Here is a 143593-nt window from a genome sequence, read left to right as displayed (position 1 = left end):
TTCATTATTATGGTACTCCTTAGCAAGAGGGAAAATAAGACTCTGCAAGGTCAGTAGTCTCCCAGGTGACAAATTGGGTATAATATGGTTTGAGGTGTAGTGACTAACTGATATATTGACAATTCAATGGATAGTTCATCAGAGGCCCTGGAGTAATGTTATCCTCAGAAAAATGTCTTTGTCAAAAATGACATATTGGGCCAAACATCCATGCTCTCTGACCTTCCCCTCAAGCCCAGGGAGGTGCCTCAGTCCCGGGCACAGTCAGATCCGTTCTCCCCTCCTCTGGAGCTCAGCCTTAGGGTATAGACTGGGAGACAACGGGCCGTCAGGGTGTTGGTAAGCGGGTGACCAGGTGGACTTTGAAACGGACTACATCCAGGAAGGCAGACCGAGGGAATGTCGCACTTCAGAGAGAGTGTACTTGTTCCAAACCTGTATGTATTTCTTTCTAACCCTAACACAAAAGATGACATTTTGAAGAATGTCGGTAACTAAACTGTTGATGGGCCCCATTGACTTCCATAGAATTAAAAAAATTACTATCAACTGTTTGGTTACCAACAATCCTCAAAATATATAATTTTGTGTTCAGCAGAAGAAAGAAATTCAAACAGATATTTGCAACAACTTGAGGGTAGTAAATTATTAATTTTCATTGTTCATTGAACAGCAGTTAAATCGCTAGAAGTTGATGTTCTGTTGGTTGCTATTCAACTTTAAGACTCTTCACTCCCATTGGGAGATGCCTGATATCTGTATAAATAAAGTCAACCCTAATGTTGCATTAATGCATTTGCCAGACACTTATCCAAAGCGATTTAAATTGAATTCAAGATGCATTACTTTTATTTTATCAGTTGATGCATTCCCTGGGAATTCGAATCCATGACGTTGGTGTTGCTGGCACCATGCTTTATTTGAGCTACAGGTATGCAACTTTGCTACATCAACCTCATTATCACACGTCTCTACAAATTGCCAACTTTTATTGGAACATATCTACTTGCAATGTAATTTCAGTCACTACAAATTGCTGTCAATGTGACATCATTATGCATCACTGTCCTTTTAAAAAAGGCATCGAAATTGCTTCTATTCACCTTATTTCTTTCTATTAATCTCCCTTTCAATTTGTAATGGGTATGCGATAAAATATCCATCACACCTCCAATTTACTCCAATAATATTTTCAATTCACACTCCGATACCAATGGCAATTGCACTAGATATCCGACTATTATTCTCAGTGAAAAGCTCTGATCTATGGAGAGGTGACTGAGTCACCACTGCGTCTGCCGGCTGGGTTTGCTGCAGGGAGGCAGATACCGAGGTAACAGGATGGGTAATTAGGTTGGAAGTCTGAGTCTCGCAGAAAGACCCCCTTGCCCTTCCCCTGCTAGACTTTCTTCAATCCTACTAAAATTAGAGCTGAGCCGAAGGCAAGACACAACAACCGCAGAGGGTCAAACATGAGACCAGAGAGTGGAAGAGGAAGAAAACTGCAGGTTGGAAGGAGAGAATGAGCAGGCGATGTGAATTACTAAGACCTGTATAGTAGAGCGAGAGAAAGGAAGGCAGAGACAGCCTGCGGTGGTCAGAGTTGTGACTAAAGCGCAAGGGACGTGTGGGAAGCCTACGGCTCGGTAAAGCGCACTTTCCCACCCCCACACCTCCTTTCAAGGCAACTATTTAACATAAAAATTGATTTATATCGAGCCCTAAATTGCTTCCGAGGGATTCGCTCCCGTGGAAGCGCAGACAGGGGTCTAGAGTCAAGTGCGTGAGCTAATGAGGCCCAGGGTTTCCATGTGAACAAGCAAGAAGAGGAGCTGCATGCGTGGACATGTCAGCGCAGACCGCAGCGGTGACCTGTGACAGACCGTTGTGTTTAAACTACATTCCTAACAAAGAGCGATCTTTAAAGGGTGATTCTGGGGTTAGCTTGAGGAGGCGGATTTGCTTGGAAACGCTAACGATAAAAAGCATAAACTACATCAACTGCAACAACTTTCCACATGAAAATGCTCCTGAGGCTTTGCTGCCATTCTCACTGCCAGTCTCACTTCGAGCGAACATATTGGCAGCAGACCAGTGAAGAGGAAGGATGAGAGCAGGCGGATTTGTACCGTCGGCGTGGGTTGTAGGTCAACATGAGAACAGTTTCCTTTTTAGTCATTTAAATTTGCCAGACTAGGCACTGAAAACACAAGGATGGAAGCAATTACTCATCTATAAATACATAGAAGATTCGATGCTATGGTTCTTCTGCAAAACACTGTGTTTATCACAAAGGAAGACATGATACTTCCTCTAGATAGAACTTAATGCTTGTTGAGCACAGCCAAAGGGCAGACTGGCGCCCACTTCCCTTCAAGCTGCGTAGCACCCTGTATGTATCATTGATTCTCATCTGTTGCATCAGATACCTGAGCGCACTTTCATTAAACACACATTCCATTAAAACACCACAATCACTCAACAGACCCTGCTTACATCAAGGTTCGGTCCAAGCTTAGTTTTCTAAGTACCCGGCCCATGAAAGCACATCCTCGTTGTGCATTAAAAGTATTCAAGACTAAATGGGAGTCTTTAAATATTCATGAGGGCCACACAATGCAGATGTCTTATTTATCCTCACTGGTATCAGAACATGCTCAGCACAGCAACCAGGACGACAAGTAGTCATTACGCAGATTGTCTGATTGTTGCTTGCACTTTCAATGGAAGTCTATGAGGATTCCATACAACAGCTGCTCCACGGACATCCTTTACAAATGCATTTCTGCTGATTTTACAAACTTGAGGTACAAGCCAAAACTATTTTCTGTGGTAAACAACATCGAACTGATGCCATATAACTAAACCATATTAAAACCATTTTGACCATAGTGTTCCTTTAACCAGAGAAATCTGGAGACCCAGGCTGTATCCTAAAAATCACCCCATATACCCTTATATAGTATGGGTTCCCAGTCTTTTTCAGTGATCATTTTCAATTTCACAAGCAGGAATTAAAGACAAGGATCATGCACTAAAGTATTTCTCTCCCCACAAGTCTTTAAAGACGTACAGTTCATGGCCATGACAACTCTAAACTCAGTTTTTCTTTAAGAGGTCTTACATTATGACAATTGAAAATGAAAACTTTCATTCAAATTTTTAATGGGTTATGTAGCCTGCTCACAGAGTTCTGCACTTGAACACCTCTGATTGGTCATTGCATTCAAGTGTTCAACACTGGCTACAATGCTTAATGCTGCAAAAATATTGTATACTGTACGTAACAAATTGAAACTTCTCACCCAAATATGAACGGGAGAGTCTGTAAGAAGCCACCATCAGTACCAGATTGACCCAGTACCAGTGGTTCCCACACTTTTTGAAAGCATAGCACCCCTTTGTAGCATTTTCTTTCCCACGACAGCCCAACCCAATTAAACTAAACGTACATGCGTACATACACGTTTAATATTATTATGAACATAGCATATAAATTATCAAATTGACTTGTTTTATCAAACTTGAGAAAAATAAGAATATAAATAAATATATATATATTTAAATTTTGTGTTATTTAACCACTTTTTACACTCACTGAAGTTAGCTGAGCTGTGTGTGGGACAAAATATCGGTCACGGCAGCAGGGGATTTAATCTTTAAATATATAATTGTTGTGTCGCTTATTTATGTTCGTTTGGACATGCTCATATGTTGGTGTTATACGTTTTTTAAATATATGCTATAAAAAAATATTATTTGGTAGGATAGTTATTTTAAGCTGTTTAAGTTGGAAAAGAAGCTGAGATTCTGCAATAGCACCCACTTTGGGAACATTTCTATTGCTCTATACTACCAGTAGGCTACTGTAGAAAGGTTGGTATACATTTTTTTTTTTTTAAACATCAGTATCGACTTGGTACCAAAGTACTACTACTTTTGCCAACAATAAGAACTAGTTAATAAAGCCTGTGTGCCTGCTGTAAACTAACTGCTGCAAGGACCTACAAATGACTAAACATCATTATCCAAAATACTTCTCTCCATGTCAAAACTCAGCATCCGTGAACATAGCACTTTCTGCTATGAACAATAATTGTTTCAGGATGTGATAAACTCCTTTCTCGGCTAAAGAAAAACACAACATGATTAAATAAATTTTACATGCGTTTTTCCAGGACTGGAAAATAAATAGTATTCAATTTTACAGTACGCGTTTTAGGGGACAGCCATCTGTAGTTGTGTCTGAAACCATATCCACATTATTGAGCGCACTCAATCAATCCCATAGACAGTGGGTCTCCAACAGCAAGTTTAAAGGTTTTAGGGTAAAAATAGCCACTGATACCCAAATTGAAACATTTAAAAGCTAAATCGCTTGACTAATTAGAATCATTTGACAGTGCATTGCTTCACTTTTTGAGCTACTACACATCGTACAATACATTTAATATAGTATTATTTAATATAATACAGACTTTTCCAATTACCAACAAAGGCAACTAGATTTTAAATTACCGTTGAACATGGTCGCATTTGCATCCATCACTGTCCGAATCCCTGAGGAGAACAAGCTATCAAGAAACATGAAGACATAAGCTTAGAAAGAGACAAAGGAGCCAGGTCTAGAATTTTTGTATTTTTTATTTTTGACATTACAAAATAGGTAAAAACAAATGCCAAGTTATTAGGTATTCTCTTTGTAGTCACACGTAATAATTTGACGGCTGTGTGCGCACGTGGATACACCAACTTCCTAACAAGTTTGAATAACTTTCAAAAGTGAAAAATTCTGTCCACTTCCCTAAGTCACCGAAAGGTTTCTACAGCCCCAAAGGCATTAGATTTCTTCTACAGAAACAAGGCCAACAGCTATGCTGAAAGATGAGCACTTCAATAAGCTTAAATCCAGTTTAGCTGCATTGAAATACAGGCTCGTCAATCTCCTTAAGAAAACAAAAGAATACAGACTCCTGGCACTCATCAATTTCATCACTAATCCCAAGCAACTCCCATGGTTCCCAACATTGTTTTAGGCGTGTCTGCTGGAAAACATGCAATGGAATGTTACTTCAGCGACAGCCAAGGTGGAGGTGTCCAACTCTTTGTCCTGGAGGGCTACGGATTACTCAAGCCAGATTCCACATGGATGGATTTAATTCATTTTCATCACAGCACATTGAGAGGGACCTTTAGGAGGCTCAGTTATTACCAGCATTTCAAACTGAAGGAGGTGGCCAGCAGCCATGGTTCTCCAGGACATGAGCCAGAAACCATCACGGCTCCTCCCCATGCACTCAAAACCCTGGCTCCCTGGAGAGTGTGTACTGGTTAGGTGTGAAACTAGCAAAATAGCCATGCAGGAAGACAGACAGACATTGGTGTGAGAATTTTATTTGCATTCGAAAAGCCATGCTTCCTGTTTTCAGTATGCACAATGTGTCGGTTTCAAACCACCACACATGCCTTGCACATTACCCCAGAGGCATTTCCCCAGCAGCTGTAGACCACGTATGTCCAACGCAAACAGATATGACTGTGTAAACAAAGACCCATTTAGTGCACACAGTTGGGCTGAACATTTCCACCTCCTTGAGACTTCGAGTATTCTTTACCCCCTAGCATCTGTCCGGAAAATAAATATTTCCATTATCTGCTTTTGCGATTTCTCATTACAGTGAAGCCCGCATACACATCGGTCAACCTCCTACCCACGTGGACCCATTGTTCGACTCCACTTGAGCAGTGGCTGATGCTTATTAAAATCTGTGCAGAGGACAGATTTGTCTCTAATGCAATAAGGCATTAGTCCTGTTAGCCAGTCGGCAACCAGTGGCGGCTCCACGGGGGGGACAGACACACTGTCAACGGCGGTAATTGGTCAGAATGACGGGCTCGAATCTTTCATGTGCTGAGAGGGGGGTGGGGGGATGAGCAAAAGATGAAAACTAAAGCAATACACACTGACGCGACGGTGACATGCACAAAAGCCATGCAGTGCCAAATTCAGACTCTGCACAGTGAGGATTAGAAAAAGATGAATTTATGGAAAGCTCTCTCAATTAGGGCAAAAAAGACCTTTATCCAGAACTTAAGGTAAAAATGTTAGTATGATTTAGATCAACAGTTGCACTGTTGCGAGCCCCAGGAGATTTTTGCATTTGGTTCATGAGATGGAAAATTCAATTGTGATTCAAGCAAACTGCAAGACCGTTCCACCGGCTTAAACCCATTCAAACATATCTACGGTACTCAAAGAGCAAGAAAAAATTACCATGGCAATTAAAGGACAAAGTCTTTGCTAAGAGATAGGGGCCGGACAGCTCTAAATTAGCATGTACATTCCTCTGAGCGAGGAACTGGGGAAGACATGCTTGTCTTGCAGAATAAAGCACTGGAGTATTGTCTGAGGTAGATGTTTAGAGAGCCCGGACAGAATTCTTCGAGCTTGTTAAAATGATTTCTTGGCCAACGTGAGAAGAAGAGGTCAATTTAAAGATGAACATTTAAAGTTAAGTGTGCTTAGAAAGCACTTGGTGAACAGTAAAAAGAAACTTTTCAGTACAGAGAAATGACTTTGCATAACCACTGGAGAGCACTGAGCAGATATACACAGCACCAGACCTCAAGACATTTCAACCCTTTTAAGAGGTTGCTGGTTTAAACTTTAGCTGACAGGACCATCGATTTCTGCCATTCCACCCCATTCAGAAGCTGTCCAGTCAGACCGTCCATGGTTCCATAAAGACGGCTGGTGTTCAAAGGTAAGATTGCTCTTACACTGCAAACAAACACTTGTCTTTTCCTGTAGGAGAATTACAAGTCAATCAGCAAAGTGACCAAAAGGGGGAGGAGCACACACACACACACACACACACACAACTCTGAGCTAAACATCCGATTCATCTTGTATGATATCACATCAATCACAATAGGCCACTGAAGCTACCAGTAATTACTGAGCATATAGTGGAAACCGGAAGCAAGCCCATTAGGGCAGTGCGACTTCGTACCATTTAGAGCTTCTTGCAGAACATGCAGATTTGGAAAACCTCGACTCATCAGAACGGGAATGGACTTAAACTACAGAGAACAATAGGATAAAGAAAGGATAACTGACCTGTGGAGAGGTCTGACATTCTTGTTTAAACTTTCCATTTCCAGGAATTTCCAGGCATCACAACCTGAGGGAGAGAGAACACTATGAGCGAACAACCAAACATTGCAATGATAAACTATATTGTATAGAATAAACTCATGCAATCTGCCAAGATTGAGTCATGCAACTCAAGCTTTCCCAGGTAACATTTTCAGGTAGGACATAGAGTTCTTCAATACGTTAAACAAATCGCAAAAGAAAAAAACAGGAGCAGCATTACAAACATAGATGGATCAAGATTTGACACTGAGCACTTTTAGCATGAGTTGCATTACAATTCTGCTCTAGAATGTTAGTACACAAATATTATTATAAGCAAAATCTATTACTGCGTGTTTGTATATTTTTTTCCACTTTACTTTTATATTTTTAAACGACTGAATATTTTAAATCATTGCACGCCGTCACCAAATACTTTTAAGTAAATAAATGTAACATTACTCACAAATTTAGGGTTAGGGTTACCTTTACAATGCTGCATTATGTTTAACAGTCCTCTCCTGCCCTCTTTACTAAAAGCAGCCAACGTGTCGTCTTTGCATCAGACTTGACAAATATGGCCCCTGCAAGCTTAACTTTTAAATTCAAATTATTTCAGGCTATAATACATTTCCCATTCTGAGAGAGACCAAAAATAGAATGTCATTCAAGAAAAGTTTAATACATACCCAAGCATCGAATGCTTTAGTTCTCTCTATAGACATTAGGAAGCTATCCAGGTTATTTTAAAGAGCACAGGTCTTACCTCTAGGGTCCTTTTTAAGTATAAAAAGAGAGAGAAACATTAAAGGTGTGCTTTTAATTGTCAGATCAAACACTTTAAACAGACTCCTTTAGTGTAGTTTACGTCTTCAGACTACATGCATTGTTTTAAATTTAAAATCTGTTTTTGAAGAGGAAGAATGATTGGAACCGAAGATTATGAGTTATTTAAAAGGCCATTTCAGATTTTATGAAGACAAAGAAAAATAAACCAGGTTAAAGTTTCATAAAAAACAATCTAGGCTTTATTGACAACTGCTGCAAAACATGTTTTGGACAGATTTAGTTACCTATTTAGGCAAGCTTACACATGTCATTCTGCATTTTATGGAGAGGATACAAATACTAAATGGCAGTAAAGTACAGTTTGGATGTGAGTTTTTTTTCTTTTTCCTTTTTTAAATTATATACAATAGTCGGTTTTAGCTGCAGTATCCCTTTACATAAGAAAGAGATGACCCTTGTGGAGATTGTTGTCCAAATCCTTTTTTTAAAGCAGTTTTTGCATGCAGTTTATATAGCATGGTGGCATCCATGATAATCTGACTTTTTGATTATTATTTTTTACATAAGTAGCCAAACATGGGTTATTCTACAGAACAGTTTTGAAGTGTAACATCTTATTTTAACAAATTAAGGATTTGAGGACATTCCATCTCAACAGCGTCTAATTGGGCTATATTTCAAAACTCTAAAATACAAGGAAAAATATTGAGGCCTAAATCTACATTTACAGCTTTTAAGACTATTTAAATCAAATGAGGAATAAACAATGGCTGTTGGAAATACCATTAAAGACATTTTGACTTTCAGTAATTTATATCTCTTATTACAAAACAGACATTAAGTTTAGGGTCTATTTGATATGCTAGTATTAAACAGAATTTTGAAATGTAGCCTACATGGGAATCTGCAACTGCACCTCAGCAGAGTTTTTAAGGTAACACAAATTAAAGTGGTGTCCTGAGACACAAAAAGTGGCTGTACAGTTGTTAGGGTTTACCTTTCAACTAAATACTTTTTCCAATCATTTGACAAACTTTTACCATCGACAAATGCAAAAAAAGCAAGGGTAGGTATGAGCAGAGGAAAAGATATTTGCAAAAACAAATAAAAAACCAGCAATGTTTAAACTGTAATCCCTTCTAAAAGTTATATAGATTCTTGAGGCATTCAAATGCCGTTCCGTCAAGTTTCTTTAAAGTCCGGAGTAAAAAACAAAACGAAAAAAAAAGTACGGAAAAAAAAACGAGAAAAAAAACAGACAATTACTTTTGTCGGGTAGCTTAAAGTGTGAGCTGCCATGGGAGACAGTTGTTATGGCGACGCGTTGGGTGACTTTCCGCTAGTCAGACTTAGTATCGTCCATAGGGGGGTTCCCTGAATCCAGGCTTAGCCGGTCTCTGAGTGGGAGCTTTTCCACCACCAACAGTGCGCTGTGTCCCGTTCCAGTCATCTTGAGCTACGGGAGCCAACACAACAGTGCAAAAAGGTAAGATAAAGCAAGCAAACAATAGCTTACCAATATGTTTAAATAACTGACCTTTCACTAAGCCTCACCTTAAAAACATTACTGATCAAAATACCAAGGCAAGTCTGTGTTTGAATGGTTTTTAACTCAAATTTACAGGAATTATCCAAAAATAAGGTACCTGTTCTGTTACACTAGCATTACCAGTTGTAATAGCAATAACAATCTCACCCTTTAATTTACTATAAGTGTTTAAAATCATAATCAAGAGCAAATGAGGGGTTAATTTATTTGACCCTACACAGTGTCATAAAAAAAATAAAAAAAGGCAAAAATCGTACCGTAGTTTTCATACCCCTCCTGTGTCTCTCCATGTCCATAATCATAGTACTCTGCTTCTCTGGAAAAACAACAAACACTGTTCAAACTAACTATTAAACAAGAGAAACTGGCCTGAATTTCCAAAAATAACATACTAAGCCAAGCACATTGCGCTTTTTCCAAAAAGCCTCCATAAACCCCAATAATTATAAAAAAAGTTGATCTTTGAGGAAACTTTGACATTTTTCGAAGTCCCAAACCAGCAGTAATATTATGTGTTCAATTAACTTACGCTTGTGGCTGGCTGTAGTAGCTGTCATAGGATTCATAGCTTGGCTCTGTGTAGCTCTCGTCATAAGACTGAGGAACAGAAAATACAATCAATCCACAGCAACAAACTTCGCTTTGGAGATGTTGAGTGCACTAGTATCTTCAAACTCAGAAGATATATTTTCTAATAAAGAAACATACATAGTCTTCGTATGAGTCTTGTGCCGGAGGGTGCGAGGCTGGTGGAGGGGGCATCCGCTGAGACGGGGCGGGTGGACGGGCACGGTTGGAAGCTGCTCCTCGGGGCGGCTGGGCTGATGGTCCACCTCTACCTGCAGGAGCTCCCCTTGCGGCTCCACCTCGAGGGGGACCACCACGGCCACCTCCACGTGGGGGCATACCACGACCCCTGCAAGAGTAAAAAGTATAAATCTTCTACAAAATGGAAATTCTTGTTACATTAAAAATCAAGTTTAGCAGCTCAAACTAACGGTCACAATGAATATTAAAAAGGTGTATGTTACCTGGGTGCCCCAGGAGGAGGAAGACCTCCACGGCCTCTGATGGGTGGCCCTCCTCGGCCTCTGCCCCCATGTTCCTGACCCCCATTTAGATACTTCATCTCCATGAACTGCTCCTGGCAAATGTCATCCATCATGTCCTGTGAGACAGGCACACAGCTCACTAACATGACAACACTACAGACACTTCACAAGAACATCCATCTCAGAATATAAGAAATGCAAATAGTGGTTTCTACAAAATCCAATGCTTAACGAGCTGGACAACACAACTATATTTATCTCTTAACACTGAAGAGCCAGCATTAGTCCTTGAGAAACACAATCTTGCATAGCTTGCATGAGGCCATTAGAACAGGGCACAGAAGTTTGTTCTCAAAGGGGAAACATTGTTTAGCAAAACCTTTCAGTCACTCAGTCCAGCTACAGGAGTGAGCACAAAAACAACCGATTTATTCGATTAAATATTAATCTGCCGCCACGGGCAAAGCAAGTAGAGTTACAGTCCAACAACGCAGACGTTGTGGACTTAAACAATGGCCCATTTGGAATTCATAAATCACAGCACTATACACAAAGAAAGCTTAGACAAAACACATTATCTGCACTTCACTGCAAAACATGATCTCTGCGCTGCCTTTCTTGAATCCAGAGCATATTTCAGTACTTACAGGGAACAAGAACTTTTTGATCTCCTCCATGGCATGAGCCATGCGCATGTACGCCTCAGGAACAGGAGCAAACACCTCAAGGAACACATGAAGCTCCATGGACAAGTGTGCGTACTTCGGCTCTCCACTTTTTCTCAAGCTATCCTCCTGAAGAACACAAAAATAAGTTCAGCCGATCCAATTTACCCTTAAGTTGTCACTTAACCTTCACTCACACACAGCAATACAACCAAAATGTGATGAATCAAATAGCCTAAAACCATCCCTTTATTTTTTTCAAGTTTAAAGCTACCTTAGAAAAAAAGTTGTTCTTGCAGCAATCATTCATACCTTTAAAAATAACCTCAATAGGATTTTACCTTGGTTTTGTCCCTCATGGATCCTTTCCCCAGCACAGAGATCTTAGCGCCCGTCTCCTCCTGCAGTCTCTTGATGGTGTTCCCCTGTGGTCCAAGGATCTTTCCAACAAAGTTAAACTGCACAAAGCAACAAAATTAAATATTAAACCCACAGTGTTTGAAGCAATCTACAGCTCTTAACTTAGCCTGACTGTACTTGTTTTTAAGGACTAAAAACTCAATAGTTTTGATCTTCCTGAACAGGACAAGATTAAATGGAATGCAAACAGATCAAAGGCTGGAGTTGTGCTCTCCTCGACACCAAAGCAAGGGGTAACATTAGGCGGTCTGTGAACACGCATGAGGACACAACTAAAATGGGAGGGGGAAAAAAATAATTCAGGAGACTGCGGAAAACATCTGTTTTCTGCACAAATCAACAAGTTCCACTCAACAAAAAGAAAGGGAAAAAAGCCCAATATTGAAATTCATGCTAACAGCAGGAAGATGTGCAGCTGACAGGTGCGAGACAACGGTCATAAATCTAGAGATCTAACAGACTCTAAAAAGAGTCTGTAAGTATTAAGCAGCATAATCAGTAACGCAAAATCACATACCAATCTGATTCACGTACCAAAAAAAGTTAAATTCAGCTAGTCTCAACTGATCTGGCAAGCAAACTGTAAACACTGAAGGTAAAAGAAAAACACTGCCATGCTCTCTAAAACAGCAGAGGACTCAAATCAAATGGTCTAATCACCTCTGGCAGGACTATAAGCTATCACAGGACATGCACAAAGAAACATGCATTTCGAAAATATCTTAAGCCCCTTCATGACATATTACAGGCCTTTCACAGGTTTGGCAATCAAAGGTTTGCAAATTTGTCAAAATGCATCCCTCGGGATTGTAGACGTACCACTCTAATAGTGCTTTTCAAAACCAAATAAATTATACAAACAAGTTCTACTGTGTCTCAAATGTTTGTACAAATATAATACCTCCCAAGAATCCTCAGGTAACCTTTGCTTGCGATTACTGAGGAGTTACACATTCCTTCAACACCAGATCAGAAGCAGCACACGTGTAATCGAGTAGATCGGCACAGCAGACATGTTCCTAAATACCACAATGACACTCACCTTAGGGTACTGCTTGACTGGTATGAGAACCCTTTCCTTCAGTTTGATGTTTTTAGTCGTAAAGAGGTCCAGGTAGCTTTCTGTATCTTTCTCGGTCTCCCCATTTTGAACCCTTTCAATTTCTAAAAAGCACACGAAACATTATTAGGCATGAGATTTGAACATTTAAATGTAAACAAACCTACTAGATATTTGAAGACACTTTACCAATCAACTAAAATACATTTTCAAACTGATTCCACTTAAAGACATTTTCACACATTTCTTGACTTCTTCCACATTAGACAACAAGGTCAGAAACTTATTGCGGAGTTAAAATCAGCAAAAAGCAGTTTTGCCCCTTTTAAGATTAAAACCCCCAATGAATGCATCATACTCAACAGGGATCATATATTCACTGATATCATACATATATGTTTCTCCTCATAACATGACATGCTGCTGGATAAGGATTACAAATTTATAGACCAGAAATATTCTCCAGGTCATTTTACTTCAATGGCAAGTGTATGTCTGAGACTTAAGTGTTTGCTTCAGGTTGAAAAGAAAAGTGCTTGCCTCAAAGACACTGGGAGAAAAACACTAATCAATAGAGTCAGCCTCACAAGGGGACTTTTCAATGCAAGTCTGATGCTAAACACTGAACATTTACACGCCTCTGCAAATGTAACTTATGGAACCGATCTGCTGATATAAACCACAAGATACAGTTAAACTCCCACTACACTGATGATATAAGACATGTGGTGAAACGAGGCCAGGAAAAGACATTTCCTACACTAAAAAAATCCATTTCATCTCCAGATGCAACACTTCCCACACTAATGGCACATATGGTCCGGAACATGGTTTTTATTACTACGACAAATCTCAAACTTAAGATTTTCAGCCGTCTTCAATTTAATTTGATCGGGCTTGGACGAGTTCATCTCTTTCCAGATCTTTCAGTCACGATAAGCGCATGTAGCCTGGGACTCGATGTATACAAAGAAACGCCACGTTGACCCATTCGATACAGAGCCCTCCTTTACAAACAAACAATGTGAGGTAACTTAACGGTAAAGTTTTTTTTTCCTTAGTTGTATTGGGTTATCGTAGCACGCCTCATTTAAATCACGTCTGTGTATTTTTTTTTACTTTGAATATGATCAGATAAACTAATTAGGTATCGTAAAGTTGTATAAAACAGGTCATTTGTACACTTTCGGTTAAATCAAATCCAGCACGCGGCTCACAGAGTAACGTTAACGTTACCCGAGCGGAAATGGGAATGCTGCCCGGGGGATGACGGGGTAAAACTATACAGCATTACGGCTTTCGACCGTGCACAGTGGAGGATGATACAAATAACTGATACCATCCAAGAAAAGTGGATGATATTCCCGGATTTCCCTCCGGGGGAAAAAAATCATTAGCTACACACCGAAAATGGCTTCGGCAGCACGTGCCTGGTTCGAGCTAAGTAAACGAACCCCCTCCTCGCGCACTGAAACGAGACTTTGTAACGGTCGCCCTCCGTCCCACGAACGACTACAGTCGCCACGCTTCCCTCCAAACAAAACTGCTATTTATCTAACTTGCATCCCGAAAAGTTACTGGGTTACACCGCACGTGCATGTCTCCCTCCTTCGTTTTCACAATCGGCTTTTACCTGCTGATATAAGTTTCGTGGCATGAGTGAACGACGCGTCCAGGGTGTCTCGTTCAGCCAGCAGCTGCGGGAGGTATTTGTTCTCGCTCTCCATGTTGAGTTTGTAAGTAAATGAAGATTTAAACACCAAACGTCCGACGGTGAAACTATTTTAGTATCCACGTCCTGCAAGAGGTAATAAGAAGAACACACGCGTGACTGCTGCTGAAGACCGTAGTGAGTCGCAATGGCTCCTGTTCTCCGCGGTGCGGCTGGAAACAGATGAACAAAAGCTTGAGACGAGCGCAAATGACTTGAACGAGCGGAAATTACGTCACGAAAACTAGACGTATGGAACCGCCCACTTTGATGTGAAAGTTTTTAGAATGTCTATTCAAAATTGATTTTGCTTTGGGTAGAGGCTGTCTGTCCTATTCATTAACACACACACACACACACACACACACACTAATAATATAACTAATAATCTAAAATATCTGAAATTACATGTGTTCATTATGAAGTATATTAAATTACACACACACACGCGCGCGCGCGCGCGCGCATATAATAGTGCTGGACTGGTCATAGAAAACTGATCTATGTTCCTACATTAAATGTAAGGCTGTTATGCATGAATTAATATCTGCTATGCTGTCTGTTTTTTGGAGACATCCACAAAGGTTTGCATAAGCTTCTGGGCTCATCTAAGTTGTAAATTGTGAAAGGATAGCGCACACTACATAATGTAATGTTTGCTGCCCCCCTCTGGTTAAAAATGGAAAATGAATTACATTCAGGGGTTGGTGGTGAAAAATGTGGACAGTATTGATATGGCCAAATTATAAACATGACCAATTTGCCTATCCATTGAACAATAAATTATAATATAGCAATGACTTATAATGTATTATAATATAGTAATGATTTGAGCATATTCATTTCATTTACAAGACAATCCTGGCATTATATTATATCAAATATTTGAATCCATACACTATTATTATTTTCAGGGCATCCTTCATTTAAACTCAACTGTGCTTGTTTTCCTTCATGGCTTGAGCGTTCTCTCTTTACTGTAAACACAGCTTCTCAGTGCCAGTGCTGGCGAGCGGCGAGGTCAGCCGTGGCTCGGCATTGCTAGGAGGCCAGTGAAACCTTTTTGTCCAGTGAAAGCTTTCAGAACTGTCACACCTGCTTAGGTCTTTAGCACCACTTCCACCACCCTCCGCTCCCCTTTTCCCCTCAGCCTCGCTCAAGGTTAACACACTCTGTTTGTGCATGTCAGACTATTCAAACTCGTAAAGAAGTGGCTGCTGACTGCTGTGGCCTTTGAGCTTGGCTGGGCTTGGCTATAATTTTTCAATTTTTTTGTGCCGCTTTATCGCTCTCATTCTCTCTTTTCCAGGGCCATTGTTTAAATTCACAGGGCCCATGCAAGCCAAATATTTATAGGTGAGCCCACTGAGTACTTACTTAGGCGGCCTACTTCCTTACTTTGTTTGTTTACACTGTTTATTTATTTCCCTTATGTTTCTGTCACATCCTTGTATTTAAAAAAACATTTGAAGATAATTGAGCGAGTTATTTTATCATATTTCAGTATCTTGTTCCCTTAACAAAAAAAAGTATCATCTTCTCAGCACCTGTTAGCAGGAAACTTGTGACAAAACATCCTGTGACCTGAGGCAAACACTTCCATTTTTTTTAAGCTAGTCTAGCAACACATTTAGCAAATCTCTTCTGCTCTGCTGATAACTGACAAATGACATATCAATTACGTTTAGGAAGCGCATTTCAAATGAAGTTTTGATTTGAGTTATTGAAATATATAGGAGAACACATCTTTCAATATAAATAGTGGTAATACGTTTCACATTACTACACAGGAAAAATAATTGAGTAACACAATATTAATTTCATAGTACTTGGATTAACAAATTAGTAAGTAATAGCACTCAGTTGAATGTGGTTGTTCCCCATTAGCATAATTAATTCTAAAGTAAAGATCATGGTAAACCACTATAATGACTCAAGTGCAAATCCTTCAGAAGGATTTGCGAATTATTTTGAACAGTATTCTAAAGTGAAAATTAAAAACATGATATCTCCTTGTAATGTAAGCTGTAAATTAAAAAATAAGATAATATAGTTTCTTAGTTGTTCTCAGGGAGGTTTGGAAAAAAATAGTAGTTATTGATTAGCTAATACGCATTCAACTGAGTGCTATTACAAATTTGTTAATCCGAGTGTCATGATAGTTAATAGCAATGTTGGGAAAAGTTACTTCGGTAACACTTTATTGTAAGGTGACGTAGTTACACGTTACATGTACTTATAGTAATAACAGTACAATATGCATAATTACAGGTAACTAAACACTAACCATAACTTATAGTAGGTAAATGTAGTTACCTTAAATTAAAGTGTACCCATTTTAAAAGTATGTGTGACAATGTTGCATTACTTCCTATAAAAAGTAACTAATTGTGTTACTTAGTTACTTTTTATGGAAAGTAATTCATTACTTTTTCTAATGCTATACTTTTTCCACCTGGACTAGGCTTGTTTTTTTTAATAACAAAAAAAACTATTTTTGGCACAGGGAATAGGACACAGGAGAAGAAAGTTTGGCACTCTTACTTCAGCAATAAAAAACAAAACAAGAATGAAACACAAATGTGATGTTTAAAAAGTCCTTTTTGCTTATTCGTATATAGTTGAATTGGTTCATCGAAGGTGAGTAGCAAATACATAAATTAATAAATTGAGATTACATACGTAAGTGAGGTTTGCGTAATATTCTAAATGTGACCCTGGACCACAAAACTAGTTAGTAGCTACAATATTTGTCTGAGATACAGAGGGTGCATAAATCAAAACATTGAGAAAATGTTGTCCAAAAAAGTTGTCCATTTATGTTCGCTGCATTCACTCACAAAAAAACAAACAAATGTTTTAGATATTTACGATATGAAATTTACAAAATATCTTCATGGAACATGATCTTTACTTAATATCCTGATTTTGGTATTAAAGAAAAATCGATCATTTTGACCGATACCCGTGTGACATGTGACTGGTTTTGTGATCCAGGGTCACAAATATGCATTTCACTGTTTTTATTCATTTTGAGGAATACTGAATCTGTTTTTGTGCGATGAGTAAATGCATGATCATATTTACAATAACCATCATGTTCACACAGCACACACACAACGCCTCTGCACCTTACTCCTGATTGTTTTCAACATGTCAGTCAATAAATCGGAAAACAAAGTATTTTTTGCATTACTTGCATTACGGTACTTATTTAAAAAACGGTATTTTCAGATATTTTGTTGTAAATTTAAAAGTAATGTGTTACTTTATAAGTTACTTGAAAAAAGTAATCGGATTACTTGTAATGCGTTACCCCCCAACACTGGTAGTTAGATTGTTACATTGCGTTGCATTTATTCCTGTGTAGTTATTCAGTAATGACGGAACAGTACAGTAACATATCTAGTAAATCAAGCAGTATGAGAAAAGCTCCCATGGTTTTATTAACTGCTGTGGTTTTGTTTTCCTGGAAGCGCTGATGTTGGAGCTGCACATCAGGCTCTGACTTCACATTGTGAAGCCGATGAATAGCCATATCAAGCCAAATTAGAGGGCAGATCTCGCTGAGAGGAATTGTTGCACTTATTTCTCCCAATGACCTGACATCCCAGACGAAGGTCATTCATCATATTAATATCTCTCTGTAATACAGAGAGATATTAATATGATATATGACATTAGATAGTCTGTATCCTGTTTTTTTTTCCCTCTTGGATTGAATTCCTTAATATATTAAAGACAGATGTGTGGATTAATCTGAGAAAGCTCCTCAAAGGTTTGTTAAAGTAAAAATGAAGTTTTAAAAATAACTTCAAACCATGCAATCAGTCTGACCCAAAGGGAAGCTGAATAATGATTTTTATTTTTTTTATTTTTTTTTAAATAAGTTAAAATTAGCACTCCGATGTGTTTGATGTGAAATAATACATCGCTGCTTCTAGAAGGGCCTGTATAACACACTTCTCAACATGTCCCAGCTTCACAGGAGCTCAGATAATTAATCAGCACAGGGTTTGATTCCCTTTAACCTGCTTGAGGGCCCCAGGGTAGATCTGTTTCTTGAGAAACCAAAAAAAAAAAAGCACAAGATACTAATGATGCTGGAATAATCACTTCAAGGGGAAAACATTTTCAATGCTTTTCCACGCAAGCACAAACACGTACTGAGAGTGAAATGTCATGTGTAATGTGCTTTTCCCGCTCTCTCTTTGATCAGTTTCGATATAGTGCGAGTCTGGAGTCTTTATACGCTGCATATTTGAGCAGACCTGCAATGATAAAGAGAGATCGGGAAAAATACAGATGTTCTCTGCAGGTTTGGAGCCTGAAATTGCAGTTTCCTTATAATGGTCCTTACTGCAAGAATGTCTTGCTAATGGTTTGTGATTTCTCAGTTTGGTTGCTGCGATACATGTTAAAGTACAATGCACACTGGGAGTATCGAGCTGGATTTGAGTCATGTTCAAGAAAATAAAGGGCTGGTTTTGAAAAGAGGGCTGCTAGAGATGATGATGATGATGAGTACTAAATTATAAAATATGGTGTCATGAAATTATAATGAGCAATTAGAGAGTAGTGATAAATGGCATTTGAGAGCTTCGTAATGATTTCAAATCACTATAGTTTGCAAGTTCACCCCTTGTTCATGAATTTCAAGGATTTCCGAGCAAAAATAATAAACATAGATGGACAGAGATTTTAGAAGAAATAAAATGAAACAACTGTGAAACATGAGAAAGAAGCGTTAATTTGCACACAAATAAATGTTATCATTAAACACTTTCAGAAAATATATCAAAGTTTGCAATTGGGGATTCCTCATTAAAACATAAGGTGGCTTCAAATGGTTCCACAGAGAGTAATGGTGAAAAAAGAAACAAAATTAATTTAAAAATGTAAGATATGTTTACAAATACATGCATGTATCTTAAATATACCGTGGACTTAAGTGTCATAGTAATTTTCAATGAAAGTTTTTTTCATTCAACATTAGCTTGTGTTGGCTATAGTTTGCATGCGTTTTGTGGCACTGTACCATTTAAGGCCATCTTTTTTTTTTTGTAACATATTATTTTTCCTTCACCATGTTCATTTAGGGGCTTTGTAGATTCACAGCTGCCATTTGCTTTAAAAGAGTTTTCTCTTGTTCAGTCATTTATTTTGATTGCTGTCTTTTTCTGCTGTCATTGTTTTCCTTGGATTTGCTTCTCGGTTCCATTTTTATGGTCCATTCCATGTTTTATAGGCAACTTTTGTCATGCTAATTCAGATTAGCACAGTTGGTTTTAAATTAATCTGGTTTACTTTAGTTCAGGACTCCATAATCCAAGTGTTGGTAATCTGTACTTAATCTGTGTTTCAGAAAGTCATTTTTTATGACACGATTAACTATTCTAGATTTACGCCTATACCTGTCTTAATTTAAACCCTGTCCTGGAAACCACCCCTTCATGATTAACTGTGAAGGTTTACATTACAGAGACTTTGTCACAATGTCCATCAGGATGTGTGCCATGATGTGTGAACACTCTTACTTCAAGTTGTTTGATTGACTTAATTGAAACGTTACCTTAAGTGACTTTGGCTGTCTAATTGGATCAGACAGACTTGGCCTTTGGTTTGGGTGAACGCTTATGGCTGAACTACTACCTTTCTTTTTTTTACTCTGCTGGTCCACCTGACACGTTCAAAACACACACAATGTCGACAAGCAGTTTGAGGGAGCCGCAGGCATGGTTTGAAGTAAATGGCATACTGCCAGCTTTACTTTTCTCATGAACTCAGCCATATACCTCAAGTCATGATTCAGCCGGCGTATTCCGTAAACTATGAAGCCGCGTAGCCTCAAATGAACTGCTGAGCAGCCAACCAAATTAGGGTTAATAGCTAGTAATTTCCTTTTCTTCCTACTTCGAATTTGTCCCGTCCTTTAGGTGGCCTTCATCTGGTGTTTGTCATTCATGTCACTCACTGTAGGCCTTCATTGGGAAGTGTGCCAGAGCATTAAAAGACTTTATAATTACTCGTGCATCAAGATTAGCCCATCCAAACAGATTTCTCTTCTCCCGCCTGACTTTAGGCGATCTATATGTATTGAAACCAAGTAGACATTTAAGTATCTGCAAGGTCAGTGACATTAGTTGCGCAATTCCCTTGGGGGAACCTCGAACGCTAAAGGTACTAATTATCGTTCACACGCTGCGCATTTTCAAAGAGCAGACGCTGATAAGATGCGAACAGGCAACGGACCGTGGTGTGTGTGTATTTGCATAATTCAAAAGCTAGGCTGAGAATGAGCCTAATGTAAATCATCAACAGCCTTCAGTGGAGATTAACCAGAACCGAATGGAAGGAGAGCACCATGAGTAAACTATGCCACACGTACCAGGCCAGACTGTGTCTGATCCTAATCGCTTGTCAACGAATCAACAAGAGCCCTCAGCACTTGACAGCAAGACCTTGAGTACGGTTATCACCCTCGAGTCTTGTCTCAATGTCAGGCTGACCGTGTTCGCGAGCACATATGCACACCCCCGCGTTCAGTGCCTGCCAAAGACACAAACACTCGGAGGATAGAGGGTGTAAATGACCTTTTAGAGCACCGGGTTGAAAGACAGCAAAGAGCAAAGCGGAATATCAATTCATGTAGTCACTTCGCATCCATTGTCCATATCATGCCCGTATGGCAATACGAATATATTTTTTAAATATATTGCAAAATATATAATTTACATAATATATTTTATTCTGAATACGCTACCATTCAAAAGTTTGGGTTCAGTTTTTTTTAAAGAGTTTAATACTTTCATTCAGCAAGGATGCATTTATTAATCAAAAATAACAGTAAAAACATTTATGATGTTACATATACATTTCAAATAAATACTGTTCTTTTGAACTTTCTATTTATCAAAGATTTTTCAAAAAAATATTAAGGAGTACCAACTGTTTTCAACACTGATAATAATAAGAAATGTTTCTTAAGCACCAAAATCAGCATATTAGAATAATTTCTGAAGGATCATGTGACGTCATGATGTTGAAAATTCATTGCCATTACAGGAAAAATATATATATTTAAAAATGTATGCTAAAAAAAACAGGTGTTTTATATTGTAATAGTAGTTCACAATATAATTTTTTACTGTATTTTCGATCAAATAAATGCAGTCTTGATGAAAATAAGAGACTATATCAAAATTTGTTTTTTTTTTATATATTACCAACCCCAAACTTTTGAACAGTAGCGTATATTTATACTTTTTCATTTACTGAAATTTGTATTTTAACATGAAAATTTCCCCACCTTGTGGATTTTGTAAAATATATTGAATCTGAAGGTGAAAAACAAATTAAACTGATCTTTTCAGTCAATAAATTACATCAGCTATTTTCGCATTTTCTAATAAAAATATGAGTGGGGTTTGCCTGTGGAGAACTTCCTGACACAATTTCCAGGGTCTTGTGGGAGGTATGGGGTATTGTTTGGTTGTTGCTATGGTGTTATGGGTGGTTGCTAGGTGGTTTCCTCACAAAAGCTCTCTAAAAATACGATCCATTTTATCCTGCGACAGCCAAAAATCCAAGTAAAGTACTTTGAAAGGAGCACACGTCTCCTCTTCTCAACAAGCTGTATGATTTGTGATTCTATTCAGGTTTGAAGCACAAACAGAGCAGGACGAGTTACGCATCAAAGTTTAATACTTTAGGTCAGAGGTTTGTTCGAATCCCTGACCCTAAGCTTTAGCAAGAACCCGTACTAATATTGTTTACTGATACATTTTTCAGCTATAACTGACTGTAATATTGATGTGAATCTATTCTAACTCTTCTTGCACTCTAATGGGCCCAAGTCAAAAGCTATGTTGGCATAGAGGAGGGAAAGGAGGTCGAGGGTGAGCTTTTAAGACTCCAGACTGTGTTTCTCATTGTAAATGGATGGTGTCTTGCCTTCTGAAAGCTTTTGAAGTCCTCTCTTGATATAACAGGTCCGTAAAAAATCTGTGTGGCCGTGACATAAGTGAAAGAATGTGCCGCCAGGGGACTTCTGAGAGCGTTAATGTACCATCACCAGATTTTTTAAAAAGCCTACAGGACCCCGGAGAGATGGAGAGGGGCACATCACATAGATTTCGAACTCATTCAGTAACAGGAGTTTTATTTCAAACGTGCTTGCAGCGAATCATGTCATCTAAAAGGATGAATAGAATACACAGAAAAGTACAGAGAGCATCCTTTACCTTCTCGTAAACATCAGGGGGCTCAGATCTGTCAACGGGGTCTTATTTCAGAAGACAGATTATGAATCATGATATCTGTCATCTTTAAAAATACTCTTAACTGCTGGAAATTGTCTGTTCTGTTCATTTGTTCACTTTAATTTAGGCAGACTAGATTACAGAGTGTTATCTTGGATGACACAGCACTATTGAAGTTTTATAGCATCTATCTATCTATCTATCTATCTATCTATCTATCTATCTATCTATCTATCTATCTATCTATCTATCTATCTATCTATCTATCTATCTATCTATCTATCTATCTATCCTGTAGGCCTATAAGCGCATAACATAAACAGGGTTTTTTTACATAATGTGTGTGCACTGTAAAAAAAATGTTGGTTTAACTTAAAAAAGCAAGTCCTTGTTGCCTTAAAATTTTTAGTTCGTTGTAATAAAAAAATTGTGTTAATACAATGAAGAATGGTTTAATAAACAAATAGTATGATATCTTCACATTAGTTATCGAAGTTGATTTGACAAAAGATAAAAAGTTGTGATAACAAATCATGAAAATATTTTTTTACTGTGTGTGTGTGTGTGTGTGTGTGTGTGTGTGTGTGTGTGCGTGTGTGTGTGTTATATTTATATACATTGTTTGTGTGTCTGTGTGTTCATGTGTGTTTAGTTTCGTTTTCGTGGACTTTTAGTTTGCATTCATCAGTTCCTGTTTTCCTATGTTCAGTTTTCCCGCTTCCCCTTGGTTGTCATGGTAACTAATATGATTTTTTTTCATCATGTTGATCACCTCATATGCCATGTTTACTGAAGCTGTCCTATGTTTGAATTACGTGTTGAATGAAAGACTTTTGAATCTTCATCTTTGTCCTTTTATATTTAGCAGCCAACGTGACAGCATATCACACACACATATATATGATAAGTATCACAGACATGCATGTAGGCTATATATTAAAAAAAAATTAAAAAAAATATAGCCTATATTATAACAAAAACTTTTATAGATGCGATTAATCGTGATAGCACATATTGTTTAGGCCTACTGTCTGTTTATGTGAAATTAAAGTTCAAAAGTTGGAAATCAAATGAAAGTTCACAAGAGCAGCATTTAATTTGAAATAGAAATATTTTAGAACATGCATTTTTGGTATGTGCATCCCATGGAAGACATAATTTCATATGTGGTATGACAGGCAAAATAACTCAGGCTTTAATCTCGCCTAGTTGCTGAACAAGCTCTCTCCCTCTGTTGCCTTGAAGGCAATAAAATAGTGGCCATTTCCAAGGATTATGCTATGATTTTCTGTTAGAGCCAGCAGTGTGGACAAGATTTTGACAGATTCAGGGCGGTAAGTGTGATTTCTTTTTACCGCACCCCTTTATAGTGGCTAAAATAGGACACGCTGAATAAGTCCGGGTGCCAAATCTAGAACTTATCTCCCTCTCAAGGGCAAACCAGAAACTAATGTTCTCCGCAATCGTCACACTTTAATATTGAGCTCAGAAAACAGGGACATATCACCTTTTTCCCCCTCCGTGATCAAATGTGAGACACAACATTAGCTATAGCCTATCAGCAGAACTGACTAAATAAAAAGGTGATAATGAGTTCACAACAGCAGCTGAGATATTGTGACATCTCTGTACATCTGTACGAATCTTAAAGAGAGGATACCTTATCCACTATTCTTAACCTCATACACAACATAATCACCATAGATCTGTGCCATTTAAAACCTAAAGTGAAAGGCAGTGCTTATCCTGATTGGATGACCTCTTATAAAAGTCACATTTAAAGGTTGTCATGACAATGTTTGTGCCATATAGACTGTAATACAATCAATTAAATATGAATGTGTAATTTGTATTTGTTTTATATGAGAAAATAAATGTGGTCCTCAGGACATTTTCAATAACAGATGGCTTTGCTGCCACCTTGTGGTCAATAGGTTAAAATACTGTTGTAGAATTGTGCAGTGTGTTTGTTGTTTTGTCATTATTTGGACAACATTTGGAACATGTGTATTTCTCCCAGCATCCTACTATAATAAAGGGCCACAAAAGACCTTTCACATTATCAATTTCATTCCCACGATTTCATTCTTTCATTTCAGCTAAAATGAGCACTTTAGAAGCCCTTCTCATCCCATACTCTTTGGCTGTGTAAGTGTCCCTGGGGCCTTTAAGATTTTAACACGGCCTGCTTCTGTTCTCTCACTGGCAGGTCAGCTTTACTCTGATCTTATTATCTGTGTCTGTGCCTCAGGAAAAGTTGTAGATCTTGACTGGAGCAGGCGTCTGCCCTCTAGTGACTGGTCTTATAGTACATTGATTGAAAAGGAATTTACACCCTCGTGTTTTATTTCCGATTGCATCGTTACTGTAAAGATTTAGTCCAAAAAAAAGTCACATTTTATTAGGCTAGTGAATTACTTCAATACAGTCACCATGATTATTTTTTTTTACATAAGAATATTGCGGGAGACCAGGGGCCTCATTTATAAAACTGTGCGTAGGAACCTTACTAAAAGTGTACGTACGCACAAAAGCCAAAAATGGCGTACGCAAAAAAAAATCAGATTTATAAAACCATGCGTACGCACACCTGCACGCAATTTTCACTTTATAAATCACAGCCTACCTGATAATTTGCGCACGCAAAAAAAAATAATTTACCGCCCTTTCTCCGCCCACATTCAACCATATATAGACAATGCAAATTACCTCATTAGCCATGCATATATTAAAGGAGCAAGGAAATTTGTGTTTTCAGCGATCAGATTTAATCATTTACACCTTATCAAAGGTTTAATCATTTACACCTTATCACATTAATCACATAATGAGTGATAGGCCTAATCCATTTAAGAATGGAAGTGAAAGAAATTAAATTTACGTACTTTCAGCATATAGTTCCTTTTATGTCTTTAAACTAAACATGCATGTATGTATCTTTAGGACCCATAATGGTGATTTAATGTTATTAAGTTGGCTTGAGAAAGCCAACTTACTGAAATCCTATGTAAACTTATTATTATTATTATTATTATTATTATTCTTTTTCTTATTCTTCTACAAACTCGAAACTCGGGTCAGACCTTCAGACTGTTCTGACTTGGTGTGCTATATCTTTTCAAACTGATTTGACTTTCAGTTTTCTTAAAAATTAATATTAAAAATCATAAAAATCCCATAGACTTACATTGCAGAGTGCTCAAATTGAGCCAAGACTACGGTGGGCCATTAGTGTACAAGCCAAAAACTCAAATCTAAACTCCCTGAAGCCCTAGACTCAATTAAACTACCATTCTAAATCTATCTATCTATCTATCTATCTATCTATCTATCTATCTATCTATCTATCTATCTATCTATCTATCTATCTATCTATCTATCTATCTATCTATCTATCTATATATCTATATATCTATCTTTCAAACTAACTAACTAACTAACTAACTTATCTTTCTTTCTTACTAATCTATCTATCTTTCAAACTAACTACTAACTAACTAACTAATCTATCCTTCTTTCTTTCTTACTAATCTATCTATCTTTCAAACTAACTAACTAACTAACTAACTAACTAATTAACTAACTAACTAACTAATTAACTAACTAACTAACTTATCTATCCTTCTTTCTTTCTTACTAATCTATCTATCTGTCTGTCTGTCTATCTATCTATCTATCTATCTATCTATCTATCTATCTATCTATCTATCTTTCAAACTAACTAACTAACTTATCTTTCTTTCTTACTAATCTATCTATCTGTCTGTCTATCTATCTATCTATCTATCTATCTATCTTTCAAACTAACTAACTAACTTATCTTTCTTTCTTACTAATCTATCTATCTTTCAAACTAACTAACTAACTAACTAACTAACTAACTAACTAACTAACTAACTAATCTATCCTTCTTTCTTTCTTACTAATCTATCTATCTATCAAACTTTAACCTACTTTAAACATCAAACTACTTTAAACTTCTTCAAACACTATTTTTTGTTGTAACCGGGACCTATGAGCAACTTGTAAATATTGTAAATATTGAAATATGTCAAACTTAATTTTGCCATTTTGCAAAGGGTTAATTCCCTTTATCTGCAGTCAGTTCCTCAACTCACCATCAGTGCCGCCAAACTGCTTTGTCTTCAAAATGTGCGTACGCATGGGTCAGAGTTTGCGTGGAGGTGCGCATATTTTCACGTCAAGTTTTTCTTTATAAATCCCACCTTTTGCGCAGGAACTGGCGTACGCATGTTTTCAGCCCCGTTTTGTGCGTACGCAAGCTTTATAAATGAGGCCCCAGATACGGTTGTTACACTTTTTTCTTCAGCACCTAAAACTACCTTATTTTTTTTAGCTACACGTCTGAAACTTTTAGGCAAAGTACCCATATTTGTCTACTACAAATGGCAACAATATCACAGACTTTGAGAGATTATCATAAATACAACGTGGTCCTTTGTTACAACCTACCCCACTACTAGGGTAGGTTGTAACCTATTTTTTTACAGTCTATGGTTGTAGCACATACTGGGGTAAGTTGTAACAGGTAGACAAAATGCACACAAACTAAGTGTACTCCAAGTAATATGCCACAACAACATTTTAATATTAAATAAATGGCTGCAACAATAAAATATGTGTGATAATAGGGAGTGTATGTGCATATTTTGTGTGTGCGTTTGTGTGTGTGTGTGTGTGTGTGTGTGTGTGTGTGTGTGTGTGTGTGTGTGTGTGTGTGTGTGTGTGTGTGTGTGTGTGTTACAGTTACAGTGGTGACAATTAAAATCACAAAAAAATGTTCTTAGTTGTATGTAAGGGGAAGGTTGTAACACTTTTAAAACACAACCTACCCCGCCACTGTCACCCATTGTTTAGCTAGCTGTATTATGGTGCTTTGAAATTAGCAGGAGGTGATACACCATTCTTTACAATAGAAACAACAGTTTGACCTGATATAACTCATACAACATTATAAGTACTAAACAAAATATTATATTGTTATGTTTTTTTTTACTTTCCTACATCAGAATTTGATTTTCTGCTGTAGCTTCAGGAGAGATAGCAACACAGACTTGAAAACCTACATGTGGGATCGTAAAGGAAGCCTGAGGAAACTGAAACTGTTACATGACTCCTATCTGATCCCTGATTGGTGGAATTGGTAGCGTTACAACTAGCCCTGTGTTACAACTGTACCCGGTCTCCACCTATTTATTATAATGATTTATCTGTGATCATCATTAATGTTTTATTATTCATGTGCCCTTTAATCAAAATAACTTCCCCTCCCTCTCGCAGCGACTTCTCGTCTCTTCTCTGATAACATGTTTACTGGCGTGAGGGCGGGATTAAACCAATCATGAGATCACAGCAACAGCAAACAACAACGATCCAGTCAATTCCTGATGGACAAAATCAAGTCCCGTCCTACATTTTTTCTTGTTCGAGAAGCCGTTTAACTCGTATTTACAGTAGGCCTACGCCTACACCATTAATAGGGAAGAAAAGACCATCGCAAACTTCCCCCTTAGTTGGTCAGAACAAAAGTGGATGCTAGGCCTACTTACTTGTTCAGATTAGCCTATTTTCCGGTGAAAATTCTTATGTTGGTCATACTTCCAAAAAGTAGAATCTGTGATTCCGAATGACAGTATCCACATCGGCGCGATGACTGGCAGCCGCACATTCTCCTCAAAACATTGGATTGATCTGCGCTGCACAGCCCACGTAAAGTTGATAATTCCGCGAATAACTGCAATTGCAGATTTCGAACAGAGATGGCGACAAAGAGGAAAAAACACAGACTGCAGCTTTAAAAAGGGTAACTAAACCCTAAAAATGTGTATACCTAAATATTTAACTCTAAATTGAGATTAAGATTTACTTTTAGATAAAACAACTATTTTTAGTTAATGATCTGAAGACTGGGGCTTTATTAATGCTGTTCATTGATTCAAGTAATTTTTTTGACATTTGGGTATAAAGTGTTTTAATTCTACAATATTTGGTGTAAAAACGTCTGAGTGCTGTCCTCTTCGGGTTGAACGGTGGCTACTGCAGTTGAATTTTCCTATTGGATGTTGTCCAATAAGAGGGACGTAAGAGGGACGTTACCTGTGACGTAAGAGGGAACCAGCTAACCACGCCCTTGCCTACAGAGAGACACGTCTCAGGTGCACGTCTTTAGTTACTCTTTAAGTATAGGCTAATGTAGTACATGCTACATTATTTAGGCTCTAAAATATATTACATCCTACAGAGGCCCAGAGAGCTCAACAACGCGCTGCAATTGAAGAAAACACATGCAAAATAGAAAGAACATCTTCATCAGTTTGACAAGTTGACAACACATGTGCTGCAAATGCTCACAATGCAACCAAATACAGAAACGCACTGTAAATACTTACAATACAACTAAATACAGAAACTCACTGCAAATACAACACAACCAAATACAGAAATGCACTGCAATTATTCACAACGCAACCAAATACAGAAACGAGCTGCAAATACTCACAACGCAACCAAATACAGAAACACGCAACTTACTATTTGTTCGAATTATTGGTTTACTAAAAATGTATATTCCTCTGAAATTGTACGTGCTTTCTCTCAGTTGAAAAAGCTCTTGGATATTTCTAGGCATTGGACTTTATGTACAGCTGCACTACTTCCTGAACTTTAGCCAGCTCCTTTGTTTCCTGTCTGCCATTATTGGACAAACTGATTAATCCAGGTGCATGTGTCTCATTATTGTTGTTGGTCAGGCACACCTGGATTAATCAGTTTGTATCAGTAGTGCAGCTGTGCATAAAGTCCATTGGTTATTATGTGCTCTAAAAACAATTTGAATAGTTTTGTAGTCAATCAAATCTTTAAACTTTAATATTTTGAGTTTAATGAACAATGGGTTTGTCGGTTCTCTGTATGTAGTTGTATGTATGATTCGAATAGCTCTTTTTTTGTAGGATGAAGATTGGGTATGTATTTGTTTTGTAAGTGTTCCCCCATACTTATTGGTTACTACATGGTTACTATACTACATGGTTATTTAGGCTCTAAAATATATTACATACATCCTACAGAGGCCCAGAGAGCTCAACAACGCGCTGCAATTGAAGAAAACACATGCAAAATAGAAAGAACATCTTCATCAGTTTGACAACACATGTGCTGCAAATGCTCACAATGCAACCAAATACAGAAACTCACTGCAAATACTCACAACGCAACCAAATACAGATTCACGCTGCAAATACTCACAATGCAACCAAACACAGAAATGCACTGCAACTATTCACAATGCAACCAAATACAGAAACGCGCTGCAAATACTCACAACGCAACCAAATACAGATTCACGCTGCAAATACTCACAATGCAACCAAACACAGAAATGCACTGCAACTATTCACAATGCAACCAAATACAGATACGTGCTGCAAATAATACTCATAGCGCAACCAAAGACAGAAACACGCAGCAAATTCTCACAACGCAACCAAATACAGATACGTGGTGCATACTCACAGCGCAACCAATTACAGATACGTGTTGCAAATACAACGCAACCAAATACAGAAATGCACTGCAAATACTCACAACGCAATAAAATACAGATACACACCACAAATACTCAAGACGCAACCAAATACAGAAACGCACTGCCAATACTTACAATGCAACCAAATACAGAAACGAGCTGCAAATACTCAAAACGCAATCAAATACAGATACACACTGCAAATACTCACAGCGCAACCAAATACAGAAACGAGCTGCAAATACTCACAACGCAATCAAATACAGATACAGTACACACTGCAAATACTCACAACGCAATCAAATACAGATACAGTACACACTGCAAATACTCACAACGCAACCAAATACAGAAATGCACTCCAAATACTCACAATGCAACCAAACATAGAAACGCACTGCAAGTACTCACAATGCAACCCAAAACAGATATGCGCTGCAAATACTCACAAAGCAACCATATACAGATATGGGCTGCAAATACTGCACAAAGCAACCAAATAACCAACAAATTGTTGTCAAACTGGTGAAATTTCTTAACTTGCTGGTGTTTTTTCTATTGGCATGTGTTTTATCACCTTACATATCAGATCAGGACTACTATAGTTGTCACATGATGATGGTATCTCAGTAATAAGTTTTGGAGTAAAAAATTAAATGAAGCAAACATATTTTTCTCTAGTAGATGTTGAATGTCTAGTTCAAAATCTCTTAAATTAAGATAATTTTTATTCTAAAAAGTATAAACATTATACATCTTTAAACACATATAAATATATGTACAGTATATAACATCTATAAACATTTTAAATATTTTTTAGATGTGTGGTAAACAGTAAAAACTGTAAAATCACAACAACAACAAAAATATTGAACGTTAAAAAAAAAAACTAAATAAAAACAAACAATCAACAAAAAAAGAACATCAGCAGAAGATCCAAATAACAGTCATGTTCAAAGGGGGTAGGAAGAAGTTAGTATAACTTTTCTTGTCCTACCCCCACTTCAATTATATTTTTAGCTTCTTAAATTGTTTGCATCACTTAGATATTCAAACTAAATTAAAAAATTTTTTTTTTTTAAATCACTGTTCCAGCTCATATCCATCTAGGATTCTTTTTTTAAATAAAAATTCAGTTGCAATAAGTTTTTACATAACCTTAAATCATTATTAATGTTGTTCCGGATAACACCCCGAACTATTTGTTCAAATTAATGGTTTACTAAACATTGATATTTCTCTGAAATTGTACGTGCTTTCTCTCAGTTGAAAAAGCTCTTGGATATTTCTAGGCAATTAGTTATGTGCTCTAAAAACAATTTGAATAGTTTTGTAGTCAATCAAATCTTTAAACTTTAATATATTGAGTTTAATGAACAATGGATTTGTCGGTTCTCTGTATGTAGTTGTATGTATGATTCGAATAGCTCTTTTTTGTAGGATGAAGATTGGGTATGTATTTGTATTGTAAGTGTTCCCCCATACTTCCACACAATAAGTCATGTATGGGAGTATGAAGGAGCAGTACAGCATACTTAGAGAAGTCTGATTCAATAGTTCTTTGGCTTTATTTAATATTGCTAATGACTTCGATGTTTTGGTTTTAATATACTTTATATGAGGTTTCCAGCTTAATTTACTATCAATAACTACCCCAAGAAATTTTATTTCGGATACTTGTTCTAGTTCTATACCATTTATCATTAGTTTCTTATTTGTATCGGTTAATCGGTTCCCAAGTATTATACATTTGGTTTTACTCAAATTCAGTAAATTCAGTTTATTTTCATCAAACCAAATCTTTATCCTACTCACTTCCTTTTCCATGGTATCCAGTAACTTCTCCAAATTTTCACCACAGCATAGTAGGTTTGTGTCATCAGCAAAAAGAATGGTTTCCACAATTTGTGACACTTCACATATATTATTTATATAAAGGTTAAATAATAATGGCCCCAACACTGAACCCTGTGGCACCCCACATATAACCTGCAGCAGTTGTGATTTATTGTTTTGTATTTCAACATACTGTTTTCTGTTCTCAAGATAACTGGATAACCATGTCAGTACAATTCCTTTAATACCACATCTTTGTAGTTTTTTAATCAATAATTTTTTATCCAGTGTCAAAAGCTTTTTTTGAGATCTACTGTAGAAATATCCCTACTGTATATTGCTTCCTGTCTATTGCGTTTGTAACTTTTTCTATAAATTCTATCATTGCAAAAGAAGTTGATCTGTCAGCTCTAAAACCATATTGTTGTTCACATAGAATGCTATGTTTGGCGATGAAATCATCTAGCCTTATAAATACATTTTTTCCAGTATTTTGGAGAACTGTGGAAGCAATGAGATGGGTCTGTAGTTGTGTAGTATATGTTTGTCTCCAGTTTTATATATTGGTATTACTTTAGCTATTTTCATTTTATCTGGAAAGACACCGGTTTGTAGGGACTGATTGCAAATATAGGTTAGAGGTCTTTCTATGGACTCAATAATGTTTTTGACTGTGCACATATCAATATAAGAAGAAGATAAGGTAAGAAAAAACTTTAATTGTCCCACAATGGGGAAATTACGGAAAAGAAAACAACAATAGAAGCAGAACAAAAATATAAGTTCTACCAGAAAGACTCGGGAGATAAATTGATATAACAGCGTATATTTATTAACAGCCCAGCAAGCATGAATTTATAAAGTTCTTTGGCGTAGGCCCCGTCCTTAGAGAGCAATGCGAGGGTAGCGGAATCTGCATATCCTGCCTGAAGACGAAGGCAGGGGCGCAGCCGACCCCCCTGGAGGTTAAGGAAGGGACCATCCTGGTGGTGGTGGGGAGGATGAAGGGGAAGGTACCATCTTTTATACTGTGAGTGTTAGCACATGATTGGTTAGAAGAGAAGTAATATGTGGCACGCTGATTGAGTCTTCCTAGCAGAACCTACGCTAAAGCTGTCATTTATATAAAAATAAATTATCATGGCAGTCGGTGGACTTCTTACTCTTCAATTTATTTACAACATCGATAAGTTCTTTTTCATCAGTCCCTCTTATAAATATTGTTTCTTCAACAAATAACTTCTTTCTACTCTATCGCTACTACGGTACCCGTTTTTGGAATATCCCTTGCCAGTCCCGGACCAACATTGACAAAGTATTTATTGAATTCCCCAGCAACTGAAGCACTGTTAGTGATTTCTGTATCATTTGATACCAGCAAGTAACTTGGATATTCATCTTTTCCACTTTTGTTTATGATTGCATTTCATAACGTCCCATGGTTTGTTTTACATTATTTTTGTTGTCTTCCAGTAAATTGCTGTAATAATCAACTTTACTGCATCTTGATTTGTGTTAATTTATTTTTATATAACTTATATTTTTGTTCTGCTTCTATTGTTCTTTTCTTTAAGAATTCTTTGTATAGTAATTTCTTCTTCTTGCATGCAATTATGATTCCTTTTGATATCCATGGTTTCTCAACGTATTTTTTTTTTCTTTTTCTATTTTCTTTACTTGAGGACAATGTTTGTCATACAATCCTGATATGATTGTCAGAAATGTTTCATAGGCCCTATTAACGTCACTTTTTTCCGGTCTTGTCTTAAAAGAGTTTACAGCATCTTGTGTTTTTTTTTCTTTTCATCATAATTGTAGTACTGTCTTTATTCTTCTACATACAGTTTTGTATAATTGCAAAGACTGGCAGGTGGTTGCTTATGTCAGTTATTATTAGGCCACTTGTAACCGATCTGTCCGATCAACCGATCTTGCACATATTTACAAACATATTTACGTTTGTAAATATGTTGTCAATTAGTGTGGCACTGTGTGTTGTTATTCTAGTTTATCGTGTAATTGTAAGGTATAAGCTGTTGCTATACATTTGATCAATTCTGTGGTTGAATTATGTTGTTGTGGGTTGAACAAATCAATATTGAGATCACCACAAACAAACAGAATGTTCTTGTTGTTATGTCTATTATAACTCCTCAATCTTTTCCCTAAATGTATCTATACAGGATCCTGGTTTTCTGTTTATACAGCTTATCCAAACATTTATTTATTTCTCTCTCTCAGTTTCTACTGTGACACACTCCATAATGTTGACCATTGCAAATGACATGACAACTTTACATTTATACATTTTATCAATGAATAGTGCAGATACATAAAGTGGAAGATGCACAATAGGATAATATATATATATATATATATATATATATATATATATATATATATATATATATATCACTGATTCTTGAGAGTCGGGACAAAACATGTCCCACATAGAAAAGTCTAATTTATAGCAAAAATTAAGAAATTCATCATGATTGACATACTTACAAAGTTAAATCTAAAGGAATTGTATATACCTATCTGATTTTTAGAATAAACTTTTTTATCTTTTTGGGGAAAATTTGTTTAAATGTATGGTCTGTGGTTAAGGTCCATGTTATTGCACTTGTCCTCAGCAAGAGGTCACAATATTAACCATCCCAAAAAACTTTAAAAAAGCTCTACAATTGTGAAAACATATATATCAAATACAAAATAAGGGGTATACATATAAAAAACAATGCATGAAGTGAACATCAAACAATATTTTCCATAGAAATCTGCCTATTAAAGTTGTGTCCTCAGTTTCTGTCAACTCCGTCAGATTTTTTCATAAAGCTCTTTAAATCAGGAAATAGCATGGTCAGCTATATCCCGAGGACCCCTTTTCATCTCCCTGCCTGTGGTGAATGCAGTACTACCACACATGCTCTATTACTTTTTAAATTTTTATATATTTTAGACAAACAATGTCAATATTCCTATGGTCACAGCTGCACCATGTCAATACCATCTTTCTGTTAAGATACTTTTTTAAAACCAGAGTGGATTGAATTTAAGCATTTTAGTGAGGTTATTGGGACAGCTAGCAACTGAGGAAAAACTACCTAGCTGCAGTGTACAATACATGTTTTGGCGGAAAATACATGCCCTTATGTCAACTCCGTCAGGTTCTATGTCTGACGGAGTTGACCTGCAAGATGACGGAGTTGACAAATCCACCCTTAATGTGCGAATATAATATTATTGGTTAATATAGTGAAGGGTTAAACTGTTATTTCAGGGTTTTATTTACACATAAATACACATACATAGCATGCATTACATTATTTAACCATATACGCATCTGACTTGTAGAGAATGGGCAGGCAGTGGTCTGCTTATTATTGTGTAACGTGTAACTTTGCCAGCACTTTAATATATATATATTTATATATGCAGAGACAGATAGACAAATGAGAAGCCAGTGTAGGGCTGGGCGATATGGCCAAAAAAAAATTAAAATTGTAATTTAAAATAGTTGGAAATGGTGTATGTGCAATATGTTTATTATAGTTTGCTTTACAGTAAGTTCAATACTCTAATAACAAGGAGTAGTTTTAGTAGTAGTGTTTAAAGAGCACAGCTTGTTCAATAATCAGCAATGCACACATTTTTTGTCAACACCGTCAGTTTTTCATCAACACCGTCAGATTTTCGACGTTTGGATGTATGTTTTTGTTCATTTTTTTGGGAAAAAAATATTCTTCCTTCAGTTGGTGTTGTTTCTGTAATAAAGGACCATCTGATCTACATCCTCTTAGGTTTTATTTATTTAAGGAATTTGTTTTTACAATATTGAAATTAAAATCAAAGTTTGAAAATGCAAATATTTCAGAATAGTGTGAAATCACAACTTAAGTTTATATATTGTATTTTGTTTACATATCAGAGTAACTAAACACTATTACAATATACTTCAGAACTTTAGATTCTTGTTGGATTGGAAGAATTAAAATTGTTTACTTTTTAGTGTGTCTGACGGAGTTGACACAAATCCAGTTCTGAAGGGAAACATGTTTATTTGTTAAAAATTTGTTTTTATTTAGAACCTGTTCCTTTACATGGTTAAATAGCTAAGACCTCGAATTGATATAGTGTGTATTTTAAAAAAAAGTTTAAAACTCTCAAGAATCAGTGATATATATATATATATATATATAAAGCAAAATTTCAACGGTTTGCAATGAACAAATCAAACAAATGTAATTGAAAATAGCTCTGCTCAACAGAACAAATGTGGTGTCCCCAAGTGGTGTCCCCAAATTCAACTGAATATGCTACTTTTAATGACTTCTGCAATCTCAAAATTTTTCAACCTCCTGAATAATCCCTCACAACAGCACAAATCTGCAAAACAGGTGTTTTAGCATGCCTGATGCAATTAAACAAGGGCTTCATTAGTTGCACCAAGTGTGCTTGAGCTAGAAAACATTAAATGTCTGAACTGGCTAGGTTTATTGAGTGTCACACACTTGGCTAAGTCAAAAGAATGGTCCATAAAGTTAAGAGAAGATATCATCGGCCTTCACAAACAAGGAACAGGATACAAAAGATAGCGAAGGCAATAATGTATAGACACCGTTGTTAAAGTTAAAGGAGCAGTGGTTACACTACCTGGACGGGGCAGGAAAAAAGGAAGCTATAACAGTTACAAACAGGTTTCTGAGAAGGCAGGTTCAGAAAAACCCTTGAGTGACTACAAAAGACCTGCAGCAAGACTTGATGGCCACAAGCACTGAGGCTAGTCCTCGGCTGCTTTGCATCCTCTCGCACTGGAAATCTGCAGCATGTGGGAGCCCAGATGGATGAATTTTTGTATATTAGGAAATCCTAGGAGAAAACATCATGCCATCATTGAGGAAGCTGAATCTTGGGCATCATTGGACTATCCAACAGGACAATGATCCATACCTCAAATTCCACCAAACCTTGGTTGCAGAAGAAGTCCTGGAAGATTCTACAGTGGCCATCAGAGTCCCCTGACTTAACCCCTTAGAAAATCTCTGGTGGGATTTGACGAAGGCAAGTCCAGCACGCAAACCCAAGAATATTGCTGAACTGGAGGCCATTGGTCATGAGGCATGGGCTAAGATTCCTCAGAAATGCTGCCAGAAGCTGGTGTCTTCATACATCTTCATACATCTTTTCAGCAGGTGCAAAAAGGTGTGTGTGTGTGTGTGTGTGTGTGTGTGTGTGTGTGTGTGTGTGTGTGTGTGTGTGTGTGTGTGTGTGTGTGTGTGTGTGTGTGTGTGTGTGTGTGTGTGTGTGTGTGTGTGTTGAAATATCATAGATTGTTTGTTGGCCACATTAATTATTAAACTGCAGTAGACTAGTTGTATAGGCCTACATCATAAAAATGCACAGCTTTTGACAACAGCTATGACAATAATATGTCTAGATGTTTTCCATCTCACACTTCTTATCCATTATTGTTGTCTTGGAGAATAAATGCTTCTCATCGCAACTGTTACTAAGGGGAGGCGGGATGTGTGCAAACCACAGAAAAAAAAACTGACCAATCAATTTTACCGCAGACGGCCAGTTCCGCCTGCTTAAATGGTTGCCATTTCGGAGTAAAGCCCTCATTGAATTATTGTGTAGGCCTATACAAATTCAGGGATTCCGGGGGGACCAGTGGTAGTTTTAATAACATTATTAATATTTTTATTTGTATTAATAAATTTGCAGCAAATCCAATAGGCTCAAAAGCAGCTTTGGGGTGCGTTTCCTAAAGCAAACTATGCTCGTAAGTTCTGTCGTTACAGTGGAACTTGTGACCATTGGCTAAGGATGCTTTTGGGAAACGCACCCCAGAGCAGCCCTCCATCGTCCTAAAAAAAAGGATGGATATTTGGGTGGGATCTGGCAACCTCTCACGCATCAGCGTTCATTGCGAATTGGTCTGAACCGCACGCGTATTTTCTCCTTGCTCAACTACAATTTATTCTCTTAAATTGTTCGATTTGCTTGTCATGTAACTGTAATTTCCAGAGACGGAAATTTATACAGGTGAAAGCTTTTGTCCGATACAAAAAACATTCAAGATGGGTTGCGCTGGATTCACCTGCTCCAAGAATTCCCTGTGCGCGCTCAACATCCTCTATGTTGTGAGTAACCAATGCATGAAGGGAAGCATATGGAACATCTTTATCAGCCTTTATCGTAACATTTGCACATGTGTTTTATAAATGCTCATACAATGTGTTTCTGTGCGGCTGTATTACAGTTCTTCTCGGTGTCTCGGGGCTCGTGTGAATTATTTAGAGAGATTCTTTGTGTGGAATGAGGCCGATGAGCGGTTCTGGTTTCACGCACAGCCTGTAGAATAACATCCCGGTTTCCTCGCAACTCGTCAGTTTTTGGCAAAGTCACATCCTGCTTTTGTTCTACTTATGCAGATATCCTTCGTTAGTCTCGAGCTGATATTGTGGTAGCCTACTGATTAAGTTCTTATCTTCGTTAGAGAAACTAAGAAATCATTTAATCAGCTGTGATCAGTTATTATATAGCCTAGAGGTCAGGGGTAATTTTTTTTCATTGTCGGTCAATGATAGCAATATGGACTAACCTCTAAAGAATCATGTGTGCTTTTGAGGAATGAATAGCCTTTTGTAACATTTTGTGTTATGTGACTGCTGTTTTATTCTCAAGTGACATCACAGCTGTTGGGTCCTCTTATATAGGTCTATGGTTGGGTCTTTCTCGCCATTTGCCTGCCATTTGTGCTCCCATGAATCATCACTGACATAATTAAAATGAAACTGAACCTTTTGGGGGTGAAAAGTTTGTTTAGTGTGTAATGCAATAGTACACAATGCAATAACTTTTAGGATTTGGGAAATTGTTTAGCTATATCTGCCATTATCTAAAAAAAAAATAAAAAAAAAAAAACATTTTAAAATTATTACAAACTTGGTGCGTTCACCCATGTCAATTACCGTAACTATTCTGACCAGATTCTGACCTGTAGAAGCATTCACGACACGTGATTAATTTTCTGGGAGCTACGACTTGTAGCTGACCGCTTGACCGCTGTGTGTAGCCTACCACGCGAGTGACGCGACCACTGCACATTTATTTTGGAGTTAATAGTGTGAGAGAATTTAAACGTGTATAATACTAATAATATTTAACCGAATATTGAGCTTATTTGGCACTGAAGTGGGAAAATGTTACATTGAATATGAAGAATCAAAACATAATATAAATAATAATAATGATGATGATTACTCAATTATAGTTGTGTTACAAAAGTGTCTTGTCTTTATCCCTGTTTCCCTCATTCATAATTTATTATATTCTCTTTTATATATGATTATAGTTTTTATTAGTATTTTGAATGAGCTTTTATTTGTATGTTTTCATTTTAATTTGCTAAGGCAACACTTGTAATTTACATATCACTTTTGTAAAAGTTTTTAATCTAGTATTTTATTTCAGATTGATTTCAGTAATGAAAGCGATGCAATGAAAGTTAGTTTTATTTTACATTTACAATTTTACAATTACACACTGTTCCTCCCTGACTTCAGATGGTGAGCTTGCTGATGATTGGCATCGCTGCCTGGGGGAAGTGTTTTGGGCTGGTGTCGAGCTTCCAGGTGGTGGGTGGCATCATTGGAGTGGGGGTCTTCCTCTTCTTTGTTGCTCTTGCTGGACTTATTGGTGCCATGAAGCACCACCAGGTTCTGCTGTTCTTTGTATCCTTTACTACGATCAAAAATAGACAGTGAACATAGTGCAGGTGTAGTGCAGTGTTTTAGACATTGGTGAGTCAAGCAGAATGAATAAATAATTTCAACTGTACTGTGCAATAATTATATTAGTGGCTGAAAGTTTGTGGCTGCATCTGAAATTGTATATATATTATTTTTTCACATACTGTTTTTCGCCTACTTACTATATAGTGTGCAATATCGGAAGCAGCCAATGTTTCCATAAATATTAATTTTCTTGGTGTATGTTGTAAGATCCTTCTGTAAACTGAACACCACTGGAACCACTCTGTAATAATCAGTCAAAAAATAATTAACTGAAACTAAAATAGTTATTTATATTAATTGTTTGAAATGTTTTTTTTTCTAATTGGATCAAACGGTTCATTAATGTTTATATACATATTTTCAATGGCCTCATGCAAACAAACTCTAATGTGTGTCAGGTCTTTGCCTTTCATTACATGATGTGCGCTGTGTTTTTCTTCATTGCTCTTGGAAATGAGACAGGATTATGATTTGCTCATGTAATGCATTTCACTCTGTGTCCATAGAGTGGCGCAGTTAACATGACAAATGAGAGTGCACATCAGTGTACTACTTGTAATGTAAAAAAAAGTCTCTTAAACTAAATGAAATGAAGCAATCCTGAGATGAATTTGGGTCATTACTAAAAATGTTTATAGGAAGCTTATATTACACTCTGATACCCAAGGAGGAATGATTGCATGATTATTCCAGTCTGTTAATGGTTATGGGAAACTATTTTTAGTATATTACATTTCTTTTTTACTCAATAAAACATAAAATAATCATGTTTTTTAAAGCATAGCTTTTACAGTGTAATAAAATTTTGTAGGTCATTGCCATTTATTATTGGATTCCAACCACTATATATGCCTTGATTCATATTATGTCTTGTTGAATCTTTTGTTTTTTATGTAAAGTTTAGATATTTAATATAGAACTTTTGTATTCTGTGTTTTAATCCTTAATTTGTTAAATAGTACATGATTATCCTGTTCCTGGTGTTTGTAGTTCAGTTTTCAGTGTCTAGTGCGTGTCTGGCTATCAATGAGGATCAGCAGGTAAGATTGATACTTCAATATACTGTATATACTAGCATAAATCCACTTTGGTGGTTTGTAGTCTTTGGAAATGTGCTACAAAACATTCCGCAAGGATGCATTAAATTGAATAAATTAAACTGAATAAATGCTTTTATAATGTTACAAAAGATATATCTATTTCAAATAAATGCTGTTCTTTTGAACTTTTGATACATCAAAGAACCCTGAAATATGAACTGTTTTCAACATGGATGATGATGATAATAATAATAATCAATGTTTCTTGAGCAGCAAATCAACAAATTAGAATGATTTCCGATTCCGAAGGATCATGTGACACTGGAGACTGGAGTAAAATTCAGCTTTGCCATCGCTGGAATAAATTACATTTTCAAACATATTTAAATAGAAAACAGTTATTTTAAATGGTAATAATATTTCACAATATTAGTGTTTTTACTGTGTTTTTGATCAAATGAATGCAGCACTGGTAAGCATAAGAGACTTCATTTGGTGCTCCAAATATTGGGTCTAATAATAACTAAAACTAAAATGTGTAAAATGAACCCCAACCCCAAACTTTGATGCATGTAAATAGGTGTATTTTTTATTGTTTATTTATTATTATTATTGTTTGTTCGATTTTGTTTTCTCATTTTTCACAGTTATAATGTATTTCATATCTGTGTGTAGAATCACCTTCTGGAGGTGGGCTGGAATAACTCTCTGACCACTCAGAGGGACGTGGAGAAGAGTCTGAACTGCTGCGGTTTCTCTCACATGGACGTCAATGGAAGCTGTGCCGCAGTAATTTCCTCCGATACACACTCTTCATTGTTGTTTTGTTATGTTCTTGAAGCATTGCTTGTGCTGAACGATATAAACGACACCTGTGTGTGTGATAATGACTGTTAATCATTTGCATGCTTATTATGATAGCATAAGTTTGGCAGTTACATAATTTGTTCTATTATAATAACTCTGTTTCACTTTATTTCGATGGACCCTTTTAACACATTCTGTTGACTATAAGTAACATTACACCTACATGTCTACTAACTCTTATTAGAGTGTTAGTTGAGTATTAGTAGACTGGTTGGGTTAGAATAAGTTGACATGGACTTGCAAAGTTATAGTCAGTAGAATATCTTTTGGGGGAGCATCACAATAAAGAGTTAGCCGATATTAAGCAGACAGTCTACTAATACTCTAATGAGAGTTAGTTGACATAGTTGGAAAGTTACTTATAGTCAACAGAATGTTCAAAAGGGACCATCAAAATAAAGTGTTCTCAATAGCTCACTGCTCTTGTCGATGTCTGTTCTGCTTCTCTGCAGCCCTGCTTCCATTACAGCACTTGCACCACATGTGCAGCAAAGATCCAGGAGCACGCCGGCGAGGTGCTGCGCTTCGTCGGAGGGATCGGTCTCTTCTTCAGCTTCACTGAGGTCAGCCTGCTAAACTAACTTCTGCTTTGATCTCTTCTTTGAAATTCTTCACTGAACTTGACAACCAGAATGTTTTCTGGTGTTCTTGAGCTTTCTTTGGTGTGTAATGTTGCTTGTTTAAGCATGAAAAGGGTCTGCAAAGCTGCAAAGCACAAAGTAAAGTTGTTCTCTATATCAGTAAACTCCCTGAAACGCCACGTAGTCTTGGGGGAAGAAACTCTTTTTTTTACAGGGAACGTACACATCACAATATTCCTCATTTAAAGGGGTGGTAAAATGCCCTTTTCACAAGAAGTAAAATAAATCTGATGTCCCCAGAGTGTGTTTGTGAAGTTTTAGCACAAAATACCCACATATATTTTTATATAGCATGTTAAAGTTGTCACTTTTTGAGGGTTTGCAAAAGCGCACCGTTTTGTGCCTGGCCCTTTAAATGCAAATGAGCTGCTGCAGAGGGCGGGGTTTCAAGAGCTTGTGTGTGTTAGCAGCTGCAATTACCTCACGCAGACACACTAAAATGACAGAAACTGTTCTGCCTTTAACGGAGTCAGACAAAGATGGAGAGACTCAAGAAGAAGTGACAACATGTAGAATGCAACAGGACATCTCTGAATGGTTAGTTGATGTTGCTGATGTGGAGTTAACTATCTTCAATTAGGATTTTCTGTCATGGTAATCTATAAATCGCTCGTATAGGAACTGTTGTGAGATGCACACAGAGTGACTTTCTATTGCATGTGAAAAGATGGATGCTAGTTTGAGCTGACTCACAAATGTACTCTTATACAACAACTTTTCCTCTTCTCAACATGGATTGTGTGTTCCCGGGGGCGGGGTTTATACATTTTAGGGTTGGTGATGTCACTAACCCCGGAGGAATGTCGTGTAGTCCCTACCAGCCTTTGTTGTAGTCCTTTTCTTTAAAAGCAAATATCTTCCTTTGCTTTGAACTGTGAGTGTTGTAACTTTGCAGATGTTGTTTATGCTCAAACAGCAACATTACACACTAACTAAAGTTAGAAAAGTGAAATCATGCTCAACCTCAAGACGTGCGCAACATTAAGGGTTGAGTTGCATTGGAAGTGTATTGAAACTAGCAGTTATGGTAAGGTCTGTGACATTTTCAAAACACGTTTGAAACGGTTGACCAATCACAACACAACCGACCAATCAGAGCACCCTAACTTTTCTGAATGAGGGGCTTCATATAGAGAGGGGAACTAAACCGAGCGTTACAGACAGACTGGAAGAGGAGCTGCTGCAACAATATAATTTTTATTTATTTAGTTTTTTATTCTAATTTTATAGTAGACCCCAAAACTAAATTATTTGAACTTTATAAAAATAGCCTACAGGATAAGAAATCTTTGAAGTCCACTCTTACGCTACGTTTCTAACAGTTAAAATGACAAATAAATGCATACTCCAAGAGCGTTCCACAAGATATGTTTGATTATAGCATGTGGATGCTCAAAATTGATCGGGAGAATGCGCGTTTTGAACAGCTTATTGTAATGTACACGTAAGGTTCGCCGTTCTAAACTAATGCTCTGCTGCACTGTAACATATACTTACAGTAGCTCGCACATCACGTGCAGACATTTAGTAGCGCAGAAATGTATTGTCAACACTTTTGTGATTAATCAATAAAAAAAGTTCTAGCATATATTTCTTAGTAACTAAACTTACAGCTTAGCTATTAGTAGAGAGATTCTGCCAGGTAGAATTAATTCACACGCAATCTCTCTCTCACTAATGCATTCATATAAATGTAATCTTTACTGTGCTACATTATCTGTATCCGATTTAGAACGAGCAGAAATCTGTGAGAAATATAACGACCCAAAGACAAAAGAACTGATAAAAATAACAGCTCTGTTATGTTGGAGGTAGGCCCTATAGTCTTGTGGGCAGCGCTGTGTCATCATATGCTAAAGCTGTGCACAAGGCAACCCACGTTCGAGTCTAAGCTCGAGGTTCAAGCTTATTTGTTCATTAATGACGTCATCAGCATCAGACTTTAATCCCATAAATGTTGAGCTAAACAATCTGAAGACGTTGTAAAAAAAAAAGACAGAAAACAGGTTATACATTATAACATTAGAATTCTTATTTGTTGGTGGTTATTGTTATTTTTATTGCTGGTCTTAAAGGTAGGGTAGGTCAGAATTGTCTAAAAAAAACTTTTATTCAAATTTGTTTAAACTGTCTTTATATACCAATGCATAATTAAAATGCAAGTACTCTGAAATAGAGAGTATAAAAAACCGAGTGACTCTAGTGTATTTAATCTTCAATAAACACAGCTCATTAATTCCATTCACTCCCACCTAAAAACGGGTGCGCGACTGCGCGCACGTGGGCAGAGCCAGTAATAGCGGCGGTAGTCATGGCGACGGAGAGTGACAGTCGCGCAAGCCAATCCTGTGATTCGTCCCGAATGGAAATAATGAGCTGTGTTTAATGAAGATTAAACGGTCTAGAGTCACTCGATTTTTATACTCTTTTTATCAGAGTACTTACATTTTAATTATGCATTGATATATATAGAAAGTTTAATCAAATTTGGTAAAAAGTTTTTATATAAATCCTACCTACCCTACCTTTAAGGTCTATGCACGGTTATTTGTGCGATAACTGGCCTTTTTAGATGTGCTGTATGACGAACGTTTACATGTTCTACATGTTTTGTTCTACTGTATGGAATGATTAGGTGAGATACATGTGATTGATTTAGAATCTATTTATAAATTCTTATCTATTATTTATGTAATTTTATTCTGGAAATGCAGCATACACTGAGCCCAAGACAAATTCCCTAAGGGGACAATAAAAGTACATTGTATTGTATTGTGTTGTATTGTATTGTGTTCTCTTGTATTGTGTTGTGTTGTGTTGTATTGTATTGTATGGTTAATTGGTTAACTGCAAGTGTAACATTGAAAAAAATTAACATTGCATTACATTGTAATTTTACTGTCAAATGTTTTTGGAATTAAAAAGATTGAATTAATTACAAAATGACAAAATAATTTACACTTAAAATCGATATAATTTTTTAAAAAGGAACATGTATTTTTTATGTAAATTATTGTTAAAATTATATATTATTGTATTATTATGGTGGTTATCAGTACATTTTAGTTTATATTTTAACATTTTATCACTTAAAGGAATAGTTCATTTAAAAATGAAAATTCTGTCATCATTTACTGACCCTCAATTTGTTTCAAACTTGTATTCATTTATTTCTTCTGCTGAACACAAAAGAAGATATTTTGAAGAATGTCAGTAACCAAACAGTTGATGTACCCACATTGACTTCCATAGAAGGAAAAAAAATACTATGTAACTTCAAAATATCTTCTTTTGTGTTCAGCAGAAGAAAGAAATTCATACAGGTTTTAAACAACTTGAGGGTGAGTAAATGATGACAGAATTTTCATGTGAACTATTCCTTTAATGAAATATACTAGTAAAAAAAAATATACAGTTACCAATATGCCATCCCATAACACCTGAACACTGTCACTTTATTTTTTTACAGAACATTTATAGCAACCACAGCTTCCAGTTTTTTTTTTTTTTTAAATGGTAAATGGTAAATGGACTGCATTTATATAGCGCTTTCATAGACCCATGGCCACCAAAGCGCTTTACAATTTGCCTCTCATTCACCCATTCACTCATACATTCATACACCGACGGCGTTTTACTGTACTTTTAACAGAACATTTACAGTGTGTTTGTTTTTCCTCCCATCATTCTGGTTATTTCAGATTCTGGGTGTTTGGCTGACATATAGGTACAGAAACCAAAAGGACCCGCGGGCGAATCCAAGCGCCTTCCTGTAGATTCAAATCGTATTATGTCGTCTGACCACTGGAATTCTCACTGGAGCTGTTAAAGAGAGAGTGTGTGTTTGCTTTTACTGAAGAGGAGACCAGCCTGCGTGTTCTTGCTGCTATATATTATTATATGATTTTTCAAGAGTACAGTGTGAATGTACTGTACATCATGAGGCTGCACTTATAAGAATTTCTCTCTACGAAAGAACAGAACACCAAATATTAGTATGCAGTACTTACACTAATGGGCTAAACAACAAAGACCATTTGATTTTATGTTAACAGTTTTATCAGAAAATGAGCTGCTGTGATCAAGACGTGCAGTGTGAGCATGACACTATTTATGTTGTTTAAATATAAATATTGACAATATCAGAATGTATCCATTTCAATCTCACAATGATTTCTGATAATAAATGCACACTTTTACAATTAGCATGGATGACAGTAAAAGTTGCTCGGAAACTGTTCGTATGCTAGATACATATTTGGACGTCATAATTAGTATGAACATTTTAAAGAACTCATTACATATGATTAGTGGATGAATGTTTTTTGAGCACTGTTTAATGATCTCGGATTTCATATTACATATTTATCTGCCTATTTTCATTATGTGTGTGTGTGTGTTAGTTTCACTGACTTGATTTTGTGTATTGTTTTTGCTTCTTGCATGGATTCCTCATTGAAATGTACATCTATATCCAATGGTTCTGTGAACTGCTCTCTCAAGCATTTGAAATCAGAAAAAAAATAAAGACTCTGTGGACACAATTATACTTTGGCCAATTTTGTCTTTTGTATAACTTAATTGTTGGGTTATGTCTAATGCTTTTATTGTCTAAAATCTCATTCCATTATTTCCGGAGAGCAACTTCCTCTAACCTAAACCAATCAGAAACTGACACGCTCGGGCCAAGAGCTCAGCTGGTAACTAAGCAACAATATGACACAGGAGAACACGCTTCAGTTACTCGGACTCCTCCCACCAGGATACAAACCGGAGACTCCGTTTAAAAAAAAACCCACATGGCCTCTGCTTTGAATAAACTGTGCAAACGTCGCTGGGTACACAAATTACTACGAGTCGAGCACCAACTTTTTGTACAACTTTATTTATTGAAAAAAGCAAACATGGAAATGAAAGCCTGACGATTTGATTAACCGTAACAGAATCTATTCAAAGAAAGTATTTCAAATTTGTACAGAGCTTTACAGTGCGGTTCATGCCGTCAGTGAACGAATGACAGAATAATAGTGACCCTCAGGGAAGTAATATCCTCCCGGCGGACAAAAAGACTAGGCTTTTGTGTTCACAACTCTGTCTTCAAAAACTTCATGGCTCTTTGCATGTTGCTTAACACTGTGGAAACAAAACCAAACAAGCGATAGGCTACTGTCAGTATGATGATGATGATGATGATGATGATGTTTAATAACTTATCTTGGCATTAAAATTGTTTTCAGACTTACAGAGTTTCATGTCAGCCGGCTCATAGGCGTACATGCGGTTGGAATAGCGGCCTGTGATGTCTGCCCGAACGGTCATGGAGGGATCTGAAAAACAGGAAAGATTTGAATCATTTATGCAGACATTGTACACTGTTATAAAAAAATTACATGACCAATGAATTATAACAATATATATATATATACATTCATTTAGCATAACTTTTTTAATAAGTTATAGCTACAAGATTCAACAAATTTTTAAGTCAGTTTAAAGTAATTTAAGTTGAAATTACTTAAATAGCCAAGTTGATTGTACTTAAAAATGTTAGTAAAAACGTGTTTTACAGTGTAGCATCATTTATCTGTCTGTCATAATTAAATCAACTCACCAACAAAGAGCATTCTGGGAACATACTGTCCATCAGGAGACAAGTGCTTATCTGTGGTCTCATACTGTAAAAGACATGAATCCCAGTTCAATTTACAGACATTCACAACACGCATAACAGACAGACCTTAAAACACTTTAATGATATATAACAATGAGCATTTGATTTATTATTTTTTTGTTTACTGTTAATAAAAATACAACCTTCCCTTGTTAGTTCATGTTAGCTCAGGCCCATTAAATAGCATATTAACAGATACAACTTTTGATTTGAATAATGTGTTAGTAAATAAGCATTAATTAAGATTAATTATGCTTTAGACGCATTTTTCATTGTTAGTTATAGTTAATTAATGTTAACAAATGTAAAGTGTTAGTGATTTTACTCACCACCAGATTCAAGACCACGAATTCCTCATCGACCAACTTCTGGATCTCTTTATCCTCAGCAAAGGCCTTCTTTAGAGCTGATTAAATAATACAAACATGAAGAACAAACTAAGAATTTTAAACTACCAGTCAATGAAAATGTCAAAATAAAAGCCAAGCTTACCCTGGCTGTGTGGACAGTCCTCGAGGTGAAAGATGACCAGGAGGGGCTTGTTCCTAATTAAACGGATAATACAAGTTGTACAAAATATTAAAAAAGATCATAAAAAAATCTTTATTTTACAGTGTCCTTGTTACACGTTACATTTACTCTCTATAGCAACAACAATTATTCATAATTACATGCAACTAACCCAAACCCATGTTTTAATTCATATTACTCAGTACTTACATGTATAATTAGCCTGTACAATTACACTTAAAATAAAGTGTAACCAAAAATCATACCAAAAATCATCAGCAGATCTTCTATACACACAAAATTGCTGATTATTGAACACCATATACTCTATAATGCTATTATACAAGATTTTCTCACTTGGATCGTGACCAAAACAGAGCTTCCTCGTACGTCTGTGCCCAGATCAACTGATCACCCCATCCTGAAAAGAGAACAATACACAATATGAATCATAAAAAAACAAAATCTACCCAGCCAATGTGGATGACTGCTATACAGGCCATTCAAATCAATATTGCACAAAGCGAAGTCTGAGGTTGTATTTCACACAATGAAGAACTAGAATATGTCTAAAAATGATCCTACTACTTTCTGCGTATACAGTTCATAGCTTCAGTTAACAGATCACGACAGCACACCCGCTCAGCCATTATTATGCATAATTGCTGAAAAGAATGTGTGGAGATGTTTTCACGAAGCTGACCTCTGGAGAGAGTCTGAGGAATCCTCTTCTCCTTCTTCGGAGTGGTCTTCTCGGGCTTCCCCAAGGCTGAGGACAAGGCCACCAGGACCAAGAGCACTGATAGTAATCCCTTAAGCATCTTCACGAGCTGAAAGAACAAAGCAATATTTCAATATATAGCAGTTAGGAAATGACAAAGCATGATTTTATCATCCGTCCCAGCAGTTGCGTGCTAGAAAGCGATCTTTAGCGAAAGCCTTCTGGAAAATACACAAGCACAATGTCCCTTTAATGACGGTTCCTCACCTGTTCTCAGGTTCCCTGCTGTGTGTGTTCTGGCTCAGACTCCTGGTCCTCCTGTGTCCACTCTCACTCACCTGTTCGACACTTATACACCTGCTCACCTGAGGCTCCGCCCACTCCTCTTCTGCTCTGGAATGCCATTCTGCACTGTGATGCTGTTCAGCCCCTTTTTGCATGCCAACTTTCCATTAACTTTTTTATTTGGCTCGCCGCCAAGGACAGGTCAGCAGATTGTCGTGATAAGCTTTCGTAGACTAGTATGATTGGGCTTCTTAGGATTGGCTGAGATCTGATCCGTGATGTCAGAGGGGTACATCAATGGGGTTTCGTAATTTGAGGCATGACGTGGTGTTAGAATGAGATACCAATGTTATGCTTTAATATCTTAATGGCCCATTTTGTCAAATACGTCGACAAATTTGATTGAGGTAATTATTATTGAACTAATTATAATAATTGAATTATTATTATGTAGAAGCATTTGGACATTATAACTAACTGGTGCATTATAATTAATCTGATATCTGTAATATAATGGGGTGTGTGTTGTGTACAGGATTTTAATAGTCTTTATACAGAGGCTAGTTTGTCGGTGAAATCCTACCCCTCAAACATTTGCTTAATGAAGCGCTCAAAAGGAAGTTTCTTGAATACAGTCCTGTAGGACTGACGTGTCCTTAAGACGGCTGATTATGAGGAAGACTTTTGGTGTAAAAAAACAATTCTGTGTAACCTTTTATTATTATTATTTTTAAATATTCCGTTCATTTTCATTCATTTTCAAAAATGTGCATTATTTATACATTTATTATTATTTATTTTTCTTTTCTTTTTTCTTTTCTTTTATTCTTTTTTATTTTATTTCTCTTATTTTATTATTTTCTTTTTTCTTTTCTTTTCTTTTCTTTTTTTTCTTTTCTTTCATTTTATTGTGCTAAAAAGGAAGTTTGTTTTTAAAATGCGTGTCTTTAAAGGGATAGTTCACCCAACAATCTAAATTTGCTGTTAATTTACTCTCCTCGGGCCATCCAAGATGTAGGTTTTCAAAAAATAAAAATAAAAAACTTCAATTGAACAGTAAAGACGATTTTTAGCTGAAACTATCATGAGCCATGGGTATTATTTTTGGTTTGCCAGTAATGTGTGTGTGTTTTTGTGTGTGTGTGTTTTTACTCTCAAAGTGACAGTATATTTACTTGCATTATACAAATCACCAAGGTAAACAGTTTCAGCTGAAAATCTTCTTTACTGTTCAACTGAAGAAAAAAAGTCACCCACACCTTGAATGGCCTGAGGGTGAGCAAATTAACAGCAAATTAACATTTTTCATAATTCTATGTGAGAAAGACATTTGGTGTAACTTTTTTTATGTGTAACCTTTTATTATTATTTTTAAAAAAATCATTCAGTTTATCTTCATTCAATTTAAATCCTATTTATGTATTATGTATATATATTTATATTAAATATTTCTCATTTTATTTCATATTTCATTTAATTGTATTAATTACATTACATTACAGTGAAATGTACATTTTGTTTGAACATTTGGAAATGATACTGATAACTGTATAGCATGTCAGTTGCAAGCGTTATTGTGTAACATCCTCTGTTGAGTTGCTCAAATGTCGAATGTTCACATTTCCGGAGCAAGTCATAGCATCAGTGCTGGTGAGCTGGAGAGGCGAATGCTTAGCTAATTTCATCTTCTCTGAAAAATGACTCTCTGAAAATAATGTTGTAATTCAGGCCTGACAAAGTCCCTTTCCACTAGCGGCTCTGGGATAATGTGACCAGTGGAGGATCAATGGTGTCTTTGTGCAGAGTGGAATCAATTCAAGGCCTCTGCGACAACCAACACCGCTCAGACTGAATGAATCAAGTCTTTTTATGACTTCACTCTCTGTGTCCTTCAGGTGGACATTTCTCTGTCACTATATTTCTGCCATCGTGCTGAACATGACAGGTTTGACTTACTCAGACAAACTAAAGATTTATCACAAACTAAAGGCATGCAGGAGAATAAAGCAGAGGATGTGCTCTACTTTTAAGACCTTTTTTTTTACTCATCAAAGTGAAAGGTGTTTATAATAATCATTAATTATTAAGATATTATTATAATAATGAAATAACATATATAACTTTAAACAATATAATACAATTATAATATGGTATTTAAAAATGATAAAAAAATATATTTTAATAATTTTATTAAAAAAATTGAAAGAAGTCTCTTATGCTCACCATGGATACATTTATTTGATCGAAAATACAGTAAAACAGTGAAATATTATTACAATTTTAAGTTTTCTATTTAAATATATTCTAAAATGTAATTTATTCCTGTGATGGTACATTTTCAGCGTCATTACTTCATTGTTCAGTGTCACAAAATCCTTCCGAAATCATTCTAATATGCTGATTTCTTTATTATTATCAATGTTGAAAACAGTTGTGCTGCTTAATGTTTTTTGTGGTAACCATAATAATAAAAACAAATCTTGACTTAATAGAAAATTCAAAATAACAGCGTTTACCTAAAATATATATATTTTGTAGCAATGTAAAAGTCTTTACTGTCTTCACGATTGAATGAATCCTTGCTGAAAAATAAAAAACAAATGAACGGTAGTGTACATGTTCACATTTATTTGCAAATATAGCAATTCAATTACCATGATTTGTGACTTGTCTGAATACAGCTTAAACATATTTGATTTAGTTATATTTCTGGCAATAAACTATATATATATATATATATATATACATACATACAATATATATATATATGTGTATATATATATATTAATCGAAAGCATTCTAGTATCATGCTCACAAGACAAATGGATGCATGTATATTTATTTATTTTTTACAGTTGTCCTGTACGCACGCAAACACTCAATGTTTGTGAAAATGACAGGATGAATGAATTGCTGAGGTGTCCTTAACTGTAATTTAGATGTCCTCCACTTTGCATGCAGGCAGAAATTCTGTGAACCTCAAGTCAATATTTGCCCTTGAGGGCTGGGTGCACAGGCCACTCCTTGTCATACACACTCCAGCAGCCATCTGCACCCGATTCCGCCCTGAGAACACGGATCTGTCAGGCAGGAAGGCAAACGCACTGTTGGGACTGTTAGTGCTTGAACTGGATTGGCATACGTGGGGGGAGGAGAAATTCACAGCAATTGTCTAGAATTCTAACGTAAGCCTGTTTGAGATGCACAAACAATGAAGCATTTAGAGGTTAAAAAAGCAAACCGGACCTGAGTGAGAGTGGTGATTATATATGCATACGGTCTAATGCGAGTCGGGTTGACTGAAAATAAAAAGTTAATTTCAGAAAGAACTTGCACATTCTGGTGATTTGTTTGTTTTTTAACGTTTATTAATTTACATGTAGAAAAAAATCGTACATTTCTGAATGTGCCTTTTATTGTTTATGCGGCGCTCTGACACATAGACATCTTTCAAATAATAATAATAGAAAAAAAAAAGTATAATCAAGACTTGTATCAAAATAAAATCATGGGAAAATAACTGGATCAAACCAAACAAAAAAAGGAAAAGAAAAAAAATCGAGTCCCACAAGAGACAATGGCCACTGTTTTCACAGAAAACACCTGAATACGTTTGGCCTTGATAGTGGTTTGTAGCCCAGGTTTAGGCTCAGTTGAACACTGATAGAGCAGGACAGACCCACACGAGTCCGAGCCGGACCGGGGGTCTGACGGCATGAGAACATCAACGCACACAGCAAATCAAATGAGAGCATCAACATCAAGTAGGAAATAATCACAACTAATTCTCCTGATTGTCACACTACAAAGAACAACTGGTTGATATTTCTTTAGCAGGCTAGGATCACTTCTCCGTCACAAGGTATCAATTCAAGTATGCAAAGGGACTTTCGAAAACGTTGTATTTTGTGCCCAGGCGCAATAGGTAATTGTTCTAAATGGTATTAACCCCTCAATATTTCCAATTCGGGCATACGGTGAACATAATGCCAATTCATAAATACAATTCAGTGCTACAATATATAGACGAGTATCGGTCGGGTGTTTTTTGGAGCTGAAAACCATTGAAAAAAGAAGGACCAGGTGTGAAAATGACTTGAGGCTCTTTTCATGCCAGCTGACTGAAAAATCAGCCTATTTTAAAGCATGTACACATTTCATAGAAGAATAGTTTCTCCCTCTTCTATAGAAACCTGAAAATAAAACATCAAACAAGACGCCGTCTTCTGGCGGCTTCCGACGGACTGAATTCAACCAGAAGAATCTTAAAATAAAATTTCTGTGCTCTCATAACTTCTGAAAGTGTCAATTTCATTATGCAAATCCTAGTTGCACTCATATCTGATGTGCAAATTATCATTTGGAAAAAATTGCACATTCAGTATCTTGGGGTTTTGGGCACCAGAAGAAGCTGAAGTAACCACTGGGTGAAGACGACTCCTAGTGGTTACAGAGCAATGTAGTACAATCTTTAGCAGTCAGGTCAGTGATACACAGAATCACAATAAAAAATATACATATGAATCACCATCTCCAGGAATGAGTATTTACATGTAGGCCCCAAAGTCACGTAATGGGTTTAGTCACTGTCTGACTCTTCATAGAGGATCTCAGATCTTCTCCCAGCTTTCCAGATCAGGGAAAGTGGTGTAGAATCAAGAAGAAACTGTTTTTGTTCAGATCCCGATGAAGCGACTGTACAGGCGGAGGAAGCAGATGGGATTGTGCCGTCACAGACGGAAACATCCCCCTCTGCATCATACCGTTTCTGTGAGTCAGGTTCAGTCCCTGTACACGAGGCTCATTTTGAGTTCTGCTGCCCACTAGTGGCAAGTTCAAGGAATTGCAGCTTTTCAGTGTGTTAGTGTCCGTGCTGGGGAGGGAGAGGTGGTCCATTCACACCGGGGTGGTAAAACGCACAATTATTCTCATACCGACAGTTTCCTTTCATCATGAAATGGCGACACACTGGCCTCTTTGACATGTCTGAAATGAAAGAAATAGTTTGACGTTACTTACAAGCTCATTTAAAATTTTGGAAAATGAATGCTTTCGGTGTTTAAACTTACCGCCCATGCTGTTATGTCCTCCACGTGGTCCTCCGCGTCCCCCTCGTCCTCTGAATCCCGGATCTCCTCCTCTCCCTCGTCCCCGGTGGAAGTGACCTCCTCGGTGTGGGCCTCCTCTCATGGAGTCATCGCCCCAGTAATTGCCGTTGTCCGCCCCACGGCCCTGTGGACCGGGTGGGGGACCCATCATGCGCGGCGGGCCGCCAGGGTTGAAGGGTGGTGGGCCATGGCCGTGTGGAGGAGGAGGTGGAGGATGGTTGAAATGTGGTCCAGGAGGCTTGTTGGGAGGGAAACCACCATTCATGGGCATCTGCATGTTGTTCATGTTGTTCATGTTCATGCCGGGGCCATGACCAAGCAGACCGGTGTTCACTACGGATTGAAAGAAACAGAACATTAAGCATGTTTAACCATCATGCAATTTTTCCTCAACATAGCAGTGTTGTTATGGTTAACTAAAACGTTTGAAGGTTTTTGTTAATTGAAATAAAGTAGAAATGAAAGTATAAAATAAAAAATTTAAATATTAAAAAGAAAAGAAAAAACAGAATGAAATAGAAATGTTGCCTTGGCAACTAATAGGAATAAAATAAAGTTGAAGTACTAAAATAACAAACTAAAACTGAAAAAAAAGTTTAAAAAAAAGTAAAAATATATATATATTTTTTTTACAAAGCACATGCATTACAAAAAGCTAAACTAAAACAAAGGTTTATGTCAATTGAAATAAATCAGGAATAAAATAAAATACAAAAAATAAAGATACATAGACTAAAGCTGAAATAAAAATAAATCAAAGCTATATAAAAAAATATTACAAATTGTATACAAACTTTTTCAAATGACTTAAAACGAAAAAAAAAAATATAGCTAAAAAATAAAAAAATAAAAACCTAATTAAAAAAAAAGAAGAAGCATAAAACAAAATTACTTAAACCAAATTTAAATTAAAACTGATATTATAAAAATAAAAGCTAATTAAAAATATTAATTAATATATAAATAAACTAAAACAAAACTGTCACATAGTTGAAAGAGAGCAAACACGTACTTGGTGGAGCATTGGGAGGCGGGTTCTGATTCTGGTTCTGTTGCAGAGAGCCCAAAAGCTGCTTGATCTTGTCAGAGAAATCAGGCTGTTTGATCAGGTCCTCTGGAGATTGGTTAGATCCCTGAGCACCCTGAAAACAAGCAGAGACGCTTAAAAAACAAAGCCTTTGCACATTCTCATGGTAAATCAAATGTAGATGTGGATTTTGTCTTACCATAATAGATGAGAGCAGTTCCTGGACATTAACATTAACAGCGGGGTTATTATTGGCTGGTGGGGCGCTGCCTTGCGCCTGAGGGCTGCGGCCGCTGCTGCCCAGGCTGCCCATGAGGTTGGCTAGAACAGGAGGAAGCTTGGAGCCTTCATTAGGGCCAGAAGAGCCACCAGAGAGAGCAGCGTCAACGGGCTCCATGTAATTTTCCTCCATCATACTGCTGTCCTACAACACCACAGAATGAGAAAGAGATCAAATCCCATACCACATCTGATACTTCTAAAATAAAGAAAAAAATGGAAGGGGAAAGCATGTCAAAAGGTCATTGGCTGTCTTACCTCATCCAATGGGATGAGACGAGGCGGCATGGGCTCATACGGCTCAGGGTCTGGTTCATGAGGACTGTCTGGAACACTGCAGAGAGAGCAATATCCATTTAAAGTTCAACAATTATCATGTTTTTAAAGACGACAAAATTACCAATGAATTCCCTATATACTTCATAAACGTGGACGATTCCTTTGTGCCAGTTTTTTTATTGTTAACTAAAACTATTAAACACATTTTTGTTAAATTAAAATAAAGCTGAAATAAAATAAAATATAAATATTAGATGAAAAACCTAAAATAAATATCAAAACAATGAATTAGAAACCAACTGAAATAAGTTTGAGTTGAAGTTTCAACTAAAACTAAATAAATTAAACCTAAATAGTAATATTAAAAAAATAACAAACTAATAAAAATAACAATAGCATTTCATTTCTGAATATTAAACTAAAATGAAAATGAAAATATAAAAATAAAAGCTAAATTATAATTTGAATAGAAAAATATAATAGTATATAAATAATACTAAAACAACACATATTTTTGCACAAGCAGTAAATAATATCAAGTCACACTTTTAACAATCCAAAAAATTCCAGATGGATTCCCAGCCTACATTATGTGCATTAAATGTTCACATCATGAACCAACATTCGCAACACAATCACTAAACATGACACACAACAAGAGAAAAGGCATCAAAGTGTCGTCTTACCTCTCCTTGCTGAGGAAGATCTCCTGCAGAATGCCCATCTCTCGTTCTCTCTGGGTCATCTTCTCTTTGCTGCTGGCACCGGCAAGGACCAGGCAGCCTATAAGGGTCAAGGGTCGCGGTGGAGTCCAGGGCACTCTCTCCTCCATGGTGTCGTGAGAAATACGACGAGCCATTTCAAACGTATGCCGATCCATCATCAGCTCCCGTTTAGCAGCCTCACCGAAGTCCTTAATTTTATTGACGTTCACTGAGGTAGAGGGATAAAGATTGATGATTACTAGTGAACAAATCAGTCCGTAAGATTTTTTTTTTAAACTAAAAATAAAGACATTTATAAATATTTCTCTCTCAAGTAAATGCTGTTCTTTTGAACTTTCGATTCATCAAAGAATCCTAACAATGTATAATGGTTTCCACAAAAATATTATTAAGCAGCACAACGGTTTTCAACATTAATAATAAGAAATGTTTCTTGAGCACCAAATCAGTATATTAGAATGATTTTGTAAGGATCATGTGACACTGAAGACTGGAGTAATGGTGCTGAAAATTCAGCTTTGCCATCACAGGAATTAATTAGATTTTAAATATATTCAAACACAAAACTAATAAATAATATCTAATAAATGCAGCCTTGGTGAGCATAGGAGACTCAAAGGAAAACAATCTTACAAACCACAAACTTATGAACAATAGTGTAAGTGCAGAAAGTGTTGTTTTACCTCTCTCAGTCTCATCCAGGTCAAAGAAGAAGTACTCTTTGAGATTATCCTCTTCCGCCCACCGAACGCTTTTCTTTTTCTTTCCTTTCTTAGTCAGAGTCTCCTCCTCGCCGCGAGGTTCAGACAGAGCATTGGGTTTATCTCCTGAAAACATGAAATAAAGCATTTTAAATTCAGCACATCCATTCATACAGCTCTCGGTGAAGCTGTGGCCAGTTTAAACACAACAGGACTCACCCGTGTCCATGGCTTCAGGGTCCTCGGTGGGCACAGGTGTGCCGGGCTGCTCCAGATCTTGGGTTTCATGAGGAGGGGTCTGAGATGGAGTCGTCTCTGGGGAAGACGGTTTGGCCTGTGAGCCAGAGTATGGCTGTGGCCTGCCGTCAAATGGACAGGGCTGTGGAGCACAAGAGAAAAAAACAGTTAGTGGATTTGTGCTTTTGGAGGTAATTTTTATTTTTTTTTGATCTGTGAAGCATAAACAAATGAGGGTAGTCTGATGTACCACACCTTATTAGTGGTAGGGGAAACGGCTTTTGGTTTCTTTTTCTTGATCTTGATGCCAGGCACTGGAGCGGAGTTGAGGGCATCCAAAAATCCAGTGGCCTCCATTGCTAAAAGGAAAAGAGATGGATATTTAGCACTAGTCAGAGGGGAAACTCTACTCTCTCCACTGAATTCAAAGATTATCATAATCATATTATTTTAGTTAAAGTGCTGAATGGGCAGACTCACGCTGCGCGGGTATAAGTTTGACTTTGATCTCTTTGGTAGAGTTGGGGGTGGTGTTAAGCGGCTTGTACTTCTTCTCCACTGGTGGTGCGTCATTCAGCGATGTGCTGAAGGAAGAGAATCAGAGTTTAATGATTCATTTCAAATCCTCCAAAGTAAAACCACATTCATATTCATTCAAATCATGAATCAAATGAGAATGGATTACATGTGACTGCTCATTATTGGCAGAAAAGAAAAAGGAAGTGTTTGTTTACCTTGGTCTTTTGAGCAAAGCTGGCTTGATGTTGTATTTGTCTCCAAGTTGTGGTGCACTGGGGGTCTTCTTAACAGGAACTGGAGCTAGGCTCTCAACCTCCAAACCTGCAGATGCCATGTATTCAGTCAATTCAGACAGATCACTTTTCAAATGTGTTAATGAGACACAGGAACCTTTAAAGCCAGGAGTAAATGTTACTGAGACAAAAAAATACATTTATAATCCATAAATTAATCAACAACGTAAAACGATTTAAAAAACAAATGAATAAATAACCATGAATTTAAACCCGATTTGTAACTAAAACTAAAATAAAGCATAAAGATTAAATATTAGACTTAGGGTGTATTCACACCTGCCTTGTTTGGTTCGATTGAATCGAACTCTAGTTCGTTTCCCCCCTTGGTGCGGACCTTTTGGGCAGGTGTGAATACAGCAATCGAACTCTGGTGCGGACCAAACAATCGAACCGAGACCCGGCTGAAGAGGTGGTCTCGGTACGGTTCCAAACGAACTCTGGTACGGTTCGTTTACGATGTGAACATGAACCGACCCAATATCGGCCCAATATCAATATCGACCCAATATTGTTCATTCAAGTGCGAAAGAGAATTCCATTCCGGCGCGCTGTCTGGCCACACAATACTGTTGCGCGTCATTCTGCGCGTCGTGTGTGCATCATTGGCAGTGTTGTGCATGAACGTGTTCACTGAACGCGTTCATATTTTCGCCGAACGCTGAACGAATCACTTTTAATACAATGAACGTGAACGAGAGATTTTTCGAGAGAACTCATCTGATTTTTTGTACATATTTGCCTATTTGTTAGGATTTTAGTATCATAATGATTAGGCTAATAAATGCACGCACAATTATCCGTGAACTTGATTTGAACAAATGCCTTTCAACTTGTGTGTGCAAAATTCAGAATTAAATTAATGTGCAGAAATTTGTACAAATAGAGAGTAGGATATGTAGGCCTAATATACTGTTGTAGCCATTTAAAAAAGCGCGTTTCATATTTGTTAATTTATGTTGATTTATGAAAAGTGAACAGCACGACCGAGATAGGATGCGCAATATGAGACATGGAGCGGGTCAGACATGATTTTGACCGTTGAAGTTGAAGTTGTTATAGAAAGCCTTTCTTTAAAGGGAATTTCGTTTTGTATAAATTGTATCTTAATTTTAATACATTTTTCATCAACCAATTGCCTGTATTTAATGAATAGGCCAACGAAACAAATATAACGGAGGCGCCCGCGCGCTATTGCACGTGAACTAGAGCACATCCTAACTTAACGAAACTCAGTGTATGCCTCACACAGACATGACAAATACATCAAATACACAAAGCTTGAAATGTCTTTAAACGAAATAATTCAAAACGAAAAAAGAAAAAGGCTACTCTCTGATTATGTAATCCATTATTAGGCTTAGCCTATTTATGTGCATTTCTCTCTATAAGCGCGTTCTCACGGAGATGGCGATCGTCAACTTCATCTTTGCAGCCGTGTCGACACTTTTAGAGAAAACACTTGTTTATTAATAAAAATCAATACACGCGTCACCGGATTTACAGATGCACGCACACATATTATTTCGAAATAACGAGACAGTAAAATAACAAATATTGCAGTAGCCTACGAAATATCTCCAAATTTATTTTTAATTAATTTTTATATTTTTTATATCTCCGAGCCTTTTTTTGTTGCACTTCCTGATTTCCCTACTTGAGAATCCTTGTCCAATGAATGGACGACCTTAGCACACGTGTGGTTTTGTTTACACATTTTGGTTCACTTGCAAAAAGAGCAGTGTGAAAGCAAACCGTACCAAACAAAAAAACAAAAAAAATTATTTGGTCCGGACCAAAGCAAGTGAACTATCGGACTTTCCTGGTGTGAATACACCCTTAGAAAACGTAAACTTTTACCGCAACATTTTAAATATCTGTTCAAATACTAAAATTAAAACTGAAACAAAAATAAGTTAAATATATTATTAAAAACAAAAACTAATAAAAATGACAAAAGAAAAAGAAATTACTTAATCTAAAATTAAAACAATTTAAAAAAAAACACGAATAGATACTAAAATAGATCAATAAAAGTGACTAACCTGTAGAGCGGATCTTTGCGTGACTTGGAGCATAAGCTTTTGGTTTGTCTTTCTTCTTCTCCTCTTCTGCAACCTTTTCTCGGAGCTTCACCTCTGGACGCACTTTTCCATCCTCCTTTTTTCGTTTCTTGTCTGATGGAAAACAGAGTTGGGTTATGCGCCAATAATGCAAACCCCACTTGGCTATAATTCACATTAAAAGTGCAGCAAGTCTACTTTGACAGAAAACAGAGATACATAGAAGACAATGTAAATGAGAAGCCCTACCATTGGGTGACACTCCACTGGCGACGCTCTGAGAGCGGATAATAGCCATCCAGCCTTCCACCAGGACTGACGCCAGCTTCCTCAGCTCTGGGAGAAAGAGAAGTGACAGAGTTGAAACCTGAGCTGTGGAACACTGTAAGCAAATTGTCTGGCATTGATTTATGCAACATGTGTTCTTACCTTCTGTCTCAGCGCTCTTGCTGAGATGTTTCACCAGCTTGGCTGTGTTGTTCTAGCAGGAGAGAGAGAGAGAGAGAGAGAACAGGTGTTATAAGACTGCGGGGGCATGTGTGTGAGTTTTCTGGGCTGTGGTGTGGTGAAGTACCTGTTTGAGATGGTCCACAGTCAGAGGGAGTTTCTGCAAGGTGAGCAGTATGAGCTGCAGCAGGGGTGTGTTGGTGGTGGTCTTTGAGTAAGTCAGCCAAGAGTTCAACAACTTGTAGCCTCCAACTCGAATGAATCTGAGTGGAAGAGAAAGAGTTCAGCACAACCTTGAAAACAAAAGTGTTTTAACAAACCGTGTTTTTAATGGATATTACGCTTACCGATTAAGTACATCATGTGATTTTGTCTGGAGTAAGATGTTCAGATACATGCACCTGCTGACCATTTTATGCGAGGCCTTCATAAGACTGTTCAAAAAAGGTTGGAAAGAGGGAAATAAGTTATAGAAAAACTATTGGTTGATTGAATGAATGGCTTTTAAAGAAGTCCAGAAAATAACAAAATGGTATAAGCATCTCACCTGAAGACTTTAGCGACTCCCTCGAGACTGCGTAGCTCTCCATCCTTCCCCAGCAGAGCTTCCACTCCTTTCAGCACCTCTCTGGGGTCCACCGGGCCCACGGCCATGACTGCTTACTGACAGAGGGAGAGAAAACAGGGGTTATTCATGTGCTTATGCCACTGGGGAGAATCTGGGATATGGCATAAAATCATCCTATCAATACTGAAAAAATTAGATGGCGCTTAAGGAGAGCTCACTGGAACAGCAAAAGGACAATGCTGAATCTTTCACAAGTTATTCCCATTAATGTTTACCCAGGCAGGCGACTATGGATCGGAAGCAACTTGGATACAACACGCTCTGAAGACATTGGGTGAGATGCCAACAAAAATGGAGTAGAGAAACTTCCAGATTTTTATATATATATTCCACTGAATCAGATATGGGCATCTTATCAGCAGTTTTCTGATTCACATCAGATATGATTTGAAAACACAAGGGCATTCATAGCCACGGAGAAAGCAGTGTCCGTTCTGTACTCAACAGCAATAGGAACAAAGTCATGTATTCATTAATAAACGCACTACATTAAACAACGGTTGTTGCTCAAATTTATGTTTCATCACTAGGAAAATTATGCAATTGCATAAAAAGCTGGGACTTTGATGACTAGATCCTAAAAACTGTTGGAATGTCAAGAAATTAAATATTACAGTGCAGCTGACTACAAAGTTCCCTTTCTAATGAACAAAATGTTTAATATATGACATCTATTGGGCTGTCGATATTAACTGAACTTTCTGCCACTAGAAAAGGGGCAGCAGGTGACACTGTTAATAGTTTAACAGACGATTGCAGACTGAATTATACAACAATCACGTTACCAGTTTTTCTAGTATAACCCAACAAGTCTGTCACTTCTTTAATTATACTAGAAACTGGATGAGTGGTTACGGGGGCGTTGTATAATTCAGTTCATATCTGAAATGATGATAGATGAACGTAAAAGTAAAATTACATGTGTTATGTCAATGTCATAAACCCACCTGCTTTTTACATACACTGTACATTACACAAAGTAAACATCACAGGTACAAATGACTTAGTTATGGAACAGAATATGTCTGTGATCAGTAATGTGCATTCAATTATTATATGATTTGAATACTAATAATAATTATACACAAGTAGAGATAGGAGGGGGGGGGGGGGAAGACAGTTAAAATATATATATATATTTGAGAATGCACTTACAGTTGAACATTGTTTTTACAACTTTTTTTTATTAGTAATTAAGTAATTTGTATAACGATAACCCTTGTAATCCTCCAAAAGTTCAATTATGGTGTTTTTAATACCATTTATCACAAAATGTTCAAGACACACTAAGGAAGTAACAGTAGAAGTGTGCAAATGATTGACAGGATTTTCTTGTTTAACAGAAACTTCTGTCTTCCCAGTTTGACACTGCTGCGATCCATCTGTCTATTCCAACTTAACATCTATAGATACATAGGTAAAACAAGAACATGTTTGTAAATAGGAACATTAAATTAATCAAAAACATTTACATTATGTATATATACATTAAAATAAAAAAATATGAACAATTTTATAAATACACATATCCACTATTCTCATTGCTATGGGGCTGATGGATATAAAATGTGTAGGACTCACTTTATATCAAGTGTCTTTAAGTGTACTAACATTTAAATGAATCACTTGATACAATGCACTTACTGTGTACATACAGGTTTTACATTCTACTCGTATTTACAAAATACCTACATGTAAAAAACATCTACAATAAAAAATCTGTAATTACATCTATAATTAAAAGCCCTTAACCTGTTCCCCTACATGTCTCATTTTCAATATCAGGAAAAGTGTTTTACAATACAAAATAAACACAATAAGTACATTGTACCATTTTTTCCCTACCTTAGATAAAGTGTAACTAATTTTAGAGAGTAAGCTTTAAATATTTTACAAAGACATACTGCAGGTTTTGGAAACTCAGTATATTAACTGGACAGTTTTATTTAGGTTTTAAGTATAGACCTACAGAATTCCAGAACCAAATTACAATGTGCCTTGGTGGCTTCCTGAGACTATTTCCTCATATTTTTTTCCTGTACTTAATGACTAATTTCATACCCCACAAAAAAAGTTGGAAATTTTGTTTCTGCATATTTCCCATCCAGTGTATATGTATATATAATATATATGCCCAAAAAAAAGTAATATAAAAAACCCCCCACCAAAACATCAGGAAATACATACATAATGAAGGAAATAGACTCTGGAAGACTTATTTTCCACCTTGTGAATCAGTGTCCAATTGCAAGAAACTCCTCAAGTATCGAGTATATATATATAAATAATTGTAAGAGAATGATCAACAAGGGTTAACTTGAAACTGAGCACAAGGCTTTCAAAGTGTTATGTCGCCACCATGTGGTTATTTCTAACTATAAAGAATATACAAAAACGGTGTATGCCACGAAGCAATATAAGAAATGCAAGTATCAAATGTGATCAATATATAATAAAATAAAGAAACATGTAAAATATATGCAATAAAGTGTATATTCTTAGGAAAAAAATAAGATGAACATAATATGTCAGTACTAATAATATATGAGGTAGTCAAGTCAACGTTTGTGAGAGAGAGAGAGAGAGAGAGAGAGAGAGAGAGAGAGAGAGAGAGAGAGAGAGAGAGAGAGAGAGAGAGAGAGAGAGAGAGAGAGAGAGAGAGAGAGAGAGAGAGAGAGAGAGAGAGAGAGAGAGAGAATCACGTCATTTGCCCTGCCCACGCGGAGCAACAGCGAGTATTTCTCCCTTCAGTTCCTCTCACCACAGCACACTTGACTGGACACCGACGAGACTACCAACTAACTACAGCAGAAATTGAACAACGCGGCGAGTTAAACATGAATATATTCACTGAATGTATATATTATTTTTACGACTGTTAAGCATGCAAATGTTTAGCAACGTTTTAATTTATGTTCTACATAATTTCAAAGACAGTGAAAATGTCTACTAATGGCTGAATCGAAAAACTTAGAATTTACTCACTTTTGATCGTGTGAGAAATCAGGTTTTGTCTTACCCGTAACACTGTTGTTGAAGAACTTTTTATAGTCACAACCGAGCTCCTTAAACACGGAACAATACACACAATTCCTGGAAACGTCAGTTGTCATAACAAACAAGAAAAAGTCAACAAGATTGTACATTCACAATAAAGAAAATATTAACATTGTATCTGTCAAGTTTTTTTTTTTTGGATGATGAAATGTAGATGTGAAAAAACTAGTCTAACTTTTAAAAATAAATCTAAAACTGATTATATTCCACTTTCCTGTATAATAACCTTCCTACAGCACAAGTTCAACACCATGTTACCTACTTTCAACATTTAATCTAGTGCAACAAACTGACATCTTTAAGCAAATTGCCCAAAGATTTTGTGTAATAAACAGAGCATCCAGTGTTGGTCTGACTAAAGGCCAGTTATGTGAATTTATGCATCTACTCAATAGTGGCCACAGGGGGATTTGATTTGCCATCTGTCGAAGTCTCCCTCTCACATACAGCAGCTCGCCCTGAGCTGACAACGGCTCCTCTGATTGGCTGGAGTAGGAGCTAAGCCACGCCCACTATCTTTAACCACTTGTCTTCGTGTTCGCGGTACGAAAGATAGAACGGGTGCCCAGTCGCCATCTTTGAATTCCAACAAGTTTTTAAAAAATACAACGGCTATATTCCCCACGCCTGCCATTTGTCTTCCTCGTTTACAAAGTGCTCCTATATTTACCCCGCTAGCGACTCCCTGATGTTAAGACGATACCTCGAGCTGTATATGGGGATGATGGCAACACGAGACAGCCGTTCCGAACTACAGTATTTCCCGTAGATCCAGTCAGAAAAACAAAGCCACCATTGCCTCGAGTGATCCGAGCAAAGGACAACCCGTCCGCCATTTTAAAGCAAAATCAACAAGACAAATAATACCCTATCTACGCACTCGTAAAACACAAAAAAGGCAATCTTATAGTCAGACTGCTATGCATTTTATAAATTTATCATTGCCTGGGGAGGTTTATTTCATCAAACTGTATCCAGTTCCGCCAACTAATAACACCTAACGACATTATGAACAAAATGTTGCATTTCAGTCTGGGGTTTTTTTTCTCCGTTCGGCTAAATCCACAGGCGCCACTTGGCAATCTTTATGTGCAGATTGCGTTGATTGTTCCAGTGAGCTCTCCTTTGAAAAGAATGCAGTTTATAAAAAAAAAAGCCCCAATTGAATGCAGTCACTTCCTGGCTCTGCCTATGGCAATCTTTATGTACAGATTGCTTATGATCAGCGATGGCTAGCTTATTATTCGATGATTTATCGTTACTTTAATTAATTATTAGGATTACTCCCGTCTCACACACAAAGAGAAGCAGGGCGTTGAAGCCGCTGCTTTGGCTTTGCAATGTGAGCTCATACGCTATAGCTAGCTGTCTCGCTTTATCTCAGCATGCTGTCTGCCTCTAGAAACTGTGGCGCATTTAGGTCGCCACATTCGAGATCTTTCTATAAATTGTATCTCTATTTATATCTGGAATCATTTTCAACAAAGACAATTGGTTAACGTACGTAATTTCGATTCAAATTGGTTTGAAAGAACACTTACTATTAATACCTCTCCTCTGCGTCTCGGGTTGCTATTAATATATTGTGCTTAACAGCAACAATTTTCAGCTTTTTAACAGTTTAAGAGAACGTAAACTGTCATGACTTTAGCATTATTGGCTGAAAAATGGCATAATGGGCGGGATTGTGGTGGCTGAAATTGAGCTTTTCCTTCTTGAACAATCTGGAGCAAAAAAGCAGTAAGCGAATGTCCGTTACTCGAGTAGAAAAATTGAGTTTTTTGGGGTTTGATCTTCGTACACAGTTGAAAAATCCTCGACGCCAGATCTTCACTGAGACAGACTCAGACCTGAAACGAAACAACAGCACAAAGAGACATTAGAGAAAAGCGAATGTTTGGCGGCGGAAATCCAGATAACGGTCAAAAAGTAGTTTTGCTGTTAAAACTGAGGTAGCCGGACTTTGGGACAAAAAAAATCGTCTTTAAATCGCAAAAAGAGGGAGAGACGTCCTCCGATATGACACTTACCTCAGACAAATCCAGGAATGCTCTAGAAGGGTGGGGCTCAGTATATATAGTTCTGACGTTTTTTTGCGTCATCCCGGTGTCGTGAGCGCGCTTTCGGGCGTTTATTTCAACACAAAATGGAGTTGATGATCACGCGGTCCTCTCGCGCGCACACACTCGAAACGACCTTTTGTGTTCAAGGACGAGCCCATCCCCCACTCCGTTTTACTGTTGTTGTTTTACGGGCTTTCTGTGCAAGGATAATAATTAATTTGTTGGAATTTGGATTTGTACACAAATATAGGCACACTCTTCTTAATATTCAAAAACTAGATATTGTAATTTGGATTAAACGTTTGTGTAAATTACTGTAACACTATTATGTTCAAAGCCTGGGTTAAAATGAGAAACATACAAAGGATGGAAAATGAAAAAAGAGGGCATGCAAATAGGGTTAGAACATTTTAGAAAAGTTTTGATCAGTCTTTGTTAAAATATGTTTGATTATGCAATGCCTAAATCCTTTCAATAAATCTATGATGGACTTACAAATTTATATTTTCAACAATAAAATAAAACATACAATATAACGTAGACAATATTATAAAACATTCATTAATTTATATAACCACCAATAAAACGGAGAAACGGATTAACAAGAGGGGTTGTTTTAGTAAAGGTTTCACAAAATGTACATTTCACATCGATTTCTGTAAGAAGTATTTGGCAAAGTAAAATGTATGAATTTATTTCTCTCTTTAAAACGAGAAAAAGTGAGAACAATAAAGTTGTGCACTTCCGTCACAGTACACTTTGACCTCTCCACAACTTCCTTGTTTGCTACAAAGACAAAATGGCAGCCTCCTTACAACGCATTGGAATAGTTATCTGCCGCTCATTTCCTATTATTTTACAACGAAATCTTCAAAGACAGGTTGGTTGAATAAAATAATTTAAATAAATGTAGTTTATGTAAGAATATTAAGTCTGTTGTTGTGGTTACAGTTCATTAAAGGCATGTGAACAGCCTAACATGACGATACAGCCATGAAGGACAATAAACGCGTTTTGTTTTGCAGATAATTCGTGATTGGAAAATAACTTCAAGTGTTGCTCCAGTTCTACGTGTGAATTTTTGTACAGCAACAGTATCATCATCATCTGCTGATACCACCGATTCAGCTGAGCCACTAGTGTCTAGATATGCAGATAGACCATGGGAATACTTAGAAAGTGAAGGTAAATATGATCATTAGATGATTGAAAAACAGTAAGTTAACTGTGTTCAAACGCTGGCTAAAATAGCTCTCTATTTAGAATACATTGAACGCTATGGATCAAAGCCTGTGTGGTCCAACTACAGGAGGAACCATAAGGGGGGCGTCCCGCCTCAAAAGACAAGAAAGACATGTATTGTAAGTACAAATTTGTTTTGGTTTTATATTCTTATTCAGATGCTTTTCTCAGTCCATAAACTTTGAATTAATGAGAGTGATTTTGAATTGCCGTATAGAGAGGACATAAGATGTGTTCGAACGCTTGTCCCATCTGTCGTGATCCAAATGTCATTGTCCATTACAAGGTTTGTTTATTAATTCTTTATTTCATTTGAACTGTGTCAATACTACACTTTAAAGTTATTTTCTTTAATATACATCATTTTCTCCCCTGCAGAATGTGAACCTGTTGCAGCAGTTCATTAGTCCTCAAACTGGAATGGTGTATGATCCCACTCGAACCGGTAACACATTTCTCAAAAGTTTCAGTTGTCATATTTCTAATATGGTCCTTATCTGGTCACTTTATTTCTTTTCATATTGTTTCCTCAGGTGTGTGCATGAAACAACAGAAACTACTCAACAAGGCCGTTGATACCGCTAGAGATCATGGTAAATTTATGTTTTAAAGGGATAGTTGACCTAAAAAATAAAAATGCTGTCATTAATTACTCCCCCCCCCCTCATGTCGTTCCAAATCTGTGAGTCTTTCATTCATCTCCAGAACACAAATTAAGATCTTTTTAATGAAATCTGAGAGCTTTCGGTCCCTCCATTGACAGTCTAAGCAACTACCACTTTGACGCTTTAATAATAAGATTGTAAAACTCATCCAATTGAGCGGTTTAAAATCTACATTTTCTGAAGAGAATCAATTGCTTTATGATGATTAGATTAAATCTAGGCTTTTATTCACATATAAACATTGAGCATAAACAGAAGCTCAACTGTACTTGCTTGACGCGGAAGCTCAAACGTGCTGCATAACACACGAGAATGAACCCCCTTTTACCATATCTGTTGATGAATGTTTGTGAATAAAAGCCTAAATTCAATCTGTTCATCATATAAAGCGATTGAGTCTTCAGAAATGTTTGACTTAACCGCTCCATTCATATGGATTAGTTTTACGATCTCTTAATGAACTTTTTGAAGTGTCACACTGCTAGTTGCTTAGCTGCCAATGGAGGTACAGAAAGTTATCAGATTTCATCCAAAAGATAATTTGTGCTCCGAAGATGAATGAAAGTCTTATGGGTTTGGGACGACATGAGGGTGAGTAATTAATGACAGGTTTTATTTTTGGATGAACTATCCCTTGAAGTACCAATGTGCACACAGATTAATGTATTAAAAAAATAAGCTGATGCATAAGACTAAGAGCTTTATGTGATTAGATTTTTTTTCTCTCTTTAAGGTTTACTTCTTGTCCAGTTACCTCATGTGGACTACTCTAAAGAGGACTACTCAAACACCCATGGTGCTGTGGCACCAACCCCTGCTCCTTCTCTCAGCTCTGGAGAAATGTGGTACTCATGGTATGGTAGTATAAAAGCAGACGAGCGAGAACTGGCAAGAGTGAAGCGAATCTACAAAGAATACCTGAAACCGAATGTTTGAATCTTGTTGTAATAAGAGCTTAGCCTGGGTAGAGGCCATACTGAACTTTACATGGGTTAAAACGATGTTGAGAGGGATAGACTTAAGTCTTTACAATGGCAAGCACTGAATAAAGGTCCAAGATCAAACATCAATTTCAAAACTGTTATATTATTATTTTTGTCTGGTAAACAATTGGCACCCTCAGACTTGTTTTCATTCTTGTCAAAAATGAAATATGGTGCTACCTTGACAAAGGTCTACAGAAAGAGTAACTGAATTTACAGTACTTAAAATGATGAACAGGAAAATGTACATTTCCCATTTGTTGTTACATTGTCCAACTAAGCATAAAATACATTTAACTTGTTAAAATAAAAGCTCAACAACAAACTTGGCTTTGTTGCAAAAATTATTTATTTGCTTTTCCATGAAATTTGGATGTACACTATATATTCAAATCAAGTTAATCAATAGTCATGTGTTAATATCATTCAAGACAAATGAACTACAGGTAGAATCATTGCTTGAACACACACATATATATATAGGGCAAATTCTTTGGGGCTGGTTTAGTATGAGAGCATGATGATTTAGTGATCTAAACCAAAGTGCTCATTCTACAAAGGCAGTTTAACACTAAATATATGCATCAGCAGTCAGACACATCAAACTGCACACTTCTAGTCCCCTCTGTTCACATGTGATGGGACATATGTTTTATAGCATTGCATCACACAGATAAACAGCTGGTAATGATATGGCCTGAATGCAAGATTTATACAAGAATGTCAGACATCATGACTAAAGAACAAGCGATGTGTGTATAAATTGTATGTAAAAATACTGATTTGGATTCAGTCTTAACCTAAAAGGCATAGGGGGAAAACATCCTACACCAACACTGTGATTCTAGGGTTTGTATACATCACCCAACAGAGTTTGCATGCAGGTGCTGAGTTTGAATAGTCAGTCAATTTAACAAGGAACTTTTTGGTTCTATTAGAATTTGCAACTTAGATGCAACAATAAAGCCCTTCAGTGATGTAGTCTGACAATCTTGTTATTAATACCAGCTGTTATTCATTTTTAGGCTTGTTGACCAGGGTTTCTCCAAGGGCCTCCAGAACTTCTCTCTTGTAGTCTTCAAAGTCTCCATCAATTTGGTTGATTGACTGGTCCTCCACTACCCACATATGGCACTGGGTCTCTGTGATCAGCCTGGCATCATGGCTCACAATTATCACAGCTAAAAAAAAATAAAAAATATCATTAGATGTTAAAATTTTACCCCCTGGTTTCTACCTTAAAAATCACTGTAATACAAGTAAAATCTTGCAGGTACAACAGGGCAGCACGATTATGGCCAAAATGATAATCACGATTATTTTGATCAATATTGAGATCACGATTATTTGTTGATTTGAATCAAAACTCATTTTATTGTCACAGGTTATAACTGCTTTCACATCCATATTGTGCTACATTTCCTGCTAATGTACAAATATGTGCATCAAAATAAAATAGGTCCTCGTATTCACCAAAATTCAGTGCATCTCCTTAAAGAATAAATACAAATAAATGTATTATTATTTTATAATGTATTTATATTTTATATACATTGTATTTATAATTAATATTAGTATAGACTAGAGATATTATCTTCTTTTATAATTATTATTACATGGCTTGGTTAAATTCTAATGTAGAATGTGGTCTGTTATTTCTTGATAAGTATGCTAAGTATAACCAGAGACAATTTATATAAATTAAAATGGCGACTCGCTAGCTAGATAGCTAGAAATTACGAAAATTAATTGTCATATCTGTGGTTTTAACTACTTTTTTAAAATAAAATTTTAGGCAAGGTGATTTTTCTAATATATGTAGCTACTACCAGTGCGAAAACATGGACGTTTCAGTTCCCGTTTAATATGGAGCATTCTAGTAATGGAATGACGCATTTTAAATATCGCATGATTGTGATTAAAATTTGATTAATTGTGCAGCCCTAAGGTACAATGTATATTAATATAAATGAATCGGTATACATGCGCACAAGGTTTTTAGCCACAAATAAGGCATATGAGATCAATAATATTAGACTAAGCATTGTGCTATTTTGGAAACCAATACAGAAGAAAACATACCCCCTTTGTATTCATTGACGGCTTCTGACAATGCATCAATCGACTCAATGTCCAAGTTATTTGTGGGCTCATCCTGTACATTTGCATGGAGAGGTTAAGAAAGAATGTTAAACCACTCATTTTAGTAGAAAACTCTTGAATAAGACATTTAAAACAACATAACTTCTTACCAAGATGAGGACGTCAGGTTGCCGACAAGAAAGTTCAGCAAATACAACTCTTGCTTTTTGACCACCTAAAAAAAAAAAGAAGAAAAAAAAAAGTCTACAAAGGACAAATGAGTTTGAAAATCGTACATGAATGCATCTCTATAGTGCTTACCAGACAGTTTGGAGATCTGGATGGTGTGTGCATGGCTCTCTAACCCAAAGCGACCCAGGCACTTCCTGGCGTCCTGGTACTGGAGATTGAAATTCCTCTGGAGATATTCTGTGGGAGACTCCTCCATGTTCAACTGATCAGCATACTGCTGGTTGAAGAACCCTACTTTCTACAGGCACAGACAGAAGAATTCACCAATTACCCAAAAGTCAAGAAAAGGAAAATGATAAGAATGGTTTTAAACATTTGGCTTACCAATCGATGATTCTTCCTCATCTCTCCTTTAGACTAAAATAAGAAAATAACTTAATTAGTGCCATTAAAGAAATAAACAAACTTGGGTACATGAGTATGTACAATGAGACTACAAATAAAAATTATTTCATAAATATAACTGGTACTTACAGGATTTAATTTCCCAGTCAAAAGCAGGAGGAGTGTACTCTTACCAACTCCATTTGGCCCAACAATACATACTGAAACAGAAAAATGATCTCAGGCTCATTTTCAAACAATCTCTTGTGAGCATATTTTCCACCATCATTAACCTGCCAGTCATAATGTCTGTAGACATATGCGACTTACTTCTGGACTCCATGTCAATTCCAAAGTCCACATTCTTGAACAGAGGCTTCTGGCCTTCATAACCAAAGTCAACACCTGTGAGTGAATGAAAGGAAACAACAAACCTGTCACCAATACCCAACATGTTTAAAAAAAAACATGATTATACAGAGTGAAAGTGATAAGAGACATGAAAAAGAGAAATGTACTCACTGTAAAGGCCTAGAATTGGTGGTGAGAGTGGAGGAGGGTTGGGGAAAGTGAATTTGACTGTGTATTCTTTCGGCCTCTTGAGGAGCTCTGGCATCTCACGGCTCTCCTCCTCCTGGCCCTTCTTCTTACCCTTCTGCTGTTTCCTCGTCAAAATGTCTTTTGTCTGTTTCTCCTGAAAATGAAGAATGTATAATGACTAGCAGTACTTCAGAAGAAAAAATAAAATCAAGGAAAATGTCAAGGACTCACAGCTTGTTTTGTGGACTTTCCTCCAGCCTTCAGGTCTTTGAGCTTTTTCTCTTGTTTCTCGTACTGCTTCAGGAGTTCTTTTTGTTTCTGTACGTACATCTTCTTAAACGTTACTAAGACACATCAAGCAAACAGAAGATACAGTTAGATAACTAAACTTCTTTGAGCAGTATTAATTGGTGTCGCCAATCAAAAATGAAACTCACGATAGTTGCCCCTATAGTAGAAGAGTTTCTGGTAGTCCAGGTGCATGATATCTGTACAGACGTCATCTAAGAAACTCTGGTCGTGGGACACAATTAGAAGCGTTTTCTTCCAGCTCTGCAAGTAACTAAAAGAGAAAATGAGATGTGAGGTGATTCTTGAGCACCATTTAGCAATTATGACAAAGTGACCAACAATCATTGTCACAAGAGTTGCTGAGCAGTGGCAACATGAGTGACAGCAACCATTTTGTGATGCATTGTGTGTCCAGCGATACAACAATGTAAAGAAAAGTTTAGCATTATGAAAATTAAAAGCTACTATCAATAGGTGAAAAGACTACTCAAGTCTAGGAAATTTGGAGTGTAGGTTTATTACTGCCTACATGAAAGGATATAATAATACGTATATAAAATAGGGTTGTTGTACATTGCAGATGTTTCTGAAATAAATCGTGATTAATCATGATTTACTAATTAATGTGGCAACAACATTTTAAATATTTTAAATATCGGTTTAATAGCATCTTTTTACGAAGTACTATGAATGACAGACAGTATCACATATATCAATACTGACGCTTCTGTTAAATTATTTTTTTCAATGCTTATGGATAAAATAAGTAATAATAGCCAGTATGATTAAAATTAGTTTTTTTATTTCTAATTTATCAATAATTACAGAACCTTATATTATATATATAGTATTTTAGGTGATTTGTATTTTTTTTTTAAAGGTTGAATTTGAAATAACAAATGCTGTTTTAATTGCATTAAAGGTTTAGATCACCCAAAAATGAAAATTGTAATTTTTTTGTCGTTCTAAACTCGTAAGACTTTCGTTAAGTAAATGACAGAATTTTCCTTTTTGTGTGAACAAACCCTTCAATTGTGTTAAACAGCAAATATAATAACAATAAAGTAATATTGTTCATGATATGATGCATTATTTTTGTTATGTTTGTATATAATTTGTTATTTTTAGAGGCAACTGTTTCTTTGTAAAAAATAAATAAAAATAAATAATTTATATTCAGAGCAAATACATCCCATTTGTTGTCAGCACAAATAAATGTGTTAAGGCTTGCGTTTATAATAGATGTAGTTCATTTATGTTTGTTTTATACTTTTTAATTCCTGTTCTGTTCTGAATAGTTAAATTTGTAACGTTGTGGAGCAAGGGGAACTAAAGGACTTAGACACTGCCCCCCGCCACCCCTTGCTAACAATGCAATTCAAACCCATTGTGACATTGCGACTTATTTTCTGGAAGATAAGATAAGATCAAAAGTGATATAAAGTGACTGACAACCTCCAGTGATCTAATCAGTGTGAACAACCCTTAATATGATCAAAAGACACCATCAACTGGGAACATTTATGAAAAAGTAGGCCATTTATAATTTGCATGAAATATAAATACATCAACTAGATGGATTTGTTTTGTTGATACTTAAAGCAGAAGTAATTACTTGTTAAGCCAGATGACAGCGTTAAGGTCCAAGTGGTTAGTGGGCTCGTCCAGCATCAGCAGAGTTGGCTCCATGAACAGCGCTCTGCACAGAAAAACAATATATAATTTCTCATGACACTATGAGTGTAGACTTTAATTAACATTTATAAAATTAATATATTCACACCTAGCCAGGGACACTCTCATCCTCCATCCACCAGAGAATTTCCTGGTGGGTCTGTTCTGCATCTCCGAAGTGAAAGACAGACCAGCCAAGATCCTACGAGCTTTAGCCTCCGCTGCCGCTGCTCCGATCACCCTCAACTCCTCATACACCTGTGAGCGACACACACACACAGGTATCCTTCACTACTCCATGGATCAGCATATTTACAGGATCTCAGCAAGCTGTTCTCATCTGACCTTTTCGAGCCTCTCGGCCACGCTGTCGTCTCCTTTCTCCAGTCGACTCTGTAACTGCCGTTCATCCTCCAGGAGCTTCAGTCTGCGTGTGTCTGCCTTTAGCACCGCCTGAACTGCAGGAGTGTCGTCCGCTACCACCTCTGAAGAACAACAAAGAAAAAAGTAGTAAGGGATTTCACAATCGCTATCATATCATACCAATAATAGACAGCTCAAATAGGAAAGTGGGGCTACATTTTTGGGGGGAATTGGCAGACAAAGATATGGAGATATCATAGATTAAATTGTGTATGCATCTAATTAACAGAATACGCCTGTATAACTGCTGTGCGCGAGCTGATGAGTAAAGCACACCAAGTGAATTGAGCGTGCAGCGGCATAGATGCATGTGCCCAACACACATCCCTTTCTCACGGATATCGTAAGTTTGTAGTTCAGTTGGATATGTCATCCAATACATTTTAACATGCATAATTAAGCATGAAAAAAAAAATGGTAAAATCAAGGAAAATACAGGTATTGGTACTCTGTATGGCTGAATTGTCAGTATTGGTTTCGTAATTGTCAGTAATTGACTCGTTCTGGTATTGGTTTGACCTTAATTAAAACCCATAAAAAATATAACATTTGTGTTACTTGAAAGAAATGTTAACTGAAATAAAACATATAAAAATATATATTTTATTTCAGCTAGTTGCCAAAAGCAACATTTTCATTTAGTTTAACTTGATGTACTAAAATAACTAAATGTGAAATTAAAATGAATGAAAACTATAACGATATATAAAAATGACAAAACAAGAAAATTACAAAAAATATTAGGTAAAATTAAAGAGAGAATGAAAGCCCACCCGCACTGACAATTGCGCTCCGTGAGGCTCACACGCACACTAGCACACACACGCAAGGTCTCTCGCTCCCTCTCTCTGCCGTGCGCGCTACAAATGCGCGCTCTTGCTCGCTTGCTCTAGATTCCGGGAGATTTTAACAAATTTGCGGGCATCAGGGAGCCGCTATCAATATGCGGGAGACTCCCGGAACTTCCGGGAGACTTGGGATGTCTGGGATACAGTTCTTGTGGCTCGCGCAGTCTTCACTCAGACGCGTGCTTCAATTCATCGCTTAACGCCGTTGCGGTCATTCCAGTGAAATCACAAAACAAAATGAACACAAACGTGTCCCTGCTTGATATACAACCACTGATGAACATATTCGGTTTTGATGAGAAAAACAAAAACAAAAAAACGATAGGCCCTACGAGTGCGGATTAGAACCCAGAACCTCTGACACGCTTGGCAAAAGGTCTACCACAAGACCATTGAACTACGTATGCAAGTCTCACGAATTGAGGCATTCATTCACGTGAAAATTCTCGGCACTAACAATACATTTTAGCAGATCTCATTAACCAATTAAACCCAATGTACTATTGAAAATCATTTCTGGACATCATAATGCTATTTTTCCAAAAAAAAAATATTGTACACCTATATTGTAAATATATCTGATTTAGCCAAACACTGCTGTACTGTACCTTGCTCACAAAGCAGGACATCAATATTGGGAGGAATGCTGAGAGCTCTGTTAGCGATGTGCTTCAGTAGAGTGGTCTTCCCTTTCCTGATTCAAACAGGAGTAAGTAAACCGGTTTTACAAGCAAACTAAATCTTAAGTGCAATGTAGTAATGAGTCAAATTAAAACCATCAACCCACCCATTTGGTCCAACCAGACCGTATCTTCTCCCAGCAACAATCAGAAGGTCTGCGTTAACAAACAGCTCCTTGCCGTGGGCTGAAATGCTGAATCTTTCTAACTAAAAGATCAAATGGAAATCATTTAGTACAGTGCGAAGTGTTATCAAAAGGAAAGTCAGAGGAAAGTTTCCCAGTCGTCTAACCTTGATGTCCGAGGCGTTTTCCAGCATGGCCTGTCGAGAGGACAGCTCAGCCTGAGAGACGGAGAAGTCTCCCTCCATAGCGTCCTGAACACGCAGACTATCCACCTGACGCTGATACTCCATCTGTACAACAAAGGAGGAAGAGTCTACAATCAGTGTTACAAGTGTTAACTAAAACTATTAAAAATTATTTTTGTTCATTGATAGAAAAGCTGAAATAAAATGAATGTTAGATGACAAGCATAAATAAAATAAAAAACTGACATTAATTTTTTTTTTTTTTTGTGATTAAATGAAGACTGAAAATATTAAAATAAAAGAAATTCAATATTCAGACATCACAACGATTGAGCGCAATCTGTCCTTCTGTAATATAAACATCAATTATATTATAAGTATTCAAAATTTGCATACGCTACCATTTTCTTTTTCTTCTTCTTCTCTTTTTTACTCAAGTTAGCAAAAGGGTCGTCCGGTTTCTCTTTGGCTTGTTCAGCCGCGAGCCCATCCTCTGCACTCTATGGGACAGGAAATAGGATAAGATGATAGAAATTAAAGTGGATTAATGAACACTTGGAGATTTCAAATATTAGGAAAACAAAATAAGAGAATATTTTAGTACCATCATTATGTCATTGTCATCACTCTTTTCTTCCTCCTCTTCATCATCATCATCACTAGGAGGAGGAGGAGGGCGAGCAGGCTGAGCAGGCTTCCCTTTCTGAAAACACACCAACACACTCAGAATTTACTCCAGTCTTCGGTGTCAGACGATCCTTTAGAAATCATTCTAATATTATTATCAATGTTGAAAACAGTTGTGCTGCTTAATACTTTAGGGAAACCATGATAAAAAAATTAGGACTCTTCATTGAATAGAAAGTAAGTACAAACGAACATCATTTATTTGAAATAGAAGTATTTTGTAGCATTATAAATGCTGGATTAAACCGATCTGAAAGATTTGCTGCTTGCAGTCATGGGAGGAGTTGAAAATGGAGACATGCGCGGAGTTCGCGTATTTCAATACAGATCTGTCCAATACACAGACGTTTCAGAAGTTGTCATGTAGTAACAGTCATCTATTTTTTTCTTCAAGACTGGTCCTAACTTTTTGAAGTAAGTTACATAAAAAGGTTGGTCTAGTTTGAATTGGATAAGTAAGACTGATTACCTATTATCTAACTGCTTGTTTGTTTAAACTGTCTTAAGAACTAGTCTTAACATAGTAGTGGCTAAGTTTATGGCTGGCCCCTGTGCATAAAGTCTTAGTGTAAGTGCAATTGCATTTATTTAATATTTTAATTTTCAAATGGTACAATAACTATTTAAATAAAACAGTTACTATAACTTTTTGTTACTCAGGCTAAGCTGTGATATAAACAGAGTGCTATTGACCATTTTAAAAAAGCGGAGGAGCTGCTCGATATGTCCCGCCCTGTCTTCCTGTTTCAGTGGAAATTACGTCAACACATTAGCTCCTTTCACACAGTAAATTACCATAAAATGACTAGAATGACTTTACCGGTAAATACACAAATATGCTGTTCACACAAACAACGGCGTTCTGGCTTTTTACAGTCAAGAGACCATTCACACATCAGCACCAAAATACAGCTAAATTCTGTGACATCTGAAATGATCTTTAAACGCTGCGCTGTTGTCTTCATTCGCCCGCATACGGAGAAGTGCATTAGTTCCACTATCCGTTCAATTTGACAACAGTTTTACCATGGATCCAGTCACTTCTTACCATGGATCCAGAACGAGCTGCATTTAGAGCTTGATTAAATAAATGATTCGTTTATAATATAAAGTCTTAAGCTATGAAACTTGCAGGACGTTTTAATGGTACAAAGACCTCTTATATACCAAAAGATCAAGGCAAATTTGGTTTCTCATTTGGTAATATTATTTAATGCACAATGAATAAAGTGAACAAACATGACCAATCAAGTGTTTGTATGAAATAACAATAACATCCACAAACATGAATTAATGTTGTAAAAATATATTGTTCACTAGATAACGCATTAAGTAGTTAATGAATGGTATCTTATTGTAGTGTTACCAAACTATAAAGGAGATAAAACGTTTTATTTGACTTGACTGTAGCCTACTGAAACTGCGTTCATATTTTATTTTGATTAATTAATACGCTTGCCGCGCACCTACATTTGAAAGAACGAATTTGCACACGCAAAAAAACACGCTATGGCAATATGTGGCTCTTTCCTTCTATCTTGTCAACAAGTGTATTCAGAGCCACCGCATTAACAGCGCCACCGGTCGCCATGTCTCAGTGTTTTTCTGAAGAGGACGCAACTGTGCACCTTTTCGAACAGTGCATCAAGAACCAGATTAACCTGGTACATCGGTACCACCGGTACTTAAGAAAAGCTGGTACTGTAACGGTTAAATTTTTTTAGTACCAACTTGGTACAGAAGTACCGGGTCTTTTGACAACACTAGATGGTAGTTTTTAGCTTTTCTGACCTTGGGCTGCTCCTTCTTGCCTTTCTTCTGAGACTTCTGTTGTTCTTTCACTTCAACTTCATCTTTCTTCTGAGTCTTCTCTTGTTCTTTCACTTCAACTTTATCTTCCTCCTGTCAACATTAGAACGTCCTTTAGGTTAGACACAATTACACCTTCACTGGCTTGTCAAAACAACACTCATCAAAACAAGAGACCCACCTTAGATGGTTTAGCAGCAGCTTGCTTGCCTCTTTTCCCTCCTTTCTTTTCATTCTCATCTTTTTTCTCCATCCCTTCATCTTGTTCATCCTCTGAGGCCTCCTGTTTTTGAGAGAACTCAGTAAAACAAAGAACCTATAGGAAATGTGTGATCAAAGCACTGCGCACCGTACAATATATTGTTAGTAAAGCAGATTGGAATATGTAGAAAGGGGTTAGTTTCTGTGATGACTGAAGCACTGCTGTCATGTAGCAATAAAAAAAAAAACTGCAAGTTAGAAGAAAGGTAGAAGATGTGAATTTTGAAGGAGGAAAACAAGGAATAAGAATAGAAAGCAGCTTAAGAAACAATCCCATGTACCCACCTTCATTATCTTAGGTTTATCCTTATCTTTTTTCTTGCCCTTGGTTACCTTCTCAACTTCCTGAATCACATACATACATACATACAAAGAAACAGGCACATGTCCTTATAATTGTAGAAATATTCAATATGCAGCCTAATCTTTCCTTCAGTATCAAACACATACAATGTGAATAAAATGATGTGCAAAATCAGCCTCGCACAAAAGATAAAAACCCTGAACCAAGACAGATGAGTGCCAATTTCACATGATTTCATTAAGAAACGTAATTTTGAATGACAATGAGGGCACTGGAACCGGTCTGGAAAAGGAATGAATGCTAAATAGAATGAATTCCACTGGGAATGTCATGAAGCGAGAGAAAGGACATGAGGGATGGCTGGAGTGGGACCGAAAGATGAATCAACAGAATATTAGAGAGGATGAGTCATGTGGTGTATTATGGTTAGGTACATCGAATTTGACAATGCTATAAAGATAAAATTATGAATAGTGATGGTATAGACAGCCACTGATGACTAAAAAGACTAAGCAAATATGAAACTGACAAAAATTGATTTCCATGCAATTTCTCTACAAAAAAAGTTAAATAAATTATGAAAATAAAATATTTCTAAATAATATTTATACTGGTAGTTGCATGAAATACTTTTGAGAAATTGAAAAAGAGTGAATTTATACTCATAAAATGATTTTAAACAGTTTCTTACAAGTGTATTTGTACTTTTGCTGTATGTTGTCATTTTAAAATTAAATACTGAGGGTAAAATGGTAAACAAAAACAATCCTGATATTTAAAAAAAATATTATTCGATGAATATGAAACAAAATGTTGTGACACTCACATATATATACACACACACACACACACAGATTCAATCTACAATGACTGACTCTGAAATAACTCACCTTAGAGCTCTTCTTGTTTTGGGGTTTCTCGTCATCGTCGTCGTCGTCATCATCATCATCATCGTCATCTCCACCTGCGTCTTCTTCATCGTCATCATCACTTTTCCCCTGTCTCAGAGCAGCAAATATGTTGCCACCCTAATAGTAGAAAAACAAAAACAATCTGAGCAATGTGTTCCACCATCTAGATTAGTCCTGCCACTGGTGCAGGGGTTCCCAAATGTTTCCATTCCAGGACCCACCTAGAAAAATATTATCTAATCTATCTCAAGACCCACCAAAATATTTGTGCTTAGAAAAGACATTACTATAAGCGTAATCTCAATCAAAGGTTTATATCATATGACAGAAATCGAACATTTAATAAAAAGAATACATTTTATTTTATAGTACAACTGTAAAATGTCAATACTAATATTTACGTTTTAATCTCTTCATTTACATTCAGTATCTCACGAAAGTGAGTACACCCCTCACATTTCAGCAAACATTTTAGTATAAGGGACAATACTATAGAAATGCAACTTGGATATATTTTAGAGTAGTCAATGTGCTGCTTGTATAGCAGTATACATTTACTGTCCTCCGAAAATAACTCAACGTACAGCCATTATTGTCAAAATAGCTGGCAACAAAAGTGAGTACGCCCTAAGTGATAATAGCTGTATGTCATTTAACCATGCAAATAATCTGAGTCCTCGTGCTGTGCGTCAGGTGCAGAAGCTGGCTTCATTAAACAGACGCATGAGTGCTGCCAGCATTGCTTTAGAGGTTGCAGAAGCGGAAGGTCAGCTTGTCAGTGCTCAGACCAAACGCCGCACACTGCAACAAATCGGTTTGCATGGCCGTCGTCCCAGAAGGAAGCGTCTTCTCAAGCTGGCTCACAAGAAAGCCCGCAAACAGTTTGCTGAAAGCAACCTGTCCAAGAGCATGAATTACTGGAACCATGTCCTGTGGTCTGATGAGACTCAGATAAACTTGTTTGGCTCAGATGGTGTCCAGCATGTGTGACGACACCCTGGAGAGGACTGCCAAGAAAATTGTGTCTTGCCTACAGTCAAGCATGGTGGTGGTAGCATCATGGTCTGGGGCTGCATGAGTGCTGCTGGTACGCAGGGAAACATGGATTCCAACATGTACTGTGACATTCTGAAGCAGAACATGATGCCCTCCCTTCAGAAACGGCATGATAACGACCCCAAACACACCGCCAAGATGACAACTGCCTTGCCTTGCAGAGGAAGCTGAAGATGATTGAGTGGCCAAGTGTGTCTCCAGACCTGAACCCTATTGAGCACCTGTGGGGCATCCTCAAGCAGAAGCTGGAGAGGTGCCACATTTCTAACATCCAGCAGCTCCGGGATGTCATTATGGAGGAGTGGAAGAGGATCCCAGCAACAACCTGTGCAGCTCTGGTGAATTCCATGGCCAGGAGGATTAAAGCAGAGCTAGATAACAATGGTGCTCACACAAAATATTGACATTTTGGACACAGTTTTGATATGTTCACTTAGGGCGTACTCACTTTTGTTGCCAGCTATTTTGACAATAATGGCTGTATGTTGAGTTATTTTCAGAGGACAGTAAATATATACTGCTATACAAGCAGCACATTGACTACTCTAAAATATATCCAAGTTTCATTTCTATAGTACTGTCCCTTGAGAAGATATACTAAAATGTTTGCTGAAATGTGAGGGGTGTACTCACTTTCGTGAGATACTGTATGTTAAGGCGTATGAAATATATCCATAAAAACTTGAAACACGAATATGAACTGTAATCTGCGCTGCGAGTGTTGTTTAACTCATCTCCATCATGCTTGTTCCATGTGTTTACATTGTGAGATGCTTATTACAGTTTCCTTATGTGTTGGTAGGTAGCCAAATGCACACGAAGAAATGAAAAAAAAAAAGTTGAACAGACGACAGAGATGAATGAACACCTGAAACAGGCTTTCATGACATTTGAATTCTCCGTTGTAATGCAATCTCATTCAGAATACAGCACAGTGATTGAAGCAAGCGAGTTTCTTCTTATATAATTAAATCGCGGCAAATATCACGATTTCTATTTAATGTTGGCATATCGTGCAGCCCAAGACTAAACTGTTTGTGTCATTCACTGAAATGCCAATTTAGCTGCAGCCAAGTGACTTTGCCCAAACCACAGTTTGAAAACCCCCTGCACTAGTGGATGAATAGAGTCGCTGACATCGTGGATTAAATTGCACTGTTCTATACATGGTGCAGCAGGAGAAAATTACTCTTTTCTGCATCCCAGTGAAATACCACAAAAAATATCAAAGCAACTTACTTTGTTTCGCTTTCCTCCTTTGACTGGAGCAACAACTGCAAAATAGAAATGAGGCACAATGTTAAATATGTCTTGTGATGTGTGACATACTGGCACAAACTAAGTTTATGACATTACCCTCTTCCTCATCTTCATCACTGGCCTGGACTGACAGTTTCTTGAGACGCTGCATGACCTCTGAATCATCATCGTCGTCGTCGTCTCCTGCTTTAACTTTTCGCCTGTCTTTCTTTTTCTTCTGAGGCTAACAGTAAATGACAAGAAAATACAAAAACATAACATATTTGAGTATAATTTCATAAAAATTTTTTTTTTTACTTATTAGAATGTATTTCAAAACACTGGCATTAATTAAAATAATGCACCTGTTTCCCTTGTGCCTCTTTCACTGGTGGCTGCTCTTTGTCTGGTTTATTATCTGACGCCAGCTCCTCAAAAAACTGTAAGATAAAATTTAATTATAAAGATAAAATGCAGAAATATGCAGAAACAATTCAGACGCCAGAGGTATAATTATTGAATAGGCTACATTGCATTTGGTGCTGCTAGTTGCTCAGATAATATGAAATAACTATAGTAACTGGCAAAAATATTCCATTATAATGCATAAATAGCTATGGATTGATTTGTATTACATATTTTAATGTACTTGAAGAAACAAAATATTTAGAAATAAAGTTATAAGAGATCAAAGTTGTGAATGGAGACTTACACTCTTTTTCCCCTTCTTATCCTTCTTTCCTTTTTTGATATGCTTGTCTAAACAAAGAAATAGCATTATGGTAAGCACTTCTGTCAACATCACAAACACACCTGACAGACAAAGCAGACTGGAATAAACATGCACACCGACAGAAGAATGACAATGCCACAGAAAGAATGCCATGTGTACAGGATAAAAACGGCTGTCTCAAAAATAGTCAGCATTTTGGGCATCATCATATGAGGTTAGGCACATTTAAACGTTCCCGAAATGCTGTTAATGACTGCAGCTCACTAGGTTTTGAAACAAAGCCACTACTATACCAGCAGTTAACCCTTGCGCACAGTAGAAACATGGATCAAAAAGTGAATATGGCAGTGATGACAGTGAATCATCAAACTCCGCACCGAAGCTAATGGGCTACGCAAAATATACCAGCAATATAATATAACACAGCCCCTTTATCAACATTAAACAAAATGAAAGACATTTCAAATTAAAAGCAGAGCTGTCATCATATAAACTATTTCAATATAACGTTAGTTGCATCATATTCATGTCGCTATTATTATCATGCTGTGGTATAACAGAAACCCATAATCTTACCTGTTTGTTGCTGCTGTTGTTGTTGTTGTTGCTCATCATCACCCTCCCACTCAGCCACTTCTTTTGCTTTCTTAGGCATTTTTCTACTAAACCTTTTCCCTCACAAGGAAATAAAATGCAGTATGTTAAACGTGACTCAGGGATGGATCACAGCTGACAATGAACACGAGCACACTGTGGCTCACATCACATGCGGCCTATCTGCGCACTGCCACAGACATGCAAACGCCGGGATTTCGGTTTGCGACAGCGCCGCATCCTCACGCAGGCCGCCAAAGGCATTGCACCGGCGATGCCTAAAATGATTGATTTCAAAGAAAAAGTTGTTACTGTAGAAATTGTGCTGGTGTGTTAATAGGTCTTAGTAATTGAAAAATCAGAAAATTTAAATAATTTTATATGATGTATGATTTTATTTTAGTGTCCTTGTTACACGTTACATGTACTTACTGTGGTAGTAACAGTAAATTATGCATAATTACAAGCAACCAATCGTAAACCAAACCGAACCCTTTAAGTAGCCTACATGTTGTTAATTAATTACTACGTACTTATTGGTGCAATTACACTAACAATAACTTTTTTTTAATTAAGTGTAACCTAACATTATAATATAATGTAATCTAATATAATAATAAAAAATATTGTTTACTGAATTCCACTGAGAAAAATAAAAGTTCAAAATCTGAATATACAGTTTTGAATCTATCAGACTTCTATTTTGAAAATAAAAAGCCGCCATAGTTCACAGCGAGCCTGGGTGTCTTGCAGTTCGTCGTGTCCGCCGCTGGATGCCGCTGTAACTGGCAGATTCCGCTTCTAGAAGGTGGGTGACGCATGCGCAGTGCCTCAGACTGGCACTGGGCAAGGACATAAGGAGAGTGACATTTGTATAACGTTAAAAACAGATTCATATTCTTTCTAAATCACACAGGAATTTGCGTCAACCAGATTTGGATACACTCTCGCATCTCTGCACAGTGAGCTGACGCTCTACAGCATTTCATCTGATTCTTTGAGGACAGGTAACGTATGCATTTCATATTTACAAGCAGGACAGCTAACTAACTGACTGGCATGTATAGATATGAAGAAGACTAACATAACTATTATCTGTCTAACTCAAGACAGGAAACCTATGATTCTTGATCACTTTCAGCTGAAACACTATCCTCTTTATTATCGTTCAGTTTGTTTATCTCGTTTTGGAAAGAGTGTATTATACTAGTCAGATTGTCAGCTCTGGGTTGAATGTTGATTTGTGAAGTGTGACCCAAGCGTGATGTGCATGTTAGGTCAGGCTGCGTCTGATCACTGTCAATACCTGCCCAACTGTAAATATAGTACATTTAGGTGATACATATCGTGGATACGATGCGTAGTTTAAGTTTAAACAGATGATTGAGCAATACATAAGCTCCTTCAATTATTATATTAAATATTATTATTTCTTAATTAAGGTCTTGAGAATGTCTTGGGCATTTTGGGCGTCCAAACATGCAGCATGGCCATCATACATTACTGTGCAAAAGTCTTAGGCACGTTAGTATTTTCACCCCCCAAAAACTGGCTTAAAACTATCTTTATTGTGAAAATACTAATGTGCCTAAGTCTCTTACACAGTACTGTAGTTGTCTACTGCATAAAATGCTGTTTAGGTTGGCAGTTGACTAGGTTTTGAGATACTGACGTTGTGTTAAGCTTTTGCACCTTTTCTGTCTCACACTTGCTGCTAAAACTCACTCTAACTTAGTTAGCTGCTTTCTCAGACAGCATTCATCAAAGAATCCTGAACATTTTTTATCATGGTTTCCACGAAAATTTAACTTTTTCAATATTGATAATAATAAGAAATGCTTCCTGAGCACTAAATCAGCAAATTAAAATGATTTCTGGAATGATCATATCATGTGACTGAAGACTGGAGTTAAGTATGCTGAAAATTCACCTTTTTTTATAAAATACATGCAGCCTCGGTGAGCATAACATATATTTTTCAAGAACATTAATACATTTTACTGACCCCAAACTTTTGAATGGTAGTGTAACTCAAATAATATAGCAATGTGGGTAATGCCATGAGTTAGATTCCTGGGAAACTCACAAACTGATCAAATGCAGACTTCAATGCATTGTAAGTCGCTTTGGTTAAACATATCTACCAGATGCATATATGTAAATGTAAAGAACTGAATGTCTTGTAAGTGTGATTTAAATGTCATATAAATCATTTGTTTTGAAGGACTGAAGTTGCACTGTGAATGAGTGAGTAACCAGAGGCAGCGGTGGATGGGAGAGTTCACGTTTCCTCCTCTTTGAGTAGCTGGATGATGTCATCTTTCTGAGACTCCATCGAGGTTGCCTCAGCACCCTGACTTGAATGGCTGTGTGCAGAGGGGGTGTCTCTCTTTGGGTGGGGTGTGTCAGGAACCATGGCGGCAGGCAACCAATGAAGAAACAGTGCTGGAATTTATGTCAGGTACACAAATTCATATTTGAAAAACTTCTGTCCATCAAATCAAAGTAATGTGGTGCAACTCACCAAAAATTTAATGATATTTCTGAATTAATAATTCATGCCATGAAATTTGTAAAGAGTTTTTTTTTAACCACAAAAAATATATATTGATATACATTTTTGCAAATAAAGTTGAAGATTTGTGTACAGAAAAAAATGTAAGCAGCACAACCGCTTTCAACATTGATAATAATAAGAAATATTTCTTAAACAAATTGGCATATTATAACGATTTCTGAAGGATCATGTGACACTGAAGACTGGAGTAATGATGCTGAAAATTCAGCCTTGCTATCACAGGAATAAATGACATTTTAAAATATATTAAAGGGGTTACTGTTCTCTTTTCAAAAGAATAAATCGCTTTGTGGGAGACTATGAGCTTTGTAATTTTGCAGATCGTATACACATGTACAAAAAGATACATTGCACACTAAAGAAAAAGGAAAACATTTAGAAAGCATAATATGACCCCGATTATATTATAATTGTTTAATTTCATTTTTAAATTTTAACAATATTTCACAATATTACTATTTTTAATGTGTTTTTGATCAAATAAATGCAGCCTTGGCAGCATTTTATTCGTTTTTATTTGATGGTTACACCACATGACATTTTTCGAGTCATTACATTGAAACTTTATTCTTAAATGGTAAAAATATGTTTTAACATGAATACAAAAAGTGCATTTCTAAAAACATAAATATTTCCTTTGTCATTGACCCATGTGTGAATATCTTTGCACTGTTTTTCTCGATTTGCAGACAACCGAGTTTCACTTGAATGACAACTGTAGGAGCCTGAGCAGTGCATCATGGGCCTTGGCTCCTCCAAACAGTCTGCGTTACCTGTCTATTAAACAGCCATCCCTGTCCCATCCCTTCCACCACGCATGCCAACCAAACCAAGCGGCCAACCTAGAGGAAGAGGAATGGGAGGAGGCTGTCAGCTTGCGCGTCCTTCTCAAACCCTGTGAGACCGATGAGCAGCACACTCTGGTGGAAGTGCCCTTTTTTGGGCCGGCCAAACTAAGCGAGCTCCTTGCCTTGGGACCCAACAGACCCTTTGACTTGCTTTTTCCTTTAACCACTGTCGATGGGAGCAGAGAAGATGATATTAGCATTACCGGAAAGGTAGGGACAGACACGGAGAGAGGCTCCTTCAGGAGTCTGTTTGAGACCGAGGGATGCCCTGCGCCTTTTATGTTGGGATCTCGCTTCTTTTGCTTTCACTGCCCCGGGAGGAAGTCTGTCTCGGAGATTGGGGACAAATCAGGAAAGGGACAGGACGAGCAGAGCTTCTATCCAGCCCTCCGTGTCACAAATTGCAGCCATGCTGAGACTGAGAGAGTGGATAACAGCTCTAGCCAGGGAGACATGGAGAATGAGGAGAAACTGGCCCTGATGTATGAAAAGCTGAGGGTGGAGGTAAGATGAGTTTAAGGGGAATGAGATAATGATAATGCTCAATATGGAGGTCCACACAATGTTTGTATTATCCTGAAAAATATATTTTTTTATTTAAGCTAAACAATATATTTTTTAGATTGTATTATTGATTTTAAATATGCAATATAATCTTGACTCATAGTTTAGGCTCCACATTGTGTTTCAGCTGCCCAATTTCTTTGTGAGAAATCATGACTACAGCATATACTCTGAAGATGTTGAGTTCATCAATGGTCTTCTGAACACAAAGACAAGGTAAGAGGCATGTTATTCTACATTTTAGGCCTCATAGTCACTTATACTTGCTGTCACTTAACCCCTGTGACTTCTTCAAACTGTTTGCATACTGCTAAATGCTGTGGGAAACTGTAATAAACTTGTGTTAAAAGCTTATAGGTCTACAAGACTTGATTGCCAACCCAATAAAAAAAATCATGAGGTCACGATAATAATCATGGCTAATCTAGAATTAATCTAAAACAAATTTGCAAGCAAAACTATAAATTTTTGTTCCCTTATATTTTTTTATTTTTTTAACTTTTTTCAAATATTTTTGTTTGCAAAACATTTTTAAAAGCACATCAGAAAAGTTTGCGAGCATTCTTTTGATTGCCTCAAGATTTGTTTTAAAAAATATATATTTGCGAAATGTTGCAAGCACATAAGTTTTGCAAGCAGAGCTTGATAAAAAAAAAAAAATTTGTTCTCAACTTTTTTCTTGTTTGAAAATGTTTTGTTTGCAAGCACATCAAAATACTTTAAGCAAAAAAAAATTAGATACAAAAGAAAAACATTTTGTGAGCAAAACGTTCTAAAGTCCCCCTGTAGTCAATAATTGTATCACTTAAAATTCTTAATGCCTTAAAATAGCTTGAATGTAACTCTACACCCTTGTTTCATTTAGTAGGCTGTATGCGGTTCTATGAATATGCAAATTAACCCCGCCTCTACTCACTCACACCAGCTCATAGATTCAATCGATGACGATCACACGTTGACGTGATTGGTAATCTGTGACGTCAGAAACACCAACGATTTCAAACCGCGCTTTTGAGACTTTGGTTCACTGCAGTTTTAAGGAGAAAATACTCCGCAATGGTGTTGACTTATGAATTTGTTCTTGGTTTGTCTTAAAGCACATTAAAAACACCACATAAACAGCATAAAGATTTTGATTTTCACCACAGTGGGACTTTAATACTAAATAAATTGGTGTTGTTTTTTTGCTAACTGCAAACAAATTGCAGACTGGTTTTGGCTTGTTACCAGTGTACTGGTAATAGCATTGCTGATTCATATATGCCTCTATTTCTAAATCTGAAGGGGTCGTATAGCGTACCAGATGACTCTGACGGTTTGGCGGTTGATGTGTCTGTGTTACTATGCGGAGGCTCAGCTGGAAGTGCTGAAGCTGACCAAGCATCCAGAAGATGGCTCAATCAAAGCTCGCTGGAGAATCAAAGGCCTGCCCTTCCACTCCATTCTGGTGTTCTTCTACAAGAAAGACAAGAACCGTCTCTACAGGTGAGTCCTGCTGCGATAGCCTGTCAAAGCCATGCCCTGTGCTCCTCTTTGTGTTTACTTTATTTATTTTTCTTTTCAGAACATATGATGCATTCTCCACCTTTTATCTTGGCTCTGATGGACGAATACACCGCCATAAAGTTGAAAAGGTGTGGTTTGCTTGCAACGCCATATTTTCAGAATATCCATATTTTCCATATTCAGAATCAAGTAGGACTTGAAACTTAATAGATAATTTTTGTCATACTTTCCATCAAAGGGTTAGTGAAAAGAAATGTCCAATTCATATTACAATTCCTTTTAAAAGTTTGGTGTCAGTTAGATTTTTTTTTTTTCAAAGAAATTAATACATCTATTCAAGGCAAGGCAAAAATGTCATAGTCTGTGCTTAAAAGGCTAATTAAAAGGTATTATAATGTCACTTTATTCTCAACACTTTTGGCCTCCAGTGTCCAACATAATATTCAAAACCCCCATTTTGACCTGGTAATGATTAATCAATATGTCATAACTGGATCTTCTGGTGAGAAAAACAGACTTCTTTCTGGTAACATATGCTGGACTTCTTCTCCATTCATTCTATCCGCTAAAGGCCCCGATATACTCACAGCGAAGTTCTTTTTCATCAAAGTTGGTGGTACCCCTTTTTAGGGGTAAAAAGAAGTTCAAAATTACTTTGCAGTGATGTACTGTTAGCAAACTGCTAGCAAATGAGTCTCGCACTGGCTGTATTTACGATCTCATAATCACAAACTTGTCAATCTTGGTCATTAGACAGAGGCGATTGACTAATATTCTAGATGGCCGTACTCTACTTGCTCATTCTAGATTATATTATTTAGTTCCCATAGATCTGAACATACTTAATTAAGGTAAGACTATATCGAGCCAGAGGTCATGAACATTACCATAGAACCAAGCTGACCAACTTTACTTCTAATGGTAACTTTGTATAATCATGCCATGGTTTCCCACGTACAATTAGTTCGAATAACATTACAATAATCAGAGGTTGAGGCTCATTTGCATGAAAACCAGAGGGCACACCCACCACAGTAAGCAAAGTATCTCTAAATGTTTAAAAACTTTATTACCTTTTGGTTTACTTCTGTGGGAATGAGACTTTTCTACCAGTTGCACCGAGACATTTCAAATGATACCAAACATGTATATGATAATTGTTCACCTTTAACCAAATAGGTTTTTGGGTGAATGTGGAGAGACGAGATGGGGCAAAGGGAATGAAATGTAAATTAAGACAGTACTGACGTGACGTCTTGGGTGGGGATGCTACTTTTGCAAGTCCAAATGTTAATTTCCAGAAACGTCCTTTGTTTTCTCTGGGAGTAGTCGTTCCTCTGTCCAGGCAGCTTGGCATCTTCCAGTTTTTCCAGTCTAGTAAGCACCAGAGTGTACCTAACTATTGTGTTCACCATTAACTAATGGCAGTTCGAAGGTGTTTACCAGCCTGAGAGAACTTTTCCGGAACGTTTGCTTTGGCAAGCTGTTTCGAACTCCCGAAAAAAAACTTCACACGGACTTCGTTTTGGCCTGATTTTGTTCTAAATGACATCACACGGTCACACCAGTTCGTTCTTCAATTTCAAGCTCACATTCATATGCCTCGACTTTAGAGTGCAACCTCTTTTTTTACAGTCTATGAGTGCAACGCCTACACCTCAACTTCCAATCAACAACCGATGCGTAGAACCAAGTCCCCGCCCCACATTTTTTTTTCGTTTTTCGATAATCCATTACACTCGTCTGTCACAATATGCAAAAAATCTGTTGCTACTTTAATCATGCAATGTTTAATCATGACTTTAAACAAAATTCATGTTATGATTCCAGCGGTTTCAAGAACTATATGTTTGGTAACACTTTATTTCTGTAGTCGAATTATCGAAATAGTTAGACATTCTACTTGCTACAAGTAACTTTACAACTACATGTCAAGTAGCAGTCATGTCATTAGAGTATTAGTAGACTGTCTGCTTTATATCTGTTAACACTTTATTTTGATAGTCCCCCAACTGACATTCTACTGACTTTAAGTAACTTTGTAAGTACATTTTAAATTATTCTAACAACCCGAACCCTAACCCAGGGGTGTCCAATCCTGCTCCTGGAGGCACACTGTTCTGCAGAGCTTAGCCCCAATCAAACACACCTGAACCAGCTAATCAATGTCTTACTAGGCAGACTAGAAACTTCCAGGCAGGTGTGTTAAGGCAAGTTGGAGCTAAACTCTGCAGGATAGTAGCCCTCCAAGAGCAGGATTGGACCCCCTAACCGAAGTGAAGGCTAAATATGGTAACCCATACTCAGAATTTGTCCTCTGCATTTAACCAATCCAATTTAGTGCACACATATTAGGAGCAGTGAGTAGCGTGGACACACACACACCCGAAGCAGTGGGCAGCCATTCACAGTGGCGCCCTGAAACAGGCGTAACCATTAGGCTACAACTGCCTCAAAAGAAGTTAACTGATGCCTTCTGGTTGAGAAACACTGCTTTATTGTGTCGCGTCTGGTAAACCTTAACTTTAAACTTGCTGTTTATCTATGTTGGCAGGTTATGGAGGCTCGTCCCCCCTTGCTGCCCAAAGTGACCTCAGTGCTGGCAGGGGCTCTGGTGGCCCTGGGCATTCAGGAACACCGGCCCGCCCTCAACCTGCTCCCACTCCTGCTGTCTTCCCTCCGACAGGCCCGAGCATGAGCCGCAGAGCCAGACGTGTGGATGTGTCTGCTCAGAAGAACTTGTGTTTGGTCACACCATTAAAAAGACTGAAAAAGATGCAGCGCTGTATTGTGTGGGTTGAGTGAATGAGATGGTGGTAACTGTGTTTTGGGAGCAGGGGATATTTGCAGAAACAAGAACAAACAAGTTAAAACTGTTCTCACTTGAAACAATCTTCTGTGTGCGCTCTTACCATTTGCATATCACCAAACTGGAATCAGTTACCTCTACACTCTGGTTTGCATTGTAACAGGTTTCAGAGCCTAGCTAATATGTACTCCACTATAAGGCAGGATAACCAACTAGCCTATCCTTTGAGCCATCACTAAAAACGTACAATTCTTTAACTAATAGGTTTTGATGACCGATTACATTACTGTAGAGGTAAATTCAAGGTCATCTGTAAATAAGTCTGCTGCTGTAAAACTCAAGTTCTTCTCAGTGACAATAATAAATCAGCAGAGGATGTGGATTAATAGGAATTGGGCACGGTTCGTTTTGATCGGATTCGGCGTACATAGTAATAATTAATTATATATTTTTTATTATATATATATTTATTGGAGTTTTCATCAGTTGCATTGATTTAAATGTTGTAGATTTAACATTTACCTGGTACCTGCTTGCAGCTGTTTTATTTAGTAGCAAAAACCAACAAAAGACGTCAGGGTTGCTGCCTTTTTCCATGACCTTTGAGGGAAAGTGATGCCAGGGACTGCCTTTTGAGGGTAGAGTTTAGTCGTTTTGGACTTGTTCTCATTTGCTCATCGTTTTCAATGCACAAATCAAATTGTATAAGTTATTAAGCTCCCTGCATAATAACATTGCCAAATCTGCACTGGTCTTACTTAAAGTCATGCCGTCCATGTAAATTTAAGCACTCTTAAGTCCACAGTTGATGCTTTCAAATTCTTTTTCATTCAAATAAGTTAAGGAGTGTATTTCCATATGCAAAACTATATCCTTAATGCATAACCCAAACATTAAGGATAGAGTTTTGCAGATGCAAAATTTGTCTCCAGGTTAATTGGTCGGTTCAATTCAGTAATGTCCATTTTTCTTTCATTGGTTCAATATTTGACCTTCAGTGCATTGGGTGTGATAACACATGCTGTCCACCCACATTAAGTACCATGTGTTTTAACAAATGTTTTCAATTGCTTTATAACATCCTGTGGTAAAGACATAAACCAAACATTTTAATCAACTTCCCGTATCACAAAGTAGTCAGAACACATCTTTCTCAAGTGCTTGCGCTTTTAAATGGACAATAAAGCATGAAATGTTGTCACTGCAATTCAGTTTCAAAGGTTGAAACAGAACCATAAAAAACATGGCTGAGTCATTGTTTTGCTGTGATTAGTTCTGCGCTAATTACCCAAAAACCTGAATATGTTGTAGGACAAATAAAATGCGTACTGTGATATCTTTGGTCTCTGTTCTTATGCCTCACCCAGTTCCGTTTATATATTTAGATTATCTGATAATTATTTAATTAGCTGCATATATAGGCATTTTTCATAAGGTACATTTTTTTTAGGGAAATAAATCTACAATTTTATTTCTTTGAATAGTTTAAATCTCTTGAAATCATTTTTTTGTTTTGCAAGAAATTAATACTTGTTTTCAGCTATGCATTCAATAAATCAAAAATGCTAAAAAAGACTTTTACATTGTTAAAACAAACTATTTCAAATAAACTTTCTATTCTTTCATAGAAACATAGAATATCAATAATGTATCAGTTTCCACACAAAAAAAATAACAACCGTTTTCAGTATTTATAAGATATCCTTAGTGATAAAAAGGATCACGTGATTGTGATGGCTGCTGAAAATTCAGCTTTGCATTTAATAAATTGCATTAAAAAAATGTTATTTTAAATTGTAATAATAAAATATTCATATTTTACAAAATATTTTTGTTTAAATAAATGTAGTCTTGATGAGCATAAGAAACTTCCTTCAAGAACATGAAAACATAAAATTTACCCACCTTAAACTTTTGAACTAATAATTTTATGTGTATGTTTTTTAATACAATCTATTTATTTTAATGATAGTACATTATTTGCATATACATAATGATAATCTATTGCTAAAAAATATTTTTTTACTGGGTAACAGGGTTACAAATTAAGCCTAAATTAAGTTGTTGTTCAGTAAGGACACTTATGTTTCCCATAAATTAAAGAAAAATATTTGTTTGTTGTTGTTTTTTATCAGGGTTGAATGTTTCGGCTAGATGAAACATAATAGATGCAAAAATCGACAAAACAGTTTCCCTCCAAATTATCCCAATTATTACATAATATTTAATTATTACATCTTTAAAAAGGTAATGCAACGCCAACTAGAAACCACTTAAAAGTCATTGTGTACGTTTTAAAACTAAACCATAGCAAAGGTGTTTCTTTAATATTAGTGACCAAACATGAAGGCAGACACAGCTGTTTTTAAAACTAGTAATTCTAGACTTGGATCATTTTATTCATAACAGCCACATTCATGGACAACATGATGCTTTTGGCATGCAAAAAATAATAACAAGTAACAGCTCTATGTCATCACTATGACTAAAACACTTCCAGTCCTCAGTGACGAATGTGCAGTGCTGTACATCTAGTGATGCTCAACATGTCTGCACCTTGTAAACATTCATCTTGGCATCCTCTTTATCTACACATTGAGCAGGTCAAGCTGGAATGAATTAGGTTTTCTTCATGTAAATATGTCTAATACAACAGCTATTATTGTCAATATTAAAACAACTTAGTACAACAATGTACAGCTAATATACAATGGATCCATGAATCCCGTCAGTGTAAAACTGACTGATGACTGGTGACATCTAGAAAGACTTAAAGATGGACGCCATGTAGACGGAAGAAAGACTAGTTTCTTCTGCCTCTATGGCCGGTCTAGTTCACCGGCTCTATATTTAGTCACTATCCACACATTTGACTATGGCAGACATCTGAGTTATGTGTCAGTTACCGATTTCAAAACAACTGGGTTCCCTCAAGGCATGACACTATTGGCTGTTCCATTCGAGACGTCATGGTCATGACTGTGAGCTTGACAGATGACAAGATAGATGTGTAAACGGAGCTGTCGGTTTAACAGTCTTCAGAAAAAGCTCTGTGGGTGTTGGGAAAGCGCTGGTGGTTGTATTCTGGATCCTCACTCAGTCTTTTCTTTATATCACTCTTCACCTGGAAGACAATTAAGGATGAAAAGGGTTTTAACATTCAGAGAGCAAGATCACAATGAATTCTGCATGGTCAGCTTTCCCGTAAGAAAAAAAGATCCCGTCTCACAAAAGAAAGAACAGATTCTAAACTGCCTGAAAAGAGACGTCAGTAATTCCAGTCTCACTTCCTGTTAAAAACCTATGTAGGTTTCTAACAAATCTGCATAATGCCAGCCTGTGGTCTTCATTGGCTGCCTGCGAACAACATCTACTTTGACCCGCCCACAAACACGTTAGTTGTAGCTGGGGCCTGGAAGAATTTGGTTCATGTTATCGACAAGTCGAGAACATTTTGTCTTCTGCACTACAAGAGAAAGTCAACTTTGCATGTACTTCAAAAGGATGAGGACAATTACTGTTCATATCACTGTATACAAGTGCTGAGGAAGCATCCAGAGCTGAAATTCAGACATACACTGTTAGCAGTAGACCAATAACAACAGACTGGGCTATCTGACCAATCAGAGCAGAGTATGATCTCAGAAAGGAGGGTTTTAAAGAGTCCTTTATCAAACACTGTGAGAAAAAAATTGATGCTGCAATGATTATTGAAGATTAAAGTAGTTTTTACCTTTGATGCCTCTATTGTAAGAGACCCACAAAACAAAATTAGGAACCTTTAAAATAGCATAAAAGGGGCACTTTAATATCCTGAACTAATAATGTGGAATTGTGGGAACAGGACCTAAATTGAGAGAGGGTGGATATGAAAATTCTATGGGAATAAGATGAAACTCACAGGAACGGGATGGAAAAAAATCTGTCCTAAGGCTAAAAATATAACAATAATTTGTATTAACTGAAATAAAAAAACTTTAATTTTTATACTTTTTAAAAAAAAATCTAAATACAAATAAATAGAAAAAACGAATTAAAAAAATGACGAAAGCATATCACAAAATTACCAAAAAATAAGCTAAAATGAAAATGAAACTATAAAAATAAAAGCTAATTCAAAATATCAATAAAAACTACAATGGTCTCCGGATACTTTAGGTGTGGTTTTAGTTTCTTACTTGTTGTGTGTATGCTTCCTGCAGCTCTGGTGCCTCCAGCTCCCCCTCTAGGCTGTCTGGGGCAGTAACAGGTCGTACCCCTGCTGTCCTGGCAGCTCGACTCACGGCTTCAGCTAAAGAGAGGTGAGGACCCTCTCCCTGTGCGGTCTGTGAACCACATCATGAATGCAAAGGAAGGATATCTGATCAGTGCAATGTAGTTTCAATGAATCGTTCATTCATTCATTCACTCACGTATTGAAGTGAATGTAGTTTGTGCACATACCTTCCTCCTCTTGGCTGGCATCCCGTGCAAATACGCATCAGACAGAGGAGGCTGTGCTTTCATCTTTCTCTGCGTCAACATGTCATGTCTTATGATGGGTACCCACTCCTGATTAACACAAATATACAAACATTCTCTTTATTAATTATAGATTAGGGATAATAAACAAATAAACTAAATAGAGTCATGATTCTGATAATAATTATTGGTATTAGCCAGAATTTTAATAACAGTGCATTCCTGTTCTAGCTCTGTTATCTTTGAGGTCTTTGTGTACAACAAATGCTGACAAACTTTTAGCAGATACACTGAATCAATAGACAGAGTAGACAATTGAGTCTCACGGGTGGAACAGTTGCTGCCCATGGCTCCGCCTCTCCAGTTGACTCGTCCCTGTCCGCGGTTGCCATGGCTACCGCTCCTCGCAACACTTCTAACGATGGCCTGCCGGGTGGTTCATCACCATCAGCAGTGTCTCGTGAGGATGCCATGACTTCCTCTGCAGTGGTGGCAGGAGCAGGAGACAGACCCTCTTCCATCTGGAATATATAATTACATATTACTATCACAACATAGAGTTAATAGTGCAGACCCACACCTAGATGTATTATCAATGTTTAAAACATTTAAAACAGTTTTGCTGCTGAAAGTTTTTGTGGAAACGCAAAACTTTACATATTTTTTTTAACATTATAAATGCATTTACTGTCACATTTACCGGTAGTCTATTTAATGTTCTTACTGAAAAAAAAAAAATTTGTACTAAAAATTCGTACCGATTTCAAACTTTTTAAAGTAATATAGTGTATACAAGTGTGTATATAAAGTTGCATACATTTTCATATGTTGTACTCGTTGAAACGTACCTCAAAATTCATGTCATCTGACTGGTGGCTTGCTTGTGCATCTGACTCTGTTCTCTGAGACGACTCGCTCTGTACATGAAAAAGATAATAGACGCATATTCAGATCTGTATTCTGTGGCTCAGTTTGGGAGTGAATCCTGATGAGGGTGTGAATCTAAATCAGAGATGTCCAAACCCGTTCCTGGAGGGCCACTATCCTGCAGAGTTCAGCGCAACATGAACTAAAAACACCTGAATCAGCTGATCAAGGGCTGTGTCGGAAATCTGAAATGCGTCTGTCACTATTTGAAGGGACACCCATTTGTAGTGGTGTCTGAAACCATATTGGACATTATTGTGTGCACTCAATTAATCCCATAATGCACCGCAATAACGAGTGTACAACTAATGTCCACTCACTCAATGGCTAGAGAATACATGGATGGATCACACCGAATGAATTCCCACATCTCACCAGAAGATGGTGCTCGCAGCTGAATCATCCATCCATTTTCTCACCACTGGTCCAATGTGGGTACAGTGTAATTTCATACAGGTATAAATTCCTTTTTAATTAATTATTATGCATGCTAGTTCCTATGACAGAGTCTAAGATACATCTTTTTGCTACTGGAGCTGCCAGTTTGCTAAGTTTCAAATTATTATTAAAGAGCAAACACTAACTATGCAAAAGTGGCAGCCCTTCCGGCGCACTCAGTGTCCAAATTGGCTCATTCGTTTTCATTCACTCCTTCAAGTGGACTATATTAGTGGAGTAATGTAGGGAATAGTGATTGAGGGTATAGGGGGTGATTTCGGACAGCCTAGAAATTTCCAGGCAAGTGGGTTGGAGCTAAAATTTGCAGGACGTTGGCTCTCCAGGAGCAGAATTGGACACACGTGATCTAAATTAAGGACCTGTGTATAGATGACGTAATTCTGGATCTGGTCCTCAGTGATTGGGTTGTGCTCTAAAATCACATGCAGCCTCATGGTCATCATACTGGTCAACCAGTTCACCAGACTGGGGTTCACTTCTGCTGACATTCTCCTCTGATGAGCGAGGAACAAAACATGAACGCATCAAAAGATATGCATTTTATGCAGCACCAAACCATCTTCATGTGGATGAATCAATGGATCTTACAATTCGGTGGTTGATGACAGTGGTTAAAGCTCTTTGCTCTCCTCTTAAGCAGAACAGATTGAGGGCCAAACACTCAAACAGACCCTGAGTGCACAGGTACAGCAAGCGCTGGCCAAACGTGTTATCTGGAAACACATTAGAAAAACAGTGTTGTTGTTAACCAAAACTATTACAAATTGTTTTTGTTCATTTAAAATAAAGCTGAAATAAAATATAATACAAGTATTACTTGGAAAAACTTGGCTAAAATTACTAAAACAAAAATAAATGCAAGGGGTCCTGAACTGCAATTTTTCAAAATGTATACTGTTGGCAAGATTTTTACATTTAAAAAAAAAAAACATTCTAATTTAGAATAGGCCATTTTCTATTCTGTTTTTGACCCTCTCTTGAAAATACTTTGTTTTGATAGGCCGGTTCAAGTCGAACAAGCCTAAAGCAATAGTGACACTTGGTAAAACATGGCACTATGACATCATATTGAGACAAAATCTAAAACGAGTCATTTTGGGACCTTGGTTTCAATAAAAACTGTTTTTGGCCTAACAAGGAAGTTTTGAGTTCTGAAACTTACAGGATATTTGTATTGTACAATGACCTCTTATATGTCAAAGATCAAAGTAAATTGGATTTTTAACTAATGACCCCCTAAAGCTATATAGAAATATAAAAAAAAAATATATAAAACTAAAACTAATAAAAAATAAAAATAAAAGCACATCAATAGTAAAATTAAATGATGAAAATAATATAAAATAAATGCTAATTAAAATTTTTAATAAATACTATAATTGTATATAAATAATACCAAACACTGATGAGAAAGTTTCAAAACCAATGTTTGTTAAGTGGAATTTGAATTTCAGTTTTTGGGTCTGTGTTTGTGTGGATAGTGTGGTGGTCACCTGTACAGCGCAGAACGTGAGTAGCCATGCGAGTGAACTGTTGTCTCAGGAAGGATATGTTGGTTTGGATGATGTCCACCCTCTCTCGAACAGTCACAGTGGACTTGAAACAAAAAAGGCACATGGACAATCAGTTTGTGTCTGATGAACAAAATGTTACAGGATAAATCAGCAAACAAGACTTACAAAACTCTCCGCAATGTACTCCTCTAGTCCATTGATCAGATCCTCAGAAGCACTCTAAATAACAGAAACAATACCATCAGCCTTAGCAACATTCATTCAATGGGAAAGTGTTGCTTTGTAAGTGTAAAGATCAGTTTTACTCTGTTCGTGATACTATTAGAAAGGAAAGCAAAACCAAAAATTTCCAAACAAACTGTTGTGGATCTCCGAGCAACACACTGGTGTTGGGTTACTCAATGAATTGCCTTTTTATAACAAATCTTTTGAGTGAATGCTTCAAATAACCCACTCATGAAAATGCTCACTTGGTTTGTTTCTGAACGAATCAGCCATTTTGAACAAATCTTTTGAATAAATAGGTGTGTTCAACTTGAATTGGCGCAGCGATTTTAAAGCATACAAAGCCATCTGCTATCCTATTACTCTCGCAGTACTTTGATATCACAGACCAATCGGTCTGTGCAGCGCAACTTCCAAGTCGAACTTAAGAATTTGACATAAAAGATGACAGTAGTTTTAAACAGCTTGTCAAAAGCAAACTTTCCAGAAAAGTTTGCTCCAGCTGGAAAAAAAACCCTTTCAAACTACCATTGGTTCATGGCGATTACGTTATAAGTAAAAACGTGAACACACTGGAGAGTTGCTTTATAGTAGAAACTTAAACTGTAATTATAATTGAAAGCGACATAGCTTTAAAGCAATCTATTGTATAAATTACTATTTAAAAAAACTCATGCACTCGTGACTGGAGTGCTAAATTGATTTGGGAGTCAGCTTTAGGTAAATACCGCTAAAAGTTTGTACCACACTGAACATATCTGACAGTATATGAGATCTTCATGTAGAACTGATGTAATGAAGGTCAAGTATAAAGTGTGTAATGAGGTCAAATACCTAGGACACTACATAACTGATGACCTGTCTGATGATAGGGACATTCAAAGACAGTATTGTATGTTGTACGCACAGGCTAATATGCTGACTCGCAAATTTAATATGTGCTCAAATCTGTAAAGACCACACTTTTTAAAGCTTTTTGTACTCCAATGTACACTGCCCATTTGTGGCGGCGCTACAAAAAGAGCAGTATGCAGAAACTCAATGTGGCATATAATGATGGTATGAGGCTGCTGCTTAAACTGCCATGATGGAGCAGTGCAAGCGAAATGTTTGTGAGTGTTAAGGTTTCCATGTGTCCTGCTGTACTCAGGAATCTCATGTACAGATATATGTGTAGATTGACGGAGTCATATAACAGCATCATTGCAACACTAGTGAACCCTGCATTGAGCGCTGTTAGGTTCACTTCGAGACTGTGGAACCATTGGCGTTTTAGTTTATATGCTAATATTTGAACACTATTTTTTTGCATTGTGGAATTCTGATTGGTGTCATTTCTTATTGTTGTATGTATTTTACATAAATCATTTCTTATTGTTGTATGTATTTTATCTTGTATTTGTTTGTCTTTGGTATGTTTCTGTATAGTGCTATGGCCAATTTTTGTGTGTGTCCTGAATAAAGAAAATGATGATGATGATGATGATGATGATGATGAAGTATGAAAGCGGCGTGAGCTCAGACTCACAGCTATGTTGGCATCATTGGGCTCTCGGCCCTGCAGATAGTGCTCAGTGAAGAAGGCTGTGAGCTGGGGCTGGATGCGGCTCAGAGGCTGAGGATTACCATGCAGCAGCAGAACCATGTCCACCATTGAGAAACTCTGACAAACCAGAGACAGCAGATCTCCAAAAAAACCTGCCAAACCAACACAGACAGTGAGTCATAAATTGTGGCATTGTGCTGTCTGAGTTGCGCTACATGAACACAGAAGCCCTTACCCACTGCATCTCCAGCTCCCGGCGTGAAGAGGTTGCTGGTCTGGGAAAGTCTCTGGATAAACTGGGCGATGCTCTCAGTGTTGCCTTGGCCAGCCCCCAGAGAGCCCATCATGGTGGACAGGACACCCTGCACGATACCAGTGAAAAGCTCGGGGCTGAGGGTCTCTCCACCTCCACTGGGAGGCTGAGGGGCAGTAGTGGGGGCGGCTCCTGAAGGGGCAGGGGGTGTGGCTTGTGAGGGTGGAGGCTGCTGGTTTGGTGGAGGAAACACAGGCTGACCAGACTGGAAAGAAAACAGGGCATTCAAATGGAGATTGGAGACATTTGGTAAGATCAGACTGCAAAGACAGAGAAAAGCACTAGTGATCGACCGATATTGATCTGATGGTGACTGTTGCACTGGGAATACTATTTTTTCAAATAAAGACTAATTTTACTGACAGTACACAGCGAATTTGACATGAATACAACATAGCAGCCAAATGGATATAGCACAGCATAGTTTGAATCAAGGATTTAAAGTTTGTCGATCATGTGTGTCTTCAGAGACAGCTAAACTCTCTTTGTATAGAATTCACACCATTAAAAACTCATTTTTATGCAGTCTAAAATTGCACACTTCAGAAGATCTCACAACTGCATCTCAAAAGTTTGCAAAACCAAATGTTTATTAGATATTCAAAAACGTTTCTTTGTTTAACTGATGCGTCGTCAAAAAAAATCCCGCTGCCATCACATCTGGCAAACAGAAAAACTTATCGGGCGATGCCAATAAAAATGCTACATACTATTCGCCGATATATCGGTATACCACAAAAAAAGACCAACCTGAATGAACTCAGACAAGCCTTGGATGAACGTAGGGACACCTGGAATAGTCACTGTAATGGAGGGAGCAGCACCTCCAGACACCCCTCCACCAGCTCCCGCAACTCCTCCCAGGAGAGAGCCCAGAAGCTGAGCTAGGTTATCTCCTGGGTTGCCCTCTTGGGACTGACCCACAGACGCAGTGTTGGTGGTATGGGTGGACGTCTGACCGGATGTGTTGGCAGAGGTTGGAGGAGCAGTGGAAGAAGAGAAAGAGGAGGAGGAAGAGGAGGACGAGGAAGAGGTAGATGCGGAAGTAGAGAAAGAGAAAGACTGGGAGGATGAGGTAGAGGATGTCTGGTCCCCTGACAATGGAAAACATAACATGTTTATAAGCTTTGTGTTGCATAACACAGGAACTGAATAGGCAAGGACAACTTACCTGTGTGCAATGGCATCAAAAGCTGCCCAACCAAACCACTGACCATCTGCGTGAGAGGAGAGGACATCATAGGATTGCCCTTGATTGAGGAATGCAAATGGAACTATGAGTTTTACATGTCTCCAAAATACAATGCAGGGCTCGACAATAAGGACTGCCTAATGGTCCTTGGTCAGCGTGAAAGAAGCTCAGCACGGAATTGTCACTGGCCCGATCGAGCACAAAAAGTTTGCGCATGTGTTTTTAAGTACCGGTAATGACAATTTAAGCATTCAACCAATTTTAAACCATTCAAGCTCAAGACAAGAAAGTGAATTCAATTCTGTACTCAAGTGAGCAAATACTGAAATGAGTTCTCTTTCGTGTCTTCTTGCACTTGAACGGACAAACACCCACAAAATTATGTCAAAATGAGTATCATCATAAACACAGTCAGTTATCATAAGTGAATATACACAGTTGAGAAAGAAAATGCATGTGTATAGTATATAGACCTGTGCATTAGGTCTTAAGGCCAATTCAGCATGTACAATCAGCGAAAACAAGACGGCAACACACTCCGAAATGGGTAACACACTGGTCCGACAAAACTCGCCAAAGTGTCGGTTGCCGTCTCTCAGCGTCTGTCGGTGCAGTGTGAATTGGCCTTAAGACCTAATGCACAGGTCCATATACTATACACATGCACTGTCAGCGTGGTGTGAATTGGAGTTTAAAGTGACAGCAGCAGTGAAGAGAAGATGCAGTGTTATTTTACATTTGCTTACTTTATTTAATTAAACCTGAATACTACTGTTTAGACCAACCTGAAAAACTTAAAGCACAATTTAATGTGTACCTTTGTTATGTTATGTTTCTTTGTGATGTTGCTTCTAATTTGTTTATTTGTTCTTAATTTATTGGCGACTGCTTCCTTGTCTTTAATAATGTTTGAAATTTATATGAATTGGTCTGGTAGTTTTTGCCATGTTATTGAAATTGGAATTGAGAATTTCACTGGCATCTAAAATGTATGAGAATGCAAAGTTACATGGGTCAAAAACAATGAAAACAGTGACGATATTTATTAGTTTTTTTGGGGTGGGGCCAATTGAAAAATTTGGAAGGGCAAGTAAAAATCTGAACCACTGTTCCCACTAGGTCAGTAGAAAAATAATGAATTGAGCCCTGTAACAAAGGTTCATACTTGATTAGTCTGTTGTCCTGCTGAGGGAGGCACTGTAGCGCGCAGGTTGATGGTGGCCCCCCTGGTGTTCATGGGTTGGGGGACGCGTGGGGATAAGGAGGGGCGTGTGATAACCACCCTGGCCTGAGGTGGCGGAGGGGCCAGGTTTTCTCCACTCTGGGCATTTGTGCCAGCAGTGCCCTGCTGCTGCCCCTGGTGTCCAGCAGAGGCTGCAGTTGCCATGGCGACAGCCTGCTGGGAGATCTGATGCATGATGGCCTGCATGAACTCTGGCGGCAAACCTGGAACGTGGATTGGCGCCGTGGTACCTTTAGAGAACAGATACACAGAATTCAGTGAAGAGATCCTATTAACAAAGCTGACAAATGAAGACAAAGTCACAAGACTACAGACAACTAACTAACAATAGCTGCTTTACATCCCAGTGCACAAATAGTGCTTAATCACCACTCAAACTGACATCCTTTTCTCACCCTCCTGTTGTTCCAAACCTCTATGACTTGGGTTTTAAACAACATGAGGGCCTGCAAAGGATGGTACAATGCATTTTTTTTTGAGTGAACTATTCCTTTAGACACATATCACATGTAAATGTTGGCACAGCAGGTTATTGACTACAGAGAGAGGTGGAAACTAACCAGTCTCTCCAGCAGCGCTGGGGTTCTGTTGCCTTTGGCCCTGCGATCCACTGTCTGAATCTGCTGCACAGAAATGCACAGATCAGTGGCTGGCAGTTACACTACAGCCACCCATTCCAGGTCTGAAAGCAACTATTTTAAATCGTAAAAATACGAATGATGAAGAAACATATTTGGGATCTTTAGAAGTGAAGCAGACCAGGAATGGGCAGCACGGCTGAAACACAGTGCTAAAATCACTGGGGTCTGATTGTGTGGGTTGGTTTGTTGGCATACCATCCAGGTTCATCTGCATCATGACCACTGGCTCCATGGTTTGGTGAGTGATTCTGATCACTCTTGGAGTCCCCTGACCGTGACCTGCCTGTTGACTGGCTCCATTTGGTGGAGGAGGAGGTGCCTGACCCTGTGGCTCTGATTGGTTGCTGGGCTGTGAGGGTTGGGCCTGACCCTCGCTTGTCTGTCTGCTGTTTGAAGTCATGGTCACAGTGGAGCCTAGGTTCACCTGGAAGATGACATATTTTGCAAGGTTGACTGTTTGATATGAACAGTATGAATTAGTTTTGAACGTATAGTGGTTGGTTAGCTCACCGGAATGGGAATATGGGGCAGTCCACTCTGCAGCACGACAGGGGGGGTGGTGTAGTGAGACATCGGTCGCACCACATGCAAGTGTCGGGGAGGCTGAGCAGATAAGTTGCAACGAAGGTCACTCAGAGACACCAATGTATTGCCAAGGAGATGGAGTGACTCTCCAATCAAATTGAGAGTGCGCTGATCTTCCTCACGTTCTTGAGTCTGTCCGAGAAAACAGCTTTTCAGTACATGAACACTGATATTTATAGCACATGTCAATTATGTAGCATTACAACTATCTAGAGCATACATTGTTATTGTAGTCAGCAGAACTAGCCGCTCCAAGGATGGAATGTGTTCTCTCCATGAAAGGACGAAGGCGCTCCTCCACCCTTCGCACCTCTGAAAGAACCTCCACCAACTCTAAAGGGCTTGGGTGACTGTAGAGAAAGAAAAATGTATTGGAGACGTGATCTTTGACACAATCAGAAAATGGAAACAAGTTAATATGTTAAATAATACTTTCATTCAGCAATGATGGATTACGCAAGGACAAAAATAGACAAGGACAAGACATTTACAAGACGGAAATAAACACTTTTCTTTGAACTTTCTATTCAAAGAGTCCTGAAAACAATGCATCACTGGTTTCACAAAATCATTAAGCAGCACGACTGTTTTTGAAATTCAAAACCACATGAATACGACAAGTACATTAAGCGATTGGTATGTCTTTTTCCTGTTCTTTATCATGAACACTTTATTTGTCTTTGACCCTAATATACTTCTCTTACTTGGGTCCAGAATGAGTTGTTCCTTCTGCCTGTGAAGGAGAGGAGGAGGAGGAGGGTGGAGGTGGGGAGCTGTCCATTGGTTGTGCTGAGAATGATGATGATGATGATGGCTGAGAAGGTGCTGTCTCCTGCTGAGATGACGGTTGATTTGATTGACCCTGAAAATAAGCAGAAACATTATTTATGTACAAGTAAGAAATCAAATAAGATTGTTTTACTTGATACAAATGTTTGTTCTGTACCTCAAGTCTGTGGATTAAAGCTTGAGTCTCTCGCAGCAAGCTTTCAGCCAGCTGGAGCCTCATCCTAGGCTCGCTCTGCACTGATTGGTCCACGTTGATATGGACATCCACAGAGCCACTGCTCTGTGAGAGGAAATAAATGACTGTAGATGTGTCCAGAGATAACCTTTTGTTTTAAACAATAGGCTGCGACAACACAAAGCACAAGTATTTCTGAGACAAAGATTCAGGAACACTGCTTATAACGTTCATTATTATGTAAATATACACTGCCCGGCCAAAAAAAAAGTTGCTGTTTGGGTTTAAAAAGGCAAATGTTTTAGAGTCTATGACTGGACCATTCTTGCTGTGATTATTATGTTTCTAGCATGTTGTATGTTTGGCAACAGTTCTTCTAAATCTAATTGATGGAGTGTGTAGCTTTTCATTTCTTAAACAACCATGTAGGAAGACACATCATGGCCATATTCCAGAATTACAATGTCAAGATTCATCAGGCTCAAATTGTGAAAGAATGGTTAGGAGGGAGCATGAAGAATAATTTTCACACCTCTGAGTCCAGACCTTAAATTCATTGAAAGTCTTTGGGATGTGCTGGAGTAGATTTTACAGAGTGCTGGACTCTTGCATTGTCAATACAAGATCTTGACCAAAAATTAATGCACCTCTTGATAGAAATAACATCACAACATTTATTTCCATCAAGAGGTGTGTCGATTTTTGGACAAGATCTTGTATTGACAATACAGGAGTCGAGCATTCTGTAAAGTCTACTTCAGAAATGAAAAACTACATGATCCATCAATTAGAGTTAGAAAGAAGAACTGTTGCCAAACATATAACATGCTAGAAACATAATGATCACTGCAATAAAAGCCCAGTCATTTGCCTATTTAAATCCAAATAGCAACTTTTTTTTGGCTAGGCAGTGTATAATAAGTAAAATTAGGATGACTTACTCCAGTGCTAGTGCTTACTCTAACATTACGTCCCATTTCTCCAACACCAGCTAACATTTGCTGCATTGACATCTAGAGGGGTGAAGAAATTTATATTTTCTTTGATAGCAGAATCACTCATGTGTATATTACAGTGGATGTCTGAGGTTAAGTGATCATGTATTGCAAACACATGTCTCATGACGTAAGGAAAGCACTGTAACCTGTATTTGCTGCGAGTCCATGATGTTCACAGGCAGGTTAAAAGTGCCCAGCATGACATAGTTGTTTGCATTACGGTCATGTGAAGTTCCTGGAAAAGTGGTGGACTGAGAGGAGGTGGATCCCCCATCCGTTGCACCCGAGGAGCCAGAAACTCCACCTCCTCCACCCCCAGACTGATTGCTCTGAGGTGGTGCTCGCTCCACAAGATGAATGACCTTCCCATCAACATCTGAAAAACAGAAAGGCTGTGATAGAAACAAGCTTGATAGAAATGTATTTATCATTCAAATCGCACAGACAAAAAATACAACTATTAAAAAAGGAACACAGTGGAGATCACTTTTATGCTGTGCAGAGAGAGCATGTGCTAATGGTTTTAAGGTTGGGAAGATTAAGTAAACATTTGTGGAAAATTGGGTGGAAAAGGTATTCAAAAAAGAAAGGGAAAAAAACAACTCTTATTGGGGATTTCAACTTTAAACCAATGCAAGATCATGGAAATGTCAAATGAAAAAAATAACCAAAAAGGATAAATAACCAGCAGATGAAAATAACATGATTATTCTTAAAGGGTTAGTTCACCCAAAAATGAAAATAATGTCATTAATGACTCACCCTCATGTCGTTCTAAGCCCGTAAGACCTCCGTTCATCTTCGGAACACAGTTTAAGATATTTTAGATTTAGTCCGAGAGATTTCTGTCCCTCCATTGAAGCTGTATATACAGTATACTGTCCGTGTCCATAAAGGTAATATAAACATCATCAAAGTAGTCCATGTGACATCAGTGGGTTAGTTAGAAGTTTTTGAAGCATCGAAAATACTTTTTGGTCCAAAAATAACACAAAATAAGACTTTATTCAGCATTGTATTCTCTCCCGGGTCTGTTGTCAATCCTTCACAGTTACGCTGATGGCGTAAGACGCTGATGACGTGTTATCTGGTGCGCCCGAGCTTCATTTATAGACTGAGGGAAACGCACGCTGTAAAAGTGTCTCATCCGCGACATGCACATTTACGCACCATTAAAAAAATGATATCCACGCAAACAATGTAGAATAGCTTGAATATAGCGTGCGTCTCCCTCAGACTGTAAACGAAGCTCGGGCGCACCAGATAACACGTCATCAGCGTCTTACGTCAGCAGCGTCACTGCGGAGTCCTGAACGCAGATTGACAACAGACCCGGGAGAGAATACAATGCGTAATAAAGTCTTATTTTGTGTTATTTTTGGACCAAAAAGTATTTTCGATGCTTCAAAAACTTCTAACTAACCCACTGATGTCACATGGACTACTTTGATGATGTTTATATTACCTTTATGGACACGGACAGTATACTGTATATACAGCTTCAATGGAGGGACAGAAATCTCTCGGACTAAATCTAAAATATCTTAAACTGTGTTCCGAAGATGAACGGAGGTCTTACGGGCTTAGAACGACATGAGGGTGAGTCATTAATGACATTATTTTCATTTTTGGGTGAACTAACCCTTTAACTAATTGAAAGAAGCAGCCATTGCGATCACGTTTAAAATACAATTAATCACGCAGCCATACTTTGTCTGATTTTGCCAATGAAAATATTATATATATATTAGGCTATATATAATGACTACTCCTACTTTTTGTGCCAAAGAAATATATGGTACAAACTGTAAGAGTAGTATGGGGAAACTGTCACCTGTTTATTACCTGAATGAATCAGTGTTTGGAACGAAATGGTTGCGTGAACGATCCAATGACTCGATAATAAAAAACGGTCACCTGTCCACCAACTGGTGCAACAAAAACGGACAAGCGCAGTAATACAAACATTGAAAAGTACTGCAAACGAGCGAAAACAGACATCAAGCCGTGACTCACTGTATTCTGCAAGTGTCCTCTCATCCTGCAGCACTTTACCCTGGTAAATCAACCTCTGTTTATCCACCGGGATTTCAACGGAGGAAGCAATGTGCTCTTTAAACTGCTTCACTGTCCACTGAGAGAAAGAAAGAGAGGTCAGATGGTGAACTTCAACGTAAATGATGTATCAATGTGAAGTGTATTTATCAGCAGTATTGGTTCATAATCTACAATGACACTTTGTGAAGTAAGGTATTTGGGTTACTCATACAAAATAATAATTCTCATACAATTTCTCTTGATAAACTAGAACACACACCTCTCCCCTGACAGTGAACGTCCTGCTCTGGGAATCGAGAGTTTTCACGGTCACCTCTACGGCTCCTGGTTCCTCCATGACTTGAAGAGGATGAAAGATGTTTCCAAAAATTATTGCAAGCTTTTGTATTACCAATTAACTGCTATGTAACACATCATCTACACTGCTATCGATAAAATCAGAACCCGTTTAAAGCAAATAAGCTGACTAACGTTAGTTTTACCACGTATTTTGACGCGATAGAAACGTCGTAAGTTGACAATCCAGCTTCGTTGATTATAATAGGAGGGTTCAGTTATCATTGTGTCTCTATAGTAACGTCGAGCGCTAGTTCGGAAACGTAGATGCTATCAGTACAGATGGGTGAAAAATAACAAACGTCGTAACACACCCATATAATAAAAACAATCCACATTGGCGTACTTCATTTTAATACTGCGTATAAGCTAAAATAACCACACATATTATTAAAAACACAAATATTTTAAACTTGTCATACATTATTGCTGTTGTTAAACTAAACACCACGGCTACAATATGTACCAGGCTAACAACAGTTGTTAATCGGTTGATCATTCCAGGGAAAAAAATAACACCAAATATGAATAGCAGCAGTTCATAGGAAATGCAAAGGATTAAACACCTTACTTTTAATGGATAACTGTGGTAGTTCGGCGATTTAAGTGTTATTTATAATATTTTATCCCACACACCGGTTATAGGGACATGGCTAGCTACACAGCTAGCTAATCCCAATCCCAAAACGGTGCTTTGCCAGGAAGTGATGTCATGTTCTCAAAATAAATCGCGATTTCAAAATAATGTTGCGTTTATTAAATTGTTGTTATTTGTTGTTTGTTTATTATACAATGTTATATGGTTATATATATATAGCAGTTAATTGGGTGGCTTAGGGTTAATGAAAATCTTAGTAATTTAGTCATAAACATGTCAAATTAAAATAAATCAAATTATAAAAATTATAAATAAATAGTTTGAAAGACAAAAGCTTTCCCTAAAACAGACAACGTGACTCACGAGTCACATAGTTTTTATTGTCTATTTTGGGGCATATCCTTTTATCATTTATGACAGCCTGGTCTGTCTTGAGTGTGCTGGTCACATGATTTGCTTCAAGTTTTTTGTGATGTCAGCCTGACCTAAATTTAACATGGCTGCCAGTGTGGTGCAGAACATTCAGAACATTCCGATTAAGTAAATAGTGAGAATCAGGTGATGTATAGGATATAATTGTTTTAAACATACAGTGGCAGTAACAGTTAACAGATTAATGACTTGGTCCTTTTTTATACCCTAATCAGGCAACGTGACTCAGGAGTCACAATTTATAAAATCCAAAATATATATAAAAATTTCAAAAATTCTTTTGGATATGTTTTATTTAAGTCCAGATGATATAGAAAATTACATTGAATAATTGTTTGCTTATCATTTTCCACTCTTGCCTGTTTTAGGGTTAAATGACTTATAGATCATTCAAATTATAATTAATGTGTTCATTAGGAGTTCAATATGCAATGTTGAGAAAGCGCTTCTTAATTCTGAAATGTTTTGTGGCCTCTCAATTTTTCATGTAATTAGCCACCTAGTGGATGGTCTGTGTGCAATTTCATAAAACTAGAATATTCCTGCTTTTTTAGAAAGGAAAATTTAAGCCATGACAAATAAGAATTAGGGCGAATCAATAAATTATGAATGCATTACTGCCACTGTGTGAACAATATGTAATAATCAATATAAAAGTAACTGTAGTCTGTATTTTAAAACTTAATATAATCTGATTAAGTAGCCTACTTCATTTTTGGAGTCAGATTACGTAATCCAGATTACAATCAATTACTAATTTACTACCAGCACTGCTGACAGGCATAAAATGAGATCAGCATCTCTTATGAAAGGGCAGATATTACTGGTGTATATTTTCATCTACTTACTCTAACATTCAACGATTATAATTGGGGAGATTGAGGAATAATAATTGCATTTAAGAAGTTTATTTTGTGACAAACCGAGGGAAATATTTGAAAACGGAAAGCCTTGCCAGCTGATTGCTTCTTGCTTGCTTCGGCAATGGGAGAAGCTAAAGTGCAAGTTTTAATGTCATTGGCTAATGGACTCCTGTCGTTTTGATTTCAGCAAATCACTGTGGGTGGACGCAAACAGCTGAGTTAATATTCATGAGCCCAACAGCCTAAAAGGCAATGAATATGCAATATACCTGAGGTAAGACGACGTCATCAAAAAAGACTCATCCCTGACTGTTGCGAGTTATGTTGATCAACAAATATTTTTTTATATATTTAAGTAACTTCTATCCTGTAGTTATATCCGGATATCTTATTTTTAGTCTTTTTCACAAAAACAGTGAATGACAATGTCATTGTCAGACTAGACTGACCTTACTGCAAAACCACAAACCAGTTTAGGCTGGTTGAAGCCATTTTTCAGCAGGGGTGAAATGATTGGCAAAAAGCTCAGAGCGGCCTTAAAGTGTACCAATTTGTTGGGAAATTGCACTAGTGAAAATGTGTGTCCCTGATGGAAGGTCTACGTTTATACAATTCTCCCATCACACTTCAGATGTGCTACTGCCCTGCTGCCATGACAACAGCATTTATCATGACATCACCTCCCTAGAGTGACTCATACTGCACAGGTCTGCATAAAAAGTGAACCGTTTGTGTGCATGAAAATGAGAGAGAGAGAGAATGAGAGAAATTCATGACACCATTTACCTAATCAGTAAGGATGACAAACAACACACAGCCGGAGACGATTCAGTAGACATCCACATATTTAATTCTCTATGTAACAAAAATAAGTACACGTCTTTGTTCAAGGAGCTTTACGATATTGAAAAAGTGAACAGAAAACCAGACATTTAGAAATGCACATCAACACATACAGTACAGAAAGCGAATTGTATTGCATGACTGGACACAATTAATCCCTTTTTAGTACTTTTTTGGGGACATAATCATAATCTGCACTGGATGGTTACATGTGAACTTACATTACATTTTTTAAGCTGTATTATAAATGCACACACACACACACATAATATATATATATATATATATATATATATATATATATATATATATATATATATATATGTTATAATATAATATATTATATAATATGTGTGTGTGTGTGTGTGTGTGTGTGTGTGTGTGTGTGTGTGTGTGTGTGTGTGTGTGTGTGTGTGTATATATATATATATATATATACATACATACATACATAACTACATTTTATTAACCCTATATCCAATTTTATGCTTTATAAAGTCTTTGGCACACAAAAAAAAATCTCTCATTGGACTTTAGCAGTGGCATGTATAGTCAGTTTAGTGGTGCACATTGCACAACATCCAGCAGGCCCATTTTGCACTTCCCATAATCATTACCCGTGACTATAACTGTGTTTATGTAATCTAATCACAGTGATCATTAAGATGGTCAAGATTTCAGACCATACATTGAGTCACGCTGGTACAGATCTGAACTGCGGTAGTAGATACAATGCAATGTCTTGAAAAGTCCTGCCATTTAAATATGACTGTCCCTTGTGAAAAAGAAGTACACTTCAGAATACTTTATTATTTATTATGGAAAGAATATACTTAAATGCTAAGTGAATGTAATGATTTGGACTCCTAATTGCACGTTAATAGCAATTAAATAAAAATTGATTATTGTTCAAATTGAAATTAAATGCATTTAGCTGAATTACAGTGCTTTTTGGCCCACTTTAGTGCTTCTTTATATGTATTTTCATAATTGCTTCTGTGAAATTTGTTTAAAGTGCTGACAAGCATGTAAATACACTTCATGTAATTTCTGTTGAAGTGTACTTTTAAAAGATTATTAAAACAGTGATTTAAAATGTACTTTAAAGTAAAACTTTTTCACGAGGCACATTCAGCACAAGAAACCCACTATGTAACATAACAAAAAAGAGATTGCACGGTCGTAAAACAGCGACAGAGGTGTGTGAATGTGACAGGAAATACATCCCACATGGATTTCACAAGATTGTGAGTAGTGTAAAAGCAGTTGTGACAAAATGTAAGTAAAGAAACTCCTGTTACTGAAAATGTAACCACAAGATATGCTGCAAAATGAACTGCAGGATTAAAGTGATCTATTGCTAAACTACTTTCACTATTGAAAAATAAGTCACTTGTAGATAAAGCTAAAATGATTATCTAAACATGAATAATCATTGCTATTGTGTAGCACAATGTTCCAGTAAGACATCCCCATTGTGATCTAGAAGTGGTTTTGAAAGGGATTCTTGCTAAAATTCACAGATTTGAATGGGTGCCCCCTGGATATATCACATGGGGATCTTATTTGGACCCCCTGAAAGCCCTGACAAGTTCTGATTAAAAGCATATGCTGAATTCAGAACCACATACTAGCATATCACTCTTATCATATCTTTCTATGGCAGAAATAGTAAGAGTATGTAGATCAAATTCAGCAATCGTCTTTTTGAGGGTCTTCTTCTGAAGTTAACCAGGCAAGTTAACAATAACATCTTTCACCACAGGGAGGCAGTCTAAAACTAAAGCTGAATTGCCTCTACTCACAATGTAGTGCAACATTATTCTCATGTTATAGCGCAATAGTAACATTGACAGGCACTACACATTCTGCGTCTGGTTTACATTTGTGTCCACTTATATTACAAGAGTACCGAAAGGTAATTCGACATTGACAATATTCATACAATTAAAATCCTTTTGGCTGACACTTTGCTAAGCTTGTGAAATAGGAGATGAATTAATGAAGACTGAACTAAACTAAAGCTCTCATGACATAAACAGCTCACCAGCCATACCGGGTGACGACAAACACGGCGGCGTAATACTCCTAGCACTGGCGTGAAGATCATAAGAAAGAATTAATACAAAGGTTGAGGCATTTGTGTTCTCTTACGTGAACTCACACTCACACACTGCGGCTTTCACACCAGATTGCAAAGAAGAAAACGCACACATTAGTTTCCCTCATTCACAGACAGACCCACATACGTAAGTACAGTAAAGTTTTTTTTGTGTGTTAGCACACAGATCATTGCAGCTGTGTCAGAATACGAAAGCAGTTCTAAGAGACACATTTACATGTACATATTAAGCATGTTTATAGGCATTATGTACAAAATGTCTTCATGTACATATATTGTCAGTTCTCTATCTAATAAATGCTACTCCTCATTTTCTGGCATGATCCGTCACGAAATATCACCCTTTTACCCAGCCATGGCTTTTTAGTTTTAACTCGGCCAATAACACGATTAGAAGATGGCTATGCTTTGCGATGGTATCATCAGATTATGGCAATGTTTTTTTCTAACAGTATTACTCGAGTGGGGTAGAGCGCTGTATATGAAGGCACCCGCAAATGTCAAAGGATTCAGTCCTGCCCAGAACTCTGTGTATCTACATTTCCCCTCTCTAATGCTCTTCCTCGGGCACAAGGCATGTTGCTGCTCTGACATTTTCAGTACAGAAAAAAATAATTCCAAAGATCATATAATATTTTATAGGGATGCACGGTATAAATATTTGGCTGATACCAATAAGCAAATAATTATTGTTATGGCCAATAAATATGGAAGCCCTAAGAAGCCATGCATTTTTCTTCAGAACCTGACACTTCTTCAGTAGATAAATGAACAACATATATATTCGGTTCTATTGTGTCTAAATAAATTAAAAATAAAACACAAAAATGAGTGTTTAAAATGCTACAGGTGAATTTGGGCATCACATTATAATGGATATTTATTTTGAGATTTGCTAAAGATTGCATTTATTAGATTATTAGTGTTTTTTAAAGAGTGTTGGATGACAGAAAAGATAAAGTTAAAATGAGGTAAATGAGCATGCACAGTTATATATACAAATAATGGGCGATTAACCCTAACCCTAACAATATCAACAAATAAATAAATAAAAATAATATCAGCAGATAGCTAGCTACAGACATATCGTGCATCCCTAATGTATATTTTCATCCTTTGCCTTTTGGATCATAATCTTGGATTACAATGTGTTAAAATTGATTATTTATTATTATTACTCATTTATAATAATTCAATTAAACTTCTGAAAGAGACGGATGCCTGTCTTTTGGCTCAAAAGTGACTTTTCTGAGGAAAGAAATGTCTTGTATTAATGATTCAATCTTTCAAACTTTCTGACTCTCTCTAAGGGCTGGAAAGCAGACAGAACGTGTAACAAGTGACACTTGCATTGCTCTCTCTTGCATTACTTTCACTAATCATTCCAAATGGCCACAATCATTGCCTTTGCACTCCCGAGATTACCATGCAGTCTAACTTCTGTTCAACATCTCTCAGCATCTATTACCTACATCTCTAGAAGTCTGTACATGGTTCTCCTCCCCTCCCTACACCCCCCAGCTCCCTTCACTCGTCTTCCTCCTCTCCTTTCTTACTTCTGCATGTCACATTGCAGTAAAAGAACAATGGAGGGGTCGCTCTTGGCCGCCTCTTTGAACTCCTCCAGCGTGATCTCATCGTTGTGGTCCTTGTCCATCTTGCTGAAGATTTTGTCCACGCGCTGCTGTGGGGTCAGCCCGTCCTCGTTCATACGCATCATGATCACCGTTCCAACCATCTTGTAGATTGCCTGGACATCAGAGACATCCCGAATCGACGGGGTGAACACATTTCTAAAGCAAACACATATTTGAGTATGCGAAGCAATGGCTTCTCTGAATACCTCACCTCAATGATCTCCAGCATCTCCATGCGTGTGATCTTGCCGTCTCCGTCTAGGTCATACATGTTGAAGGCCCAGTTGAGTTTCTGCTCAAAACTTCCCCTGGAAGTGATGGACAGTGCGCAGATGAACTCTCTGAAGTCAATGGTACCATCGCCATTTTTGTCAAATGTCCGAAAGGCATGCTGAGCGAATTTTGAAGCATCGCCATAAGGGAAGAACTGGAAGATACAAAACAGATATGGCAACTGACTTTTTAGTAATCTAACTACATAGACATCCTTAAATGATCATTCTTTCATCATACGCCCTATAAAACCCTACTGTATTAAATTTGATAAACACATTTCCAAGACCTCTTAATTAACATGATCAAAACTTTGCAGAAAAACCTGTTGTACACAATCTACTACATGCTTTTTGTCATTTGATAGTTTATATTATTATTTTTAGCGTAAAATGCCTTTCAGAATAATTATAAAACCTTCAGTTTGGGCATCTGAATAAAATGAGTTAGAGCTCCATTTTCTCCTTATATCATACTTTATAAAAGCCAAATGTAATAAATATGATAAACAAACAAACAAATGCAAACTTTAAACACAAATTCATACTGGTTTGGAACAGCATGAGTGCCAGTAAATCATGACAGAATTTTCGTATTTAGGTGGTCTATCCCTTTAAAAAAAAGTATTGAGATTATTTTTTATTATGCTTGTAATTTATTTTATGCACCTTGGGGTCATATGGATAACTATATCGTCTGTGTAAAGTATCCCTTTGGGTGTATTGACAACGTTCACCTTGACATAAAGTTGCTGGAATTCTTCCAGATTGAGGATGCCAGTTGGACAGTCCTTCAGAAATCCCTTATACCACTGCTTCAGCTCAACTTCATTGAACTCTGTACTCTTGGTCAAGTCGTCTAGCACCTCAGGAGCAAGCTTGCTGTTGTGTTTCCCCATCTTTTTACACCTCTCTGTGGACAAGGAGAGAAAAGAGCCATCAAATACATTAATGCTTTATAGATTGGCAGCAGCAATCAAAAACAGAAATGTATTGTGGACAACAGGTCTCTTGACAAGACTAATGCGAAGGTGTAATGTAACGCAACTGCAGCTGTGAATCGCACCATTCAAATGGCAACCGCTGTCTCCATCCTTTTTTATTACGTCTGCCTCAAATATCATATACACAATAAAGAGTACAGAGCGAGATTTTATCATTAACGAAAAACAATGATCAAATACCAGACCAACTGAAACAACAAGCAATTAAAGACATTTTAATATGATTTTAGACAAAATGGCTGAAAATCATAAATTCAATCACTAGTAAAATGATTTAAAGGTTTATCACTTTCGACCAATAGGTGGCACTGTCACTGAAATGATGTGGTGTGGTCAGAGTAAGACGACAATGCATTCAAAGTTTAGTGACAATAGGTCAAAGCATTTTCAAATTTGTTGATGCAGTATATGAAAACGGTTTCGCCTAGCGACACAAAATCCATAACTTTTTGCCGGAATGGTCTGAAGATTATACGATTCGATTTTGGTGAAAATCGGTCCAATGGTCGAAAAAGTATGTTTTTAAAGAAAAAAAACAACTGAGGCTGAGACCAGTGATATAGTAAAACGTTCAAGACAGGCCTAGTTATTTTTGAGCTCCGAGGTTATTAATTAATCAATGGTGTATGCTTCATTTGAAGCCATCAGCCCTGCAGAAAAATCCAGCATGAATTTTATGGTTCTGGGTTTATAAAAGTTTGGGTGAAAACTAAAAAGAGTGCAAAACAAAATAAAACTAAACATTTTCTTAAGATACAAATAATATAACAAGGAAAATAGGACACTAACTAAAACTAATCTAAAAATTTGAATTAATAATATAAAACAAAATAAAACGAGTAAAAAAAAAACAATATAGAGTGGAGTGGAGTGGACTGATTTTTTTGTGACAAATGATGTTTCCATTTCTCTGTCTTTTACTAGCTGTTGTCCGCTATTCTTTTGGGGTTTTACACTTTGTCATGACATTATGTCTTATAATGTGTCTGCCGGTGGCAAAATCCGAGATATATTAAACCAAATCCAAATTGCCCTAGGCCTTGAAAATGGATATATTTGGGTGCGCAAATGACAAATGAGGCACTGTGTTAATGAGTCATTATCTCCGCTCTCGGGTTATTAAAGTTCATTAAATATTGAACAGGTCTAAATAGTTGACGAGGGGCACACGATGACGGAATACAGCAGCAGCTTTTCAGAGGAACTCATCTGAGACATTCTGAGACCCGGTCGCCCACAGAGCTATTTTCTCCTCTGACGGTCATTTTAGTGGGATCATGATGACTAATCAGAGGTGAGCATTCATCTCCTCTCTCTCTCTCATTTTCTCTTGCTCTATTTCGCTCCCTCTTTGTCGCTGACCTTTTTTTGGAATTCTGTGGTCTGTCGGCTTTGCTAATCTTGGCATCTTTCTGATTAGTTAACTTTAGACAGGGGTGTTTAATTAAAGATCTAAGTGGTTAATGAACTGTATGGCTGACAACATTCGCCTCAAGGCTCTAGAAAGCTGATTCTTTGGGGCTGGTGAGACAATCCACTATTGTTTTCAATCAGAAAGGCTCCCATCAAACTCTGCAAGCACTCCTGCCCACAGGCCAACCTTTGTTAGCTCGTTTGTAATAAGTGACTGCTCAAAGAGCCGGCGTGCAAGAGGAAACAAAATCTGTCAATCATTACTTCAGAGCCCTACATGAAACTGCAAAGGAAATGAAGAGCGACTCAATTTGGAAAGCAACGTCTGTTTATGGAAGTTAATCTACACCCATATTGCTTTGGAACCTGTGAGAGAGTCGTGGTTACCTGGGAGTTGTAACATCAATAAGTTGAACACGCTGTTTTTTTGCCACAGATGTCATAATATCCTTCAAGCAAGGATTCATATCTCTTTTTATTAGAAAATTCAGACACACACTACCTTTTTTTTCAGGCACTATTATAAACAAGTTTGTGGCTTGTTGTTTAAGCCAAACATAAACTACAAGGACTGTTGTACTTTTTATATTTTAAACTAGTAAAATAGTTAGGCCCAGACTATATCCAACTAGCAGCACCTGACCTGCCCACGCATCTGAGTTGTAGTGTGTGTGCACGTATGAGACACACTGTGCCAAATTTCAATCAGTGTGAAAATAATCATTATTTCTTCATTTACTGTTTTGTGCAAATCAGTAGGGCTGGTAAAAAAAAAGAAGAAAAAAAAAGATTTTTGCAATTAATTGACCTTTCCTGAAATCACTAGACTGATTTTTACACTATTTTCAGTGGCTGCGTGAAAATGTTTTTGTGTCACTTCCTGTTCTGCAGCTGTCAATGTGTTCAGATAAACTCACTTACTAAACCGTGTTGTCTGGACCCTGTTGTATTTTTTTATTAATATGGACCCTTTTCACATTTACAGGGTTCTCAGAAGCGGAAGTCGTCATAGTTGGGTAAACTTCTATAGTGGTGAATGGGAGATGACGGCAAAAATTATATTTTGTTCCCAAATTGTATTCCCATTTGCTCCACAAACAAAAGAAAAAATATATATAGAGAGAGAGACTAATTACAGCAGTCAGAAGAGAGAATGATGGCAATGATCGGCAAAAATTATATTTTGTTCCCAAATTGTATTCCCATTTGCTCCACAAACAAAAGAAAAAAAATATATATATAGAGAGACTAATTACAGCAGTCAGAAGAGAGAATGATGGCAATGATCAATGCCATCACTCCCTCAGCCGTTGTATTAGAAACAATTCGTTTTTTGTAATTTACTGCCTAGGTAATATAATACAACGAATATACAGTGAAAATAGGCAGCTATTTCAAAAAGAAGAGGTACTTGTTACACTGCCCTATAAACATCATAAGAAGAGAGAATATTTTGCATAGGCAAGCAAATCAAGCAGGAAATCTGGTCTCAATACAAATCAAAAATGATGTTTGATGACATATTGGTCATATTGCTAAGTGTGCGAGTTTGTTTTACAATGCATACTGGGATCGTACCTGGAGTCAGAGAGGAAAATGATCTTGTAAAGCTCTTGTAACCAACATCACAGAAAAAAAGGATCTGTTAGGCTTTAAATGTGAGCAGGACGTGCGTCCTTGACCTATTCCTTTTACTCCTGACATGTCTACGATTCAATTAAGACCAACAGATCAGGCCTACCAGCATGTATCTTTTATTCAACTTCTGTCTTCACAGCACACAATGAGGCCATCAGGAACACAGTGTGAGATGGAGAGAGGGGTGGTAAGGAGTAAGTAGATCTGTATAGCAGTGGTGTTCTTAAATGAGGAGGCATTTTCTTTAATAAATCAAATGTAAATTCATGTCCCACCATTTAATGTTGTCACAATTTTCCTTGTTAAATAAACATTACATTAAAAGAGAGAGAGAGAGAGAGAGAGAGAGAGAGAGAGAGAGAGAGAGAGAGAGAGAGAGAGAGAGAGAGAGAGAGAGAGAAAGAGAGACTTATTTTCATCAGTCATCAAGCTTGTTAAACTGGTACGATGTACCTTTAATTTCACCAAGCTGATTGCTCACAAAAAAACAAAACAAAAACATTCATCATGTTTTCAGTCCTTTTCAAGTTTGATTTTGGCATGACATAAAGCGGTTATACCCAAGTGGCTGAGTTATTTACTTACTTTTTAATTAGCCTTCCCATTAACACCATCATTTTGTTCATTCAGACCAATTCACGAATGCGCACGAAAACAAAAGGCAGGATTTATAGCACAAACCAATCATATCCAACCATAACTAATCATATCCAATCATAACATCGAGGCATTGCCTCCTCTCAGGTGACTTCCCCCTATTCATTGTCAATTACCCCCCTCCAAACCCATCGCATGCTTTAGGGGGTCTGTAAAAGTCAATGGGCTCAGGGGAGGCAAAGAGAGACGTGGCGTCCCGCTGTAACTTTACCTGCGGGTGTCCCTGTTGGACACTGTTACTTTGGAAAAACAAGTGATTTATACACCTTTTTAATGTCAAATTTTTTTCATATTTGCATTGTTTTATTTTTATAACAAGGGTTATTTTCTCATCTAATTGTTTGAGGAGGCACTGCCTCCCTTGCCTCCTCGGTGGAAACGCCCCTGAGGTATAGAGACTTTGAAGTCTGGAAGGCAATGGAAATGTTAAACAGGGAGAGTGGGAGTAGAGAGGAGTTTTGAAACGGGGGGAGACCAACTGTGTTTGGTGTCCAATGTGAAGTTAGACAGAACTTGCCCCTGAGCCTCCGACAAGGCCCAGTTTAATGCCTGTCAGGAGAGCAAAAGCATGTTGCAGAAAACTGGGCTTCCAAAAGCACCTCAGCCGATAAGAAATATGGGCAGACAGTCTTAAAATGAATGAAAAATACAAAGTACACACGCACAAAAAAAACTTTTAATCTTTGGCTTGAGTTCAGAAATAATAGTTTTATGTCATCTTCTTTTCCCAGTTGTTTACTGTGGAATATAATCTCTCCTGAGTTTCTGTCCGATGAGTCAGTTCCTGCTTCATTTACCACCCAAGAGGACGTTTCTGCTTATCAACGAATGCTAGCTTTTATGTGGCTCCTACAGGATTATGACGGCTGCTTGCGGATTAGTCTAGCGGTGCTGAGGGAAGAAATGTGGGAGACATTGCAAAGGTGCTGCTGTCACTATGCCGTTTCTCTTTCCTTGAGCAGAAGTGATGCTTATCTATGAGGATTTGCAGATTAATTCAGGCCCGTCGCCAAGGCCGGGCATCGGGGAGTAGTACCCTCCAGATGACACAACGAATAATTGTCTAATCGTCAGCAAACTTACAATTGAGAGCAAAAACCTTATTTCTTACTTCAGAAAGACTGCATTACACTGCATTTCCCTGTTTGGCTACTGGTTAACATTATTTTCCACAGCCTTGGTGTCAAGGTGACATCAGCCAAAAGTTGTTGTTTTTTAAGAATAACTTTCACAATAAGACAGGGTGCATGTATTAGGAAAGTATATAGAAACTACTTTGACTTTATGTTGACTTTAAAGAAATAAAAAACTCTAACAAAATTCTTGTGATGAAACCAAAAAGGTCACATGCATTAATTCTGCTTCATGATCTTTTACAGAGTCACGTCTAAAGCTGTTACCTCCCCGTCAGTAAGAAAACAGAGTGAATGTCTTTAGTGGCCTTGTTTCATGGCCTCTCCTATCACTTTCTCTTTTTTCATCAGTTCTCCATTGTCACTCAGATTGATCGATGGACAGTGATTGCCTGTGGTCACTGCTGATGTCTTTGACATTCCAGCCAGATACAGCCTGTGTGTGTTCCTTTAAAGATCCACAAAATGAGATGAGAACCGTTGGAGCCGAGATGTGCTGGACACTGGGGCATTGGCAGTGGATTAATTCCACCACAGCGCACATGCATAGACACATGCACAAACACACTCAAATGCACACACGTACAAAGACATACAGGTCTGGCACTTAAATGGATCCCAGGTGGGAAAAAAATAAAAAATAATTCAGGGCCTGAACATTGTACTGGCAACTGTCGGAGATTGAACGAGAAAAGAAGAGATGACTCAATTTGAGTCTCTTACAGACTTTATTCACCCCAGTGACCCCCTGCAAACTCTTTCAAGATTGACATGGCAGAAGGAACTGCAGAAATGAAAGAGTAGTAGGCTTTAGATTTAGAAACACATAGAACTTGTCATCATATTCAGTCAAGTTTGGTCATTTAAAAAAGAAAAGAAAGTCTTTAACAAGTCTCTATAGGCTCCCCATTGCATTTATTAAAGAAAACAGTAATACAATTTAAAATAACTTTTATATTTGAGTATATTTGAAATATTATTTATTCATTTGATGACAAAGCTGAATTTTCAGCATCATTACTCCAGTCTTCAGTGTCACATGGTCCTTCAGAAATCATTATGCTGATTTGCTGCTCAATTACTATCAGTTATTATTGGTTATTATCAGTTATTATTGGTGCTCAATTATTAATAAAGGCTCTTACTATCAATGCTGAAAACCGGTTTTGCTGATTAATATTTTGGAAACCATGACAAACAACAATGAATTTTTTTTTTTTTTTGATTAATAGAAAGTTCAAAAGAACATTTATTTGAAATAGAAATCTTTTGTTACATTTTTTGTCTTTACTATCACCAATTTAAAGGGCACCTATTATGACATTTAAAATGTTCCTAATGTTGTTTAGGGAGTCCCCAACAACAGTTTTACATGCATGCAATGTCAAAAAACACTTTTGTTTTCGTATAATATGCATTTATTTTTACCTGATTTGCTCACCGACTCCCAAATGATTCGTTCAACGACTCGTTTTTCCAAACCCCTCCTTTTGCGCGACGCTAATCTGCGATTGGTCAGATGACCCAGCAGTGTTTACAGAGATAATACTTATTGTTTAACACGGAGTACAATGATGCTTTTATCAATTAAATCGTGTTATAATAATGATTATAGTCCACTGCTTTGTAGTTTGTAGTAAAAAACTAAAAACAAGATAAAGAATTTAATGTTATGTTAGCGAGCATAGCCCAGAGTTCATATTGTAAAAGCACAATCAGTCTTTGTTTGCGTTAGCCCGATGCATAAACATAACGTTTAAAAAAAAAAAAAAAATGCAGTTACGTTACTACGAGGTATTACTCTATTCTATAAGACAACTCCGAAAACAACGACAAACACTTCACATATCTCAATACAATTGCCATTGAAGACCTAGAAACTAAACGGTGCTTACACAACAAACAAAATAATAATTAAGCATGCTACATAAAACATAAAAGCAACAATTATTAATAACACTTACAGGTTGTGATACGAAGGAGGAAGCTGATGCAAATACACTTAGAAATGAACCTTCCTTCAATATCAGTCGGCTCGCGAATCCAAGTTTGATTGCATTTAAGAAGCAATCGTCTTCAAAATGGCGCGAACAAAGCACAAGGCTCGGACTATACTTCTGTGGTATAGTTGTATATATGAATTGTAGCCACTTAGTCTTCAAATGCTCCTCCTTGGGCAGATGAAAAAAGTTGGCTTTTGAGTCGCACTTCAGAACACAGCGTCTCGTCGCCCTGATGTTTTCCCTGGCCTTGGAGCGCAATAAGTGGGCGTATCGTATTCAAATAACTTGACAAGTTGACGTCATCTAGTCAGAGAAAAAGCTTCGGTCTTCTAACGATTCATAAAAATGACTCAGAGTCGACTCTTACTTTTGAAAGACAATAACTTTATATACGGTGCACTTTCATATTTCAAACTTTGCAGGATGTTTTTGTTCACTTAGATCGTGTTACACACTACATGAAAGGTAAATTTCAAAATTCCATAATAGGTGCCCTTTAATGCATCCCTATTCTGAATAAAAGTTATTTTTTTTAATCTTACCCTAAACTTTTGAATGATAGTGTATCAGTTTCAACATAGATGATGATAAGAAATGTTTCTTGAGCAGCAAATCAGCATATTGATTTCTGAAGGATCACTGAAGAGTGGAGTGATGATGCTGAAAATTCAGCCTCGCATCACAGGAACAAATGACATTTTATAATACATTCAAACCGAAAACAGTTATTTTAATGTAGCCTAATAGTATTCTATTCCTATTTCACAATATTACTTTTCTTTTTTATTACATTTGGATCAAATAAATGCAGCCCTGGTGAGCACAAGATACGTCTTTCATCAAAACAATCTTAATTATTCCAAATATTTGACTGGTAGTGTATCACACATGGAGGTAACAACAGATGACCAGCCTCAACAGCTAAATATTGACCAGTTTGGCAGAACTGGTTTCACCTGCTAGACTAGAATTATCCAGCATTAATCTGGTAAATTGTGGTCTATGTTGGTCTTTGTTTTTGCCCATTCTAGACTCCCATTATCTCTCTCTCTCTCTCTCTCTCTCTCTCTCTCTCTCTCTCTCTCTCTCTCTCTCTCTCTCTCTCTCTCATTCTCTCTCTCTCTCTCTCTCTCTCTCTGTGACAGCTCAATGTAACGGGCCATGCACCTCACAGAGACAGAAACTGGGTTTTATCTGCATAGTCAGACATAATAGATCAAATGCAATAAAGTCGCTGTAATTTAAACAAATGGAGCTCTAAACGAAGGGAGGAGCATGTTCATCTAATCCTGTCAATCACATCACAAGGATAAATGGCCGCATTCCGCATTCCTGTAATAATTATTGTGGCATTGTTCTACCATTGCACTAATCCCTTTTTCTTTGGATTATTTAGATTGTACTTTTTAAAATTAAAGGTAGGGTAGGTCAGAATTGTCTAAAAAAAACTTTTATTCAAATTTGTTTAAACTGTCTTTATATACCAATGCATAATTAATATGCAAGTACTCTGAAATAGAGAGTATAAAAAACCGAGTGACTCTAGTGTATTTAATCTTCAATAAACACAGCTCATTAATTCCATTCAGTCCCACCTAAAAACGGGTGCGCGACTGCGCGCACGTGGGCAGAGCCAGTAATAACGGCGGTAGTCATGGCGACGGAGAGTGACAGTCGCGCAAGCCAATCCTGTGATTCGTCCCGAATGGAAATAATGAGCTGTGTTTAATGAAGATTAAACGGTCTAGAGTCACTCGATTTTTATACTCTTTTTATCAGAGTACTTACATTTTAATTATGCATTGATATATATAGAAAGTTTAATCAAATTTGGTAAAAAGTTTTTATATAAATCCTACCTACCCTACCTTTAAAATGACCTTTATCGCTTTCAAGACATCAAAAAATCATTAAATGCATGTTTTTTTGTTAGATTTATATATTTACAGATTGTTCAACTAAAAGCCAACTAAAAAAAATGTTTTCTATAATAAAGAGAGATTATTATTTACATTTAAAGGTGAAACAGGACTCAGACATGTATATGCACTAGCACACAAACACACATCCGATTGAGCGTCACCGACCTGAATAGGGAGGGTGTTCTAAGTACCCTATAAGGGCGCTAGCCTTTTCACAACAATGTTCCGGCCCTTTTATGGTGGACAAAAGTGCCGTGTTACAAGTGTGCTTTATCAAAACCCTGGGATGATACCACTGGTGAATAATTGGTTGTCCTGGTAACAGACCAGGAAGCTTTCACAACCATTGTCTCACAAAATTCAGCCAATAACAACTGGTTAAAAGCTTTGCCATGGATGGATCCTCTCTTTGGCTTAATTTAGCTCTTTCTTACAGTTTTTTTCCAATTGCTTACACACGTTTTCAAAACTATATCACCTTTTCCCAAAACTGCACACACAAAATGCAAAATGCCTCACATCTCTTTCAAAATGTAACACTGCATTCAAAAATGTCATAAACACAGAATGAAGCATTTGCATCAAGTGGCAAACACTTCTTTCATAATACAGTTTTTTCCAACTGGATAGGCTACACACATTTTAAAAACTGTCACCTTTTTTCAAAACTCTACACACAATCCGATTCCCCACAATCCCCAAATGCCTCACATCTCCTTCAAAATGTAACGCTGCATTCAAAATGCCATAAACACATCTCAGAATGAAGCATTTGCATCAAATTGCAAACACTTCTTTCATAATGGTAAATTTTTGGATATACCATGTAAACACTGTTGTTCTAAATCTAAAGCTCTTTGGTCTTTCATAGGCTTATATCTACATTTCAATACAATGTTCTTCAGTGAAAGTTATCTGCTGAGAGGGGTAACATGTACACTGTAAACACCAATGCAATGTAGAAACAGAAAATAGGCCAAACATTACTGTTGTATACAGTAGCATACAACAAAACCATAAACATGTAAACCAAAAGTATATTCTTTAGAATACAGTAAAGAACACAATTGTGTGTGTGGGGTCTCTGTCCAATTTGCATCCTTTATTCAAAACAGGTAATCTGACCTTTGATCTGGCCTATACTACAATTCAGTTAAGCAATTAGTGTTTGCACATGTGAGGAGTGTGTGTGTGTGACCTGGTGAATAAGTGTAGCATTTTGATTGGTTGTGTTTGGAAAAGGAAAGCAAGTCACTTCCTGTTAGATTTTTGTGTTTTAGGTAGAGAATTGTGTGTAGTGTTTTGAAAAAAGTGTTTTATGCAATTGAGTCAGAGGCTGAGAAATATCTTGTGAAAAATCGTGTGACATGAAAATATTTTGTGTGCAAACAATAGGAAAAAAATGTAATATGCAACAGCAGAATCAATTCATAATAAAGTTGGATAGCGCTGATTTGATTTACTTGATTTTCTATTCAGGGTTGGGTTGCCATTTTAAGTTAGCTATTTAAGTTATCAAGATTCATTTGCTTTCAGTTGACTTGACAAAAAAAAAAAAAACGAAATAATCTTTTCCACCATCGGGACAAACCGTTCTCGTTGCTTAACCATTCCGTGCCGATCCGGCCCAGTTGGTATGGATAAAGTTTCATTTTCCACTGAGGGACTGATAACGGAGCTCTTTAGAATGTAATACAAATGTATCAGTCACATTAAAATGCATTAGGGATGTGTGATAAAAAAAAAAAATCTTTTGTTTTATTTATGCTGTTTCAAACATACTGCTTTCCATAGAAAGAAATATTTATCTTTATCCTTCACACTTTATATTATTGTTGTGATGACTAAATTCACTTATACAAACATATTTATTATTCAGCTAGGCCTATTATTTGTCATTAAAGCAAAAGGAAGATAAACCACATACTATTCTGAAATTAAATATAAGTTAGATAGCCTACATCTCTAATTGACTTTTCACTCAAAGTACCATTAATATTTTACCTAATATTAATATACCGTAAATTGAAAAAGTGCAAACCTGATGAGCAATTGCAAATATTATGATCCTTCTCTCAGTCTACGAATGATTTATGGATGTGTACGTCACTCCTGAAGCTTTGTATGCCACCTTCTCTTCACTGCGGTTCAATTACAGGTGAGTCATAAAATTCTCCACTGACTCATGTGGCATAACAACCAATAGTGGGCATAAATAATGCAGCTGTTTGGAAATATGCAGCCTAAAGGTCAACCATGCTTATCTGGAGTTAAAGGGGCACATCCAAAACTGTCAGTCGTCATAATCAGCCAGAGGAACTTTTGTGAGCAAAAGAGTCAACATAAAGGGGATCCTTCAATTATAACAGATCAGTGGGGAAAATATAGTCCCTTTATTTCCCCCTGTCTCTGTCAGTGACAACAAAACTCTCTGTCCCTAACTGTACTTTTTTCCTCACTACCACTAATGCACAACACTCACACACACAGGGCATGGTGGCAGATGGTTCAGGGCAGTAATTTAAGATAGCTGCTGTAGGCAAGGTGCTGCTGTGTCCCATGTGGGGTATGGGGCAAAGACAAACAAATCACTTAGCAACTGCAGGACTGCTATAGTCTCGACTTGGGCCTCGATGCTAAATTTAGGATCTTCTAAAAGGATGCAATTAAAGGCCTAAACAGCATGAATTATTTTTGTAAATGTACCTTGAAGACGCTATTTTGAAAATTGTGTGTGTGTGTGTGTGTGTGTGTTCTGGTCTATATATGAAAGTCGGTGTAGTCCAGCATTGTTTTGGACCCCATTGACTTCCACTGTATGGGCAGATACATTAAAAAAAAAATCTAAATATATTGATTTGTTCTACAGAAGAAAGTCGTACAGGTTTAGAACAAAATAAGGGTAAGTAAATACACTTTCTGCTTTTGGTTAACTATCCTTGGGGTGAAAGTAACCTGCTTTTTCAGACAAATGCTCCGTCTCCTATAGAGTTTGATATCAAAGATGTCAAATTCTGCAATCAGATTCAGAGATTTCAATATGAACATTTCTAATAAAAAAGCCACATTCATTTTTTTTTTAGCTCTTTACAATGTCAAGACTAATTTCTCTTTTTTATTTAATTTATATTAAAGACCTTCAGGAGAAACATCTCAGACAAAGTTGATAAATGAAACATAGCTGAGAATCCCGTCTCCTGAGCTATAGAGCAACCCCCGAGCAATAGCATTTTTCTCTTGGATAAACAGCTATGTTTACTGGCTCTAAACGAGTCCCACTGCATCGGGTTAAATTAGACCATTTAGTGTTTCTATAGTGATGTTTCCCCAATCCAGTGCTGAAGAAACATATTTTCCTCTCTCAGGAGGAGAGGGCAACCCAATGAAGGTCACTGCACCTGCTCTCTACCTCTCAAAATAGTGTATGTACTAAGTACTGTCATTTGTATCTGCTAATGCAACACTGTTGCTGTTGACGGCTGGAGATACAATGTAGCATAATGCTGTATTTTGAGGAACCTAACACTACTCTAGACAGAGTTCCACTCCACAGAATACAATGGAACTCCCTAATGCTTCTTCAGAATCCAATTATGTTTTGTATTTGAGGTAATTCTGTGCAATGAGTTAAAAAAAAGGGTTAATGATACTATACCAATCAGTAGTTATAGCTAAGCCAAGCAACACTATTACTATTGCTCATATTAGTGATTTGAACAAACCACTAGGCCTACGTCTTAGCAAATTTTAATGTGCAAACTCATCCCACACCTTTTGTGCTATACAGACATTAATGATATTTCACTCATGTTGCTTGTTGAGGAAAAGTGTGCTATTACATTTAGCATTTACTTTTACTAAGCATTTAGACTTTTTAGCCAATTCACATGTCAGATCTCATGAGAAAATAGCATATAGTTACATGGCATTTAAGCGAAACCTAAAATATGTCACTTGAGGGTAGACTCATTTCACTTGGCCAGTAAGCTACCACTCAGATCACCTTAGAAACCACCTAGCAACACACAACAATAAAGGCAGAACTATACCACAACACCAAAATTTTTGTGGCAAGTTTTGCATGGGCATTCACAACTCACATACAGTACTTCAGAAAAATATCTGGTTAAATCTGATATAAATAGGCTTTCCTGTAGCTCAGTGGTAAGAGCATTGCGTTAACAACGCAAGTTTATGGGTTCGATCCCAGGGGATTGCACATACCTAAGTAAAAATGTAGGATAATGCAATGTAAGTCGCTTTGGATAAAATTGTCTGCCAAATGCATAAATGTAAATAATATAATAGGCCTATTTATTCAATATAATTATATTGATTATATTATATTGCTAATATAATTTAATCAATTTAATCAATATAATACATTTGAAGTCGTTCACTTAATTTCCTTCTATTACTGAGAAAAAAAGATAATGTCAGAAGATAATCTAACCAGCTAAATCAAATATTATAAAATCATTATGGTTTGTGGTGTAGGAAACAAAGTTTTAAAGCTTCTGTTAGGGTACAAAACAACAACGTTATGATAATAAGCCATCCGTCTCTGTTAGGCAGAACAAAATATTGTACCATTAAACGGCTGTTCCAGATGCTGGAATAATACAACTTGAGCACAATCGGTATTTAGTATTCAGAACGGCGTGTCACACAGGTGCACAGTCTCTCTGTGATCATTTTATTGTGCTGCATTTGATTTAAGTGGCTTGGCAGGCGGTATTTGAACTGTGCCCTCTCAAGGATGGCACTTTGGGGGGGAAATAAATGGGATTATGAAATGTGGTGATGACCAGTCTGGGTGGTCGATGTAGTGCACTGTAATACCTCTAAAAGAAGTGCACTACATTGGCGAATTAAATTTGTTTCCTGTGAAAAATGGGCAAATCCATTGTAAACATCCAGGGCCTCATTTATAAAATGTGCACAGAGTGTGCATATACACTAAAATCCACGCCAATGATCATATTTATAAAAATGTGGAAAAAACATTTGGACATTGACGGGTGCTCTTTATATGTTAATTACATTAGTTATGTGCCATTTACAAGGCAGAGATCTAAAACCATTTAGCTGCGGACAATTTCAAGATCATTTATGATTTATAAATTTCACATCAGAGAGAGAGGCGTAAGCACGTTCTCTGAATCACACGGACACACATTTGAGAAATGATCGTAAGATCAAATGTAAGATGGTGTTTACAAAGCATTTTATAAATGAGGCCCCAAAAGTTTGAAATTCTATCTCCCCGGAGGTGCAAATATCAGTTCAATGTAAAATCAGTTTGTGTTCAAATCAATGAGCTGGAAACATAAGCAGTCAGATGCTAAAGGATGTGCTGTCCCATACTATCTATAGATTGGACACAGTGGGTGTCATTCTATGCCAGACATTATGTTTGCCATAGAACTGTCAGTCCTATTTCTCAAAATCAGCCTTATCATGGTTTGTATTTAACGCCTTGCTGTACATGTTGGGTAAGTAAGCGCATTGAACAATTTGTTTCTAACACCCCAGGGCGTCATCCGATAACTCCAGCTGCTAAATGTATCTGACAGCGTCCCTCCGTTATGACACTGTACTTGCCTCTCATTCAAATTCAGAACAGGAAGCAGAGCAAAGAACAACAACAACAACGCCAGCGAAAAAAGATTAACAGAAAGGAAACAAGCCAGAGCGCTTCTGTTTGACATGACGAACATGCACAATATGAACAGGATCCCATCTGAGAGGGGAACAATACACAATCGTCATCATTCGTTCTTCCAAGCAGGCATTCCTTTGTTTTTCCATGTCGAGCTGTCCAGAGGTCATAGATCGGTCCCGCCAAAAAGCTGACAACTGTGTGTGGCTTCCAGAGCTCAGCCATTTTAAATCTGCCATCCATCTCCATGAAAACCAGAGCATGTGACACGGGTAATCAGTCAGTCAGCCATGCGTGTGAGCGTAGTGCGATACTGGCCAATGCTCTTGGTGGGGACAAAATCAAGGGGACGGTCGGACGTGTATGTGCTGACCCTATGACCCGTCCACAGTCTAGTACTACTATATTTTAGGCTAGTTCACTAAAAAAGCTGTACCATGGTTGATACGCAAACGCCTCTTATCTTCTATACATGCCTCAGTCATCTGATTGATAGTTTAGCCTACACTTTTTTTAGCAAGTGAAAGCACTTTTAGCGTAATTATACAAAAGTCCTCCTTCAGATTGTGGTACACTTGTCTTTTTGCTGTGAAATCTTTACTGATTTAAGAATAACTTTTATATTTTTAGCAATATTTCAAGATGAACACTAACTGGACTAAAGCAACTGAGGTTTACTTGATTATCCATGCATTTTCTTTTTAGAAAAATCATGTTAAAATGTGACTATTAAATATGATACATCAGGCTTTTGAGGGATGTCTATCTCTATTGCCCCATAATTAAAACGATAGAGCTTTGGTAATTAAATAAGACTTAGTATTATTATTGGGAGATATAGAGTGACAACTGATATTTATATGCATTTTATAGTCTGTAATACTTGTTTCATTGGTTTACTTTAAAAGCTAGAATTTCATTTTACATTTTGACCATAAATATCATGCACTAAATTGTATATTTTTGCTCAATTTGGGCCTCTGAACTAAGTTGAGGTGTTTTTTTTTCCTTCTCGATATCCATATTCTGATAATACTAGCCTATATGAGTTATAATTGTCTGCTGTATCAAATATGACACTGTTTTTTTATCTTTTGTCTAAAGGTTCAATAAACTCTTCCATTAAAAAAATGACTAATTCATGTCAGGCTTTACAGGTATAAAGGAAAAGCTCCTTCCACAACAGGACACATTTTCAGATGTTTCAAACTAAACATATTTCACAACCGCCCTGCACTTCAGCAATTGAATTGTGTCAGACGAAGTGATGTGACCGCGGACCTCCGCTCTTCTCATCATTAAACCATCCCATATCTCTCCGGCCCTCTGCCGTGTTTCATCTGAGCATACATAATCACATCTGCATCCATTCATTATTTGAGCTTAATGAGCAGTGGCCGTGAGACATACTGAGCTCATTGAGGCTTCACGGCCGCTCGCAGGCCCGTCCAAACGGAAGCATGGAGGCAAGCAAACGTGGTGCCAGCAAGCCGATGCTCTCACAACTCGCTGCTGATCATTTTAGTGACAGTTCAATGGTGAACACTTGGTGACCAGTGAACAGAGCACTCAAAGAGCAGTCAATTATGAATTTAACTTCAGGTTATATTCTAAATCTAATTTCAAGAGTTACATTTTAGTTGAACTTAAAGTAGCCTACTAAAATAACTAAAACTTTATTATATATTAAATTATATAGGCACAATATTACTAAAACTTTAAACAAAATTAAAATGAAAACAGCTACAATTAAAGAATATTCATAAAAACTGGTATATCAGTGATAGAATGGCACTGTGCCTGATCCCTAAAAATCTCTACATGACTAAAAATGACATGAGCTTGCGATGCCAAAAAAGTCTGCAAGGGCCTATAATGCACAAACAATTCTGCATGTGTCTATGATGCCAAAAAATGTGGCATGTGTCTATGATGCTCAAAAATGCCGCACAAATTTATGATGCTCAAAAATTATCCATGAAATATGCCTGAAATGTGCTGTACGCATGATGCGCAAGCTGCACAAGTGTATAATGTCGAAAATGATCCCAATGAAAGTGTCCAAAAAAGCTGCAAGCACATCCAAAAAAATAGTCTATGATTCCCAAAAATGCTCGGACTCACTTGTGAATGACGCCCGCAAATTGTGCACACCTCTGTGATGCCCAAAAACGAGCTTTATGGTGAAAGCTGCACATGCACCTAATGCAAAAAACAAACACACACAAAAAAGCCCAATTAAACCATTCAAAAATTCATGATTCCCAAAAAGGTTGCAAGCACATGCCCAAAAATGCTGTGAGTCAATGTTGCCCAAAAATGCTCTATGCACCATAATGGCCCAAAATTACTGCAGTTCTCTATGATGCCCAAAATGCTGCAAGCACCATGCCCACAAATGCTGTCTTGGAAGGCAGGTGACTATAGGTTTGGAGACACAGCCATGTTGTCCCACTCATATGCGTGGCGTGGCGCAGCGCAGACACAACACTGACTCACATCCACGCATCCATGAAGTTTTCTGGCACCGCGCTATTGATAAACAGACCTTAACAACTCGTCATTATGTCAATAACACGGGCAAATACGTGCAGCGGACCAAGTCATCATACAAACCATAAGCCAACTTAACACAGTTATTTGAATATAAGGGCAAACTAACAATCACGCAACAGACTTATTGGCTTAAAACATGCATGTAGCCTATATTCCGTTTTGTTTAATCTTACTTTAATGACATCTATGTGTCTGCACAAGATATGAATGCATGACTAAGAATTAACATGACATTTATGAAAAGTTGTAATCGCACATTCTTGGAAAACATCTCTTTATAGCAAAGGAAATATACGATAATGTGTTTTAGTTTGTGGGTTCATTTATCAGTTATAGTGTCACTAAATGAAATATAAAATATGTATGTTGTATTCAGCGAACCTTGAAGGAACAATGCACACATTATGAAATGATATGAAATGACAAAGAAGTAGATAACTATTTCAATGCAAATACAATATTACTTACCCAAATATTGTGAGAGAAGTATCCGGTATTTTATGTATCGCTCAAAGTGACTTGTACTCTCGCGGTTGGAGGAGTAAACTGTACTTCAACAGAAAAACGCCACCTATTTGTTTCTTCCCTATGAGGAGGATGAATGGAGCGGTTTCGTTTCCCTTGCCAACACATTTGCATAAGGACCGCCTAATCTGTCTTCTGATTGGCCAATATCATAGATTAGAGCGACTGTCAAGAAATATTCGTTTTTAATTGGATAGTACCAACTGTCAGTTAAAAAACAGCTAGTTGCCGCATACCTTATAAACTAGCGCTTGTTGCACCTTCCTGCGGGTATCACTGCATGCCAACAGAGAAAATGTACATTATATTAACTTGAACTGTTGCATGTTTATAATAACTTGAACAGGTGCGTTAATAATTTGCATTACATTTGTAGATCGTATTCAGGTAAAATAAATCTATCTATCTATCTATCTATCTATCTATCTATCTATCTATCTATCTATCTATCTATCTATCTATCTATCTATCTATCTATCTATCTATCTATGCTATTAGGCTACTGTTAAACAGCCTTCAGGTCTGTGATCAGAACTGTGCAAAGTGCACGCATGCTTTCATTTAGATTTTGCACAGCAGGTTTTAGGTTTCTATCTATCTATCTAGGCTATCTAGTCTGTCTGTCTAGCTGCTGGCATAATTGTATTACTCTCAGTGTAAAACCATGGATCTAAAGGCAATATAATTTGTGTTGGTGATAAATTAATCACATAAAAATCAGATCAAATTGGTTATGGAGATTAAATGGAATAAATTTAAGATTAAGGTTTTCTAAATTGCTCCTTTTTTGTCTAATTTTCTAAACTATAAGTAAACAATTGTTTTATGGGACATGACTACTCTATTGCCTGTCAACAAAATGCAGTAACTCTCACAAAACCTAATGATTGTGTGTGTGTGTGTGTGTGTGTGTGTGTGTGTGTGTGTGTGTGTGTGTGTGTGTGTGTGTGTGTGTGTGTGTGTGTGTGTGTGTCTTTGTGTGGGCCGTATGGTTAAAAATTGGAGTCAACCCAAACATTTTAGATAGAGATTTCAAAGTTTATTGGGAAAGGTCATGTACTACAGAGAAAGAGAATAATGCAAATTTACAGAACATATTTTTGTAGTAATGTGATACATCTAAACAAAATTCACATTTGCATGTAAATTTTTTCCACATTTTTACATGTGTATTTATAAATATGTATGTCTAACAGATTTTGAGAACCAACTCGTCAGATTTGGTCAGCTGTCAACTCAACAGCACTTTTTACTGTTTAGAGGAAAAGAGAATCTCATTCGAGAATTGAGCTAAAGTGACTGAAAAAAACTGTACAATACTGCTATAAAGATACCATAGGTGACCCAACCTTGTGTTGTTTTACATCGCATATCCAGCACTCAATTCTAATTATAATATTGAAACCTGAACAATTGACCGTTCACAAAGACCCCCTTTGTTAGTGTCGCTATGCCCGACAAGCTACGCTGCTCTCATGCCACACCATGTTCTCACGCAGTGAGAAATACATCGTGGAGCAGAGGAGACTGACAACGTGCTGACAGTACAGGACAGACCAGGTTACTTTTCGGTTACTTTTGATATTAAACGTATTAAACAAAGTCTCACCTTTTAAATTTGGTCATTTTTTTAAAGAAATTGAAACAATAAATACCGTTTTGTGGCTCTTTAATGTGTCTGTCAGATCGCTGTAGAGCATCGGTTAAAGTTGCTCGTGAACCGATCATCTCTTTCTTCTAGTTAATTTATAGCATCAAATAAACATGAATGAACATAAGAAGGAATGTTGTTTTAACCGCGGAGAGACAGTAGGCCTACACTTCCGTTTTTCAAGTTCAAATTCTCTCATGTTAATCTACTAACTCTCCTGACTGCTTTGTCCGACAAAATGGCGGATGGCGAAGTATGATTGGTCAGACCTGTCAATCAAGCTCCCTGCGAAGGGTCATTGCTTGATTGGCAAGTAGTCACAGTGCCTTTGGATCTCCTTGGCCATTTAGCATCACATCATGAATTGGTGTAATTGTTTGCTGGACTCACCTTCACGCATGTGGGTCAGACTAAAAGAACATCAGCAGACATGTCATGCATGTCCACTCCCTCCCTGTGTCCTCCCACTCCAGACTCTCTCACAATAGGATATAGGGCCCCAGCACTTTACTGGCAGGTGCCAGTATGAAATGATGTTCTGAGAGAAAAGCAGCAGGTATCTGGTTTACAGCCTCTTGCAGTTTCCCAGAGATGTGCAGTAACTGTTGGTTCTCACTGTGAGCTGCTGTCACAGTCAATTGAAAGTGTGTTGTTTTGCCCTGCCATCTACCCTGCTGTTGCACACATGCTTTCTAGAAGTTGATCAGACCACATAATGATGCTGTGAAATCTCACTGTGATGCCCAGACCTCTTTTGTGGATTCTTCTTTGGAGTGGATTGGAAATTTGGGGTATATTCTCCCTGCTGAAAAATCCATTTGGTCACCAGCATAGGTTTTGCATGTCGAGACCAGCATGGGATGCTGGTTGTTGGTATTCTGGACCCCAGACTGCATAGGAAATGGCGGTGCCTGTGCCACCAGCTAGGCCATCACTATACCAGCTCTAACCAACAAACCAGCCAGGACCAACATGGAATTCATGCTGGTTAATGCTGGATTTTCCAGAAGGATTTACAGCAGATAGTGATGCATAATTGGATTGAGGGTTCAATTGAATTAAACATGTGCCCTTTACAGATGATGTCACCTATATTGTTAAAAAAAGAAGTGTGCTTAATTGTATCGAATGTGCACTTATACTTCAAATCTTAAAAGTATATGTTCTTGCAGATAATATATTAATGAAATAAAAGATTACTTAAGTGTACTTAGGAAAGTTCACTTTCACGATTGTTTCTGAACATACTTAAGAACAATTATATTTAAGAAAAATATAAATTTAAACTACAATACATTTTCATTTAATTGCAAATAACATACAATTAAATGTCCAAAACATTACATTCAGTTTGCATAAGTATATTAACACAACAAAATTAACTTTTGACTCTCGCATGCTTTTCAAAACCTTCTCCTCTCTTGTCAACCCTCCTCCTCCTCCTCCTCCTTCATCAACCCTAACAACTGACGATTTAGCTACATTCTTAAAAAATAAAACAACACCATCAGCGGCCAATTTACCAAACCACAAACTGACACACACATCTTACCAGCTAACACACACATTCTACCCTCCTTCTCTCTACTTTCAGAGGCAGAAGTCTCTAAACTCCTCCTTTCCAATCACCCTACTACCTGTCCGCTTGATCCTGTTCCCACTAATCTACTTCAAGCCATTTCTTCCTCAGTTGTACCCGCATTCACGCACATCATAAACACCTCTCTTCACACTGAAACGAAGGGCATCTCGGGAACCGCACTTCAATGGTTCAAGTCTTACCTCTCAGGTATGTCCTTTAGGGTGTCGTAGAGGGGTGAGGTGTCTAAGACCCATTCTCTTCTCCATCTACTTGACATCACTAGGATCTGTGATTCAGAAACATGGCTTTTCCTATCACTGCTACGCTGATGACACACAACTCTACCTCTCATTCCAGCCTGATGATCCAATGGTTGTTGCTTGCATCTCAGCCTGCCTGACAGACATTTCTGGCTGGATGAAGGACCACCACCTTGAACTAAACCCTTTAGTTGAAGACAGAGTTGCTTGTGGTCCCGGCCAACCCAACACTACACCACATCTTCTCCATTCAGCTAGGTTCGTCATAACTCCATCAAGGTCAGCCAGGAACCTTGGAGTTGTGATTAGTGATCAATTGAACTTTACAGACCACATTGCTAGAACTGCCTGGTCCTGCAGATTTGCCTTATACAACATTAGGAGGATCAGGCACTTCCTATCAGACCATGCTACACAACTCCAAGCACTTGTTCTATCCAGACTGGACTATTGTAATGCTCTCCTGGCAGGTCTTCCAGCTTGCACTGTCAAACCTCTGCAACTGATCCAAAATGCTGCAGCTAGAGTGGTCTTTAACGAGCCGAAGAGAGCACACGTCACTCCTCTCCTCACAAAATTGCACTGGTTGCCAGTTGCCGCTCGCATCAAATTCAAGTCACTGACTTTTGCCTACAGAACAACCACTAGCTTTGCTCCCTTTTACCTAAACTCATTACTTCAGACTTACAAGCCATCCAGAAACTTGCGCTAGGCAAGTGAACGTTGTCTTGTGGTGCCATCTCAAAGAGGCACAAAATCTCTTTCTTGACCTTTTTCTGGTCTGTTCCCTGCTGGTGGAATGACCTGCCCAACTCAACCAGAGCTGCTAAGCCCGTGACCATTTTCAAGAAACTGCTGAAGACGCATCTTTTTCGGCAACACTTGATCCATTAATGCTCTTTTATAGACGTTGTATTCTAGGTAGACGTGGATCAGCTGAGAGTCAGCTGATGCGAGCTTGACTAATGTGACTTGCCAGAACTAACGCTACGTTGATATGTATTATATCTGTCATACCGGTAAGTACTCTTTTTAAATGTATGCTAATGTACTTCTTTTTCATAAGGCCACACAGACTAGCGTTTAAAGTTAACCAATAGCTTTTTAAGTATTGTTTTAGGCTATACCATTGTAAGTAATGTAGACTTTCTAAAACCGTGCCAGTAATTTGATGCAGGTTCCAGTTTGTAATGTTCATATAATCCTTGAGCGATGGTAAACAGATTTGGCTCGCTGTCCAAGACGGCTCGAGCTTGAGATTCAACTCGAGCATTAAAGTCTTGCCGCATGCCGCACTACTTAATTAATGAAGTTAGTACTGAACAGATAAAAATAAGGCATGAGATGGGGTTGTGGAGGGATGCCAGATAAACTGTCACGAGTGTTGAGGTAAGCAGCTGTTTATGCTCTTACATAAAGATGTTAGATGAACCAGCTCCTCTGGTACAGCAATAACTTTATTATATTATAAGTTTATGGCAATAATGGCGAATAAAGATAGATTTTAAAAGAAAGCATTAACACTGGGATACTCAAAACGCTCTTGAGAGTCTTAAAATCGATCGTTATGGCTCCACAATCAACTGCAAGCTTCATGGAATGGCTTACTTTTATATTCCTTATCAAACTCACTGTCTACTTTTTTCATTCGATATAAATTGCATTTGAAATGTTTTTATTATGTGGGTAAAATAACATGCAGATGTCATTTAATGTAAAGTCATTCCTAGTTCTGTCCCAGTGTCCCAAGGTGCTGCTGTTTATGGAAATGCTGTAAATATCTCACGTCGATCTTTATGGCTCCACAATCAACTGCAAGCTTCATGGAATTGCTTACTTTTATATTCCTGATCAAACTCACTGTCTACTTTTTTCATTCGATATAAATTGCACTTGAAAATGTTTTATTATGTAGGTAAAATAACATGCAGATGTCATTTAATGTAGTCATTTCTAGTTCTGTCCCAGTGTCCCAAGGTGCTGCTGTTCATGGAAATGCTGTAAATACTGTAATGTAAACGTCTGGTAATACATAATTCACAAACCTATAGCAGGTTGCAACCTCAGCTTTGTTTTTCCACACACAGCCCCATTTAATCTTCATCCATTATTTGGCATGATGGAAAAAAACAGTTTAACAGTTTAAACGACCTTTCCGCTTGTCTCAAAGGGCGCCCTCCCCACGCTCCCTCCATCTCTCTGCCAACAGCCCACCATTGTAGGGAAAACAAATTAATTAGAGTCTGAAGAGCTGGAATCTTTGTAGCCAGCTAATCAACAGTGGTAATAATTAAGCAAAGAAAGGACAGCATGCGTATTTAGACAGGGGTGACGTGACTGGATCAATGGGAAAGGTATCGTGGTGCTACAGAGCATCCAATCAGGCTTAGTGTGGCGCAGTCGTAGAATTACCTGACCTCAATTCCCTTGCCCACACACCCTGACCTTTAAGCAGAAAGACATTTTTATTTCTTTTTTTTATATCGGAGGCCTTTTAATCAAATTAGGGCAAATGTCTGCCTTTGACCCTCTTTGGTGAGGTCATGATTTGCCATTTTGTTTATCCTGTGACAGAAAGGTTAGCTCAAAAGATAAGTCTGCATGATCATGGTTAAAGAGGCTTAGTCATGACCCCTTATTAAAATCAGGTAAGTAATCTATTCAAAATCTTCTTGTGACAAACATACAAGTAAGTACTGGATCTGTACATTTTCAAAATAATATGTAAGTGATTTTAGCCTGTACAAAGCTTGCTGCCTGTTGATTTTACCATGTTGCAATGTGGTTGCTAGGGTTTTCTCTGTAGTTTTCTTAAGTTCATGTGATAATTGTCATGGTCGGTTACAGAAAAGACGTGAGATAGGCAGAATCCAATTACAGGCAGCAATAGTTTATTTAACTTCAAACTCAGAAACCAAAACATGAAAAAGCAAACAGGAACAGAACCGATAACATGTGTTGAGAAAGAACGAAGAACTGAAAGAAACACAGAGCTTAAAAACACAGGGCAAACCAATCAACGAACTGGAGAACAGGTGCAAAACTTAATCAAACAATGAACCATGGAAACAAACTGAAACTGAAACACGTATCAAACCGACCCAAAAACAGAAACTGACACAGATTACCCGTAACATATACTCCCCATCAAGTAGGCACGTCCTCGCACCTTATTAATAATAAAGAGTCCAACAGAGGAGGACGAGAGGGGGCTTAGGTTGGGGATGCAGAGCTGGCACAAGGGATGACCACAGGAACCAGGGCAGAGAAGACAACCTGAGGAGTCAGGGAGGAGAGGACTGTGGCAGAAGCCAGCGAGTTAGAGGTAGGAGGAGCCAGGGCAGAATCCTCAACCACGATCCCAGGACGTAAGCTGCTGGCGGTGAACACCCAGGCGGAGCAGACGAGACCGGGCGACAGAACTCCAGGGTGCAAAGGACTGAGGCGAAGCCAGTGTGCCCAAGGACTGAGGCGGAGCCGGAGGGAAGACGGAGCCCAAGGGAGCCAAAGGGGAGGAGAAACGACCCGTAAGTCCATGATGAAGGCAAGTCATGACTGATCAAGGTGGAGCCGGAGGGACGAGAAAGCCCAGTGGATATTGCCATAACGTAGGCATGACAGTCCAAGGTGGAGCCGACAGACTCTCTTGGCCGATTCGGAATAGGCAGAGGAGGTGAGAGTGGGGGGCAGGGCGGGAACATCACAGACTTCAATAATTCAGTGCTGGGTGATGAAACAGGCTCGGTGCACGGCAATGAAACAGCAATAGTACTCTCTTCAAACTCCTCCAACAATATTAAGAGTTCAGCAAACTTAAATACGCCATAGTTGAAGGGACAGGGCTCCACTCCCTCATTCTATAAATATATCTACTGGCACAGACACTGTTGCTGGCTCATGAACCTGGTCAGACTTTTTGTTGGGCTCGGGGACAATCTTAGGCTCATGCATTTTCTCTAGTGCTGACATCATGGCGGGCTCAGGCGCCGTGTCTGCAGTGAGCTCAGGCTTAATGTCTGCTGGCTGCAAATGCAAAAGGTGCTGTGTGCACTTCTGGTGCGCTGAATCCCTCTACTTTCCCACTGATTGTAAAGGGGGAACCATTATGTAGAAGCACCCATTCTGCATACTCCTTAAACGTCCCTAGCAGTC

The 143593-nt window shown here is 37.4% G+C and overlaps 9 protein-coding genes and 1 long non-coding RNA gene across 18 annotated transcripts in view; 3 read left to right on the top strand and 7 right to left on the bottom strand.

Moving 5' to 3' along the window:
* Nucleotides 1-4651: 4651 nt before the first annotated feature.
* khdrbs1b (KH domain containing, RNA binding, signal transduction associated 1b) lies at nucleotides 4652-14691 on the bottom strand. Of its 2 annotated transcripts, XR_013794993.1 has the most exons (11): nucleotides 14307-14653; nucleotides 12656-12777; nucleotides 11535-11651; nucleotides 11176-11322; nucleotides 10508-10644; nucleotides 10185-10392; nucleotides 10006-10073; nucleotides 9734-9792; nucleotides 9194-9383; nucleotides 7121-7184; nucleotides 4652-6805 (listed from the first exon to the last, which is right to left on the bottom strand). XR_013794993.1 is itself a non-coding variant. In XM_079589935.1 (9 exons), exons 1-9 carry the CDS (start codon nucleotides 14398-14400, stop codon nucleotides 9277-9279), a joined length of 1059 nt encoding a protein of 352 aa, XP_079446061.1. In that variant the 5' UTR covers nucleotides 14401-14691; the 3' UTR covers nucleotides 8139-9276. The 2 variants fall into 2 exon arrangements, 1 of the variants encoding a protein (XP_079446061.1); XM_079589935.1 differs by lacking the exons at nucleotides 4652-6805; nucleotides 7121-7184 and having other exon boundaries at nucleotides 8139-9383; nucleotides 14307-14691.
* A 22962-nt stretch (nucleotides 14692-37653) lies between these two features.
* tspan13b (tetraspanin 13b) lies at nucleotides 37654-46937 on the top strand. The gene is made up of 6 exons (XM_079589933.1): nucleotides 37654-38176; nucleotides 39602-39769; nucleotides 40792-40872; nucleotides 41548-41661; nucleotides 42192-42302; nucleotides 46082-46937. Exons 1-6 carry the CDS (start codon nucleotides 38114-38116, stop codon nucleotides 46154-46156), a joined length of 612 nt encoding a protein of 203 aa, XP_079446059.1. The 5' UTR covers nucleotides 37654-38113; the 3' UTR covers nucleotides 46157-46937.
* Nucleotides 46938-47246: 309 nt separating this feature from the next.
* On the bottom strand, nucleotides 47247-49692 carry agr2 (anterior gradient 2). Its single transcript, XM_079589934.1, has 8 exons — nucleotides 49550-49692; nucleotides 49265-49391; nucleotides 48919-48982; nucleotides 48544-48596; nucleotides 48381-48457; nucleotides 47992-48055; nucleotides 47624-47707; nucleotides 47247-47513 (listed from the first exon to the last, which is right to left on the bottom strand). Exons 2-8 carry the CDS (start codon nucleotides 49380-49382, stop codon nucleotides 47464-47466), a joined length of 510 nt encoding a protein of 169 aa, XP_079446060.1. The 5' UTR covers nucleotides 49383-49391; nucleotides 49550-49692; the 3' UTR covers nucleotides 47247-47463.
* A 3235-nt stretch (nucleotides 49693-52927) lies between these two features.
* ppp1r10 (protein phosphatase 1, regulatory subunit 10) lies at nucleotides 52928-67104 on the bottom strand. 3 transcript variants are annotated; one of them, XM_079592038.1, is made up of 19 exons: nucleotides 66961-67104; nucleotides 66472-66780; nucleotides 61793-61908; nucleotides 61593-61679; nucleotides 61373-61508; nucleotides 61228-61279; nucleotides 61048-61134; nucleotides 60781-60912; nucleotides 58658-58763; nucleotides 58404-58507; nucleotides 58179-58282; nucleotides 57906-58065; nucleotides 57669-57812; nucleotides 56947-57193; nucleotides 56240-56315; nucleotides 55902-56126; nucleotides 55688-55817; nucleotides 54637-55008; nucleotides 52928-54553 (listed from the first exon to the last, which is right to left on the bottom strand). In XM_079592038.1, the coding sequence occupies exons 3-19, from the start codon at nucleotides 61897-61899 to the stop codon at nucleotides 54429-54431; spliced, it is 2394 nt and encodes a 797-aa protein (XP_079448164.1). In that variant the 5' UTR covers nucleotides 61900-61908; nucleotides 66472-66780; nucleotides 66961-67104; the 3' UTR covers nucleotides 52928-54428. The 3 variants fall into 3 exon arrangements, with proteins under 3 accessions (XP_079448164.1, XP_079448165.1, XP_079448166.1); XM_079592039.1 differs by lacking the exons at nucleotides 66472-66780; nucleotides 66961-67104 and adding an exon at nucleotides 65601-66045; XM_079592040.1 differs by lacking the exons at nucleotides 66472-66780; nucleotides 66961-67104 and adding an exon at nucleotides 65634-65988.
* Nucleotides 66224-70309, top strand: mrps18b (mitochondrial ribosomal protein S18B). 2 transcript variants are annotated; one of them, XM_079592042.1, is made up of 8 exons: nucleotides 66224-66272; nucleotides 67747-67873; nucleotides 68019-68178; nucleotides 68257-68354; nucleotides 68453-68521; nucleotides 68614-68680; nucleotides 68769-68828; nucleotides 69634-70309. In XM_079592042.1, exons 2-8 carry the CDS (start codon nucleotides 67793-67795, stop codon nucleotides 69834-69836), a joined length of 738 nt encoding a protein of 245 aa, XP_079448168.1. In that variant the 5' UTR covers nucleotides 66224-66272; nucleotides 67747-67792; the 3' UTR covers nucleotides 69837-70309. The 2 variants fall into 2 exon arrangements, with proteins under 2 accessions (XP_079448168.1, XP_079448167.1); XM_079592041.1 differs by having other exon boundaries at nucleotides 66226-66430.
* On the bottom strand, nucleotides 70212-85157 carry abcf1 (ATP-binding cassette, sub-family F (GCN20), member 1). Of its 2 annotated transcripts, XM_079592036.1 has the most exons (27): nucleotides 84884-85157; nucleotides 84287-84333; nucleotides 83940-84014; nucleotides 83692-83818; nucleotides 83575-83609; nucleotides 81259-81396; nucleotides 80350-80409; nucleotides 79985-80086; nucleotides 79786-79896; nucleotides 77912-78010; nucleotides 77709-77807; nucleotides 77290-77412; nucleotides 77105-77205; nucleotides 76926-77011; nucleotides 75392-75531; nucleotides 75156-75304; nucleotides 74988-75071; nucleotides 73519-73643; nucleotides 73313-73425; nucleotides 73064-73235; nucleotides 72872-72946; nucleotides 72692-72762; nucleotides 72542-72574; nucleotides 72287-72455; nucleotides 72136-72200; nucleotides 71966-72038; nucleotides 70212-71064 (listed from the first exon to the last, which is right to left on the bottom strand). In XM_079592036.1, the coding sequence occupies exons 1-27, from the start codon at nucleotides 84960-84962 to the stop codon at nucleotides 70895-70897; spliced, it is 2721 nt and encodes a 906-aa protein (XP_079448162.1). In that variant the 5' UTR covers nucleotides 84963-85157; the 3' UTR covers nucleotides 70212-70894. The 2 variants fall into 2 exon arrangements, with proteins under 2 accessions (XP_079448162.1, XP_079448163.1); XM_079592037.1 differs by lacking the exon at nucleotides 80350-80409.
* A 473-nt stretch (nucleotides 85158-85630) lies between these two features.
* Nucleotides 85631-93631, top strand: cUnh6orf136 (chromosome Un C6orf136 homolog). 2 transcript variants are annotated; one of them, XM_079591650.1, is made up of 8 exons: nucleotides 85631-85709; nucleotides 85818-85908; nucleotides 87126-87362; nucleotides 88169-88831; nucleotides 89019-89107; nucleotides 90176-90376; nucleotides 90456-90525; nucleotides 92952-93620. In XM_079591650.1, the coding sequence occupies exons 3-8, from the start codon at nucleotides 87264-87266 to the stop codon at nucleotides 93093-93095; spliced, it is 1266 nt and encodes a 421-aa protein (XP_079447776.1). In that variant the 5' UTR covers nucleotides 85631-85709; nucleotides 85818-85908; nucleotides 87126-87263; the 3' UTR covers nucleotides 93096-93620. The 2 variants fall into 2 exon arrangements, with proteins under 2 accessions (XP_079447776.1, XP_079447775.1); XM_079591649.1 differs by lacking the exon at nucleotides 85631-85709 and having other exon boundaries at nucleotides 85719-85908; nucleotides 92952-93631.
* Nucleotides 93632-95336: 1705 nt separating this feature from the next.
* bag6l (BCL2 associated athanogene 6, like) lies at nucleotides 95337-111400 on the bottom strand. 3 transcript variants are annotated; one of them, XM_079591435.1, is made up of 25 exons: nucleotides 111240-111400; nucleotides 110592-110671; nucleotides 110291-110408; nucleotides 108421-108650; nucleotides 108218-108289; nucleotides 107259-107381; nucleotides 107017-107174; nucleotides 106533-106662; nucleotides 106238-106444; nucleotides 105923-106151; nucleotides 105647-105709; nucleotides 105009-105316; nucleotides 103823-103901; nucleotides 103402-103745; nucleotides 102574-102856; nucleotides 102321-102490; nucleotides 100733-100786; nucleotides 100547-100649; nucleotides 99642-99766; nucleotides 99413-99547; nucleotides 98516-98584; nucleotides 97994-98188; nucleotides 97650-97757; nucleotides 97385-97531; nucleotides 95337-96330 (listed from the first exon to the last, which is right to left on the bottom strand). In XM_079591435.1, exons 2-25 carry the CDS (start codon nucleotides 110667-110669, stop codon nucleotides 96235-96237), a joined length of 3624 nt encoding a protein of 1207 aa, XP_079447561.1. In that variant the 5' UTR covers nucleotides 110670-110671; nucleotides 111240-111400; the 3' UTR covers nucleotides 95337-96234. The 3 variants fall into 3 exon arrangements, with proteins under 3 accessions (XP_079447561.1, XP_079447562.1, XP_079447563.1); XM_079591436.1 differs by having other exon boundaries at nucleotides 105647-105706; nucleotides 111240-111380; XM_079591437.1 differs by lacking the exon at nucleotides 105647-105709 and having other exon boundaries at nucleotides 111240-111380.
* Nucleotides 111401-113805: 2405 nt separating this feature from the next.
* Nucleotides 113806-136011, bottom strand: hpcal4 (hippocalcin like 4). Its single transcript, XM_079590981.1, has 4 exons — nucleotides 135892-136011; nucleotides 118173-118348; nucleotides 117375-117590; nucleotides 113806-117276 (listed from the first exon to the last, which is right to left on the bottom strand). The coding sequence occupies exons 2-4, from the start codon at nucleotides 118332-118334 to the stop codon at nucleotides 117079-117081; spliced, it is 576 nt and encodes a 191-aa protein (XP_079447107.1). The 5' UTR covers nucleotides 118335-118348; nucleotides 135892-136011; the 3' UTR covers nucleotides 113806-117078.
* Nucleotides 136012-142311: 6300 nt separating this feature from the next.
* LOC306987264 overlaps nucleotides 142312-143593 on the bottom strand; it is a 10969-nt gene continuing 9687 nt past the window's right edge. Inside the window, exon 3 of the long non-coding RNA XR_013795133.1 lies at nucleotides 142312-143593. This exon is cut by the window's right edge and continues 152 nt beyond it. This is a non-coding gene — a long non-coding RNA (uncharacterized lncRNA).

Source organism: Phoxinus phoxinus (assembly GCF_949152265.1).
Source record: "Phoxinus phoxinus genome assembly, chromosome: 19".
Lineage (NCBI taxonomy): Eukaryota > Metazoa > Chordata > Actinopteri > Cypriniformes > Leuciscidae > Phoxinus > Phoxinus phoxinus.
This window is presented reverse-complemented; position numbering and strand designations above follow the sequence as displayed.

Bases quoted from the DNA above. Each gene is read 5' to 3' on its own strand.
- khdrbs1b (XM_079589935.1), bottom strand. From the start codon at position 14,400: ATGGAGAGCGAGAACAAATACCTCCCGCAGCTGCTGGCTGAACGAGAC. The intron at 11,652-12,655 runs GTGAGTGTCATT...TGCTTTGTGCAG, and splicing joins CAGTCAAGCAGTACCCTAAG to TTTAACTTTGTTGGAAAGAT. The intron at 10,393-10,507 runs GTAACATACACC...TTACTCTTGCAG, and splicing joins CCTCCTCCTGGGGCACCCAG to GGGTCGTGGTATGCCCCCAC.
- tspan13b (XM_079589933.1), top strand. From the start codon at position 38,114: ATGGGTTGCGCTGGATTCACCTGCTCCAAGAATTCCCTGTGCGCGCTC. The intron at 39,770-40,791 runs GTATCCTTTACT...TTTGTTAAATAG, and splicing joins ACCAGGTTCTGCTGTTCTTT to TACATGATTATCCTGTTCCT. The intron at 41,662-42,191 runs GTAATTTCCTCC...GCTTCTCTGCAG, and splicing joins TCAATGGAAGCTGTGCCGCA to CCCTGCTTCCATTACAGCAC.
- agr2 (XM_079589934.1), bottom strand. From the start codon at position 49,382: ATGCTTAAGGGATTACTATCAGTGCTCTTGGTCCTGGTGGCCTTGTCC. The intron at 48,597-48,918 runs GTGAGAAAATCT...CCGTTTAATTAG, and splicing joins CTGTTTTGGTCACGATCCAA to GAACAAGCCCCTCCTGGTCA. The intron at 48,458-48,543 runs GTAAGCTTGGCT...TTATTTAATCAG, and splicing joins GGACTGTCCACACAGCCAGG to CTCTAAAGAAGGCCTTTGCT.
- ppp1r10 (XM_079592038.1), bottom strand. From the start codon at position 61,899: ATGGCCGTGGGCCCGGTGGACCCCAGAGAGGTGCTGAAAGGAGTGGAA. The intron at 61,680-61,792 runs GTGAGATGCTTA...TTTTTTGAACAG, and splicing joins GGAGTCGCTAAAGTCTTCAG to TCTTATGAAGGCCTCGCATA. The intron at 58,066-58,178 runs GTGTGGTACATC...TGTGCTCCACAG, and splicing joins TTTCCCCTACCACTAATAAG to CCCTGTCCATTTGACGGCAG.
- mrps18b (XM_079592042.1), top strand. From the start codon at position 67,793: ATGGCAGCCTCCTTACAACGCATTGGAATAGTTATCTGCCGCTCATTT. The intron at 68,179-68,256 runs GTAAATATGATC...CTCTCTATTTAG, and splicing joins GGAATACTTAGAAAGTGAAG to AATACATTGAACGCTATGGA. The intron at 68,355-68,452 runs GTAAGTACAAAT...ATTGCCGTATAG, and splicing joins AGACAAGAAAGACATGTATT to AGAGGACATAAGATGTGTTC.
- abcf1 (XM_079592036.1), bottom strand. From the start codon at position 84,962: ATGCCTAAGAAAGCAAAAGAAGTGGCTGAGTGGGAGGGTGATGATGAG. The intron at 77,808-77,911 runs GTACTAAAATAT...CCTGTCCCATAG, and splicing joins ATGACAATGACATAATGATG to AGTGCAGAGGATGGGCTCGC. The intron at 72,456-72,541 runs GTAAGCCAAATG...CTGTGCCTGTAG, and splicing joins TGAGGAAGAATCATCGATTG to AAAGTAGGGTTCTTCAACCA.
- cUnh6orf136 (XM_079591649.1), top strand. From the start codon at position 87,264: ATGGCTGTGTGCAGAGGGGGTGTCTCTCTTTGGGTGGGGTGTGTCAGG. The intron at 87,363-88,168 runs GTACACAAATTC...CTCGATTTGCAG, and splicing joins AGTGCTGGAATTTATGTCAG to ACAACCGAGTTTCACTTGAA. The intron at 90,377-90,455 runs GTGAGTCCTGCT...TTTTCTTTTCAG, and splicing joins GACAAGAACCGTCTCTACAG to AACATATGATGCATTCTCCA.
- bag6l (XM_079591435.1), bottom strand. From the start codon at position 110,669: ATGGAGGAACCAGGAGCCGTAGAGGTGACCGTGAAAACTCTCGATTCC. The intron at 100,787-102,320 runs GTGAGTCTGAGC...TCTGTTATTTAG, and splicing joins CCAATGATGCCAACATAGCT to AGTGCTTCTGAGGATCTGAT. The intron at 99,548-99,641 runs GTAAGATCCATT...CTCGCTCATCAG, and splicing joins CTGTCATCAACCACCGAATT to AGGAGAATGTCAGCAGAAGT.
- hpcal4 (XM_079590981.1), bottom strand. From the start codon at position 118,334: ATGGGGAAACACAACAGCAAGCTTGCTCCTGAGGTGCTAGACGACTTG. The intron at 117,591-118,172 runs GTGAACGTTGTC...TGTATCTTCCAG, and splicing joins TCCAGCAACTTTATGTCAAG to TTCTTCCCTTATGGCGATGC. The intron at 117,277-117,374 runs GTGAGGTATTCA...TCTGATGTCCAG, and splicing joins AGATGCTGGAGATCATTGAG to GCAATCTACAAGATGGTTGG.